The sequence below is a fragment of the Ziziphus jujuba genome, chromosome 2 (assembly GCF_031755915.1).
Source record: "Ziziphus jujuba cultivar Dongzao chromosome 2, ASM3175591v1".
In the NCBI taxonomy this organism is placed as follows: Eukaryota; Viridiplantae; Streptophyta; class Magnoliopsida; order Rosales; family Rhamnaceae; genus Ziziphus; species Ziziphus jujuba.
Genome location: NC_083380.1, coordinates 9,303,800 through 9,446,697, shown reverse-complemented (window position 1 = coordinate 9,446,697; position 142,898 = coordinate 9,303,800). Strand labels below are relative to the sequence as shown.

The 142,898-nt window shown below is 34.6% G+C and overlaps 15 protein-coding genes across 23 annotated transcripts; 9 read left to right on the top strand and 6 right to left on the bottom strand.

Moving 5' to 3' along the window:
* Positions 1-30: 30 nt before the first annotated feature.
* LOC107418121 (retrovirus-related Pol polyprotein from transposon RE1) lies at positions 31-4,228 on the top strand. Its single transcript, XM_060814943.1, is given in 4 exon segments — positions 31-1,483; positions 1,486-2,280; positions 2,344-3,867; positions 3,870-4,228. Coding segments are annotated over 4 exon segments (4,131 nt in total).
* Positions 4,229-5,181: 953 nt separating this feature from the next.
* Positions 5,182-6,626, top strand: LOC132799091 (phosphopantothenoylcysteine decarboxylase-like). Its single transcript, XM_025074327.3, has 2 exons — positions 5,182-5,526; positions 6,344-6,626. Exons 1-2 carry the CDS (start codon positions 5,182-5,184, stop codon positions 6,623-6,625), a joined length of 627 nt encoding a protein of 208 aa, XP_024930095.3. The 3' UTR covers position 6,626.
* Positions 6,627-50,554: 43,928 nt separating this feature from the next.
* LOC107418120 (disease resistance protein RGA2-like) lies at positions 50,555-54,175 on the top strand. Its single transcript, XM_048473161.2, has one exon. The coding sequence runs from the start codon at positions 50,683-50,685 to the stop codon at positions 54,145-54,147; it is 3,465 nt and encodes a 1,154-aa protein (XP_048329118.2). The 5' UTR covers positions 50,555-50,682; the 3' UTR covers positions 54,148-54,175.
* Positions 54,176-58,409: 4,234 nt separating this feature from the next.
* LOC107418169 (GDSL esterase/lipase At3g48460) lies at positions 58,410-60,092 on the top strand. Its single transcript, XM_016026843.4, has 2 exons — positions 58,410-59,144; positions 59,404-60,092. Exons 1-2 carry the CDS (start codon positions 58,494-58,496, stop codon positions 59,905-59,907), a joined length of 1,155 nt encoding a protein of 384 aa, XP_015882329.2. The 5' UTR covers positions 58,410-58,493; the 3' UTR covers positions 59,908-60,092.
* Positions 60,093-60,965: 873 nt separating this feature from the next.
* LOC107418165 (E3 ubiquitin-protein ligase AIRP2) lies at positions 60,966-63,474 on the bottom strand. Of its 4 annotated transcripts, none has more exons than XM_016026836.4 (5): positions 63,022-63,474; positions 62,116-62,278; positions 61,920-61,986; positions 61,450-61,684; positions 60,966-61,342 (listed from the first exon to the last, which is right to left on the bottom strand). In XM_016026836.4, exons 1-5 carry the CDS (start codon positions 63,111-63,113, stop codon positions 61,132-61,134), a joined length of 768 nt encoding a protein of 255 aa, XP_015882322.1. In that variant the 5' UTR covers positions 63,114-63,474; the 3' UTR covers positions 60,966-61,131. The 4 variants fall into 4 exon arrangements, with proteins under 4 accessions (XP_015882322.1, XP_060670665.1, XP_015882324.1 ...); XM_060814682.1 differs by having other exon boundaries at positions 62,116-62,335; positions 63,022-63,471; XM_016026838.4 differs by having other exon boundaries at positions 63,201-63,471.
* A 401-nt stretch (positions 63,475-63,875) lies between these two features.
* Positions 63,876-67,901, top strand: LOC107418173 (B3 domain-containing protein Os02g0598200). 2 transcript variants are annotated; one of them, XM_025073387.3, is made up of 7 exons: positions 63,876-64,062; positions 64,983-65,130; positions 65,517-66,429; positions 66,528-66,668; positions 66,858-66,905; positions 66,992-67,170; positions 67,406-67,901. In XM_025073387.3, the coding sequence occupies exons 2-7, from the start codon at positions 64,996-64,998 to the stop codon at positions 67,655-67,657; spliced, it is 1,668 nt and encodes a 555-aa protein (XP_024929155.1). In that variant the 5' UTR covers positions 63,876-64,062; positions 64,983-64,995; the 3' UTR covers positions 67,658-67,901. The 2 variants fall into 2 exon arrangements, with proteins under 2 accessions (XP_024929155.1, XP_048328934.1); XM_048472977.2 differs by lacking the exon at positions 63,876-64,062 and adding an exon at positions 64,119-64,527.
* A 171-nt stretch (positions 67,902-68,072) lies between these two features.
* Positions 68,073-70,414, bottom strand: LOC107418176 (adenine/guanine permease AZG2). The gene has a single exon (XM_016026850.4). The coding sequence runs from the start codon at positions 70,112-70,114 to the stop codon at positions 68,480-68,482; it is 1,635 nt and encodes a 544-aa protein (XP_015882336.2). The 5' UTR covers positions 70,115-70,414; the 3' UTR covers positions 68,073-68,479.
* Positions 70,415-74,025: 3,611 nt separating this feature from the next.
* On the top strand, positions 74,026-80,198 carry LOC107418163 (uncharacterized). The gene is made up of 20 exons (XM_016026830.4): positions 74,026-74,267; positions 74,667-74,753; positions 74,855-74,923; positions 75,017-75,149; positions 75,251-75,297; positions 75,409-75,495; positions 75,824-75,885; positions 76,112-76,154; positions 76,263-76,343; positions 76,519-76,635; positions 76,788-76,893; positions 77,143-77,206; positions 77,547-77,586; positions 77,762-78,013; positions 78,114-78,275; positions 78,859-78,984; positions 79,130-79,276; positions 79,525-79,611; positions 79,740-79,808; positions 79,952-80,198. Exons 1-20 carry the CDS (start codon positions 74,136-74,138, stop codon positions 80,039-80,041), a joined length of 2,001 nt encoding a protein of 666 aa, XP_015882316.2. The 5' UTR covers positions 74,026-74,135; the 3' UTR covers positions 80,042-80,198.
* A 399-nt stretch (positions 80,199-80,597) lies between these two features.
* On the top strand, positions 80,598-84,633 carry LOC107418119 (uncharacterized). 4 transcript variants are annotated; one of them, XR_007241212.2, is made up of 10 exons: positions 80,598-80,955; positions 81,636-81,661; positions 81,925-82,009; positions 82,097-82,306; positions 82,607-82,729; positions 82,808-82,865; positions 83,088-83,118; positions 83,602-83,690; positions 83,765-83,837; positions 84,172-84,633. XR_007241212.2 is itself a non-coding variant. In XM_048474431.2 (10 exons), the coding sequence occupies exons 1-9, from the start codon at positions 80,848-80,850 to the stop codon at positions 83,832-83,834; spliced, it is 840 nt and encodes a 279-aa protein (XP_048330388.2). In that variant the 5' UTR covers positions 80,598-80,847; the 3' UTR covers positions 83,835-83,837; positions 84,172-84,633. The 4 variants fall into 4 exon arrangements, 3 of the variants coding, with proteins under 3 accessions (XP_048330388.2, XP_048330389.2, XP_048330387.2); XM_048474431.2 differs by having other exon boundaries at positions 81,925-82,006; positions 83,045-83,118; XM_048474430.2 differs by having other exon boundaries at positions 80,600-80,955; positions 83,045-83,118.
* Positions 84,634-84,650: 17 nt separating this feature from the next.
* LOC125422508 (uncharacterized) lies at positions 84,651-86,871 on the bottom strand. Its single transcript, XM_048474429.2, has 2 exons — positions 85,777-86,871; positions 84,651-85,697 (listed from the first exon to the last, which is right to left on the bottom strand). Exons 1-2 carry the CDS (start codon positions 86,730-86,732, stop codon positions 85,070-85,072), a joined length of 1,584 nt encoding a protein of 527 aa, XP_048330386.2. The 5' UTR covers positions 86,733-86,871; the 3' UTR covers positions 84,651-85,069.
* Positions 86,872-87,052: 181 nt separating this feature from the next.
* LOC107418157 (elongator complex protein 3) lies at positions 87,053-91,220 on the bottom strand. Its single transcript, XM_016026823.4, has 9 exons — positions 90,626-91,220; positions 90,038-90,107; positions 89,745-89,917; positions 89,044-89,218; positions 88,595-88,761; positions 88,178-88,397; positions 87,966-88,070; positions 87,553-87,705; positions 87,053-87,378 (listed from the first exon to the last, which is right to left on the bottom strand). Exons 1-9 carry the CDS (start codon positions 91,099-91,101, stop codon positions 87,211-87,213), a joined length of 1,707 nt encoding a protein of 568 aa, XP_015882309.4. The 5' UTR covers positions 91,102-91,220; the 3' UTR covers positions 87,053-87,210.
* Positions 91,221-114,322: 23,102 nt separating this feature from the next.
* On the top strand, positions 114,323-120,332 carry LOC107418195 (uncharacterized). 2 transcript variants are annotated; one of them, XM_016026873.4, is made up of 13 exons: positions 114,323-114,588; positions 114,969-114,997; positions 115,111-115,213; positions 115,298-115,469; positions 115,784-115,969; positions 116,198-116,361; positions 116,671-116,947; positions 117,096-117,310; positions 117,532-117,630; positions 117,714-118,240; positions 118,556-119,325; positions 119,401-119,599; positions 119,908-120,332. In XM_016026873.4, the coding sequence occupies exons 1-13, from the start codon at positions 114,417-114,419 to the stop codon at positions 120,067-120,069; spliced, it is 3,075 nt and encodes a 1,024-aa protein (XP_015882359.3). In that variant the 5' UTR covers positions 114,323-114,416; the 3' UTR covers positions 120,070-120,332. The 2 variants fall into 2 exon arrangements, with proteins under 2 accessions (XP_015882359.3, XP_060670509.1); XM_060814526.1 differs by lacking the exon at positions 115,784-115,969.
* A 2,389-nt stretch (positions 120,333-122,721) lies between these two features.
* Positions 122,722-124,755, bottom strand: LOC107435597 (protein FAR1-RELATED SEQUENCE 9-like). The gene is made up of 4 exons (XM_060814942.1): positions 124,555-124,755; positions 123,314-124,399; positions 123,101-123,175; positions 122,722-122,799 (listed from the first exon to the last, which is right to left on the bottom strand). Exons 1-4 carry the CDS (start codon positions 124,753-124,755, stop codon positions 122,722-122,724), a joined length of 1,440 nt encoding a protein of 479 aa, XP_060670925.1.
* A 192-nt stretch (positions 124,756-124,947) lies between these two features.
* LOC132800706 (protein FAR1-RELATED SEQUENCE 5-like) lies at positions 124,948-125,511 on the bottom strand. The gene has a single exon (XM_060814941.1). It carries the CDS (start codon positions 125,509-125,511, stop codon positions 124,948-124,950), a length of 564 nt encoding a protein of 187 aa, XP_060670924.1.
* A 1,258-nt stretch (positions 125,512-126,769) lies between these two features.
* On the top strand, positions 126,770-128,987 carry LOC125422584 (uncharacterized). Its single transcript, XM_048474648.2, has 7 exons — positions 126,770-126,952; positions 127,116-127,334; positions 127,511-127,575; positions 127,911-128,073; positions 128,196-128,315; positions 128,397-128,505; positions 128,755-128,987. The coding sequence occupies exons 1-7, from the start codon at positions 126,770-126,772 to the stop codon at positions 128,934-128,936; spliced, it is 1,041 nt and encodes a 346-aa protein (XP_048330605.2). The 3' UTR covers positions 128,937-128,987.
* The last annotated feature ends 13,911 nt before the right edge of the window (positions 128,988-142,898 follow it).

The following is a 142,898-nucleotide window of genomic DNA, read 5'->3' as shown; positions in this document are numbered from 1 at the left end:
TTCCCCTAAAAAATTACAATATTTTCCTCAATGGCTTCCACCAATGACTCCATCCTCATACAAAACTCCCCGGATCCTCAACATCCTCTCCTTTCAATCAATCTCTCAAATATCACCAAATTATCCTCCACAAACTATCTCACATGGAGCCTTCAAATCCAATCTCTTCTTGAAGGTTATGATCTTCATCATTTTATTGATGGCACTCAACCTCCACCACCGCCCATTGTCACTATCAATGATATCTCTTCCCCTAATCCAGCCTCCACAACCTGGAAGCATCAGGATCGAATCATATTTAGTGCTCTCCTTGGTGCCATCGCTATTTCTCTACAACCACTTATTGCCCGCACCACCACCTCCCTTGATACTTGGCAAACCTTAGCTACCACTTATGCCAAACCGTCTCATGGTCACATTAAGCAATTGAAGAAACAATTACAACGGTGTCACAAGGGCTCAAAATCAATTTCTGAATATATACAAATGATAAAGATTCATGCCGATAAACTTGCTCTTCTGGGGAAGCCCGTTGATGATGAGGATCTTATTGATCGGGTTCTTGAAGGACTTGGTAATGAATACAAATCCATCATTGATGCAGTCAAAGCCCGAGATACACCAATTTCTTTTACTGAACTCCATGAGAAACTTCTCAACAAAGAAGCTTCTCTTCAAACCACCCAATCCTCTTCTCTATTTCTACCAGTAACAGCAACTCCCACAGCTTTTCGGAATCCAAATGGGCGTTCACCACCCAATCTTCCACTCCATCCATGTCCTAACAATGCACGTTCTCCTTCTGCTCAACACCACCCTAAGCCTTATCTGGGTCGTTGTCAAGCATGTGGTATTCAAGGATATACTGCCAAAGGGTGCCCGATGTTTCGGCTTGTTACTACTCAACAAATTTCCACATCTCGTCCTCAAGGCTCTCTTGGATTTTGCCCCTCCACAACTTGGCAACCACGTGCCAATCATGCTACTCTCAACAACAACACTACTCCTACTTGGCTGCTAGACAATGGAGCATCTCACCATGTTACATCTGACTTAAGCAATCTCTCTCTTCATAGTCCATATCAAGGATCTGATGATGTCATGATTGGTGATGGATCAGCTCTCCACATCATTCATACTGATTCTACCACCATACCCACTTCCTCTTGCTCCTTTACCTTACAAAATGTCCTTTGTGTTCCCTCCATGCAAAAGAACTTAATTTCAATTTATCAATTTTGCACTACTAACAATGTTTCTGTTGAATTTTCACCGTCTTCCTTTCAGGTGAAGGATCTAAACACGGGGGCAATCCTTTTGATGGGTGAACCTAAGGATGGCATATATGAGTGGCCGTCTTCATTCTCTTCCATTTCCTCTCCACCGTTGCTTGCCTTTTCCAGTGTCAAGACCACTTCGTCCGAGTGGCACTCTCCACTTGGTCATCCATCACTTCCTATTATGAAAAATATTCTTTCTAAGTTTTCTTACCATTGTCTAGTCCATTATCCTCCTCCACAAATTGTAATGCCTGTTCATGTAATAAAAGTCACAAAATTCCATTTTCTTCTTCTACTTTAATCTCATCTCATCCTCTTGAACTTCTATTTTCTGATGTATGGACCTCTCCTATTTCTTCTGTTGATGGTTTTAAGTACTATGTTATTTTTGTTGATCATTATACATGGTATATTTGGTATTATCCACTCAAATGAAAGTCCCATGTGTATGATGTCTTTGTGCACTTCAAAGCATTAGTTGAAAACCAATTTAAACATTAGATTGTTAACCTCTATTCGGATAATGGTGGTGAATTTCAAGTCCTTGATAGTTTTCTCTCCACCAATGGAATATCTCATCTTACTACACCACCTCATACACCCGATCACAATGGTCTTTCTGAACGCCGTCATCGCTATATTGTTGAAACTGGTCTCTCTCTTCTCACTCATGCATCTATGCCTATATCTCGTTGGACTTATGCCTTTGCCATTCCGGTATACCTCATCAACCGCATACCCACTCCCACACTACACCTTTCCTCTCCGTTTGAAAAACTCTTTGCGTGCCCACCCAATTACACCAAACTTCGGGTGTTTGGTTGTTTATGTTATCCGTGGCTTTGTCCTTATTCTCAACACAAGCTTGACTCTCGATCCACTCCTTGTGTCTTTCTTGGTTACTTTTCCACCCAAAGTGCCTATATCTGTCTTGATCTGTCCACTTCTAAAACGTATGTTTCTTGTCATGTCAAATTTCTTGAAACAATTTTTCCATTTAGCACACACCAATCTCATTTATCTCGTCCCAACCCAGAAATCATTTCCTAATGGCTTCCTCCAGTCCAAATCCTACCCAGTTCACTTGGCTCACTCCATATGCCTCCACCAAGGGACCCTTTGTGTCAACATCCATCACAGCATGTTCCACCGACCAACCCACCCTCCTTACCCATTGACCATCGACCCTCTTCCCCACATCTAGAACCCAGTTTGATCAATAGCCACGAAACCACAGTTAATCTTTTTCCACCATATCCACATACTTCTGGAACTTCATCTTTTCCTGTTTCAAACACAACTCACCCTACCTCTCAAAATACCCATCCCATGACCACTCGACGGAAAAACAACATTCAAAAACCCTCTACCAAGTTAAATCTCACTACTGTCCTTTCTATACCATCTGATATCGAGCCTCATAATGTTAACCAAGCTCTTAAAAATTCAAAATGGAGACAAGCTATGAATGATGAGTTTGATGCTCTTGTTCAGAATGGAACCTGGGAGCTTGTTCCATCTCATTCTCAACAAAACCTTGTTGGATGTAAGTGGGTTTTTCGTATTAAACAACTTCCTGATGGTTCTGTTGACAGGTACAAAGCCCGATTGGTTGCCAAAGGCTTTCATTAGCGACTTGGAGTGGATTATCATGACACCTTTAGTCTGGTTGTCAAGCCTACCACCATACGTCTTGTCCTAAGCCTTGTAGTCAGTAAAGGGTGGTCGTTGCATCAGTTAGATGTTAATAATGCATTTCTTCATGGCCATTTTTCGAAAGATGTCTACATGATTCAACCTCCAGGATTTGTTGATAGCGATCATCCAACACATGTCTGCAAATTAAAGAAGGCTATATATGGACTTAAGCAAGCCCCACGGGCTTGGTACCTTAAACTTCGTCAGTTCCTCATTGAATTTGGGTTCACAAACTCTCATGCAGACACTTCTCTCTTCATTCTTCACTCAGGTGACATTACTATATATTTTCTTGTGTATGTGGATGACATTATTATCACAGGTACCAACTCCAATGTTATTCAGCACTACATTGACCTTCTGACACATAGATTTTCCATCAAGGATCTTGGTTCCTTGTCTTATTTTCTTGGCATTGAGGATCTCACCACTTCATCTGGTCTGCTGCTCACTCAAAGGCGCTATATCACTGATCTTCTTGCTCGGACAAAAATGTCAGGTGCAAACCCAGTTGCTACACCACTTGTCCCTGATGGCACTCTCACCTTTCACTCTGGAACCGCTCTGACTGACTACAAAGAATATCGAACACTTGTTGGTAGTCTACAATATCTTTGCCTTACTCGTCCAAATATAGCCTACGCTATTAATAAGCTTTCTCAATTCATGCATTGGCCGACATCTGACCATTGGAATGCTGCAAAATGCCTACTTCGATATCTGTGTGGCACATTGACTCATGGCTTATTTCTTCATAAGGACAATCCAATTTCTCTTCATGTCTTCTCTGATGCAGATTGGAATGGAAACAAAGATGACTATACCTCTACAAGTGCCTATATTGTCTCTCGTGGTCGCCATCCTGTTTCGTGGTCATCCAAGAAACAACATACCTCGCTAGATCTTCCACCGAAGCTGAGTATCGATCCGCTGCTGCTACCACTTCAGAGATCAATTGGATTTGTTCCCTTCTTACAGAGCTTAGTGTCACTAATCTTACACCGCCTACCATCTTCTGTGATAATGTTGGTGCCACCTATCTCTGTTCTAATCCAATCTTTCATTCCCGTATGAAACATGTGGCCATTGACTATCACTTTATTCGGGCTCAAGTTCAATCTGGTGCTCTTCGTATTACTCATGTTTCTTGCACAGATCAACTTACAGATGCTCTTACCAAACCGCTTCCACGACATCGCTTCCAAGACTTAAGGATCAAGATTGGCGTCTCCTCTGGAGCTCCATCTTGAGTGGGCATATTAGAGTATCAATTACATAAGATACGATTTTCTTTATATTCTTGTAATTAGTTGTAATATCCTTGTAATTAGCTGTCATTCCTTGATTCTTGTAATTAGCTGTGATTCCCTACTTCTACAGTAGTTTCCTATTTTTATGTTTTGGGCAACCTACTGCAGCACCCAATCTTGGGTATATATTCATTATTAATCAAGTGAAAAGTTAAGCTGTTGTTTTCTCAATATTACTCTGTTTCTCTACATTTACTATGCATATGCTCAACATGATAATGCTAGACATGAACTTCGTGTGTTTATTTGATCCCTTTTTTTTTTTTTGGGATGAAAATCATTCTTGCAATAATATACATTTGCCCATGTGATGTTTCATTTTTGTTTCTATGCCATCTGTTTTTCATGTTTATGTTTGTTCTGTTGTAAGAGTGTTTACTCTCCTTAAGGGAATGAAATTTGGGTCCAATACTAATGTATATGTTTCATTACGTTCTTGCTCTTCTCATGCAAACGCTAGTAATGGTGGGTTTTCATGAATTGATATGTAGCTTTACTTATATTGATATGTTTTTGTAGAATGACTGTCCTTCATGATAGTATGATTTTGGATTCTGGAAATCTCTCTTTTTATAAATAAATTCAAAATTCTTGATAAATTTGTAGTGAGTTTGTCTTTCATTGCTTCCATCCCTTCCTTCCAAATTGTATTTTTGTTGTTATTGCTTTCTTTCTTAAAAAGGATCTTTGCTTTGTGCAAATTTTGAATTATGTTAGTTTTGTTGTTTTCCAAATTTAATTCATATCCTAAAGTGCTTACCAATTACAAGTGTCAGAGATGAATAGATAGCTTTACTGGAGTATTTTAGTATCGCTGCTGTGTCTGAATCTATGTTGGAATTTTTTGAATAGTTATGACTGATTATGTATATGTTCGGATTGTTATTTAGGTTATGGCAAACCCAGAACCCGTAGTGGCAGCAAGGGAGATGATCCAAGTGAACCCTGTCTCAAGAAAGCCTCGTATTCTTCTTGCTGCTAGTGGAAGTGTGGCTGCCATAAAGTTTGGTAACCTCTGCCACTATTTTTCAGATTGGGCAGATGTAAGAGCAGTTGTCATAATGGCATCTTTGCACTTCATTGATAAAGCATCACTGCCCAAGGATGTAATTCTTTTCACTGATGAGGATGAGTGGTCCAGTTGGAACAAGATAGGTGATAGTGTGCTTCACATTGAACTCCGTAGATGGGCTGATATTATGGCTATTGCTCCATTATCAGCAAATACCCTAGGCAAGGTAACATTTTGTTTTTTGGAAAACTTTGTTACTGTTACATTTAAACTTATTTCAAGTTTGATCTTACTTTTGACTTCTTTTGGTTAGCAACATGATGATACAAATTGCACATTTTACCAAAAACTGTATGTGAAATTTTTTTACTTCTTTATAAACCTTTAAAATTACATGATTTTGAGAGTTGCAAACATCAAGTTGCAAACATTTAATGCTTGGTTGGCTGTAAGCCAATAAAATTTAGTAGTGTAATTTTCCTTTTAAATGGTTAATGCATCAACCCATTTGCAATAGAATATTGAGAGAGAAGAGCCATGGCATGCTGACATTTAAGTTATGGATGCCTTAGTTTTGCTTTGTTTCTTTGTTGGGACATTTTTGTTTGCTATACTAGTTTTGTGCCTATGGCAAACTGCAATCCATATGTATTGTATAAGATCACTCCCAGGAGTGAATTTGACAGATCAACTTGACCAAGTTGTTGAGGCCATCTTTTCTAAACTAAATAAATTTGTTGATCAAATCAATGTCTGTATGGGCAAATTGTACTCAAATTCTATAGTTTCTTAGAGATTTGGATACATTATAGGTATGGAGAACTGCATACAAGTCAAGTTGTTGTGCATTGTTTCTTTCAAGCCCACACACCTATAAACATGTATGTTTCCTATGCATGAATGTTAAATCCCTTATGCAATTTCATAATTAAGGACTTTATGGGCTTCTTTGCTTCCTTAGCCTAGCTGTTTCCTTCATTTTCTTTTATATGGTGACGTTTCTCAGTATCCACTTAACAGAATGTCCAATGCCCTTATTGTAGATTGATGGGGGACTTTGTGACAATTTACTGACCTACATTGTCCAAGCATGGGATTTCAGCAAGCCATTCTTTGTTGCACCAGCCATGAATACCTTTATGTGGACCAATCCTTTCACGCAACGACATCTCACAGCAATTGAAGAACTTGGAATTTCGGTCATCCAGCCTATCACAAAGAAGCTATCTTGTGGGGAGTACGGGAACGATGCAATGGCAGAAATTTCTATAATCTGCTCAACTGTAAGACTCTTCTTAGAGTCACAGAATCAACAAAGTAGCTAAAATGTTCAGCAACTAGTATCATAACAGAGTTGTGTAACTTTGTAGACCAATGTCTTAGTTTGACTTTGACTTTGTATCCTTAGCATTCTAGAATTGCTGTTACGCCCCCTTTGACTTTTCTAATCCTATTGTTAGCACATCGGATACTGTAATAGCTTTCTGAGTTTAAATGTAATCTCTGGATGGTTTTCATTGGCAATGTTCCCCTTTTGTAGATTTATGTTTGCCTGTCTAAAACTTTTTTGTATCTTTTAATTTTACTTGGGTTGCTGAATCTGTAAACAAGTTAGCTAATTTTTTGGCTAAATGGGCATGGAATTCCCATTTCGTAAGGAAGATCCCATATTTTTAATTCCTCCTCACTTTTGGAATTTGGTTAGTAAGGAATGTAATCTTGTTTCATTGTATTCGGTTTGTTTTTTTAATGAAGCATGATTGATTCAGAAAAAGAAAAAAAAAAGAAAAAAAAGAAATTGATTTTCTATTTTTTTTTTATTCATTCTTTGAATTAATGAACCGCACCAAGAGAATTAATACTTCAAAAAGTTTATAGATATAGAAAGTAAAATTAAATATAAAAAAATGATTCAGGATCTACAGATGCAATTTGCATTATTTTCACGGTTAACTATGCCACGATTGATTTGGTTCCTTTTTTTAGTTGTTTTGTGGGATGCTTTGCAAACTACGAGCTAAAATGGAATATACAATAGCAGGATGCCATTTTGAATTAATAAATTTACCTTGTAATTAGAATTATATAGACCATGAATTCCAGGGACATTCAATTCCCAGCTTAGGCTTTTGGAATAAAAGAGGACTTAAAATGATAACTCTCAAAGAGAGAGAGAGAGAGCGTGACATTGCATATGCGCTATCAATGTAGTTAATCACTTGACAGAATTACAAGCGTAGAGGGTTTTAAGGATAGTAGAAGAAAAACAAAATTACCGGCATGAAATGTCACAGAAATGTGCAGCCGAAAATTTGTCTTCTTAACAGACAAAAACGAGGAGACCAAAATGAATTAAATCCATTGAGTGAGAACTTTGCAATCAAGCCTAAGAAGGATGATTCTAATACTTCCTATTTTTTACCAGATAGTAGGAGACCGGCGATTAAAACAGCTACACTTGCGGGCACTACAAAAAAAAATGGGAGTTAGCGACTATACTGTCAGTGATGAAAAAGTAATGGTCACTAAATGAATAAAACGACGACCGATATTTAGTCGTAGAAACGATAGTAAGAGAAACATGTAGAATTTTGGTTGACCTGTTATGGTGACCAGAAATTTGGTCACAAATATAAATTTTCACTAACCAAAAACTATTTGGTAGTTAAAAAGGCAGGGTGGGAAGCTTTCCCACCTTTTTTTTTTGCAGGAACATGAAGTTTCAACGACCAACCACTGTTGGTCACTAAAAGTATTTATAAAGGACCAATATATTAATCACTAGTAATATAAGTTAAAATTTTTTTTTAAGGAAAAATAGCAAATAATGTTAGCATAAGGCATTCCACGACCAAATTATTTTGGGTGGTCAAATATTATATTTGTGAAAAAAATATTGGTCACTAAATAGAATTTAAAATAATAAAATATAAAAAAAAAAGTTTATAATAGGTTTAGTTTAATGCCATCAACGACCAACTATGTTTGGTGAGTAAATGCAAGGGCGGGAAACCATCCACATGCTTTTCTATTTTGGCGGGAAGTGAGAACCTTGACTAAATGTAAGAAAAAGAAACATGAAATTCGTAATTTAATGGTTTGAACTACCATGTCAGTGGCTATTAAATAGATACAAACGGTGTTAATAATAATATTAATAAAATAATCCACAATGAAGCTACATTTTGTAAAGAAATATTTACTTAAAAAAAAACAGATTTTATAATTATTTTAGATTTGATTACATATATAGTCCCTAACCTATATGAAGCTGCATTTTGCTCCCTTCTAGTTTGTACTTACTTGACAATTTTTTCAATATTTTTGGAAGAAATTCATTATGCACTAATGATAGTAGGCAATAGAGTTTAGGGTAAAATGATAAGAAAAAAAATTTAAAATCAAAGTGTGAATCATGGTATACTCAACCACCTTGTTTAAATAGATGTTTCTTAATAATTGTATACTTGATTAAATTTGTGTGAAGTAGTTATATTAACCACTGTCCACACATATAATTTTAGTTAACAATTCATACTTTATATATAACTAATAACATTATTATATGAATATTTTATATTGAAGCATTTATCATACAAAATATCAAAATTGACATTTCTAGAAAAAAAAAATTAAATGTTTACAACCAAATTGCAAATATATCCTTTTTAGGTGAAAAGCTAAAACTAGTGGATGGTTTGATAACGCTCCATATAGACCCATAGATCAATTTATTTATTTTTTGTATTTTTGGTTACAATCCCCATAGAACCATTTTTGGATGGATGATCCCCATAAAACCCTTTAGATGATAAAATTGCATCGGTACTATTTCCTTTCTAAAACTCTCTCCAAGAGTTGTGCTGCCCCCTTTGGATTGCCTCACCTCTCTGACCTTTTGTTGCTTCTGACTGCTTGGATTGGCATCTCTCTCAAGCTCCATCTCAGGTGTGTTTCCTCTCCCATTTTCTCTCTGTGCTTTTTCTTTTCTCTGGTTCTTCATTTTTCCCTAAGTTGCTCATTCCATGAAATATAGGTGAAAGATGGGTTAGTTCTTTGTTACGTATGAAAAAGAGTCAACCGAATTTAATGAGCTGATAAAGGAAGGATTGAAGGATTTATTAGGGACGTGAGAGGAAGCAAATCTGCTCTTGGTAAGAGACATCTATAACTTCTTCTTTTTTTCCCTCTATGTTTGTTGTGGTGTTTTGTGAGAGATAGGTATATCGAGTGAGAGGAGTTTCTGGCCCTATATGTTATTGGTTTTTGGCAATGTGGTTGATATTTTCAAACAATAAAGTTCTAGAAATTTTTCCCACATGTTAATACATAATTGCATTTTTATCTTTTTTCCTATGTTCTTAACATAATGTAATGAGTTTTCATGGATTGGAATTTTCTTGAACTACTCTGTTGCTTTTGAAAAAAACACAAGCATCGTAATTTGATTGCTTGAGATTTTTTGTTTTTGAGAGATACTGAATCAAAATGTAAAAAAAGAAAAAGAAAAGAAAAAGAAAGAAAAAAAAAAGGGTAACCGAAAATGGGAAAAAAACTTGAGGTAAAGAAGTAAATATGGTTTTCCAACCTATAAACAAATAAGACAGTTTTTAAATTTTTACTATATTTTGGTTTTTTTGGATTGGGACTTTTAAGAACTTCTAAATTGTTGAATGTTGAATAATGGACTCTGTAACTTGTTTAATAATAAACACCCATAACATAGCAAAATGTAATTGAATATCAATATATAATATTATTGCATATTGGGAATTGAATGGAGAAATCAAATTAGAATAACTCCTGTTGAATATATATAACTAATTGTCTAATTATTATTTATGATCACCTTAAGTAGGCATAGTGCATAATTTGTGGAGATTGGAATACTGATGGCATCCTCCATCTATATAGATGTATATACATATATAAATATGTGGCTTTAAGAAATAGAATAAGAAGGGACTATAACATTTCCACAGGATCAGTGGTGATTACTTCATTTATGCATATATACATGTATGTATATATATATATACACGTATAACAAAAGGATTGAATGATTAAGATTATTGACAATATCAATCCCTTAGATATAGTATTGATATTATTTTTTATGCTTGTAGGATGGTAATATAGGGGAAACAAATATTGCCAAAATATTCCTTTAAATATGCCACCTAAGAGATCAAGATATGTACCAGGAAGAGAGACTTTGGTTCCTAGGAGGTCTCCTAGGACTACCCCAGCACAAAGAGAGACTTTGGTCCCTAGGAGGTCTTCTAGGACAACCCCAGCAAAAAGAGAGACTTTGGTCCCTAGGAGGACACCATCACAAAGAGAGAATTTGGTTCCTAAGAGGTCTCCTAGGATGATAGCATCATTTAGAAGGATTGCATCACCTATGGAGACACCATCCCCTAGAGGTCGACAACCTATACAAACACCAGATCGTTCCACAACACCAACGCCTAATGAGACATCAATACCTAGTGGTCCAGAGTATGTGGAAACACCAATTCCAAACATTACATCGTCTAGAGGTCATTCTCCTATAGATCCTGTAGATGAGAGTACTGAAGATACACCTGTATCCACTGGTATGTTGGTAATCTATCATATATGTTATGTAAATTGAGAATCTATATTACATAGTATTATTAATTAACATTATTTCACTTTGTAGGTTTAATGAAGAAAAATACACGTGGCATTACGTGAGGATTGGAAATTCTTTAAAACAATGGCATCCAATACTAAACTTCGAGTCCAAGTAAGTGATGGGGATATGCATGCATATGGTGACCATTGTTCTCCCTTTGCCAATCAGATTGGCATTGCTGTGCGTAACTTTGTTTCACCAAGATTGAAGGGATGGAAATATGCTTTTGATATTGAAGGGATGGAAAGGAAAATTGTCTACAAACATATTGCTATGAGTAAAACTTAGACTCATATCATTAATATACCATATCAATATTATAATAACTAACAAGGTTTTATTTTCCTTTTGTGTATAAGGATCGGTTTGACATTGATCTGAGTGATCCTCAATGGATAGAGATTGTTAAGAGGCATTGTCATGATATGTACAAAAACAATAGGAGTTATTGCAACAATCATTTCAAGCTGTGTAAGATGCAAGGCAAAGACCCATTGCAATTTAGACCAAAAAGACTACGATGTCAAGAAGATTGGGAGTGGTTGTGTGCTCATTTTGAGAGTCCAGAATTTTTGGTGAGTTAGAACTATTTAAACTGTTTCAAACTTTTTTTAAATTCATGTGTATATCTTATCATATTCTAAACCATTTATTTTATATATACAGAAACGTTCTAAAGCAAGGCAATGTAATAGGGCTAAAAGGCTATATAATCATCATGCTGGATCAAGATCGTTTATTGCAACAAGGGCAGCACTAGTTTGACATTCTTCAACAATTACTTTAGTTATATTTGAGAATGGATTATTTTTTCTTTATTATTTTTCCATATAATGGTAAATAGTCGGTTCATAAAGTGCTTGGTAAGTGAAATTTCCAATTGCATTAATATCTTTGATATCTTAGTGTTTACTTAGCAATTTTAAGGATAAACCTCTTGCTCATGCATCTTATGTCTATTGAAATTTGGTTGTCATTGGATGCTAATGGATTTTTACTAGTTTTGGTCCTTTGACAGCTTATAATATATGTCATGTATCTATAGCAGAATTAGGTTTGAGCTTAGAATTCCATAGCTTTAATGACTATTTAGTTTCATTGCCATGATAAAAAGGCAAAAATGTCAACAGTATCAGCTAAAAAGGACATTTACTATTACTACCTTTGTTGTTCCGACAAACCTTTTATGCTTCAACTTTGTTGATATTGGATTTCTACTGCCTTGTAGCTATAGTTCTATGTGATTCTGTTGATTTGTTGTTACCTTTGTTTGTGAGCTATTTCTAAGCTATGAATCTTGGTGATTCATTGGGATGTTGAATTGAAGTTGGAGATTATGATTATAATGTTATATAAGTGTCTATATATACATATATACATATATATATACATACAGAAGGTTTAGTCCCAAATGTGAAGGTGACTTTCCCTTTGTTTAAGCATGCAAGTAAAATTATCTTTCTTTTTATTTTGTAGTCATCTCCAGATGAACCAATTGGTGAGATTGAGTTTTTCAAGAGAACACACTGGACACAAAAAAAAAGGATGGAATAATGTTATAGCTGAATCAAGATATGTAAGTTTTACTTATCACTCCTTAACTGGTTTAACATACTTGTAATATCTTATAATGACATTTTTATACCTTTCATGTTGTTAGAATGAGATGGTTCGGCTACAAGAAGCACAAACGCAGCAGACACAAGATGATGCTTCTCCTGATGATACTGGTGCACCGATTTTTTTGATAGAAGCTGACATTCGTGCACAAGTCCTAGGTAGAAATGCTGGATTCATTTCTAGTGTTGGACCAACTCCAAGAAAGAGCTATAGCAGGCTGCTTAACCAACCTACCCCTCAATTGGCTACAGAGTTTGAAGATTACAGGGTTAAGGTAAAAAGACTTGCACAAGTTGTGGATCAATAGGCAGAACTCATTGCCAGACTTTCTGCATTCTTGGATGTGAGTCAGCATCCTTCAAGTCCCAGCCAGTCGCTGCCACCACCACCACCTACTGCAACAATGACTTGATGTTATGATTTCTGCTTGTGATATGCATAGCATTAAAATTCACCTATACATAGTTTTTTGATAGTGTACATAGTTAGAATGCAAAATATGTGCATTCACAGGTGAATTTTTGGCACTATGCATGGTTATAGACATTTGCAATCACAAGTTTTTTTGCAAAGCATGTACAGGCACAAGTGCTCAGCTTACAGTCCTTTTGATACACTACTTTATGTTTGTAGTGTAAGTATATAAATGTATACAATGACAATTATGTGTAGGCAAGGACACTACTTTATAATCCTACAATTATGACATGGATTTTGACTGAATTCGATACTATGCCCTTTCCATGGCAGAACAACATTTAACTGCAATGTTTTAAAGGTTTAGGAGGTTAAACAAACTTGAGGACAAAAATGCAAACTTAAATAATTAAATTAAGGATAAAAAATGCAAAATGAAAAATAGTTTGTGGGATTCCATCTCTCCCCTACATGATTTTAATTTTGTTTTTCTGTTATTTTTTTTTTTTTACATTTTATTGTTCTCAATAACAAGAATAAACATAATGAGACAAAAAAAAAAAAGCTTGTTTATATTAATGTTGTTTAAACTCGAGAGGAGGCAAGCTGCATTTTCTTTATTTTGCACTAGTTCGAATTTTTTTTTGTTTTTTTCACTAACTTTAATGTTATACTTATTTTTGAAGTAACTTATTTTTAATTTTTAATGTATTTTTAACTGTTCACAGGCAAACTTATATGTATACACATATATATATATATATGTATATATATTTTGTGCCTCAATGAATGCTTAACTTTTGACTATGAATTTATAATAAACGTGTTGTGAATTAATAATTAGTTATATGCCAGCAAAAACACTTTTAATGTAATTGATTATTATTTGTCAAATCTTTTTGTTTTACTTAATATTCTTATCATTTTTTTGTTTTCGTAAATTAGTGCCACGATTATTACCGACATAACGTAATAATTATTTATGATTATATATTTTTTATTTTAATAATTAATTATAAAATTTACAAATTCTTACTCCCTTAATGATTAATTGTGAAATTTATATTTATAAGTTGTTGGAAGATATTTTGATTGTACAAATAGTTTGATGGAAAACGTCTAACATTCACGGTCTTAGTGTATTTTTCTAACGTCAAATTATAACAAACTTTATTACAAATCTTAAGGGCTTAGATGTATTATAGCATAGTTTTTATAAATAACTATATGTATATAGGGGAATGTACTGTGTACAAATTAGGGGTTTGACACATATTAGCGATCCTTAACTGTTATTAGCTAATGGTAAATAATCGCTTATTTTTATTAAAATAGATAGTAAAAATAATTATTTTTCAAAATTATAATATATTTAAAATATATCAATTTTCAACTATTGAATGATCCTGAAATTGCTAGTGTGATTTGTCAAACATATTTGTCAAATACTTTTGATAGAACACGACCCCATATATATATATAGTCCGCAATTTATTTGAGATACTATATGTCGCCGTATAATTATATATAAAATATGCGCTTAATTATTATGATTTTGATCCTTCTTTGTTTTGTTAAGGAACATTTGTTATGTTATTATAGTTTTTATCATACAAAGAAAGATGTTATTTACATACTAATCTATAAAGATACTTGTACATTTATATATATATATATATATATTTTATCATTAGTGTTTAAATTCAACTCATGATCAGATATAAAATAAGTGCAAATGCACATAAACTTTTCTGATACTTAACCACATTATAAATATGTTTCCTAATAATTTACACTTGATTAATTAAGATGGACAAAATACATTTTTCACTTTCCATACATATAGCTTTCATTGTTATTTAACATATATATATATATGGACATTGTTTTATAGAAAATGTTATATTACAATATTTGTCATATGAATATTAAATTTTTATATGGTTAATTCTTAGGTTCATATGATTTGGACAGAAGAAAAAAAGAGAAAAAGAAAGAAAAGAAAGCAAAATAGAGAAAGTAAACGAAAATTTATATTGGAAAGTGAAACCCAAATATGAATTTCTACTTTGGTGGGAAGTTTTGCCACCTTTTTCCATATTTCCCATTTATTTCATTTTGCTAAAATCCCAATCTCTCCCTTATGTTTACATTTTAGCAAAAGCAAATCCCCATTTGAAACATTTTGTGTGATAGGAGTCCACCCCTCTGTGCGTCCATTTCGACCGGTAACACTCTCAACCTCTCTCTCAGTTTTGTTTTCTTCTTTTCAAAATACAGCTTATTACCTCTGCTACCACCTATCAAATTTCATCCAATTCCAGAATTTTGGCTAAATGAAGAAGTCATTCTTCATATGTATTTTTGCTCAGCTTGTAAGGTATTTCTGTACGTGAATGATTGGGTTTTATACATATCAAACGAAAGCAACTGGATTGAGGAGCTGGTTGGATTTTCAGCTGGATGTGATGAGCCGAGAGGGAAAAGGTTCTTCATGACCTAAAGAAGGCATTCTTGGTAAGAGACATTTTCTTTCTGAGTTTGTGGTGTCTTTATGTAAATGACAGAGTTCTAGTACTGTAAATATTGAAAAATATATCAGATTTTTGTTTTTGGGTGCATACCAAACTACATGATGAGTCAATAGGAAAACAAATATATGTAACCTGCATTCTTTGTTGGAACAACTTACAGCTTATTGCAGCATATATAGGATTAGGTGAATACTTTTAGTTACTATGACTTATACAAATTACATTTCCATATCCTATTTGGTTTTCATAATTTCTAAGCGTAATTATATGTCATTTCCTAGAATTATGGTTTGGTTGTTCATGGATGAGGTGGTTTTTTCCATTTGACTTACCCTCCAATAAGATTGAAAAACTATTTATTATTTTGGCAAAAACAATAAAAGTAGTGCATCTACATGAACTTGAGCCCAAAAATCATGTGGCAGAGCAATTGAAATAACCAAATGTAGGGATACTTGCCAAACTCCAAATCAGCTTGTAAACCAAGTCATCATAGAAACATAATAACATTGTCCACATTCTATTTACAATATTATGTTACAAGATAACTCTATATCACACAGTTTAGCCATAACTTAATGTATAGTAAGCTAGAAATTTCTATTCTTATTTTTTTCAAGAAAGTATATCTACATACATATAATTTTTATGTGATAATATATATTAGCAGCTCCTGACATTGTGCTTCCACTACCTTGTTGTCACCTTTAAAAAGGATCATGCTATAAGAAAACACACTGGACACAAGGTCATTGAAGTTTTATCTTTACTATGATAAAGTGAAGTTGATTATCAATGTTAATTCTAGATGGCTATGAATATACTCCAAAAACAAATATTAGTGGAATGAATAATGCTTAGTATACCTATCATTGTTCTTTTTGTTGTTTTTTTTAAATAGACCATTTCATGTCTTTGAGTATATGAATATTGCAATATCTGTTCTCCTTTTGCTATTTAACTAGCTTATTATTCTTTTAATTTCCTATCCTTTAATGCTATCTTGCTGTGTATTGAGACACTTAAACCCATTTTAGCTTTAATATTGTACAAGTTAAGTTATTTTAAGTGCTTGATATATTATATCCTTATAACTATACTATTGGTTTCTTCTAGGAAGTTATGGAAAAAAAATAGATATGGTGTCATGATAAGCTGTCAGATGAATACACAAATGGTGTTAAATCATTTATTGAATTGGCTAAACATCATTTAGATGAAGATAATAGGACTAGATGTCCTTGTCGATATTGTCAGAATGTGTATTTCCAAGATATAAGTGTAGTTGAATGACATTGATGGGTGAAAGGATTTTTACCAGATTATCACAATTGGATTTATCATGGAGAGGCATTGAATTTTCAAGGTATTGAAATGGGTTTTGAGGAAGATGATAAAGCTGTTGAACATGATAGGGAAGAAGATGATAATGATGATATGATGGTAGCATTGCAAGATGCTGTAGGTGACATGGATATTGATGTAGATGCATATGAAGGTCACATTGGATATCAAGATCATAGAAATAAAGAATTTTCAGGATTATTTGCTGAAGTTGAAAGCGAGTTATATCCAGAGTGTACAAAGTTCTCTGCATTGACTATTTTGGTTAGGTTAATGCATATAAAAGCTTTAAACCATTGGAGTAACAAGTCATTTAGTATGTTGCTTGAACTTCTCAAGGAAGCACTTCCAGAGGGTACTAAATTGCCAAAGTTTTCCTACAAGGCAAAATGTACACTTCATGCACTTGGATTAGGATATGAAATGATTCATGCTTGTAAATGGGATTGTGCATTGTTTTGGAAAGAATCAGCTAAATAGGATAAATGTCCAATATGTGTTGAACCGAGATACAAATTTCAATGTACTGAGGGGAAAAGGATCCCTCAAAAGGTGCTTCGATATTTTCCTATCACTCCAAGATTGCAAAGATTATTCACATCTCGCCATACTGCTATTGCTATGAGATGGCACAAAGAGAAGCGTCTTAACACAAATGGAGTATTGAGGCATCCAACAGATGGAGAAGCATGGAAGCACTTTGATGAACAATATCCGTTATTTGCTATGGATCCTCGTAATGTCCGGCTGGGTGCTGCCATTGATGGATTTAATCCTTTTAGTAACATGAGTACTTCATATAGCATGTGGCCAGTGATGTTAGAGCCTTATAACCTGCCACCTTGGAAGTGCATGAAAGAGACTTTTTCGATGATGTCATTATTAATACCAGGCCCAATGGCACCTGGAAAAGACATTGATGTGTACTTACGGCCTATGATTGATGAATTGAAAGATATATGGACAAATGGTTTCACCACTTATGACATCTCTAAAAAGGAGAGGTTTACAATGCATCCAGCAGTGTTGTGGACAATACATGACTTTCCAGCATATGGAAAACTTTCTGGATGGAGTACCAAAAGATACAAAGCATGTCCGACTTGTAATGAAGATACTTCTTCCCAAGCTTTAAGAAGTAAGATTTGTTACATGGGACATCGTCGATATTTATCCATAAATCATGCATGGAGAAATAATCGACAATATGATGGAAAGCATGAATGAAGGTTAGCTCCAAGGCAGTTTTCAGAAGCTGAAATATTACAACAGTTAGATAGGACAATTGAGAGCAGACCCGAGAAACATCCTAACAATGTGGATAAAAAGAGAAAACATGCTGCCTGTGAATTAAATTGGACAAGGAAAAGCATATTTTTTGAACTAGAATATTGGTCTAAATTAAAATTTCGACACAATTTGAATGTGATGCATATTGAGAAAAACATTTGTGATAATATAGTTGGAACAATGTTGGACATCAAAGGTAAGTCGAAGGATACTGACAAGGCACGTATGGATTTAAAGGATCTGAAAATTCGAAAAGAATTACATTTACAAGAAACTGGCGGTAAAGTTTTGAAACCTTTGGCATGTTTTTCATTAACAAGGGATGAAAAACATGAGTTTTGTAAGTTTTTTAAGTCTGTCAAATTTCCAAATGGCTATGCTGCTAATATTTCAAAGAATGTGAACGTTAAGGATGGTAAGATATCAGGTTTGAAAACTCATGATAGTCATGTTCTTTTGCAACAACTTTTTCCCGTGGGTATAAGACCTTACATTAAGAAAGAGGTTTGTGGAACAATTATTGAAATGTGCATGTTCTTCCAAAAACTTTGTGCACGAACTCTATCTATTTCAGACTTGGATATGTTACAAGAGGGGATAATACTTACATTGTGTAAATTGGAAAGAATATTCCCTCCAGCCTTTTTTGATATCATGGTTCATTTAGCAGTTCACCTACCATATGAGGCAAAAATGGCAGGACCAGTACATACTCGTTGGATGTATCCTTTTGAAAGGTAAAACTTTGGTTATTAAAGTTGATCAATCAATTTACATTCTTTTAATTTTTTTATTTTTTTACTTTTTTTTATTTTTATGATATTTTTCATTCATTATCAGAGCTTTGGGAACATTGAAAAAATATGTGAGAAATAAAGCTCATCTAGAAGGTTCAATAGCAGAGGGTTATGTTGTCAATGAGGCATTAACTTATTGTTTAATGTACCTTCATGGTATTGAAACTCGATTCAATTGGCCAGAACGTAATAAAGATGGTGAGAATCAGATTGCTTCGACTTTGTCAGTATTCACTCAACCTGTGAACTTGTTGGGGAAACCTCAATTTGTTGAACTGAAAGATGATGATTATAAAAAAGCTCATTGGTACATCCTTTACAATTGCTTTGAGTTGCAGCCATATTTTGAGTAAGAACCAAAACTTATATATTATTAGTTGAAGTTCAAAATAAGTAAATTATAAATCCATACTTCTAATTAAATTACATTTTTGCAATGAGCACACCAAACTATTGCAAAACAGGGGTGTCACAAATATTCTACAGGTACAAAAAAAGGAATTTCCACAATGGTTTGAACAACGGGTATGTATTTTTTAGTTATGAAAGGTAAAATTCGAGCTTGATATGTAAGTATTGTTAATTAATTAAAATTACATTTTCACAGATAAAATATTTCAGTAGATGTAAATATCCAATGTTAACTGATGAGTTATACTCACTAGCATGTGGTCCTGATTATGGAATAAGATCATATAGTGGATGTGTAGTAAATGGAGTTCGATATCGCACAAAAGTTCGTGATGATAGGCGTGTCACTCAAAATTGTGGAATATGGGTTGTAGGTGATCATGATGGTGAATCTTGTGACTTTTATGGGGTAATAGAAGACATTCTTGTGTTGGACTATAGGTCCAAACACTCTGTTGTACTTTTTAGATGTGCATGGTTTGACACAAATGTGAAAAAGAAAAAGATGCTCACAGAGTTTCAAATCACAAGCATTAATGTCACTTCATATTGGTATAAGAACGACCCTTTTGTCCTTGCCTCACAAGCTAAACAAGTGTTTTACGTGGATGATTACAAGATAGGTCAACATTGGAAAGTGATTCGAAAGGTGCATCATCGTCATCTGTGGGATTTTCCAGACCGATTAGATGAAGGTGATGATCATGGTGATTCATTTGAAGTTTATGAGTTGGATGCTTATCAAGAAAATGATTCAATGGACATTCAAATTTTATTTGAATCAATTCATATTGAACGTCTTAATCGTGAAGATATTGACCCAATAGAAATTAATTTGAAGAGTGCAACAAACTATGAAGATGCAGATAGTGAGGCAGAGAGTGGAGATTTTGAAGATGCAGATAGTGGTGCAGAGAGTGAAGATTATGAAGATGCAGATAGTGGCATAGAGAATGAAGATAATGGGGAGTACAATGAGGAAACCGACAATGATAGTGAAGATGAGTTGTTAAGTAATGGTGAAACCGGTGAGGATACTGACTCATTTGCATAAATAACTATTTTTTTTTTCTTTTTTCAGTTTCCTATGTAATGATTTCTGTTCATGTTAAAGATGATTATGCTCCATTTCAAACTAATTTAATATAACTATATGTTGCTTTTTTAATATAGCTTACTAGCATATATATATATATATATTAAGTCCAGAATGTTCATATTGTCAGCTAATAATTCGTTTTTGTTTTTATTGTCATCACTTTACATATACTCTTATTTTTTAAAGTTTTATCACAATATGATTATAATGCACCATGTTATCACATTGGACATATTAGAAAGTTCCTTCACTTTGCATATACTAATTACTTGTATTGTTGTATTTATGTAATGATTTCTCTTCATCATACTGTTGTATTTGTGTAATGATTTATATTCATGTTTATGCTGATCATGCTCCATTTTAACTATAGGTTAATATACCCTATGCTATCTTTTGAATGTGGTTTATTTGCGTATATTAATTACTTATATTTATATTCTCACTTAATAATTTCTTTATGTTTATGTCATCATCAATTCCAATATACTTTTATTTTTTAAAACAGGGGTGTTATCATAATAAAATATATTGCACCATCTTACTACCTTGGACAAGCACCTAATGACAAAAAAGAGTACTTTTTTTTTTGTGTTGCTATTGATTACATCTACAGTGCCAAACATGATCCTAATAGGATATTTCTTAAAGTGAATTAGGAGGATTAGATATATAAATATATATATATACACATATGTATATTTGTTTTTATTCCAATTCATGATAGTATTTAGAGTAACAGTGATTCTATTTCCTTCAATGTTTTACCTTGTGCAAGTTATTTTTAGATTGAGAATTACTTGTATATTTGTGTAGAGTTTGTTTTGATTGAAAATTAATTATGTATTTTCATTTGTGAATTTATGCTCAATCATGAATGTTATTGGCTTAATAAAAAATGTTTTATTGGTGAAATTATTATTGCATTTTTTAAAGTTTGTCTTTTTTTTCCTAAATTTTATTATTGCCTCTGTTTGTCAAATATTCACAAATGCATTTAGTGTTCTTGGAGAATTTCAATGGAAGTGAGGGATATTTATTATAGAATACTATTGGAGCTGAATCAGTTATGCACATTTTTTTCCCCAATATATCAATCAATTAGTAATTTGTTTCGTTTGTATTTTGTCTTCACTTTTTTTTTTTATGTTTTTTTATATTTAAGAATAAGATGGTATGATTACAACAAACATGCGTTGATACAGTTTATGGTACGATTACAATAACCATGGATATTGGTGCGTGCTTTTCAACCAAATCACATTGCTGCTAAAACCATATTTTTGCAACCAACTACATGGTCGTTCAAAACCTCTTTTGATGACTGGAACGTTTTGTCATTGAATACGGTTTGTAGTGACCATAATTTTTGGCCATGAATATTTTAATAATTGGTCCCATAACATTTTTTGGTTACAAAGTTATAAGTTTTTATGACTAAAATATATGCTTAAAGTGACCATAAATAGTCACCAACACAGCATTGAGTGACAAAATATTGGTTGCTCATATTTTATAATTGGTCGGTAAAAGCTTAAAATTGGTGTCCTTTTTAATATTCAAGGAGTTTTAAAGACTAATTTATGGTCACAAAATCCTTAAAAACTAGCCACTAAAACCTTAACTGATTTAGCAACCAACATATATTAGTTACTAAATAGAATCTATTGCGACGTTTAAGCGACCACGTGGTGACCACGGTTTTTTGGTCTCTAAAAGCCACTGGCGACCAAAATAGGATGTTTTGCAACCAAATTAATGGTTGTTAAAAGGCATTTTTTTAGTAGTGAGGGATAAAACCACCTGCGAAAAACTCCGTGCTATAAGACTCATTTTTCATTGCTCCAAGTTCTAAAGATCCATTGAGGACCTCTTCTGTGACATATTCTTCGGCATCTACTTCCACAAACCTAATAGCAAAAAAATAAATAAGCACATTAGTCTGTGATCCAGGCCAATACATGCGACGAATTTGTCCTGAATATAAAAAGGAATGTTTGGATTTAAATAAATTTTGTTTATGGTTATATATGTATTTATATTGGTATATATAGGAATATTTTAATACGATAATTATGAGTTTCTTTAAAAATTATATAAATATACTGGTTTGTGAATTATTGTGTATTATACTTTAACATGGATATAGATTTGATGGACTATGATTATGCTTGCTTATTTGACTATCCTTTGTTGATCATGTAATTTTTGAGGTAAGATGAAAAGTCTCAGTCTGTGATGGCGAGGGTCACATTAATAATTTTCCTCTTCCTCGATAATTGATGACACACCGGGTACTAATATGGCTGTACAATAGGTTATGGTAATAACTATGATATATAAAATTATTGCTGTTACACATATAAAAATATATATTTTTTATCTCGATAGTTATAGTTTGTGACTCGTTAAAATATTATTTTATTATAAAGTAGAGGATATTATGTAACACCCCATCACAAAGTACAACGGAAGTTTTCTAACTTTGACCGTTGACCGTTGACTTAGACCGTTGACCGTTGACATAATAGGTTAAAAGTTGACTTTTTGACTCGGATGGAATTCTTAGTTGACTGAGGTACCGTTACAAAGTACACATTGGCACGAATTCGTAGACTAGTAGCACGTCGAAAACGGAGCTACGGTTTGAAAAATATGAGCAAAACAAGTTGAGGTCCAAACTGTCCAAGGGGTGCCAGAGTTGACTTTTTATTCATGCAAAGTTAAGCTTTAACTCATGCATGGTTGTAAAGTGCTCGTCGATATGAGTCCGTAGACTAGCGGCACGTTCGATTTGGACATGTGGTTTGGAAGTTATGGACCTGTAGAGTTTTTCAAATACTGTATTATTTTAATATTATTTTTAAACGTGTAACGATGTGCCACGTGTGACTTAATAAATGTGACCATGTGTCACCATGTTGAGATGCCACATGTCAACCGTGTTTAATAGCATATTATTTTATTATTGTTATTTTATGTAATAATATTATTTTTAATATTATTTAATTATTTTTAATTTATTTCTTTTTATTTCTTTTTCGTTCTTTTTTTCTTTTCTTTTTTCTTTTTTTTTCTTTTCCCCCACATGGGAAAACACCCGAAGCCTTCCCCTTCCTCTTCTTCTTCCTCTTCTTCTTTTTTTCCTTCTTTCTTCCTTCCCACCGGCCGTCTCTCTCTCTCTCCCGTGTTCATCTTTCTCCGGCCACCACAAGCCATATGCGCCAGCCACCGTCTAAGACCACACGACGGCGAGCTCACCAGCCAAATTTGGCGGCCAACCGGCTGGCGACGCGCCCAGATCGGGCCAGTGAAGTCGGCGGCGGCGAGTTTAAATTTTTCGGCGATTCCACCGTATTCCGGCCAACCCAGTCCAAATTAAACCTCTTTTCCCCCTATTTTGGGTCTTCTAATCCCAAATATGGCCTCCAATTTCCAAAATTCGAAACGGTTTGCGAGATACGAGGAATTGAATCGCGACCGAATCTTTCCGGCCACCGCCGGTTAAATTGAACTCAATAGAGGTCGGTAATGTGATCCTCATCTCACAAGCTTTCCATAGACATATAATTTGTCAATTTTGGTTAATGTTTGTGTTAGATCCCCCGGGTACCGGGTATTATTTACCCGAATAAAATATTAATTTATTTGACTGTATGTGAATTGTTGTTCTAGGAGCACAGGTGAGTCGTGGAATTGATCCCATGGAGGATCTTAGGTTAATTGCGTGCTCCAGGTGAGTGACCCACCTTTAAAACTATTTTGAGGTGATTAATTATATTTATTTGGTGTTTAATTGATATCTGCAATTATGCTCATGTGGTGAAATTTAATTATAATTATGGAAAAATATTATTTTATAAGTATGTGTATGTTTGTTGGTGCTAAATGGAAATTTTGGGTTATCCAAAAACCCCGATTTTTATTATTATGATTTAATTTTATTTATTACGCATGAGCAAGGTATTTTCAATAATAAATCGTATGTGGTTTTAATATTATTTTTTGGGCATAATTGGTTTAAATATTTTAAGGAAATTATTTGTTTAAATTGGTGGTTTAAATTTTATAATTATGCATGTGGAATATTATTTGTTGAACCTCGTGTTACGAGAAAATTTGTTTTTATATTGTTATTGATGGTTTCATACCGGGTATGTTAAAGGAAAATATGTGGGATGGTGAAATTGAAATTTGATATATTTTCCAAGGTAATTTTTGAAAAATCGGTACGGTAATAATTAAATTAATAATTATTTTAGACGCACTCATACAGTATTGGTGTTCCGGTGTATATGTGGTTAGCGCGCAAGTATTATGTCTCCCGTGAGTTGCCATTGGACCGAGGGCAGGCAAGTCTTATATATTGCCCATCAGCCGCCCCCCTCCTTGGCCGGGATGACGGTTTCAGCAGCGGTACTGTCGGGACGCCGAAATGCCGTTTGCAAGTTTCTCTCTTTAACCCCCCGCCAGTCGGTGCTCGGGACGCTAGGTATCGGAGGGCATCACTGGTATATGGTGTGGTGCGTCAAGTATAAGTTTTTGGATGGAAATTTCAAACCCCAAAGTGTTCAAAAATTATTTATTATATTTATTTACATTTTAATTACATTTGGGGTATTTATTTATTTATTGTTTATTAAGTTGTTTGATCCCTTGGTTTTCGGGAAGTACGAATATCGAATTTTGTGAAAATGTTTTAAAAAGGGAACATTTCCAACGGAGTGAATAGTGAAAGTTTTGAGAGAAACTATTATTTTCAACTGTTATTATTTATTTACCTATTTAATTGCCGGTATTAATTAAATTCCCTTATTCGTTATAGTATTATTATTAAAAGTATTCAGTAGCTAAGGTCGCTCACTGAGATGATTAGCATCTCACATTTTTAAATTCCGTTCCCCTAGGTCCAGGTTGGAAGACGTTGATCGTCCGGGGCGAGCCCGACGTCTCAGTTCATTGTCGAAAGTCCAAGAAGTATTTCTTCCCTTTTTCATCTCCATCTTGTATTACTTCTTTATCTGTCATTGTATAAATTCCACATTTATTTGTATAATGCTCTGTATACTGTATGGGACATGTAGTTATTATTTATGCACTGAGTTGCTGTTATTCTTTGAAGTGCTGTAAATTTGTAGAAACAAATTGTAGTAACGTGGAAGGAATAAGGGGATGCTTACAGAAGTGTGTTTTCAATGCAGAAAATTTGTGGTAAGTCCTACCCTTAGGGGAGGTGCTGTCAGATTTTCCTTTGGAAGGTTCGGTGGTATTTCCCTGGGATCAGGGCTTGTCTAGGCTTCCGGGAAGGAATTCTGGACGGGTCCTGACATATTATCTGGTTTTACTTTTATTATTTTATAGTTTATGAAATTGTTATGTAAGGGATAATTAAAAATTTTGTAAAAATTGTGTATCAGAATAGAAAAACTTTCAAATAATGAAAGTGAGATATTGTGAGAAATAATTTTTAAAAAATAATATTTATTTTCATGATATCGAACTTATTCACTTATTGAATTTGTCTCATAGTTTTGTATTTTTAAATTATTTTCCTCATATCTCAGCGAACAGTTGGTGCGTCCTACGTCTGGGCACCATTTTATCTTCGTTACCTTCGTATATTTCGTAATTATCATATCTTCACATTTTGACACCTTTCCGCTACTAATTTATTGTTTATTTTCTGCTTTCTTATGAAACTATTATATATATATTTTTTTTTATTTATCTTTGGACTCATTTGTTTTTTTCTAGTATAATCTAATAGATTGACGCAATATGTATGCTATTTCTATTATTCTTTATCATGATTTGGAATCATTGATGGTTATATGATTCTAATTTTTAGAATTCCTCTTAAAAGCATTTATTTTTCTTTTTTATGCTATTGGATTATATCTAATTTATGAAAAGATTATACTAAACTCTCGATATCGGTTCAATAGGATTTCCCTAAGCGGGGCCATCTCGGATGTCCAAAAAAAACCCCCAAAACAATCCTATCAATATATCATTTTTTTTTTCTTTGGCTAGGAAAGTCAAAGTTCTAAATGGAACCAAATACTTAACCAATGAACAAATGAAGAGGTTCTTAAGGCCCAAAAATATAGAAAAATGCTATGTTATCACCATTGATAAATAATCACCAATGAAATAAATATATTAGATGATAATTAAAATAGTTACTATTAAACAATTCACTTCTAGAATTTTAAAATAAAAAATAATAAAATTAAATATCTCAATTAAAGTTCATCATATAAATTGATAATCGTCATCAATAATAAAAAATAACAAGATCCAAAAACATGTTTAAGTCAGAGGAGAAAGCAAGCAATTTATAGTTAAAAAAATCTTTTATTACTTCTTAGTATTGAGTTAACTTCTTTTCCTTCATATTACATTTTGCCATGTGGAATTGTTTTCTATGTCAGGGATAAAAAGGTTAACCTTTTTGAAAATAAATTAAAGAATCTGGATTTTCTACTAGTCTAGCTCTTAGTCATTGCTACAATGACACAAATTTACAAATATTAGCCTCCATTTGGTAGGAAGAATGTAAAAGTGAAGGGATTAAAAATTCGCTTCTATCTAGACACTTGTTCGATTTAACATAGAAGGATGAAAAAAAACTTTCGATCTCTCGGTTGATATGGAAGGGAAAAATGGAAGAAAATAAAACTTTAATTGTTAAACCAAAGAGTCATTATCTTTTTTTCACAGAAGCTTCTTTTTTTAACTATTATATATATTTCTATAGATTGAATATTCTTAATTTTACTCAATTATTTTAATAAATTGGATATTCTTAGTTTCTTATACTTTTTTTTTTTAATTTAAAAACCCCTTCAACTTATATTTTTTTATTAATTAGATATTGTTAATTTTACTTGGTCCCGCTCGAATGGTCACCAGGATATACAACATTTTATGAAGGAAAGGGAAAAAAGAAAAAGACATTCAAAATATAATAAAAAATGAAAAGAAAACGAAAAAGACTTAAGTTTAAAAAAATAAAATAAAAAAATAAAAAAGAAAATACTTGCTAAAAAAATGCATGAGTAAACAAGGGAAAAAAAAAACCTTAAGTTAAAAAATAAGAAAAAAGAATTAAAAAAAAATAGTTAAATGAACATGTATAAAAATAGAAATTGTAAGGAAAATAAAAAGAATAACATATGAAAGATTTATATTAAAAAAAAAAACTTGAGTTTATTTTTAAAGACTTATTAAAAATTGAAAATGAGTGAATAAGGAAATTGAAAAAAAAAATATTATTGATATGAAGAGAAAAATTGGTTTAAAAATATGAAAAATTAAAATAAAAAAATAAAAAATAAAATGAAGATGAAAAAAGACATACCGGTGGCAACCAAAGAAAAAAAAAAAGAAGGGAAATAAAAGGAAAAAAAGAAAGATACAACTAAAGAAAAAAAATTATGAAAAATGAAATTGTAAGAGCATAAGATAGAGGAAAAGAAACTTTCCTTCATCTAATCCTCCCAAGTTAGGAGAGATTGATTTGGATGGAAATGTTTATCCAATTTCCACTATTCCCCTTTTCCGTCCAAACCAAGTAACCTAAACATTTTCTCTTCCTCCACTTTTCCATCTCTTCTACTTTTTAAACCATATGAGGCATAACCTTAATAAAGTAAATAAAATAAAAAAAATAAAAATATACACACACATATAATAACTATGTTTTTATCCAATTTCCATTATTCCCTTTTTCCCTCCAAACCAAGTAACCTAAACACTTTCTGTTCCTCCACTTTTCCATCTCTTCTACTTTTTAAACCATATGAAACATAACCTTAATAAAGTAAATAAAATAAACAAAGTAAAATTGTACATATATATATACACACATATAATAACTATGTTTTTATCCAATTTCCATTATTCCCCTTTTCCCTCCAAACCAAGTAACCTAAACACTTTCCGTTCCTCCACTTTTCCATCTCTTCTACTTTTTAAACCATATGAAACATAACCTTAATAAAGTAAATAAAATAAACAGAGTAAAATTGTACATATATATATATACACACATATAATAACTATGTTTTTATCCAATTTCCATTATTCCCCTTTTCCTTCCAAACCAAGTAACCTAAACACTTTCTGTTCCTCCACTTTTCCATCTCTTCTTCTTTTTAAACCATATGAAACATAAACTTAATAAAGTAAATAAAATAAACAAAGTAAAAGTGTTGGGGTGAGAAGGTTATGACCAAGAGCAAACTAGCTTGAAGTGTTAACAACAAGCAAGCTTGTGGTGATGCTCTTGGGAATGGTTGTGTGTGAGTTGTGTTTTTAGGTTTTGTTTATGATGTTTTCTGGTTTTTAGGGTTCCTAAAGCGTTCTAAGGTGTTGAAGAAGAGATAAGAAGAAGGGGACCACGTTGGCTTTTGAAAATAAGGCTTGGATGTGTAGCCATTTCATTCATTTTACAATATAAGCTTGAAATTACAACTAGTTCACACATGCCAAGCATGTGAGCTTACAAAATGAGTAAAGTATTTGAAATTTAAAAAGTAAATTGGTCAATACCTAACTTTTCATACACAAGAGAGGTCAAAACCAGCTGCAACATGTCTATTTCAAATATAGTAAAAAGTGGCACATGGTTTGAACTAAGTTTCCATTGTTTAACTAGTTTGGGTAAACAACCAAACTAGCTTCACCTACTTAGTTCCCCTTTGTATCTGCTTATGAAACTTGGTTTGAAGCATCCTTGGTCATCAAGAAATATTGTTCCAAGAGCTAGGAAAGTTCTGGAACCGGATCATGAGCCAAACAGCTCTAAAACTGACCCATACTCTGCATACTGGGCCCATCAGATACAGCAATCAAGGTGTGCATGCTAGCCGGTAACATGCACCATCAAGTGGCAAAATTGCCACACTTCAACACTCTTCCTTGGAAATTTTGTATGAGACATTGAGAAGTCCTCTCAATATCTCAAATCTCTTCTTTCCCAATGGCTTGGTGAAGATATCCGCCAAGTTCTCCTCGGAAGTCACATACTCCAACTTCACTTCACCACTTGCTTCAAATTCCCTTAAGGAATGATACTTGACCGGTATGTGCTTGGTCCTCCCATGTTGGACTGGATTTTGTGCAATTGCTATTGCTGAAGTATTGTCACACAATATTACCGTGGCTTCCTCTTGCTTCAAGCTCAAGTCCTCCAATAATTTCCTAAGCCAAACACCTTGATTAGCACAACTTGAGCAAGCAATATACTCGGCTTCCGCGGTGCTTTGTGCAACGGTTTGTTGCTTCTTGGAATTCCATGAGAAAGGACCATTTCCAAGAGTGTAAATGTAGCCCGATGTGCTCTTGCTATCATCCAAAGAGCCAGCCCAATCACTATCACTATAACCAAGCAAAGCTTCATTCATGCCATCCTTGTACCATATACCAAAATCACTAGTACCTTTCAAATACCTTAGGATTCTTTTTGCACAACTAAGATGATTTTGTGATGGATTATGCATAAATCTTGACAAAACAGCCACACTAAACATGATATCCGGTCTACTAGAGCATACATATAAATGGCTACCAATTAAACTTCTATAGATGGAAGGATTTACCTTTGGAGAATCATCATCCTTCACCAACTTGGTGCCTTCATTCATAGGTGTGGCAACGCTATTACAATCCTCCATGTCAAACTTCTTGAGAAACTCCTTCACATAGCTTTCTTGAGATATGAAGATGCCCTTGGATGATTGGACAACTTCAATTCCAATAAAGTATTTCTTCTCTCCAAGGCTACACATCTCAAAGTTCAATTCTAGCTCACTTTTGAAGTTGCTCATTTCTTTCTCATTACCACCGGTCACTAGGAGGTCATCAACATAAAGAGACACCAACACCATGCAACCATGAGTCCTAATATACAATGTAGGCTCATTAGGACTCCTCCTAAATCCATGCTTTGTCAAAAAACCATCTATCTTGGCATACCATGCCCTAGGAGCTTGTTTAAGGCCATACAAGGCCTTGTGTAGCTTGTATACCTTCTCTTCACTTCCTTTCTTCACAAAACCTTCGGGTTGCATAACATAGAACTCTTCCTTCAATATTCCATTCAAGAAGGCTGACTTCACATCAAGGTGATATACTTTCCAAGACTTTTATGCCGAAATTGCAAGAAGAAGTCTTATGGTTTCCATCCTTGCAACCGGTGCAAAAGTCTCTCCATAATCCACATCGACTTATTGTGCATATCCTTTGACAACAAGCCTTGCCTTGTGCTTATTTATGGACCCACCCAGATTGTACTTGGTCCTAAAGATCCACTTCATCCCAATAGCATTCTTTCCCTTCTGTTTTGTTACCAAGCTTCAAGTGTCATTCTTGTTTATCACATCGATTTCATCTTGCATGGCTTGTCTCCACTGTTTTCTTGCCATAGCCTCATGGACATTGATTGGATCACTCAATGCCACATTACACATTTCATAAATCTCATTAAGAGGTTTTGTGCCTTTCACACCATCACCAATCTCCAAATCAGCCCCTATGGGGATTTCTAGCTCATTCTCATCATATTCATCATCATGGGTAGCACCTTCATCATTTCCTTGTTCCTCATCGTTATCATGAGCTTCAAGCCGATTGCCTTCATCCATACTAGCCAACTCCTCCTTACTACAAACCCATTTAGCTTCCTCATCAACTTTCACATCTCTACTTATCACAAGTTTCTTGATTTCCAAGTTATACACTCTATATCCCTTGGTCACATCACTATAGCCAACCAAGACACCAACTTGTGACCTTTCATCAAGCTTTCCTCTATTCTCTTGTGGTACTAGGATGTAACAAATGCTTCCAAATACCCTTAGATGATCAAGAGAAGGCTTATATCCAAACCAAAGCTCAAATGGGGTTTTACTCCTCAAAGACTTGGAGTAAAGCCTATTTTGGATGTAGATGGATGTATTAACTCCTTCGGCCCAAAACTTCTTTGGCAAGCCACTTTCAAACAACAAACATCTAGCCATCTCCATGATGGTACGGTTCTTCCTTTCACACACACCATTTTGTTGTGGTGTGTATGGTGTAGTGAATTGATGAACTATACCATGATCCTTACAAAGTTGTTTGAAAGCCTCACTTGTGTATTCCCCACCATTGTCCGTCCTTAACACCTTTATAGTGCAACCGGATTGATTTTGCACTAACTTCATAAATTTTACAAACTTCTCCAAAGCTTGTGATTTTCTTTCAAGCAAATACACCCAACACATTCTTGAGTAATCATCAATGAAAGTTATGAAATACTTGCTGCCATTTAAGGATGGAACACTCATAGGACCACAAATATCCGAATGTATAAGTCCTAGCTTCTCCTTTGATCTCCAAGAATAAGATTGAAATGCTAGCCTAGTATGCTTTCCTTTTTGACACACTTCACACACATGTTCTTGCTTCTCCACCAATGGCATGTCTCTAACAAGTTCATGTGTGCCTACCAATGACTTAAAGCTAGCATGGCCTAGTCTTTTATGCCAAAGTTGAGAGGTGTTCTCAACTTTGGTGTTCAATGCAACCGATGTAACACCCCGTCCCGAATCATGTCGGATTTTTGCACGTTGATCGAGGTTGACCGTTGACCCAAGGGGTCAAAAGTTGACTTTTTGACCCGATTGGAATTCTAGCTTGGCTGAGGTACCGTTACGAAGTACACGTTGGCACGAGTTCGTAGACTAGTAGCACGTTGAAAACGCAGCTATGGTTTGAAAGTTATGAGCAAAACAAGTTGAGGTCCAAACTGTCCAAGGGGTGCCGGAGTTGACTTTTTATTCATGTAAAGTTGAGCTTTGACTCATGCATGGTTGTAAAGTGCTCGTCGATATGAGACAGTAGACTAGTGGCACGTCCGATTTGGACATGTGGTTTGAAAGTTATGGACCTGTAGAGTTTTTCAAATACTGTATTATTTTAATATTATTTTTTTAAAAGTGTAGCGATGTGCCACATGTGCCTTAATAAAGGTGACCATGTGTCACCATGTTGAGAAGCCATATGTCAACCATGTGTAATATCATATTATGGTATTATTATTTTAAATAATAATATTATTATTAATATTATTTAATTAATTTTAATTTATTTCTTTTTATTTTTATTTTCCTTTTTCTTTTTCCTTTGCTTTTTCTTTTTTTTCTTTTCCCCACGTGGGAAAAAAAGGGCACGGGCCCTTCTCCTTCTTCTTCCTCTTCTTCTTCTTCTTCCTCCTTCTTCTTCCTTTTCCCTTCCTTTCTCCCTCTCGGGTCTTACCATTTTTTTTTAATTCCGGCCACCCATAAGCTACACGCGCCGGCCATAGATGTAGACCACACGCCGGCGAGCTCACCAGTCAAATTTGGCGACCGGCCGGCCTGCGACGCACCCAGATCGGGCTGGCGAAGTCGCGGCGGCGGGTTGAAATTTTTCTGGCGATTCTCGCCGTTTCCGGCCAGCCCAGTCCAAATTGCCACCCCTCTCCCCTTATTTTGGGTCCTTTGAGTCCAAACATGGCCTCCAATCTCCAAAATTCGAAGCGGTTTGCGAGATACGAGGAGATCAAAACCGGCTGAAACTTTCCGGCCAAATTCTGGCCACCTCCGGCGGAATTAGGGTCGATGGAGACGGGTAATGCGATCCTCATTCCACGAGCTTCGATTCGATATATTATTCGACTATTTTGGATAACGTTTGTGTTTGACCCCCCCGGGTACCGGGTATTATTTATCCGATTAAAATATTAATTTATTTGACTGTGTATGAATTGTGTTCTAGGAGCACCGGTGAGTCGTGGAATTGATCCCATGGTAGATCATGGTTTAATTGTGTGCTCCAGGTGAGTGACCCACCTTTAAAAATATTTTGGGCAATTAATTATGTTTAATTGGTGTTTAATTGGTATTTAAATTATGCTCATGGGGTACAATTTAATTATGGTTTTATTGTGATTTAATTCATTTATTATGCATGAGCAAAATATATTTCGGTAATAATCGTACGTGGTTTTAAGTATTATTTTTGGGCATAATTGGTTTAAATATTTTATGAAAATATTTGTTAAATTGGTGGTTTAATTTTATAATTATGCCCACGGTATTTTAGTTGTTAAACATCGTATTACGAGAAAAATTATGGTTTATTTGTTATCGATGTTTTCGTACCGGTTTGTTAAATAAAAATATGTGGGATGGTAAGTGTGAAAATTTAATATATTTCCCACGGTAATTTTGGAAAACGGTACGATTGGTTTAATAATTATTTTAGACGCACTCATACAGTATTGGTGTTCTGGTGTATGTACACGTGGTTTAGCGTGCAAGTATTATGTGGTTTAGCGCGCAAGTATTATGTCTCCCGTGGTTGCCATTGGACCGTGGGCAGGCAAGTTTGATATTGGCCACAGCCGCCTCTCCCTTGGCCAGGATGACGGTTTCAGCAGCGGTACTGTCGGGACGCCGAAGTGCCGTTTGCAAGTTTCTCTATTTCATCTCCCCGCCAGTCGGTGCTCGGGACGCTGGGTATCGGAGGGCATCACTGGTATATGGTGTGGTGCGTCAAGTGTAAATTTTTCAGATAGAAATTTCAAACCCCAAAGAGTACAAAAATTATTTATTATAATTTATCACAGTTTATTTATATTGGGGTATTTATTTATTTTTTGTTTCTCAAGTGGTTTAATCCCTTGGTTTTTGGGAAGTACGAATATCGGGTTTTGTGAAATTGTTTTAAAAAGGGAACATTTCCAACGGAGTGATTAGTGAGAGTTTTGAGGGAAAATTATTATTTCCAACTGTTATTATTTATTTATTAATTGTTGATATTAATTCAATTCCATTATTTGTTATATTATTATTATTATTATCATTAAAAGTGTTCAGTAGTTAGGGTCACTCACTGAGATGATTAGCATCTCACATTTTTAAATTCCGTTCCCCTAGGTCCAGGTTGGGAGACGTTGATTGTCCGGGGCGAGCCCAACGTCTCAGTTCGTTGCCGAAAGTCCAAGAAGTATTTTTTCCCTTTTTCCTCTCCATCCTATATTCCTTCTTATCTGTCATTGTACTAATTCCACATTTATTGTATAATGCTCTGTATACTGTATTGGACGTGTAGTTATTATTTATGCACTGAGTTGCTGTTATTTTTGAAGTACTGAAATTTGTGGAATCAATTTGTAGTATTGTGGGAGGAATAAAGGGATGATTATAGAAGTGTGTTTTCAGTGCAGGTAATTTTTAGTAAGTCCTACCCTTAGGGGAGGTGCTGCCGGATTTTCCGTTGGAAGGTTCGGTGGTATTTCCCTGGGATCAGGGCTTGTCTAGGGTTCCGGGGAGGAATTCTGGACGGGTCCTGACAACCGATGCACCATTTTCATCCATATTCAACCTAAAATTCTTGTTCTTCATTCCAACACACATTAATTCATTTCCATGTTGATCAACTATAGTGCATGTCATGTTTGAGAAGTGTAATGCATATTTGTTCTCAAGCATTTGACCTACACTAAGTAAGTTCTCACATAAAGAAGGTACATAGAGAGCATCATGGATAGTTTTGATACCTTTGGTGGTGTGTATCACCACATCTCCTTTGCCTTTCACTTCCATCAAGGCTCCATTTCCAATTTTAACTTTGTTGTGGCTGCTCCTATCCAAGTTTGTGAACCACTCATGCTTGTGAGACATATGGTGTGTTGCTCCACTATCAATGATCCATCCTTCATCATTCTTGATGCTACTAAACCAAGTAGCAACAAACAACTCTTCGGATTCACTATCACTTGCATTTTCTTTAGCAACATTTGTTTGTTGCTTATCTTTCTTGTTAGCCTTGCATACTCTCTCCACATGACCCTTTTGTTGGCATTTATGGCAAAATGCATCCGGCCTCCACCAACACCTTCTTGGATGATGACCTTTCTTCTTGCAATGGTGACAAGGTTCATAGGACTTCCTCTCGGGTTTGCTAGTTTCACCTTTCTCCTTTATGACTTTAAGCTTGTTCTTCTTTTGATTTTGTGTCTTTTGATGTTGTTTAGACACAAATGCAGCCTCCATTGATTCTTCATGTCTAATCCTCCTCCTTTGCTCCGTAGCTTGCAAGGCATTCACCAACTCGGTCAAGGAAATTTCATTTAGGTTCCTTGACTCCTCCAATGAAGATATCTTAGCCTCAAACCTCTCGGGCAAGGAAACCAACACCTTCTCCACAATCCTTTGGTCACTTAATCTTTCACCTAGCACCCTAATTTGATTCACCACATTAAGAAGCCTTGTGGTGAACTCCTTAACCGTTTCTTTGTCTTTCATCTTGATAGTCTCAAACTCCCTCCTTAGGTTAAGGATTTGCATTTGCCTTGTCCTTGCACTCCCTTGGAACTCATCTTGAAGTTTATCTCAAGCTTCTTTGGCACTCTCACATGCCATTATCCTTGTGAAAATGGTATCACTAATACAAGAATGAATGGCGGTGAGAACCTTGAAACCTTTAGCCAATTCCTCCTCATGGTGCTTGATTTGGTTGACCATTGCCCCTTGTCTCAAAGGCTCGGGTTCTTGGGGATTTATGGTGACCTCCCAAAGACCATAAGCCTTCAAGTAGGCTTGCATCTTGATACTCCAAATGTTGTAGTTCTCCCCATTGAAGATAGGAGGAGAAGGAGTTGAAAAACTTGAAGAAGCCATGTGAATGTTGCTTTCTAGTATGAAGGAATATGAAAATATATTTGTGCTTTCAAGTATCTCTTCACTCTCAAGGAACAAACCAGCCCAAAAACCTCACAAATCTCATAAAAATGTGCCTTGCTCTGATACCACTTTGTTGGGGTGAGAAAGTTATGACCAAGAGCAAGCTAGCTTGAAGTGTTAGCAACAACCAAGCTTTTCGTGATGCACTTGGGAATGGTTGTATGTGAGTTGTGTTTTTAGGTTTTGGTTATGGTGTTTTCTGGTTTTTAGGGTTCCTAAAGTGTTCTAAGGTGTTGAAGAAGAGATAAGAAGAAGGGGACCACGTTGGCTTTTGAAAATAAGGCTTGGATGTGTAGCCATTTCATTCATTTTACAATATAAGCTTGAAATTACAACTAGTTCACACATGCCAAGCATGTGAGCTTACAAAATGAGTAAAGTATTTGAAATTTAAAAAGTAAAATGGTCAACACCTAACTTTTCATACACAAAAGAGGTAAAAATCAGCTGCAACATGTCTATTTCAAATATAGTAAAAAGTGGCACATGGTTTGAACTAAGTTCCTATTGTTTAACTAGTTTGGGTAAACAACCAAGCTAGCTTCACCTACTTAGTTCCCCTTTGTATCTGCTTATGAAACTTGGTTTGAAGCACCCTTGGTCATTAAGAAATATTGTTCCAAGAGCTAGGAAAGTTCTGGAACCGGATCATGGGCAAAACAGCTCCAAAACTGACCCATACTCTGCATACTGGGCCCATCAGATACAGCAATCAAGGTGTGCATGCTAGCCGGTGACATGTGTAACACCCCGTCCCAAATCGCACCGGAATCCGTGCACGTTGACCGAGGTTGACAATTGACCAAGCGGGTCAAAAGTTTACTTTTTTGTCCCAGTGGGAATTTCTAGTTGACCAGGCTACCGTGGCAAAGTGCATGATGCCCCGAGTTCGTAGACTAGTAGCACGTAGAAAACGGAGCTACGGTTTGAAAGTTATGGGCAAAACAAGTTGAGGTGCAAACAGTCCAAAAGGTGTCGGAGTTGACTTTTTCTTGTGGTGTAATTTTTTTTTTACTCTTGTATGGTTGTAAAGTACACATCGATACGAGTTCATAGACTAGCGGCACGCTTAAATCGGACGTTTGGTTAAAAAGTTATGGACGTTTGAAGATTGCCGGATACCGTAATATTTTATTATATCTGGCTTAAGTGCACAGTGACACCACGTGTCATCACCTGATTGATCCATGTGGAATGAGCAGTGTCACCACGGTGGCTTTTATTTGACAAAAATCTCGGGGAAGAGAGAGAGAGAGAAACCGACCGACCGCCGAAATTTTCAAAATTTCCGGCTGATTCACATTACACGCACCGGCCAGACAGACGACTCTCCCCATTTTCGGCAAAACCCCAAAATTTCACGGCCGTTGGTCGCTGGACGCGCTCGGATCGAGGCGGCAAAGATCGGCGGCGATTTTTCCCTCCACCGCATTTTGACCCCTTTCTGGCCATTTTTAGGCCACACGCGCCAGCCACCCCTCACCATCTCCTCAAGTCCAGCCTACCCACCAAATTTCACGGCCACCGGACCTCCGACGTACCGGGATCAGAGCTTTTTCCGGAGAGGGGCCGAAATTCTTCAAACCCCGATTTCTCCGCCGTCCGGCCTCCGTTTGCCTCACCGCAGGCGACGGTTGCCGGTGACCGCTGCGGCTCGCCGGAAGTTACTGTTCCGGTGAGTACCCAGTCGCACCGCCGGTCCTTGTCCACTGTGTTCGACCTCCTGCACCCGAATCCGGCATCCTTTTCCGCCAATTCACGACGGTTTGGGAGAATTGAGGAGTCGAAACTCGAAAGCTTTCCAGCGAGATTCCGGCCACCTCGGGTCCGATCACCGGAAAGTAAGACTGAATCCGTGACCCTCATCACTCAAGCTTCGATTCGGTATATAACTCGTACCTTTTAGTTGTCGTTGTGTTCGCTCCCCGGGTACCCATTTGGGAATTATCCGAATAAAATATTAATATATTTGGTTGGTATACTGTGGATGTTTTAGGTGCGCGTACAAGTAGTGGAGTTGATCCTGTGGAGGATCTTAGCTGATTTACGCGCTTAAGGTGAGTGACCCACCTTCAAAAATATTTTGGGCAATTAATTATGTTTAATTGGTATTTAAATTATGCTCATGTGGTACAATTTAGTTATGGTTTTATTGTGATTTAATTTATTTATTATGCATGAGCAAAGTATATTTCGGTAATAATCGTACGAGGTTTTAAGTATTATTTTCAGGCATAATTGGGTTAAATATTTTATGAAAATATTTGTTTAAATTGTATAAATTATGCCCGCGGTATTTTAATTGTTGAACCTCGTATTATGAGAAAATTATGGTTTACTTGTTATCGATGTTTTCGTACCGATTTGTTAAATAAAAATATGTGGGATGGTAAGTGAGAAATTTTGGTATATTTCCCATGGTAATTTTGGAAAAAAACGGTACAGTTGGTTTTATAATTATTTTAAACGCATTCATACAGTTTGGTGTTCTGGTATATGTATATGTGATTCAGCGCGCAAGTATTATTATTTCACCTGTGAGTTGCCATTGGACTGTGGGCAGGCAAGTTTGTTATTGGCCATAGCCGCCCCCCTCCTTGGCCGGGATGATGGTTTCAGCAGCGGTACTGTCGGGACACCGAAGTGCCGTTTGCAAGTTTCTCTCTTTAATCTTCCCGCCAGTCGGTGCTCAGGACGCTGGGTATCGGAGGGCATCACCGGTATATGGTGTGATGCGTCAAGTGTAATTTTCAAATAAATTTCAAACCCCAAAGGTGTTCAAAAAAAAAATTGTTTGTTATAATTTATTACGTTTTAATTATATATTGGGGTATTTATTTATTTATTTATTGTTTATCAAATGTTTGATCCCTTGGTTTTCGGGAAGTACAAATATCGGATTTTGTGAAATCGTTTTAAAAAGGGAACATTTCCAACGGAGTGATTGGTGAGAGTTTTGAAGGAAAATTTTCATTTCCAACTGTTATTATTTATTTATTAATTGTTGGTATTAATTCAATTCCCTTATTTGTTATCTTATTATTATTATTATCATTAAAAGTGTTCAGTAGTTAGGGTCACTCATTGAGATGATTAGCATCTCACGTTTTTAAATTCCGTTCCCTTAGGTGCAAGGGGTGGTAGACGTTCTTCCAGAGCAAACCAATTTTCCGCTGCTATCGTGTTTCGAGAAGTACCTTTGTACTCATTCATTTCAGTTGTATTATTTCTTTCATCTTTGTTGTATTTCTGTTGATTAGCACTTCATAAAGCTCTGTATACTATTTGGACACTTATGTTTTATTTATGCACTGGGCTGCTGTTATTGTTGTGAAGTGCTGTAAATTGTGGAACAACTTGTAGTTTTGCGGGAGGAATAAGGGGGTGAATATAGAAGTGTGTTTTCAGTGCAGGTAATTTTTGGTAAGTCCTACCCTTAGGGGAGGTGCTTCCGGATTTTTTGTTGGAAGGTTCAGTGGTATTTCCCTGGGATCAGGGCTTGTCTAGGGTTCCGGGGAGGAATTCTGGACGGGTCCTGACAGTTGGTATCAGAGCATAGGTTCTTGTAATCCTAAGGGACTGTGCATTGCTGTACAGCCCATCCGTAAATTCTTCCTTTTGCAATCGTGCTTAAGTGTCCCTGTTCCTAAACTCTTATTTGTTTCCTCAGAATCTGCTACATTGAGTAAGCGGGACACAGTAGGACTCAGGAACGCTCAGCTGAGAGTTCCGGGAGTCGATCGAGCCTTAGAAATCTGGTCTCTCAACTAACTAGAGCCTTAGGAGGTTCAAGCTCTAGTAATCGATCCCTAGATCAGGCTCGACGTTTAGGAGCCGTGGATTTCGATGGAAGCCAAGGCCCAGCTGCAGCCATGAAGTGGCTATCCAACATGAGAAAGTCTTGGAAAAGGGGATGCAGTGCCCCGACGAGGACATGGTGAGGATTTCTGGTTTCATGTTAGAAGGAGACGCCCGAAAATGGTGGCAAATAGAAAAGACTCATAGAAGGCATACGTGGGATCAGTTTAAGGTTGCCTTCTCTACTGAGTACTATCCTCCTGCCTATCGTGAGGCAAGAAGGAGAGAGTTCGAGGAACTGCGACACGGGAACATGACAGTGTCCGAGTACGAGAGAAGATTTCGAGAACTATCAGAATTCTGCATGCACCTGATTCCCGATGATCATGTGAAGAAGGTGAGGTTCATAGACGGCTTGAATGAGAACATCGGCTTCACCCTTTCTGGATCAGTATATCCGACTTATCAGTCCACCAGGGATGCAGCGCTCGAGCTAGAGAGACAGGCGGAGATGCGCAGACCCTCGAGGCGCAGATCATTCGAAGGTTCATATAGTGGGGTACCTCGACAGGGGGCAGCTAAGAAAGCCATAGTTCAGGCTCAGATAGTGATGGGTTAAGCCCACGAGGCAGATTTCAGAGGAGAGGCAGTTATCGTATGCCCCAGCCAGCTCGCCATTCGATCAGTGGGGATACAAGCTCGTATCAGCAGTCGCACTTTGGTTCTCCGCGGATTTGACCAATTTGTAGGAGGAAGCATTCTGGACCGTGTCAGATGGATGGTTTATGCTTTCAGTGTGGGCAGCCAGGCCACATAAGGAGGGATTGCCCTTATGGTAGTGGCAGTGTGCTAGGAGCAGGTCAGCGAGCACAGCATACTGGTGTATTTCCAGGTCAGAGTTCCCAGGGGAGTCAGGCAGTAGGAGCTTCTTCGGGATCAGCTCAACCGTCTGCAGGATCGAGTCGAGGTAGAGGAAGAAAACCCCAGTAGACAGGTCAAGGTCGGGTGTTTGCTATGACGCAGCAGGAGGCCAGGACTACGCCTGACGTTATCACAGGTACCTTGAGTATTTTTGGTAATGATGCACACGTGCTTATAGACCCGGGAGCAACACATTCGTTTATCTCAAGAGAATTTTTCATTCGGGTCGGTATGAGCCCTACTCCTTTAGAATGTCTGCTAGAAATAGCCACTTGTGTAGGAGAATCCTTGTGGCCTAGCCAGTTAATCAAGGAATGTTTCTTCTGCATCGAAGATCAAGTGATGGAAGCGGACTTGATCCTGTTGGATCTATCCGAACTTGATGTAATCTTGGGCATGGATTGGTTGGCAAGGAACCATGCATCTGTAGATTGCTTTAACAAAGAAGTTACATTCAGGAGGCCAGGGTTGCCAGAAGTGGTATTCCATGGGGAAGTTGGAAGGCCTTTGCCGAGGTTGATATCTACTCTTACCGCTAAGAAGCTACTGAATAAAGGGTGCCAAAGGTATTTGGCTCACGTGATAGATACCTGAGTAAGTGGGGTTAGGTTGGAAGACATGCCCGTTGTGCGGGATTTTCCGGATGTGTTTCCTGAGGAGTTACCAGGATTGCCTCCGGAAAGAGAAGTTGACTTTCCCATTGAATTAATTCCGGGTACTGTGCCCATTTCTCTACCGCCATATCGGATGGCTCCAGCGGAGCTAAGGGAGCTAAAGGTCCAATTGCAAGATTTGGTAGATAAGGGGTTTATTAGACCAAGCTTATCACCGTGGGGAGCTCCAGTTTTGTTTGCAAAGAAGAAGGATGATAGTCTAAGACTGTGCATCGACTACCGACAACTTAATAAGCTCACCATCCCTAATCACTATCCGTTGCCAAGGATAGATGATCTCTTTGACCAACTCCAAGGTGCCAAAGTGTTCTCCAAGATCGACTTGAGGTCTGGATACCATCAGTTAAGGATCCGAGAGTCGGACATTCCTAAGACTGCCTTTAGGAATAGGTACGGACATTATGAATTCCTAGTGATGTCGTTCGGACTCACCAATGCCCCAGCAGCTTTTATGGATTTGATGAATAGGGTGTTTTGTCCGTACTTGGATCGTTTTGTCATTGTACTTAGAGATGACATCCTGATCTATTCAAGGAGCCAAGAAGAGCACGTGAGGCATTTGAAGAGAGTGCTCCAATCTCTAAGGCAGCATCAGCTATATGCTAAGTTCGACAAGTGTGAATTCTGGTTAAATCAAGTGGGTTTTCTCGAACATATCGTGTCAGCCAAAGGCATCTATGTGGACCCCGATAAGGTGAAGGCAGTATTGAGTTGGGAGAGCCCTACCACTGTGAGGGAAGTACGAAGTTTTCTTGGATTAGCGGGATACTACCGTCGTTTTATAGAAGGATTTTCGAAGATCGCTGGACCGCTTCATAATTTAACCAGAAAGAATGTTGAATTTAGTTGGATGGACAGGTGTGAACAGAGTTTTCAGGAGTTGAAGCAAAGGTTAACATCTGCGCCTGTCTTAACTTTACCTGATGGGAATGAAGGTTTTGAAGTCTATTGTGATGCATCCCATCAAGGGTTGGGTTGCGTGTTAATGCAGAATCAAAGGGTGGTAGCGTACGCATCACGGCAATTGAAGCAGCACGAACAGAATTACCCTACGCATGACTTAGAATTGGCGGCGGTAGTCTTTGCTTTAAAGAAGTGGAGACATTACTTGTATGGGGCCACATGCCAAATTTATACCGACCACAAAAACCTCAAGTACATTTTCATTCAGAAGGAGTTAAATATGACGCAAAGGAGATGGATGGAGTTGTTGAAGGATTATGACTGTGTGATTGATTATCACCCACGCAAGGCGAATGTAGTGGCAGATGCTTTGAGTAGGAAGGCTATTGGATCTCTTGCTCACATCCAAGTCATCCAACTATCTCTCATGGTGGAGTTGAAGAAGATGGGGGTGTTAATGCATATGCATCCTTCGGGAGTTCTTATGGCTAGTTTTCAGGTGCGACTGGTGTTGGTGGATTGTATATTGGAGACTCAAATGGAAGATCCTAAATTGAGAACGATTAAGGGCAAGGTACAAGAAGGTCTTGATCCGGAGTTTTCCATAAGGAGGGATGGAGCCCTCGTGTATAAAGGACGACTTTGCGTTCCTGATATCCCAGAACTCAAGAAGGAGATTTTAGAAGAGGTGCATAGCTCGATGTATGCGATGCATCCTGGAAGTACCAAAATGTACCGAACACTTGTTAAGTATTATTGGTGGATTGGCATGAAGAGAGAAGTGGCGGATTTTGTATCAAGGTGTTTAATTTGTCAACAAGCAAAGGCAGAAAGACAGAAGCCTTCAGGACTACTCCAATCCTTACCGATTCCCGTGTGGAAGTGGGAAGAACTCAACATGGACTTCGTATTCAAGCTTCCTCCCACACCTAGAAGGTACGACGGCATTTGGGTAATCATCGATCGTCTTACCAAGTCGGCACACTTCCTACCAGTACGAGAATGTTTTTCACCCGAGAAGTTAGCCCAGTTGTTCGTGCAACGCATTGTAAGTCTTCGTGGAGTACCGTTAGCCATCGTCTCCGATCGGGATCCGCGCTTTACTTCACGACTATGGCGGAAGTTGGCTGATGCACTAGGAGCAAGACTTAACTACAGCACCGCTTTTCACCTGCAATCTGATGGACAAGCTGAACGCACAATGCAGACATTAAAAGACATGCTAAGGTCTTGTATTATGCAATTTCGCGGTAGCTGGGATGAACAATTGCCATTGATAGAATTTGTCTACAACAACAGTTATCAAGCGAGCATTGGGATGTCCCCGTATGAAGCTTTATATGGTAGGCAGTGTCGGACACCTTTGTGTTGGAGTGAGGTAGGAGAAGAGCGACTCCTTGCAACGAATAATGCTGTTGGATCTAAATATTTAAGGATGACTTTGGACAAGGTGAAAATCATTAAGGACCGATTGAAGGTTGTCCAAGATCGACAGAAGAGTTACGCCGATGTGCGTAGGAAGGATTTGGAATTCAAAGTAGGAGATTGGGTATTCCTAAAGTTATCTCCATGGAAAGGAGTAGTACGCTTTGGTCGACGAAGTAAGTTGGGTCCTCGTTATATTGGGCCTTACAAGATTACGGAGAGGATTGGCCCTGTGGCTTATAGGTTGGCGTTACCGGAAGAGCTAGCCCGAGTGCACAACGTGTTTCATGTTTCGATGCTACGGAAGTATATTGCAGACCCTTCACACGTACTCGAGAGTCCGGACATAGAATTAAGGGAAGATCTTTCGTATGTGGAGTAGCCAGTACAGATTTTGGATCGCGAGGAGCGGGTGCTACGCAACAAGACTATTCCTCTACTTAATGTTTTATGGCGGAACCATTTAGTCGAGGAAGCAACGTGGGAGCCCGAAGTGCAGATGCGTGATCAGTACCCTTATCAAATTTTTATAAGGGGGGGAGGTTGTAACACCCCGTCCCAAATCGCACCGGAATCCGTGCACGTTGACCGAGGTGAGCGGGTCAAAAGTTGACTTTTTGTCCCAGTGGGAATTTCTAGTTGACCAGGGTACCATGGGGAAGTGCATGATGCCCCGAGTTCGTAGACTAGTAGCACGTCGAAAACGGAGCTACGGTTTGAAAGTTATGGGCAAAACAAGTTGAGGTGCAAACAGTCCAAAAGGTGCCAGGAGTTGACTTTTTCTTATGGTGTAATTTTGTTTTGACTCTTGTATGATTGTAAAGTACTCATCGATACGAGTTCATAGACTAGCGGCACGCTTAAATCGGACGTTTGGTTAAAAAGTTATGGACGTTTAAAGTTCGCCGGATACCATAATATTTTATTATATCTGGCTTAAGTGCACAGTGACGCCATGTGTCATCACCTAATTGGTCCACGTGGAATGAACAGTGTCGCCACGGTGGCTTTTATTTGACAAAGATCTCGGGGAAGAGAGAGAAAGAGAGAGAGAGAGAGAAAAACCGACCGGCCGCCGGAATTTTCAAAATTTCCGGCTGATTCACGTTACACGCGCCGGCCAGACGGACGACTCTCCCCATTTCCGGCAAAACCCCAAAATTTCACGGCCCTTGGTCGCTGGATGCGGCCGGATCGAGGCGGCGAAGATCGGCGGCAATTTTTCCCTCCACCGCCTTTTGACCCCTTTCCGGCCATTTTTAGGCCACACGTGCCAGCCAACCCTCACCACCTCCTCAAGTCCAGCCTACCCACCAAATTTCACGGCCACCGGACCTCTGACGTACCGGGATCGGAGCTTTTTTACGGAGAGGGGCCAAAATTCTTCAAACCCCGATTTCTCTGCCGTCCGGCCTCCGTTTGCCTCACCGTCGGCGACGGTTGTCGATGACCGCTGCGGCTCGCCGGAAGTTACTATTCCGGTGAGTACCCAGTCGCACCGCCGGTCCTTGTCCATTGTGTTCGACCTCCTGCACCCGAATCCGGCATCCTTTTCCGCCAATTCGCGACGGTTTGGGAGAATTGAGTTGTCGTTGTGGTATATAACTCGTACCTTTTAGTTGTCGTTGTGTTCGCTCCCCGGGTACCCATTTGGGAATTATCCGAATAAAATATTAATATATTTGGTTGGTATACTGTGGATGTTTTAGGTGCGCGTACGAGTAGTGGAGTTGATCCTGTGGAGGATCTTAGCTGATTCACGCGCTTAAAGTGAGTGACCCACCTTCAAAAATATTTTGGGCAATTAATTATGTTTAATTGGTATTTAAATTATGCTCATGTGGTACAATTTAGTTATGGTTTTATTGTGATTTAATTTATTTATTATGCATGAGCAAAGTATATTTCGGTAATAATCGTACGAGGTTTTAAGTATTATTTTCGGGCATAATTGGGTTAAATATTTTATGAAAATATTTGTTTAAATTGTATAAATTATGCCCGCGGTATTTTAATTGTTGAACCTCGTATTACGAGAAAATTATGGTTTACTTGTTATCGATGTTTTCGTACCGATTTGTTAAATAAAAATATGTGGGATGGTAAGTGAGAAATTTTGGTATATTTCCCATGGTAATTTTGGAAAAAAACGGTACAGTTGGTTTTATAATTATTTTAAACGCATTCATACAGTATTGGTGTTATATGTATATGTGATTCAGCGCGCAAGTATTATTATTTCACCCGTGAGTTGCCATTGGACCGTGGGCAGGCAAGTTTGTTATTGGCCATAGCCGCCCCCCTCCTTGGCCGGGATAATGGTTTCAGCAGCGGTACTGTCGGGACGCCGAATTGCTGTTTGCAAGTTTCTCTCTTTAATCTTCCCGCCAGTCGGTGCTCAGGACGCTGGGTATCGGAGGGCATCACCGGTATATGGTGTGATGCGTCAAGTGTAATTTTCAAATAAATTTCAAACCCCAAAGGTGTTCAAAAAAAAATTTGTTTGTTATAATTTATTACGTTTTAATTATATATTGGGGTATTTATTTATTTATTTATTGTTTATCAAATGTTTGATCCCTTGGTTTTCGGAAAGTACAAATATCGGATTTTGTGAAATCGTTTTAAAAAGGGAACATTTCCAACGGAGTGATTGGTGAGAGTTTTGAGGGAAAATTTTCATTTCCAACTGTAATTATTTATTTATTAATTGTTGGTATTAATTCAATTCCCTTATTTGTTATATTATTATTATTATTATCATTAAAAATGTTCAGTAGTTAGGGTCACTCATTAAGATGATTAGCATCTCACGTTTTTAAGTTCCGTTCCCTTAGGTGCAAGGGGTGGTAAACGTTCTTCCGGAGCGAACCAATTTTCCGCTGCTATCGTGTTTCGAGAAGTACATTTGTACTCATTAATTTCAGTTGTATTATTTCTTTCATCTTTGTTGTATTTTTGTTGATTAGCACTTCATAAAGCTCTGTATACTATTTGGACACTTATGTTTTATTTATGCACTGGGCTGCTGTTATTGTTGTGAAGTGCTGTAAATTGTGGAACAACTTGTAGTTTTGCGGGAGGAATAAGGGGGTGAATATAGAAGTGTGTTTTCAGTACAGGTAATTTTTGGTAAGTCCTACCCTTAGGAGAGGTGCTGCCGAATTTTCCGTTGGAAGGTTTGGTGGTATTTCCTTGGGATCAGGGCTTGTCTAGGGTTTCGGGGAGGAATTCTGGACGGGTCCTGACAACATGCATCATCAAGTGGGAAAATTACCACACTTCAACAAAAAGTGTACAGATATATATACATATAATGACTATTTCTAAGACAAATGTGAAATTCTGTTATTAATATATAAATGATTGGTGGATAGGAAGCTAGGAAAATGAACATGTATTGTTTTGCTTTGCTTTTTCTTTCTTTCTTTCTTTTTTTTTTTTTTTTTTTTAATATAAGCATCAAATTTTTGAAGCAAAAGCATGAAACAATCCTCACTTCCATAATTTCATTCGTGTTTCTGGCAATCAAACTTTTTCTTTTAGTTATTTTATTTAATTAAGATTTCTACGTTAGACCAATATCGAGAAGGCAAGTATAACTGTATAAGTATCACTTTTGCTTTTAGTAATTTTAAACGATCAATTTACTTTTCCTCGTCGGAACATTAGAGAAAGCAAAGCAACTACTGAGGGAAATCTTCGTTCTCCACACAACACAATGTTCTATGGTCATGGACAAAATATATATATATATATATATATATGTTATACGTCGATTATTTTTTTATTATTATTTTTATGTAGTCCGGGAAAGTCCCAAGTGCAACCAATACTAGATAATGACCAAATGCAGAGGTTCTTTAAGGCCCAGAAACATATTTAGCTGAGAGGCCAGAGGCCAGAGCCCAGAGCAAGCTATTTATGGTTTAACAAAAATCTTTTATTACTTCTGAGCATTGAGCTTACGTATACTCCTGCATATTAAATTTTGCAGAAGGATATAAACGTTAACCTTTTGACAGCAAATCAAAGGATCCAGGCTTTCTATTAGTCCGGTTTTTTATCATTTCTACAATGACACGCATTTAAAAGCCATCAATACAGAAAATAAAATAAACCAAATGAAAAAAAAAAAAAAAAACAAAATTATTGGGGTTTTAATATTTTTAAGATAGATGTCAAATCCTATTATTTAATACATGAATGTTTGGTCGTACAGGAATAAGGCCACGAAAACGAACATGTTCTATGGATGTAAGCATCAAAAGCAAAAGCACCCTACTATATTCACTCTTCCATTATTTCTTGGTGTTTTGGGCAATCAAACTTCTACTTTTTAGTCATTTTATTCAATTCATGTTTCCAAATAGATCAATATAGAGAAGGTAAGTATGATTATCACTTTTGCTTTTTGTAATTCCAATCGGTTAATTCACTTTTCCACGTTATACCATTAGAGAAAGCAAAGCAAAGCAAATACAAATAATTGCCTGAGGGAAAGCTTCGTTCTCTACACAACACAAATCTTCTCTGGTCTGGGCACAAAAAAAAAAAAAAAAAAAAAAAAAAAAAAAAAGGAAAAAAAAGACTCAAATTCTCTGTTTTTTCGTAAAACACCCTTTCAATTTATATATATATATATATATATATATATATATATTATAAATTAGTATTGTTAATTTTACTCGGTCCCGCTCGACTGGTCAGCAGGATAGACAACATTTTATGAAGGACAGAAAAAGAGGAAAAAAAAAAAGAAAAAAAAAAAAAAGCTAAAGACATACAAAGTATAGTAAAAAAATGATAAGAAAACAAAAAAGACTTGAGTTTAAAAAAATATAAGAAAAGAAAATAAAAATGAAAATACTTGCTAAAAAAATGCACGAGTAAACAATAAAAAAAATTAAGTTAAAAAATAAAGAAAATTAATAAAAAAATAGTTAAATGAATATGTATAAAAATAGAAAATGTAAGGGGAAAAAAAAGAATTACATATGAAAGATATTTAAAAAAAAAAAAAAAACTTGAGTTTATTTTTAAAAACTTACTGAAAATTGAAGATGAGTGAATAAGGAAAATTAAAATATATATATATTATTGATATGAAGGGGAAAAAAATGGTTTAAAAATGTGAAAAAGATTTTATGAGTATATATAAAAATATTAAATAAAATGAAGCTAAAAAAGACATAACCCGTGACAACCAAAAAAAAAAAAAAGGAAATAAAGGGGAAAAATAAATAAAAGCTAGAAGTAAAGAAAAAAATTATGAAAAATGAACAATTTAGGAGAGATTGGTTTGGATGTAAAAGAATTTTATCCAATTTTCCACTATTCCCCTTTTTCCTTGCTAACCAAGTAATCTGCACATTTTCTCTTTCTTTTTCCTTGCTAACCAAGTAATCTGCACATTTTCTCTTTCTCCACTTTTCCATCTCTTCTATTTTTCAAACCATATCAAATAGAATCTTAATAAAGTAAATAAAATAAACAACGTAATATATATGTATATACATAATAACTATTTGTAATTGGTGGCTAGGAATAAAGCTAGGAAAATGAACATGTTTTATTTTGTTTTTTTTTTTTTTTTTTTTTTTTTTTGGGATATATAAGCATCAAAATTTTTAAGCAAAAGCATGAAACAATTTTCACTTCTATAATTTCATTGGTGTTTTTGGGTATCAAACTTTTGCTTTTAGTTATTTTATTCAATTAAGATTTCCACGTTAGACCATCACGGAGAAGGCAAGTATCACTTTTTCTTTTAGTTATTCTAATCGATCAATTCATGTTTCCTCGTTAGACCGTTAGAAAAAGCAAAGCACGTACGGAGGGAACGTACGTTCTCTACACAACACAATGTTCTCTGGTCTTAGAAAAAAATAAATAAATAAGAAGAATATTATACAGCGATTATTTTTTTGATTATTATTTTTTATGTTGTCGGGGAAAGTCAAAGTGCAGCCAATACTTAATGCAGAGGTTCTTTAAGACCCAGAAACATATTTAGCTGAGAGGCCGGAGCAAGCTACTTATGGTCTAAAAAAAATCTTTTATTACTTCTGAGTTACGTATACTCCTGCTTATTAAATTTTGCTGAAGGGATAAAAAAAAGTTAATCTTTTGACAGCAAATCAAAGGATCTAGATTTTCTATTTGTCCTGTGTTTTATCATTTCTACAATGACACAGGTTTAAAAACCACTAATAAAGAAAATAAAATAAACCAAATGAAAAAGAAAATGATTGGCCTTTTTATATTTTTAAGATAGATGTGAAATCCTATTATTTAATGCATGAATGTTTCGTCGGACAGGAATAAGGTCACGAAGATGAACATGTTTTATGTGTGTAAGCATCAAAAGCAAAAAGCATCCAACTGTATTCAGTCTTCCATTATTCCTTGGTGTCTGAGGAATCAAACTTTTGCTTTTTAATTATTTTAACCAATTCATGTTTCCAAGTAGATCAACATAGAGAAGGCAAGTAAGAGTATCACTTTTGCTTTTAGTTATTCCAATCGGTTACTTCACGTTTCAAAGTTATACCATTAGAGAAAGCAAAGCAAGAACAAATAATTGCCTAAGGGAAAGCTTCGTTCTCTACACAACACAAATCTTCTCTGGTCTTGGCCAAAAAAAAAAAAAAAGACTCAAATTCTCTGCTTGAAAGCTTTCAACAGTTTGAGCTTTCTTTTCAGGCAAAAATGGAAGAAATTATCTTATCCGCCGTTGCAGAAGGGATTTTTGGGATGTTGGCTTCTCATGGTATCCAAGAGATTGGCTTGCTGTGGGATGTGAATGATGACCTTGAACAACTTAGGAACACTGTTTCAGCAATCAACGCTGTACTTCTCGATGCCGAGAAGAAGCAGAACCATAACCATCAAGTCAAATTTTGGCTTCAGAGGCTTCAAGAAGTTGTTATTGGTGCTGACGACTTGGTGGACGACTTATCCTATGAAGCTCTGCGAAAGAGTCTGATGCCGGGAAGCAACAGCATGGTCAAGCAGCTATGCACTTTCTTTTCCTCCTTCAACCAAATAATTTACAGGCATAAGATGGGTCACAAAATAAAGAATGTGAGGAGGAAACTGGCTGCAATTGGAAATGATGCAAAACTGCTGGATTTGGAGGAGCGTCATGGAGAGACTCATGTTGTGACTAGACTGAGGGACCATACGTACTCTTATGTATATGAGAAAGAAGTGATTGGTAGGGATGATGATAGGATTGCCATCTTACAGCTTCTGTTGGATACCAAAACTAAGGAGAACGTATCTATCATCCCCATTGTTGGTATTGGAGGTATAGGTAAAACCACACTTGCCCAACTTGTTTTTAATGATAAACAAGTTCAAAAGCATTTTGATCTTAGATTATGGGTTTGCGTCTCTGATAATTTTGATGTGAAATTACTTGTTGAAAAGATCATTAAATCTGCAAATGTGGAACTTAATACAAATAAGGAGATAGAACAATTGCAACAAATTCTTCGTGAAAAGATAAATGGAAAACGATATCTTCTTGTACTCGATGATATTTGGAATGAGGAGCAAGAGAAATGGAACTACTTGAAAAGGTTACTATTAAATGGTGGGACAGGAAGTAAAGTAATAGTAACCACACGGAGTAAAGTTGTTGAAAGGATTACAGGCACAATGCCTGCATATGGGTTAAAAGTCATGGATGAAGAGAAATCTTGGGCTCTATTTAAGAAAATAGCTTTGAAGCAAGAACAAGAGTCAAATATCAGTTCCAAAATTTCAGAAATTGGAAGGCATATTGTGGACAAATGTGGTGGAATTCCTCTTGCAATAAGAACAATAGGAGGCATGCTGCGTCTAAAAAATCCAGAGACAGAATGGTCATCATTTATGGAAAAAGAGCTATCAAAAATACCTCAAGGAGAAGATGATATAATCCCAACACTTAAATTGAGTTACTATCATCTTCCATCAAATTTGAAACAGTGTTTTGCATATTATTCTTTATTTCCTAAAGATTATGTAATTGTTGTAGAAAATCTAGTACATCATTGGATGGCGCAAGGTTTTATTAAGATATCAAATCCAACTGATTATTTGGAAGACGTGGGTTACGAGTATTTTAAGGAATTACTTTGGAGATCCTTCTTCGAAGAAGTTGAAACAGATGAGAATGGCAATGTAACAAAATGCAAAATGCATGATTTAATGCATGACCTTGCGGAGTCAATAACACGATCTGAGTTTGATAGGCGGAAAGGAAGTACAGAACCTATTAACGGTAAAACACGTCATGTGTTGTTGTATGAATATGATTCTGATTTAGTAGAAAAAATTCAACCTTCATTGATACAAGCTAAAAAGATGAGGACGATTCTTATGCCTAATGTGGATAGATGGCGGTCGGGGTATACAATTACTGATGGTGAGTCAACATGTGAGGCAATTGCTTTAAATTTGAAGTTGTTACGCACGTTGGATTTGCGTAATTTTGGTATTGGGAAAGTGCCTAAATCTATTGGTAAGCTGAAGCATTTGAGATATCTTGATCTTTCTTTTAATGGTTTTAAGGTACTACCAGATTGTGTCACCAGATTGCATAATTTACAAACACTGAACCTCGTTTGTTGCAGTCGTCTTCAAGTATTGCCTAAAGACATCAATAAACTAATCAAACTCCAGAGTCTTAATATTGAGGAGTGCAGGAATCTGAAATACTTGCCACGTGGAATAGGTGAATTAAGTAGCCTTCGCAAATTATCAAGGTTTACATTGAGTAAGGGCACGAGTTTTTTCTCTAAGCATCAGCGTGGCGGTGGGCTTGATGAATTACGGAGACTGAACAACTTGCGAGGGTCGCTGGTAATTGAAAACTTGAGAATAGATGTCATGGTACAACCAAAGGATGCAAATCTGAAAGAGAAGCAACATCTTCGATCCTTAAGTTTAGGTTGGATTAAAGATGTTAAATTGGAAGAAATAACGGAGGCAGTGGCGGAGGGATACGAAATGCAACTGGAAGTCCTCCAACTGCATCCAAATCTCAAAGACTTGTGTATTCGGAGATATCAGGGTGTCAGGTTTCCAAGTTGGATTGACTCGCATACAAATATGGTAACATTGGCTTTATGGAAGTGTCACAAATGCCAACATCTGCCGTCACTGCATCAACTTCCTTGTCTTAAGGAATTGAGGCTGTATAAATTGGATGCTCTTGAGTATGTTTCAAAGGATGAGTACTTGTCTTGCTCATCATCGTCCTCTTCCACTTTAATATTCTTTCCTTCCCTAGAAAGACTGGAGTTGAAATACTTGCCTAATTTAAAGGGGTGGTGGCGGAGGAGTGATAGTTCCTCTGCCACAGCGAGTAGTAGTCATGATGATCATATGTTGCCCGTATTCCCCAATTGTCTTTCTCATTTAATTATCATGGGTTGCCCAAGCTTGACATGCATGCCACTTTTTCCATATGTAAGCGAAGATGTAATCTGGAGTAATTCTAATTGGATACCATTCCAACAGACAATCCTCAGTGTCAGTGGTGGCGGAGCAAGACCCGTTATTGATCAACCATCATCATCATCATCATCAACATCTTCCTACTACTCTCCACTCTGCAAATTGACGTCTTTGGCTATTCATAGCATTCATGATCTACAATTTCTCCCAGATGAGCTGAAAAGCCTCACTTCCCTCAAGGATCTGCATATCGGGAACTGCCAAGAATTTAAGTCTCTATATCCGGGTATTCAGCATCTCACCTCACTTCAATATTTAACGATTGAAAACTGCAAGAAGCTCGACATGTGTGATGACGAAGCCCATGCAATTACAATGTGGCAGCAACCTCTCAGAAGGCTCCAAACACTGTCGTTGCATAGGCTTCCACAACTAGTGGATCTCCCAGGTGGCCTTCAACAACTTACCAGCCTGCAGAAACTGGAGATTAGTGATTGTCAAAATTTAGTCTCACTTTCGGAGTGGATTAAAAGCCTCACATCTCTTCAATACCTTAAACTTTATGGCTGCCCCAAATTGGCATCATTGCCTGAAGAAATAACAAGTCTCACCTCTTTACGCAGCTTGGAGATTCAGTTTTGTGACGCCTTATTACCAAGATGTGAAAGGGAAAAGGGCGAGGATTGGCCTAAGATTTCTCTTATCCCAGACTTGCGGATCCATTGAAGATAGAATTCAAAAACCTCTGTACAAGTTCAGGTATAGGGTAAATAATAACTCATTCATGATTCAACACAACCAATATTGGTTTTCTCCCTTCCTAATTAATCATCTTCTTCTTTTTAATTTACAATTTTCTGAAGTTTTCTTGTTTTTCTCATTTGCAGGATACTGTGGTCTGCGGATCAAGCTAAATGCAATATTAGTGATTTCTTTAATTGTTTAAACTACTATCATTTGGTCTGTGGAATATTTGTGTAAGAAGTGTTGTTAACTAACTAACTAACTGACTGTATATATATATATATATAGATACACAAATCTCAAACCACGTTTATGAGTTGGAGATTCAATAATTTTTCGTATTGAGAATTTCATAGAAGCATGAAATCGGATATGGATGATGACAGAGTAGAATACATAAATATACATACACACACACATATATATATATATATATATATATATATATATATATATTTATAATGTGTCTATTATAGCCATTATCTTTAGTTCACATGTGCGCTATTAGTTTTCAACGTTCTAGCGAATTCAAAATATTCCAATCTTGAATTTTTGGAAGCTATTGAAGAACAGAGCATATACAGGAGAGCTCAAGCTTTGCGCCTAAAACAGTGGGAAATATGCTGGAAATTTGGATGTCACAGCGACAAGACGAAGTTAGCAAGCTTTGATTGCTTTCATTTCTTCCTCCCGAATTTTATTTCTCTTATTACTATTCTTTTTTCTGAAGAGTGATCTTTGCTTTATGCAAATTTTAAATGACTTTATTTTCATGTGTTTTTCCAAATTTCATAGATATTCTAAAGTGATTACCAATTGTAAGTTTCAGGGATATAGGTAGCTTTGCTCAAATTTAATTATTGCTGTCCTCTGTGAATCTATGACTGATTATATATATGTATACCTGTACGGATTGTTTTGGTTTAGGGCAAGCCCACAACAGGTAATGGCCACAAGGGAGATGATACAAATCAATCCTCTCTCAAGAAAGCGCCATGTTCTTCTTGCTACTAGTGGAACAATTATAGGAGATAGAGTGCTTCACATCGAGCTCTGTCGATAAGCTGATATCATGGTTAGCACGCCGTTATCAGCAAGTACGCTGGGCAAGGTAACATTTTGTATTCTGGAGAACTTTGTTAGTCTTACACTAAAACTTATTTCAAGTTTGAATATACTTTGGTTTGGACATCTTTCGGTTAGCAGCATGATGATACAAGTTGCGCATTTCACCTGAAAATGCATGTCAAATCTTTTTACTTTGTAAACCTTTACTTTACCTTGAAGATTTTGCAAGAACCAAATGAAACAGCAGGAATTTATTCTCTGCTAAGCTAAACCATCAAATCGTGTACGAAAATGCTGGCTATTGAGTCAATAAAATTTAGCTGCGCAATTTTTCTTTTAAATGGTTTTACCACACAAATCCATTGGTAAAAGAATATAGAGAGCGAAGAAAAATGGCATCCTGACATTTAAGTTATAGGTGCCTTAGTTTGCTTCATTTCTTTGTCGGGTCATTTTTGTTTCCTGTATTAGTTTTGTGCGATGGAAAACTGCAAGCCATGTGCATTGTATCAGATCTCTCCTAGAAGTGAATTTGACAGGTCACCTTGACCGAGTTGTTAAGGCCATCTTTCTTGCCTAAGTTAATTTAGCTGACCAAATAAATGTCAAGATTGGCAAATTTTACCCAAACTCTATAGTTTGTCTTAAAGAGTTGGACACATGGTAGATATGGAGAGCTATATGTACAAGTCAAGTCATTGTGTATAGTTCATTTCAACCCCACACTTCAGTAAACATGTTTGTTTCCTGTGCATGGTTATTAAATGCGTTATGCAAGTTCATAAGGACTTCCTGGAGCTGTCATGGGTTTCTCTGATTCCTTCACCGAGCTGTGTGCTTCATTTTCTTATATGCGGTGATGCTTTCCAGTATCTACTTAACAGAATGCCCAGTGATCTTTATTGTAGATTGCTGGCGGACTTTTGTGACAATTTATTGACCTGCATTGCCTGAGCATGGGATTACAGCAAGCCATTCATTGTTGCACCCACAAGTTGGCTAAAATGTTCAGCAAACAGTATCAGAGAGCTCTATAATTTTGTAGACTGATTTCATAGTTTGACTTTGACTTTGTATTCTTTAACATTCTAGAATTGCTGTTGTGGCCCGTTTCTAATCCAATTAGCACTGCTGTAAGAGCATTCTGAGATTAAATGTAACTTGGTTACATGACCTAACATTTGTCTGATGGATCAATAAACAGAGTGTTGAAATTGCATATCCTGGTTATGAATTTCAATTGGTGCAATAATTGCTATGATGGAATTATTATGACAAGTCTCTCTTGGAATGTTTTTTTAGCATTATGTGAATTGTACAAGCATTCAGAAATAGGTAGTCTGTTGCCTTATTTATTTTTCCTCTTCTTCATTATTATTTCTTTTTTCTTTTTTAGGTTTGTGGAGTGGGGGTTGGGATATTAATACCATAAAAACTTCTGGTGTGGTTAGAATAATATTATCAAGAAACCAATCCTCACTCATAGGTACAATCTAATGGCTTACTTTTTGATCCAACATAGAATTTGAAAAAACATAGAATTTGAATCTCCACCTCCAATATATACAAAAATAAAAAAATAAAAAAAATAAAAAAGATAGCGAGATGGTGCATTGAATCAGTAGGTAGATTATTGGTGGTTGACAAGTTTTAAGGATACAGTCGTGGCATCAAATCAGCCTTTCAATATCCACGTGTTTGAATCTTGGCAGCCTACTTGTCTTGGAGGATATGTAAACACCTATCTAAACGGTTGGCATTTATTGATATCAACAAGGACCTTTACACCTAAATAAATAACATAAATATTTACCCACCAATAATTTGGACTCTGATTTTCTTTTTTTTCTGAACTTTTATCAGACTCCTGACTATCAAATCCACTTTCATACAATAAATAATATAGTCACATTACAAAAAATAAAAAAGGTTACAATAGGTGAATATTTTTTCTCATGCAGTGAAATAATATCATAATAATAACAGCAACAACTCTTTGTAAGACCAGTTGCAACCGCAAATTTTAAAAGAATAGGGACTATGAAGGAACTTAGTTCAATATATCATTTCTAAAAGGCAGTGTAAAAATTGGAAGATAGTCCTAAAACATCAAATATATAGGCAATCCCGAACTAGGGATGGGTTTGATAAAAAATTTATAATAATCTTTACACAAGCCCTTGTCTGCAACAAAAAATGGTAACAACCTATTATAATCTAGGTGACCTTGTCTGCTGCAGAAAAATTACCTGTTCTCTTTACCTAGCATTATTAGGTTAGATGTAAGTTCTATGTAAACCTTGTGTTGTATAAAATGGTCATTTTTGGAATGGAAGAAATTTGGCAATCTTTGTGAACAGGAACACCAAATGTTCAGAAGTATCTGATATATGGAAAAAAGAAATAACTTCTTGTCTCTTCCTTTATCGTTGGAATTACTTCTTCTGAGCATGAGCATGGTCTGTACATACACTGGTCTGTTTGCTTTAATTGACGCTGAGCATTTAGCATGGTCATCCATAAAAGTCATGCTGGTAGTTGAAAATATTTAAGGGTCTCAATTAATAACAAATCTTAATCCCCAAAAAGTTACAGAAATCCTCTTACTTCCAAATAGGTGGAGAAAAAAATTGAAAACAGATAGAGAAGAAAAAGCAATTTAAAGGGTAATATTTTTTCTCTCTATTTCTTGTTAAAATCAGAAGAAAAAATCCCAGTGGCTGATATGTCATGCTCATTTAAAGCCCAACTGATCTCTATTCAACTACCTCAAAATCTTTAGCTTCAATTTCATAACTTTCACCGCCATTGTTGACAATAATTAAAGAAAAAAGTAATAATTCTGAAAGCTGTAACCAACTTTTTATCAAATACATTTTACATAACAGTTTAGATTATTATTATATTTTTTCCTACGAAAGCTAAATACATCAAGCAGATAGTAGTCAAAAACTCATATTGTAAGTAGATGCTTTTACTTTTTGAAATGAGTTCAAATATATATATATATAATAAAATAAAATAAAATTTAAAAAATTAATATTGTAAGTAGATGCTTTTACTTTTTTTAATGAGTTTTAACAAGACAGTAAAAAAGGATACTTGAAAATATGCTATCCAATTAAGTAAATTCTTAAAATTTCCTACTGGGAGAGGACAGAGAAACTTTCCATTTGTCAACATCTGCAGAATTATATAACACAGAGAGCAAGCAGCTTAGATTACAGTACAAGAAAATTAAGCTTTGAAGCCCTGATATAATGGCTTCTTCTCTCACATCTTTCTCTTCCCAAATTAGTCTCATCACCACCATCACTGCCTTCTTCATCCTCTCCACCTTGTGTTCTGCATCTCCAACCACTACTAAGTTGCAGCCTCATCCCTTTAAAAGAATTTATGCCTTTGGAGACTCATTCACCGACACTGGCAACACAAAGTCCATAAATGGTCCTAGTGGTTTTGGCCATGTGTCTAACCCTCCATATGGAAGCACCTTCTTTCATCATCCCACCAACAGATATTCCGATGGACGGCTTGTGATTGACTTTGTAGCTCAATCACTGAATTTACCATTCTTGCCACCTTACCTTAAGCAAAAAAATGCATCTCAAGGAGTTAACTTTGCTGTTGCGGGATCCACAGCCATAAACCATCAGTTCTTTGTTAAGCACAACCTTACCCTCGATATCACTCCTCAATCTATTCAAACTCAGCTCCTTTGGTTTAACGAGTTCCTGGAAAGTTTAGGGTGTTCAGCAACAGAAACAGAATGCAAAGCTGCAGATTTTGAAGATTCACTATTCTGGGTCGGTGAGATTGGTGTCAATGATTATGCATACACAGTTGGATCTTCTATACCAGATGACATGATCCGAATGCTTGCAATCAGTAGCTTTACCGGGTTTTTGCAGGTATAAAACGTCTCTCATACTTTCTTGCTCTATCATTTTCATCAATAATTTGCCTAATTGGAAAGAATCCGAACCAGAAATAAGGCCAAAAAAAAAAAAAAAAAAAAAAAAAACAACCATCCAGTTAAAGTAATGAACTTCACAGCCTAGTTAAACATCTCCGTACTGTCTTTTTGACAGTTGGGGGGTATCAACTCTGAAATCACGCCTGGAAATGATCATGAAGTTTTGTTTCTTACGTTTTTCATCGTGTTTGCAGGCATTGCTGGAGAAGGGAGCAAAGTATGTTGTTGTTCAAGGTCTGCCAATGTCAGGGTGCTTGCCATTAGCCATGTCATTAGCTCCTGAAACTGACAGAGATGAAATAGGTTGTGTAAAAAGTGTGAACAATCAAAGTTATAGCCACAATGCAGTTCTTCAATCCAAGTTACAAGATCTCAGGAAGCAGTTTCCTCGTGCTGTCATAACCTATGTCGATTACTGGAACGCTTACCTCACCGTCATGAAGAATCCGGCCAAATATGGTTTCACGGAGAGATTCAGAGCCTGCTGTGGATCAGGAGAGCCTTACAATTTCAATGTGTTCGCTACTTGTGGAACCCCTCTTGCCAGTGCCTGCAAAATCCCTTCTCAGTACATTAATTGGGATGGAGTTCATCTCACTGAAGCTATGTATAAGGTGGTATCTGATATGTTCCTCAAAGGTAGCTTCAGTAATCCTCCCTTCAGTTACTTGCTGGACAAGAAACAGCGTCAACGATGAGCTTTAATTTTCACCATTGATGAACCTGCTTGAGGAGTAGTTCCTGATCTGTGTTTAATAAATTATATTGATGTTTAAAGAAAGAACTTCTGCTGACATCTTATGAACTACTTAGTTTCCCCAAGTACTGTATGTGTTAGAGATTTTGATGGATTTAGAAAATAATATTAAATATTTATATGTAAGGTCATAAAACCAAACTAATTTGACACATATATTATTAAAAATAACCCTCAAAACATGGTCTAAATCTGTCGGAGAGATGCAACTTTTGTTACTTGAATTGTCCGTTACGACTGATTTTGACCACAAAATAAAACTTTTTTTTCTTTTTTGGGCAAAATTTGCAAAATGAAACTTTATTGCTTGGAAGAACGTCAATATCTTCGGCACATAGCTAAATACACACCTAATAAATTAGAAACACTGTTTACGAGCATTATGCTCGAATTAATTTGGAATCAACAACTATCCTATTATTAAGTTCCTTTTGCTGTAAATAATGTAAATTCGTACATATACATAAGTGCGCAGAAACTGGAGAGGTCCAAAACCAATTACACTCAAGTGTGATCAAACGAAGATTCGATTGGAACCTAGAGTCTGTTAACAAGAAGGAAATCAACCAACAACTTGACTACCGTGTCCTTAAATAAATAAACCCTCAAATTAGTGTTTCCTTCATTTCCAGACTCATGCTTGTAAACCATATAGCAAAAAAATAAAAAAACATAAAAAGGAAAAATAAATAAATAAAAAGAAGAAGAAGAAAGAAAAGTACATAAACTACGGTAGAACCAATTTTGTGAACCCTGTAAAAGAAGCTACGGCAATTTCTTGCTTCAGAAATTATTTATGGATGCACTAAAACGAAAAAATACAGAAATAGCCGAAACAACCATTTCAAGTTGCTGGTCATTGTTGCCACGGACATGCTTTTACTATAAAACTTTGCCAATTCAAAATGATTTCTCAAATCTACATAGATCCACAAACCCCTATTTTCTGGATCTGCTAGCCTTTTCTCAAACTGTGTTAATGTGAATGATCAGAAGAAGTTAAACTTATAATATAAATATATTATTTACTCAGATCATGTACATTATTTATCTTATATATTGAATCATAATGAAATTTTCAATCTGAAAACCGCATCAGACTCTATGTACACATGATGGGTGGCATTTTCACAATTCCTGTACACCATTTTTATGGTTTGTTAGATTAGAATAAATATTCATAATACACTATGAAAAGAGCATCTGGAATATCCTTAGGCAGACTGTTTATGAAAAGATACAACCGCAGTATATCCTCCTCCAACACAGTTTCGGTGTCGACCACATCGCGGCCACAGGTTAAGACCCACAAATCTCCTGAATTTACTCTCCTTAAACTTCCCCTGCAAAATGGGCAGGATTCTGACCTTGTGTTCCTGTAATGGCACAAAGAGGGAAAATTGTGCCAGCACCCAGTTCTTTGTTATCAGATACACTAACAAACAACAAATCAAAATGAGAATGCAAAGAAGGTCTTTCATACCAGTCATGGTAGCAATGGATGCACATGGCATGACAGCAATTTGGCAAAACCATTTTGGTACAGGGCTCTAAGCAAATCCCACATTCATCTTCTCTCTCCAAATCCAAATTTGAAAGCTTCTTATCATCCTCGTATCTTTTGCCTACAACCATTTCCAATTCGTGAATTTTCTCTTGAGTGACATCCAGCTCTAATGAATCGCCATGGAGATGCTGAAGTGATGGCAATATAACAGCTGCAATTTTAGGTTACAGTGTTCATAAGCAAAGATGAAATGCAGAAACAAGATGGCATAAAAACAAAATACACAAAAAGCTTTATGGCATTTAAAGCTTCTTAAATCTGAAGCCTGATTTATTCAGATAATAGCTAATTCATTCTTAAATCCTAGAATGAGACAGGTTTATTTTAGATGTTTTGTGAAATATATCTCTATATAGCACCCAAATAATTTTAACGATATTACATACTGTAAAATTGACTGATGGTCGCTTTTCTTCCATATGAAGAGATATTTGGCCTCCCATCTGACCGAACCTGAAGACATAAGAAACCAATAACCAGAACAATAATTATGAAGTCTCATTCATTCTTCAATAAAAATATTAGATTAAAAAAAAAGGGTCAAATTTTGTTTATAAGATCAGCAGGAAAGCAGAAACCTACCTTATATACAACTACATGGAAAAGGTTTAAATAATCTGAAAGTAAACATGAACACGAGCAATCCATCCACTGTAGAAAAAGCAGTAAAATGGGTGCAAGGTCACTGTAAACCAATTTCATTTGAAGAGAGGTACCAGCTTTGCCTATTGGGATAGAGGCTGCCCTGTATAGATAGGTTGTGCAAGAAACACATCACTTCAGCAGACAAACAGCATTAAACCTATCTTGACATAACAATTCCTAACTTAGTAACAAATTCAACAAACAAGATCATAAATATTTAAAAGAACCTCCCCAAAAGATAAAAACAGAAACAAAGGAACAAAGCCGCAAATTTCCTGAAGTGATGGTATCTCTTTTTAGACAGCGCAAGATTGTGAACTGAATCTATAATCTGCTTTTAACGTTGCACATAATCAGCAAAACCAAACATATATTCAGTCTTGACCATCACAATCCAGCAATAAAATAGACATATTGGTTAACATTACAACCAGATCAATTACAATCTTTTCTTAAGCATGCAAAGTGTCCTGTAAATCCTAAAGCTCTGATTTTGTTGAACCTAGTATAGTTCATAGCTCAAAATAAAACAGCAACATCAGGCATTGGAAACACATTTGATAAAAACCCAAGTGGCTATTTGTTTGTTGTTCTAAAATTCCGGCTATTGGTTTTGTTTTTCGTGAAACACACTTAAAATAACCATCAATCAAAACCAGAACATAAAAAGTTCCATAATCACCTGATAACAAAAACCCATCACAAAAGACTACAAATTTAGAAACCTCCTACTAAAAATTGACATAATCCTACTCAAACTTGCACAAATCCATTCACAGTTGAAATAGAACAAAGAGGGGGGAGAGAGAGAGAGAGAGAGAGAGAGAGAGGGAAAAGCCTCACAGCATATTGGCATGCTGAATATCAGCCTCAAGAATCTTTAGGGAGTCTCGGTAAGACGGTCTAGCAGGGAGTTGCTGATAATAACCCAACATTTTTTTTTTTTTTCTTTCACTATTTTCTTGACAAAAAAGCGGTATTTAAATGGAAACTTTAAAACAAAAAAAGAGAGAAATCGATACCCTGAAAACTGAGTTTGATTCTTTTATACAAAGGGACTGAGAAGAAAATTCTTTGCTTTCTTTTAAGTCTTGGAAAAAGGTTCAAAAAAGTCAAAGTCTCTGAAACCCTTTTAAGAAGTTGCAGGGCTGGTTGGGATTTTGCAGATGACCCAACTTGCAGATTACCAAAACCAAAACCAAAACCTACTCTTCATCAAACACCAATTATGTTAGGAGGAAAAGAGAGTCACTTTTTTTATGTTTAAGGGTATACATTCTCTGTAACGTTTTATAGTATTTGATAAATTCTCAGTTGATATTGCTTTGATTTCTTTTTTGTTTTCAATATATTTTTTATTATCCCCATTAAAAAAAAAAAAAAGTTATGATTTTTCCTTTTTTGACTTTCTTATCTTTATGCTAAATTGGTTCTTTGACTGCTTTTATTGCTTTTGAATTTGAGTGGTCATAAGTATTGTATTTTACTCGGTCGGATAGAGAATGATTTCCAAAACAAAATGGGACCCACTTGCTAGCTTAAAATTCACTCTTTTTCGGTTGGGCTTTAGAAAGTTCCTTCCTTTAGTCTCCACACTACTTAAGCCCATCAACCACTTATCCATTCAATACGACGTCGTGAACATTTAACAAGCAGTTCAGTACCAACGGGGCTCTGTTAACTACGTAAAGCTGTGATGTGTTGTGTGTGTCATATGGGAGTCTCTGTCTTTTCACAGTTTCCAAAGTGACAATTGACAAACCGTGCCGCTACCCCGCAGTGTCCGAAGAGTCACAGCATTTTTCTGGGACAAACGTGAACCAAAAAAATCCAACATCGATCTCCTTCGCTGTGAATAAGCTTCTCTCTCATCCTCGGAGCTTGGTGTGATTACGCTTCTTTTCTTCTTCTTTTCTTCTTCTTTTTTCTTGTTTTTTATTTTTTTCCCGGAAAATTTTTTTTTTCTAGATAATTTTACTTCTTGATCATGCAAACATCGAATCTTACAAAATTTACCCACTTGGGTTTTTTCAGTCTGGTTTTTGTAACCTGAATGTGGTTGTTTTGTTTGGTTAATTGAGGATAAACAACATCATTGAATATAGTAGAACAGAGCCGTTAAAGGCTTTTCTGTTTGATTCTCCCGAAAAAATAGTTAGCTTCCCCGGAAAAAAAAAAAAAAAAAAAAAAAGTTTTCTAATTTTTTTTGTACCCTTAAATCTTAATCCTTTGTCTATTTTGTTGATGAGGCTGTAATGGCTTCGCATTGTGTGCTTTTTAAGTTTTTCTTTGTTTGCATGAGTTATTTGGACTGGACATATAGCCATTACTCTTAAAACAAGCTTGTAGGTAAATATTCAAGTGAAAGCCTTAGAATTTTAATTATTATTATTATGATTATTATTATTATTATTATTGTTTCGGGAAATTTTTGAAGGCTAGCTTTAATATTTGTTCTTTGTTGCCTTTGTGATTGTTGAAGCATAAACTGTCATGGAAAACTTTTGGTACACATTCAGAAAAATCATCAAGTCCATTAATATAAGTGATTGAGACTTGGTGTTATGTTTAATGATCTTTACACTTGATGCTTTTGCTTTGAGAGAGAGAGAGTGTGTGTCATGATTGTGATTCTTTTGTTTACATCTTTCCTGCTAGTTGTTCTTTGAGATCATACTCCTTTTGGGTTTTTGTCTATTTCCCTTTAGTCTATTTTAGCATTTATATGTTTCTTGAAATAATGTAATTCAGTGAAGTAATTGATCTATTAGTTATTTTGCTGATTGGTGTTAAATATTGAACAGAGAAGGAGAAGAGATGTGTAGCAAGGAAGAAGCTTGTGTACAATGCATACAAAATTGCTTGAAGTTTCATGGGAAGAAGGAAGAATCATCACCGGCTGTTACCTCTTTTTTCAAAATCCTGATCGGTCCGAAGTTTTCTGAAGTTTTGGTATGATAAAAAGACTTGGGTTCTTATTTCTCTATGTGGCTGCTACTATTGTTAACTTGTTTCAACTGTTTTTGTTTGCCATATATATGTGAAGAAATTCAATATTTTTTATCTTAAATGAAAACTTGTTTATGTTATATGACATGGTCAATTTTTGTACTCATATTTACCCTGTATATATCTAAGTTGATGTTTAATGTCGAAGCATGAAAGTGATCCGTTTAAGTTGAACCGGAATTTAGATTTTAAATATTAATTTTATCTTCTGTTACAAGTTGACTGAATTATATGGTGTTAAGGAATTTTGTGTTTTGCAACTCCTTTCTTGTTGTGCTTTGTTGAATGCATGTTTACAGCTATTTTCTAACCATGGCATTTCATTGCAGTTCTTGCCTCCTAAGTTTGCACGGTCTATGCCAGAATTGATTAATCAAAATGCTATTCTTGAGGATTCAAGTGGGAGTCAATGGGAAGTAACAATATCCAATGTTGATGGCTTCTTGGCTTTTCAACAGGGATGGAATGATTTCTCACTAGCCCATAATCTTGAAGTTGGATATTTTCTTGTATTTCAGTACCTAATGAAATCACATCTTTTTGTTAAGATCTTCGATACATCTGGGTGTGAAAAACTAGATTTTTCTGAGAGAAGCAATCAAAGGAAGAGGAAGAGGGATGATGGAGATACTGTCAAAGAAAATCCACGCCACACAAATGATAGAAGTAAAATGAACAAACAGGATTCAAGCTCCTCACCCAAGTCTGGTTCAAATGCTAAAATAAGTGAAGGCCTGAACGAGGTGAATAATGCAGAAGAAGCACCAAGTGTCTCACCAAATCTTTCTAATGGTAGCAATATGAGTGGAAGGCGCAAAGTTGAGTCGGAACCTGAAAACATTGACGATACCTTCCAAATGGTCTATCGAGATTTGGGAACCCAACAAGGAGAGGACAGATGCCCTGTCATTGATTTGTCTGATTTTGAAATGTGGAACGATAAATCTGGTGGAGTTGCTCCTCAGCATGTTGATCAATCAATGAGATCTCAAAATGAGGTATCAATGACTGATAATAATCCTGCAGCTAAAGATGCAGCATGTTTGTCTGTGCCTTTAGATGCATCAAACTCTGAAAAGGTAGAGAACTGTTCTAATGACATGGACAGAAAGGTTATTTCTGATAATGATACTTGCATTGATGAGGCCTCCGGGCATTGCTCACCAGTATCTTCTGTAAAGCCCCAAGAAAACGTCAAGAGCCTTAGAAAATTTACCAAATGCCAGCTTGCTGAGGGATCAGGTTTGTGGAGCTTCTTCAGTTTTGCATTGTTTTAATATACTTTTTTCTTTATGAAAATTATATTAATCTTGCTTTCATTTTAATGTTTGTATCTGAAGATTCGGAACCACTATCCGGTAAGAATCGGGGTTCATTATCCCAAAAGGTAGAGAGTTCGATCAATGACAGTTGTCAGAGTGCCAAGTCGAAGTTTACTAAGACTCCTTCCTCTTCTGTTGGAACCCAAAATTATCTATCTGGTTTGTGTTTGTTCCGGTTGCTATTTTTCCCTCCATTCTTAATGGAGTAACTTTCTGCTTTTAGCAAAACCATAATTACATCTTGATTATAGTTTTTTTTTTTTTTTTTTTTTTTTTAAAAAATAAATTTGGAAGCTTTCAAACATATCTTATTGGATATCTGAATGAGACTAATAATTTATTGCACAGTTAAGAAAGAGCTGATAGAGAATACATCAGATGCATGTGAAACACACGGTATGATTATATCGTTGCATCACTTCGTTTAATGCTCATTTCAATTGTGCATGAGATGTGTCAAAGTAACTTGATGTAATGTACAGGTGAATCGTCAAAGGTCAAAGATGAGCATCAAGCGAGTTCTGATAAGATTGTAGAAGAGAATAATGATGTGGACTCTGACTTGGAGATAAAAACTGAAACTGATGATTCAGTTGGAATTCCTCCAGATTCATCTGATGTCCCCTCTGTGGTGGCCACAGCAGGCAGTGAACCTTTCTTGGTATGTTAATTGTTGATTGACTGAATGTTATATGTTGCTGCCTTTCTTTGAGCATCTAACAAATACATGGTTCCATATCACTTTCTTTTTTTGGGCCATATTTTTTGCATGTTCTACTAAATCATGTATATATATATACATATATATATATATATATATATATATATATCTTTTCCTGTACTTTGTATGAAACATTCTTTCTTAAACTAGTTTGACCTCTTTGCTACTCATGCAGGAGTTGCCAGCATGCTTGCCCTATACCTCTATCATGGGGAGGTCGAAAATGGATAGAACGGTGGTGGTCCTTAGAGATCCAGAGAGGAGATTGTGGTCAGTCATGTACCATGAGACTTCTAGCTACTGTGTATTAACGTCTGGTTGGGAAGCATTCACCAAGGCAAATAGCGTTCAACCCAAAGATGAGTGTGTTTTTGTCGTTGAAAATGACTCCAAGGGCATATATAAGGTCCGCATAGTTCGAAAGTAAGAGAGAAGATCTGTTATGGCATTTTCATATTCCATTTGTACACGAAATGGTTCAAACCTGCACTTGTCTGAGGCATAAACTGTGTCACAGGGATTTAGAAAGTTTTGTAGCTGCTCAGGTTTTTGTATAAATGTCCTTTGTGTTGTTAAAGGAGCATTTTTTTGGACATATCTTGATGTAATTATAATGTTCTAGTCGTACAGAAGAAGTAAAAACATTGGTAAAGTTTTTGGTGTTTTGGTTTTCTGGTTTCTTTTTAATCAAGAGAACTATATATAGTATTACCCCCAAAAAAAAAAAAGAACAAAAAAAAAAAAGGAAACTAAATGTACATGAATTGGCAATTTGTAGTAGTAAAAAATGAACATTTATAAAAATTTCAGTAACAGTCAAATAGATTTCAATTTTTTTTTTTTCTTTCATATAAAACAAAAAACGTAGACATTACCAAGCAGCTAGTAGTCATTGGATGAGTACCATGTGGCTGGTCTTGGATCTCTCTTGCCTCAATGTTTCATAAAACAGTATCATTTTTCTCATTCATTTTTTTGTTCTTTCCATAAATAAAACAGATTTGAATAAGAAAATCTATAGGATACCAATTGCCAAATGAAAATTGATAAACTACAAATGCCTGCACAAGTTGCAGTCAGAGGCTTCCAAGGTTACCCCAAGCTCAAGACCTCTCATTGCACCTTGTGCACCCATTGCTACTATGTTCTAATATTCAGATGCTATATATAACCAATACAAAAAAGGTTCACGAACTATATAAGCCCATTAAGATTCCTATACCTTATATAATAACCCCCTGCAAAAACTTCAAACAGTTTCAATTGCTTGGTCTGCACCAGCTGTAGCAGACACTTGGTTATGCTCCTTGACCACCATTTTTCTCATCTTGATCAACCACTGAATATACCCAGCAACAAAATCATAGAGGCTAAGAGCAATATAAAGTCCAATCCCACCAATGATTCCATTTGCTATAGAATATGTCAATGGCATAAGAATTATGGTGATGAAAGCAGGCACTGCCTCTTTAATATCTGACCAGTTTATGTTTTTCACAACCTTCATCATCATCACTCCTACCATGATCAATGAAGGTCCTATAGCCCATGAAGGTACACTAGACAACAAGGGAGTAAAAAACAGAGAAGTGAAGAAACATAACCCGATGATCACCGCTGTTAATCCTGTTCGTCCACCTTCTCTGATCCCTGCCGAAGATTCCACGTAGGTTGCAATAGGTGAAACTCCAAGTGCTGATCCGACAATTGTTGAGCCTGCATCAGCAATGTACGCTAAGTATTCACCCTCAAAACTTCCTTTTTCATTGACAAAGCCTCCGATTTCAGCCATAGTATACAATGTGCCTGTTGTGGCTAGCACATCAACATAGAATAAGGTTGCCAAAGCCACCCAAACCTCACTCCTATTGAACTCACTAAAGCTGTACACCCCTGCTGTGGATTGAATCAAGTGAAAATCCACGACTTTCTTGAAGTACTTAAAGTTTGTGTCACCCTCTGGTGTGCTAGGGAAATATGTCACGGATGTGCCTCTAAACCATGAAATTAATGTCACAAAAAGTATACCATACAGCATACTACCTTTAATCCCCTTCATCAGCCCAAAACTTGTGATTAGGAACCCAACTGAGCCCAACCAGAATTTTGGGCTCCCCATTTTCCCACCAAGGCACTCACCAGTTTCTGGGTTTGTATTGGTACAAGCTGTTATTGTTACCAAAGTTGATGGGTCTGGACCAACAAGTCCTACCCCTTCATGGACTTGTAAACCAACAAATGCAATGAAAAGCCCAATACCGGCAGCACAAGCGAGCCTAACTGGGTGAGGTATAAGCTTGGCTAGCTTTGCTCTGAGCCCAAATGCAGAAATTGCAAGGAAAGCACAACCTTCCAGTAAAACCACAGTGACAGCAGTTTGGTAAGAGATAGACCCAGTTCCATGAAAACCCACCAAGTTATACGCCAGATAAGCATTAGGACCCATCCCTGGGGCCAAGCCTAAGGGCAAGTTGGCTAAAATTCCCATAGCCAGAGATCCAACCATAGCTGATAAAACAGTAGCAACAATAAGGTCACTCTTGGTTTTAGCTAGACAATTTTGGTACCCTGCATTTGGCTTGATCATGCAATCTGGACTGGCTGTTTGGTTAGCCGGAGCCGAGCAATCGGCGATGGAGCAAGTCCCACCGGAGTCGGCGATGATGGTGGCGTTGACGGTGATGATATAGGCCATGGTTAGAAAAGTTGCGAGTCCAGCTCTCAATTCCTTTGTGAAGCAGGTCTTTCTTGCGTCTAACTTGAAGTACCTCCCAATAAAGCTCTTTGACACCGCACCATTTAAGCCTGTCTCCATTTTGTTCCATGACTCTCCAAACTTTCTGCATAACCCAGTTCCCATTTTCGCACAGAGCTCTCCACCCATTTTTTTTTTTTTTTTTATTTTTTTTTTTTAGGACAAGAAGTGGTATATAGGAGTTGTATGTGCGTTTTTGTGGGGGTTGGTGATAAAACTTTATATGCTTTGAATGGGTGGGAATCTTATTAGATTATGGAGAAATGTGATTCTAATAAACATAGAGTACAGCAACTTGGATTACAACCAAGAAGCTCCAAAGTAGTGAATTAATGGGTTGAGTAAAAGGAAATTATGGGGTTGGTTTTGAAGGTGGGAATATATGATTATGGCACTTCTGGTCTTTCGGATTAAAATAGAATCTAACTACCTGGCTTACCATATATTTTATTGAGAATACTACTAATACATATTTAATTCCCTGACAAAATTTTTTTTAAAAAAAAAAAAAAAAAGAATTATGATAAGTAACCAAAAAATGCTAAGTTGTTCTTTTGAATTGACAGTTTTGACTCGTCTTCTAAATTGATTGTCCATTATGGTGTTGTCACTTATAACATCTTTTTGGTGTCAGCACCAATCAATATCACATTTGCAATGACAGGAACACACTCTCATAAAAACATATTAGATACCCATTTTGATTTTTAAACCAATATTGTGTAGTCTCTAATGTAGAAACTTGAATAAATAATTTCATTTTTAGAGTAGGTACTATTCTTGTAATTAAAACATAACTCATTCTCAATCTATCTTTTGTATCTGACAATAAAAATCCACTCTTTAAATGATCTTTTGCTGTTGTTGCTCATAATCCTTATACTGAATTTGGGAGCTTTTGTGACACTTTTTCTCTTGGTATCTTATTTATTTATTTTGATAGATGGTACGAAATCTATTTGAATATAATTAGGCGCTAAAATATACTCATGTTTCTATAATCTTTGGTCCTAACCACTTATACCTAAAAAATTGCTCTAATTTATTAGAAATAATTGAAATTATTAGGCATTCTTTTGTCAAGTTGACTGTGTTGGACCATCTTTTTTGCATTACTTTTAATTGAATAGAAGCAAACATTATCATCAACAAAGAAACAGACAAACATTGGAGTCCAAATGTTGGAGAAGAAGAGCTTATTTATTTTTGGAACTTTATTGAATCATAATTTAACTAATGGTTTTTGTTGGTATTCCATCACCATCCAAATTATAGTTTTTGGAAACTTTGACCCTTTTGGAAGACAAAAACCATGAGAGTAGCATGGATCTTGATCATCCAGACGAAGACTAAGTTTTCATTCTCAAAACAACTATATCTACCAAAAAATAAATAAATAAAAAGAAAATGAAAAACTATTATTCTGACCTGAAATTTCACATCAATACAAAGTTTTGGCGAAAAATGAAAACTGAGTTTGATTCTACTTCTGCTTTCTTCTTACAAGTAGCTTGAAAATTCCAAAATCAAGATCTTTGAATGATCTAATTAAAAGTGTTTTTATTTTTCTTATAAATTAAAATATAAAAGTTTGGACGAATCTTATGAGGGACCCTTTATGTTTGGTCCTAAAACCACCATTTTAAAAGATAAGGATTGGTTTGGTTTTCCCTTTTCTTTTCTTTCTTTTTTTTTTTGGGTGTAAATTGGTTTTGTAAATAAACAGAAAAAACCAAAATCTATTACGCGGAAAGCATAGCTGAGTTGTCAACAAAATTAATAAAGAAAGCTAATACTGAGCAAAGTCCCCAACAAAAAAAAAAAAGAAAGGATGTACTTAAACATAAAGAATACGTGAAAAGTGTGCCTTGGAACTATAATAGGTGTGCAATAAAGCAAAATGTACAATAAAATTTGTGAAAAAAGCAGAATACATTAAAAGTTGTGTTATAAAAACGCATGCAATTAAACAACATTTTTTGTTTTATGCATAGCAATTAAACAAGTCTTTGTACTTAAACAAGAAGGAAAACTAACTCACATTGTCACTTTACCTGTTCATTAGTTAAATGAATCTGCAGTTTTTATGTGCTCCAGAAGCAGAGAATGTTGGTCCTTGTCAAGTCTGAGACCACACGAAAACAAAAACAAAAAAGTAGTGCAGTATAAAGTTTTTTTTTTTTTTGGGGGTGGTGGGGGGTGTTGTTAGTGGTTTAGATATAAAGAAGAAATTATCACAAACACTTTTTTGGTCGCATAAACAAAATGTTGTATTTGTGAGTAAAGTGTGTTATTGTGTAAATTTGCAGTTAAGACGGCTTATTGTATCTAAAAATTCAATGTACTTGAGTTATAACTACTACTTTTAGCGACAACATTGTTACAACTTTCATTCGTAAGTCTAGTCACAAATTAAGTTAACTGAATCTGCCTATACAAGAGACAAGTTAATCAGTCTCTGCAGCAAGAAAACCATAGAGGAAAAGAAGACCTAATGAATTTGTTTGAAAATTTTCCTTATTAATCTGTACCAAGAAAAACTTTGGTTGGTGGTTAATGTATACTAAGAATATCAGCTAGTTATGGAGGTTGCAGAAATTATGGTGGTTTGTAATATGGGAGAGAATGAATACATTATACAATTTATACATGTACCTTATTTTCTTAGTTGAATAATTGTCAGTGGAAAAATGTCTTTAAGAAAGGAATAATTTAAGCTTTGTAAAATGTTAAAAAAAAGAAAAGAAAATGATATACAATTTTGCATGCGCAAAGTGGAAATGGGAGTTTTTATAATTGGGGATTTGAAGCTTTGAAACTGTGGTGGCCAGTGGGTTCTCCTTTTTAGAGACAAGAGAAAGGGCAAAAAAAAAAAAGTGAGGGTATTGAATACAAGTTAAAAAGGAGTGGGAAAGAAAAAGGCGTTTAGTAGTGGTCGAGTTTGGCTTTTTGTCGAGAAAGGTTAAGAACTCCAAGCAAAGGTGGGAACAAATGGCAAAAAGATCAAGCTACATGACGTTTTATAGATATGGAAGGGAGGCTCTCCTTTTAATGGTCCTTTTTAATTTTTGGACCATCATCATATCACACCATGGGTTGAGAGAATATATACGGTACATATTTTCTTTTTTGGTGAGAAGAATATATACCGTATATATACGGATATAAGTATATATACATCTGAATACAACATTATCTCTCTCTAATTCACCAAAAACATTATCTCAGCATTATCTCTCTCTAATTCACCAAAAACATTCTCTCTCTCTAACCAGTAATGCCGAGTCAATGTTTTTTGGGATGTATTAGTTCATAGATATGCGACATTGTCCAAATTATGATGACCACCATCCATCAAATTACATATAATTTTGATAATTTGTTGTCTAATTAATGGGTGAATTATTAGGGGGAAAAAAAAGGATGAATTATCGGAATTATATATAATTTAATGGGCAATAAATCCCATAATATGAGCAATATATCGTCAATTGCAGCAAAATTTACTAAATGCATGTCTTTATTTATTCTCCTATGTAAATGCTAGATATACCAATTACACGATCAAAATATCTACCAATATATTTTTATTTTATTAGTTAAAAATTTTAATATATATGTGAATTTTTTAAAAGATAAACATAATTAAATATAAATCAATTATATAATAACATTATCACTTGATAAACATTTTGACATATTATTATGTAGTATATGGACCAAATTCATTTATGTATTTCGCAAGCAATATTCTTTATTTGGGCTTAATATTAGTATGTGGTCCAAAGCCCAAAGTTTTTAGACATGGGCCTTTCTGTTGACGTTTGGAGGTGGACCCTTTCGGAGGGTCAATACAGTGGATAGTGGGCTAAAATGGGCTTTTGACTAGGCATATTATGCCTGCCGTCAAATAGGGCTCACCCTAGGCCCAAGAACAATGGGCCATGGTTCACGAAAGATAGTAGGGAAAGCTTCTTCTTCTTTGGCATGCCAACAAACGACGATGTAAAACAACGTCGTAAATTCGTTGCTTTGTGCGTAGTGGTGCATTTCATACGGGGTCTTTTTCTTTCTTCCTAGTTCCTCCTCTGTCCCCAGTCTGTTCAGAAAAAAGGCTTCAAGCTTTGGCTGCTTTTGTTTTTCCTGAACGATGGGAAAGAAAACGAAGAAACCCGGAAAAGGCAAAGAGAAAACGGTGAGGAAAACTGCGAAAGCAGAGGAAAAGAGAGCTCGTAGAGACACCAAGAAGCTCTCTCCCGAGGATGATATCGATGCCATTTTGGTACACATTCATTCTCTATTATACAGCTTCTTCCCATATATATGTATATGTATATGTATATGTATATGTATGTGTCCTTTAGATTAATAAAAGACTAAACTTTTTTGCTTACTTTGAGCTGAAAATTTGAGTATTTTGATGGGTATGCGTTTGTTTGGTGGCATTGAAAATTTGAACTTTGGCTGCTAGATTTTTAAACTCTTGGAACAGAATGTGCCGTTTGGGAAGTTGTGTCTTTGTGTAGAAACAGAGGATTTCAAATTGGTGGTTCTTTTTTAAGTTTTTTGAATAAGAGTATGAGGCATCTTTCAATTGGTGACGAGGGCAATATACATTGGGAGGTTTTTGTTGGAAATTTGAAAATTTTCTTTATGTATGTATTTGGGTTTTGATTGACAGTTGAGTATTCAAAAAGAGGAAGCTAAGAAGAAAGAAGTGCATGTTGAGGAAAATGTCCCAGCTCCATCACCACGATCGAACTGTACAGTAATACCCCTTACCTATTTTTCATTAGTTACTCGACATATTTACTTACCATTAACCTTCCCTCATGCAAAAACTGAAAATTTACATTGATGTTTGTGTAGCTGAACATTAATCCCTTGAAAGATACTGAATTGATTCTCTATGGAGGCGAATTTTATAATGGTAACAAGGTTAGTTCTTGATAATTCTTTTACATGTTCCATTCGAGGTAAATTTTTATATGTTACTCGCCTTTATTTACATTCTCGTTTGTATTGTTGCAGACATTTGTTTATGGTGATCTTTATCGGTATGACAGTGAAAAGCAGGAATGGAAGTTAATTTCAAGTCCCAATAGTCCACCTCCTCGTAGTGCTCACCAGGCAGTTGCTTGGAAGAATTATCTCTATATCTTTGGTAGATTGACAGTACTTTGGCATGCTAAACAGTAAAAACATCTGCTGAAATGCACATAATTCTTCCGTGTCACAAATATGATTTCTTTTGTTTGTTATTAGGTGGTGAGTTTACGTCTCCAAATCAAGAGAGGTTCCATCATTACAAGGTAAGACCTATTAAGCACGTAGTTTCTGGCCGATTGATTTGTAGACCATTACATGTAGATATCAGCCAAGTTTATAAGGTTGTAAATTCTCCTTGTATTTTTCATTTGTAGGACTTTTGGATGTTGGACCTTAAAACAAATCAATGGGAACAACTCAATTTAAAAGGGTGTCCAAGTCCACGCTCAGGTCATCGAATGGTAAGTACAGGTTGCTTTAGGAGTTTTATGTTATATAAATATCGATGCCACTTGCACATGGCACACTTACATATGTATAATAGAAGGTTATATTATTATTTACACTTTTAATGACCATGACATGACCATTTTAATCATAATGCTTGACTGAGTGCTCAAGTTATTGTATCCATTTCTTTGAACCATATTATCTTTGTGGTTCCTGTAGCCCAGGAATACGTTTTATTTTTCTGGTATTATATTATAGAATATACTGGTGCACTCTTCATCTCATTTGTACCTTTTTCTTAATTTTTAGTTATATACATTTTTTCTGTTCTTTTTCCAGGTACTATACAAGCACAAGATTGTAGTTTTTGGTGGCTTCTATGACACACTTAGAGAAGTGAGGTTGTTAATTTTTTATTTTTTATTTTTTACATTTTTGAAGATTTCATAGTTATTTGATTGGTTGTTTTTAATTAATGGATTTTTCAAAAAAAAATTAACCTTTTAATGAAGCTGACTATATTCAGAGGACTTATAATACTAAAATGTATATTTTTTATAGTAATTTAGCATGTTAACATCTCTATCCGTATAAAGTTTGATCATATATGTTACTTTATCTTTGCAGGTATTACAATGATTTGTATGTATTTGACCTGGATCAATTCAAAGTAAACATGTCGTCACCCTCTTGCATTATGCTAGTATCATGCTTTTGTTATCTGTTGTCTTTTTATACATTGTTTAACTAATTTTTTTCTTCTGCATTGGCATTTTAGTGGCAAGAGATAAAGCCTAGCCCTGGAGCCATGTGGCCAAGTGCACGGAGTGGTTTTCAGTTTTTCGTTTACCAAGATGAGGTGAGTGAAACAAAGACACTCTTAATGAGAGGAGTTGTGGAAATGCTCTCTGGTTTTAAGCTGCTTGTTGCAGGAGGAGATATGTCATGGTTGTTTTTTGTTAATTATAAAATTTTCCTGATGAAATTATCAACCAGGGAATATGGTTACTCATTTTTTACTTTTGACATTGCAGATTTTCTTATATGGTGGTTATTCCAAAGAAATGTCATCTGATAATAATAGCTCTGAGAAAGGAAATGTTCATTCTGACATGTGGTCCCTTGATCCTAGGACTTGGGAGTGGAACAAGGTTCTTACTTTATATACCATTATTTATTTGACATTGCTGTTACCTATCTTGTTTTGCTTTGAAAGATAATTTTTGCAACATATCTAAGCCTTATTTTCCTAATAAATTTGCTATATCGGTAGTTATTCTTATTAGTAGTTACTTTATAATAGGTGAAGAAGAGTGGGATGCCTCCTGGACCTCGTGCTGGGTTTTCCATGTGTGTTCATAAAAGGCGAGCAGTGCTATTTGGTGGTGTGGTGGATATGGAAGTTAAAGGTTAGTTTATTCTGGTTTGTGTGCCTTGTTATATATATATATATATATATATATGAAAGCCATCATGTTCCATTTAAACATAGATTGCTGATATAGGATATTATCTACTGAATATTTTGCGGGTTCTCTTTTTTGTTTGATGAGCTTGGTTTCGTAAGTAAGCCTACATCTGATGTCAAAATCTTTTCTGCAATTTTTTTTTTTTTTTTTTTTTTTTTTTGGTCCTGTGCCTTTCCCTTGTGCATACAGGTGATGTAATAATGAGCTTGTTCTTGAATGAACTTTACGGATTCCAATTAGACAACAATCGCTGGTAAGATTAGTGCTTTCAATTGCCAATAAGTTCAAGTTATCAGTACAATCTTAAGGCTCCTTAAGCATTTTGTATTTATGCATATCATATCAATGTCTTCCAGTTGTATTGTCCCCCACTCCAAATTAAATGTTTGCTTTTTCTTCTTATTATTTGCAAATGTAATGAGTGAAATATGATTTTCCATGAGAAATGAACATTATAATGTTCAACTGTGTACATACAGCTGTTAAGTTGCTGTCGTTCCCAAATGCTTAAAGCTGTTAGGATGTAGGTCCAAATCAAAATATTAGTTCTATGAAAAGCCGATACAACACATAACAATTATCTTTTGCTTCAGGTACCCATTAGAACTACGGAAGGAGAAGTCAACGAATAAGGTTTGGGCATATACAAATTTATAACATGGATATCCACTTTATGTGGATTTGTACTGACTTAAAAGTTTTTTTAGTTTTTTTTACCATTGGCTTTAAATTTTTTTCTTACTTAATTTGGAAGTAATTCATTTATGCTGTTAATATTCTATGGACTAATTTTACTTTCATTTTACAGTTAAAAAAGAGTTCTGAACCAAAATCTATCGATGATGATAAGAAAATTTCTACTGAACCAGAGCAACAGTTTGGAAAAGATGAGAAATCTGAAAATGCAGAAGCTGGTCTAGAGGAAAGCAACATTGATGAAATGTCACAAAACATGGCAGCGATGGTGACAGTTGATGACAGTGGGTTAGCTGTCAAACCCAATGGGTTGAACCATGAATCTAGTGTGAAAATGGACCTACCAAATTCTGACTTACCAGAGGTTCATCATGCTGTTTTAATATTTTTTAATATTTGTTTTTTATGTTGCATCTATTTAGATTCATTCTTGTATTGATTATGAATTGGGTGCAACCTATTAGATAGTGAAGCCCTGTGGACGGATCAATTCCTGCATGGTTGTTGGAAAAGATACATTATATGTATATGGAGGCATGATGGAGATCAAAGATCGAGAAATTACCCTTGATGATTTGTATTGTCTGAATCTCAGCAAACTTGACGAGTGGAAGTGCATCATACCGGTTTGTGATGGCTCATTTTTACGTATAAATGCTTATAAAATATTGTTACCCATGCTTTTCAAGATGGCAAAGTAGTAATATTTAATGGGATGCATCATAAAATGTTGACCACTTATGCCGTTGCTTGGAAGATTAATTTTTTATACTGTTCAATGGCATTCTCACTTTCTCACAAAACAAATACACCTACACACACAGAAAGATGTTCCATAGTGCATTTTATAGAGGCATAAGAAAAGCTTTCAGTTCTCATTCCATTTTAATTCTTTTGAGCTTCATGGTTCCGTGCCACCTTAGTATGATTGTGAGGACTTGTGCAGAATTCCATGTTTGTATTAAAGTTGCTCAAAGAAAAATTTGCTTGACAGATTTATATTAAATAAGTTTTATTGGCAATTTATATGCTAGGAATGTGACTTTCAATATTTAAAATCATTTCATCTGGTTTCTTTGAGGGCATCGTCTTACAAAAAGATAAAAGGAGAAAAATATTAACTTTAATAATGCCTCACTTTATGGGGAAACAGAGTATCATTTATTGAATCTTGTCTGACCTTGCTCTGCTTTTCTGTTTTTAATGTAGGCATCCAAGTCTGAGTGGGTGGAGGCGTCAGAGGATGAGGATGACGATGAAGATGAAGATGATAGTGGAGATGAAGACAATAGTGATAGTAACAGTGACGAGAGTGAGGATGATGATGATGAGGAGGTGCTTTCATTTAACCTTACTGATTTTGCAAAAACTTGTGTTTTCTATTTTGAATTCCATACCTTTACTATGAAACAATTTTTGCTTACTATGAGAATGTGAAATAAAATTAAGCCATCTCTTAATTATTTTGTCATTTTCATAGAATGCCAAAGATGGATCAGTTCAAATGGGAGATGCCGTTGCTTTAATCAAAGGCGAGGGAAAGAGTCTTCGAAGGAAGGAGAAACGGGCTAGAATAGAGCAGATCAGAGCCAACCTGGGTCTTTCAGATTCTCAAAGAACACCAATGGTGATCTTTATATTTATTTATTTATTTATGAAAGCTGCAAAAGAGACGGCAACAATCTTACTGATTTTCAACTTTTTCATTGGCCCCTGAACCATGGTTCTAGACTCGAAATAAAATTTTGACTTTTGTGTATATTGTTGATTATAAATTCATAACCAGTCCTTAAGAAGGCTCAAGCTTTAATCTCTCCTTGCTTTCTTCACTCCATCACTTCCTCTACTGATGCTTGCTGCTCGTTTTATGTGAAGCCTGGAGAGACCCTTAAAGATTTCTATAAACGTACGAACATGTACTGGCAAATGGCAGCCCATGAACATACTCAACACACTGGAAAGGTATGCTTTCAACCAACCTTAATTTGTTCAATTTGAAAACTAGTTTTTTAGATTTATATGTTAAGATGCAAACATGTTATAACTTATACATTTATTTCCACTTTTAATGAAGTCGTGTTGCCATGCAGGAGCTTCGTAAGGATGGCTTTGATCTTGCTGAAGGGAGGTATAGGGAGCTTAAACCTATACTTGATGAGGTAAAACTTTTATTCCGGTTTTGTTTTTATTTAATTTTTTCTTTTTTTTTTTCCCTACTCTTGCCTTAAGAGTTATAAACTTTCTGGAAAACTGAACAAATCATTGTTTTAATGGCTTGTAATATTGTAATTGTACACTGCAGCTGGCCATATTAGAGGCAGAGCAGAAGGCTGAGGAGCAAGAACCTGAAACAAGTTCAAGAAAGAGGGGCAAGAAGAAAATTAAGCATTAAGCCTCCTCCCCATTAGTTTGTTATTCAGTGTTGAAACCATGGACTGTAAATTAATTTTGTCTCTTAAACACACTTTTAAGTATGAGTAAGTTTTGAGTAAAATCTGCGGATTATATAATTAAAAAAAAAAAAAAGAAGAAGAAGACCAATTTGGTAATTTTTGTTTTGTTTGATCTGCGGATTAAGTTTTTTTTTTTTTTTAATTACGAATTCGGATTAAGTTTCATAATGCTGTGTTTTGGTTCAAAAATTATTCTTTAGTAAGTCATCGGTTGGGTTAAGGTCCTTATGATTTTTTTTATTTTTTTATTTTTTGGGACAAATTTGAATCAATGGTATGAGATTAAAGAAAAGCTTAGTTCGAGAAATCTTTTACCTCAAGAAAAAAATTAAAGAAGAGGGAGAGAAAAAAAGAAAAAGTCTTTTTTTTTTTTTTTCTTTTGGGTTATATTTTCTGTAAATTTTTAAAAATGAGAAAAAAAAAAAATTCAACAACGACAACTACCACCTCTAATAATGAGAAAACAAGAACCTACCAATTTATAAAAATAATAATAATATAATTAAAAAAAAAAAATGGGAGAAAAGGTAGTGGGGTTAACAAAAGCGGGAGACAAGAAGTTCATTCGGGTATAAAAGATATATTATTAAACCTTTCCGAATGGAAGTGGAATTTTCCGAGCTTCCAAACAGAGCCATAAGAAATTACAAGAAACCGGAAGTTTATCGAAGCTTTATCATAGGGGAAGAAGGATTTTGCAGAAAAGTTTTTATATTTTGATAGGGAGAGATAGAGAGAATTAAAGATGAGGAAAACCACAGCAGCAATCTCTTCAATTTTGTTGTTGGTATCGCTTTTTCTTCAACAAATAGTCCATGTTTCCTCATCTTCTCCTCTTACACAGAAAAACCAGGTACATACATGCTCATTTCTTTGTCGTAGAGATTTCTCTATGCTTTTCTGCTGGTTGTGTTAGGTAGCTCCAATTCAACCTTTCAATTGGATAATTTATTTTAGATATTAATAAATTTTATGTAAAATTATTGGTTCGACAGAAAAATGATTGATGCATAAGCTCATGGTTCACTACTAACGAATATGGATAATTTTCTTCCGCTTTCAATTTTTGGAAGCTGAAAAGTTTGTATTTTTCACGCAAGTTTTCTGAATTTGGACACAATAAACTGCCCAATAACTTTTTATTTTTTTATTTATTTTTTATTTTTTAGAGCAATTTGTGAATCGCATACCTTTAAAAATAATAATTAGTACCGGGCAGAAGTTCTGATTTTGATGGGAAAGGAGAAATTTTGGACTTGTTAGCAAATTCCTCAATGGTTGAAAATTATATTGTATTCAGTTTTGCTAGTGGATTCAGTAGTTTATTACGCTTTGTACCAAAATATTGTCTAGTTTGTCTATTTATAGCATAATGTGTAGTAGGATTTTCTTTTTGAAGTTTTAGGGCTTTTCTCCGGATTCTTGGTGTGCTGGATTGTTGTTCATCATTTGCTAATATTATGAATTTGTTTATCCGTTTTGCCTTGTTAAAGCTTTGGTCACCAACAGTGTTTGTTAATCTTTTTGATCCAGGATTATGAAGGTTCTGCTGCTTCAAGGTAGTGTAGCTTTCTTGCCCGGATTAATAATCACGAGTCCAAGCCTTAAATGATTGAATTTTGTTGTACATGTGGAATTCCAAGATGAAGTTGAGAGATAAAGAATTTTTTTTTTTTTTTTTTTTTTTTTTTTTTTGGCCTTCTTTCATATGAGAAAATAGTATGGTGTGAGAAGCAGAAGTCATCGATTACATTAACAGTAATAAAGTGGTATTGTAATGTTGTTTTATCTGTATAATATTCTTGTTATATTTTTGTGTTAGAACTCTTAAGCAAGAACAGGAACATGCTCATCAAGTACATTGCTCCAGAGAAAGAAGCAGGGCAGCATGGAAAATCATTGAGGAGGTATGCATCAGATGTAGGGTGAAATTACAATGTTCTACCATGCAAAATTGTTTATTTGAGTAACAACTGTAGCTGTATATCATGTAGTATTTGATGCCCTTTGTGGAACGAGAACACTATTCGATTTCAAGTAAGTGCCGACTTCATCCAGACAATGACCTATTTAGAGATCAGGAGGAGCATAAAATTCATTTCGATATAAATGAATGGCAGTGTGGCTACTGTAAGAAAAGTTTCCGTGCTGAAAAGTTTCTTGATCAGCATATGGACAACAGGCATCACAATCTTCTGAATGTTGTACGTGGATTCTTTTTCCTTTCCTTATATGTGGTAGCACTTGTGCACCAAGGTGCAATGTGAAATTCTTATATTTCATGCCATCTTATTTCAAATTCTGTAAAACTCAAATTGCCCATCTTTCATGCCATCAAAGCCATGTGGAAGGTGTCAAATTTTGTATCAGAAAGCTGCAGATTTTTAGATATGATTATGTATTCTTTGGAACTCAGTCTATTATGTGTTATTTTCATTTTGAACATATGGTTTTTGTTATCATCATATGGGTCGGTATATATTACAATCTCTCAATGGATGCAGAACGGCAGCAAGTGCTTAGCTGATTTGTGTGGGGCATTGCACTGTGACCATGTGATGAAAACCAAGTCAACAAAAGCCAAATGCAATCCTGCTGCTGTTGCAAGGAATCACCACCTATGCGAGGTTGCTTTTAAATACTAGGATTGCTATTTTTTTGGACCCCTATATTGTGCTTGTTTATATATAGAATATTCTTTGCAGAGTCTTGCTGATAGTTGTTTTCCCATTCATCAAGGACCCTCAGCCAGTCGACTTCATGGTATTTGTCTATATTTTGAAGAGAGAAACTCTATTCTTTATTTATACTCATGTTTTTATGAACATTGGGTTTTTTTTTTTTTTTTTTTTTTTTTTTTTAAATTAATGGTAGTGTACGAATTAAAACCACTTCATTTAGTTCCCTTTTCTACTTATGTTAACATTCTGATGTAACTGTAGAGTTGTTTTTGCGCCAATTTTGTGATGCTCATTCTTGCTCCAGGAAACAGAAACCTTTCTCAAGAGGAGGCAAGGTAAGGCTTCACTCAGGTCGTCCTGTGGTGTAATAGATTTTAGGTTAAACTTGCACTTAAGGGGTCTCATTGGTAAACTTTATAATAAAATATTTAAATTACCTTTTCCATGCTTTGCATGTATAGTATGCCCATGTCAGTTTGTACTACTTATAAAAATTGTAAAGAAAAAATCGGTTTCATGACGTGCTTTCCTCAATCCTCAAAGGGGAATTGACATGTTTAAATTCAAATTGCATTGCTTGCTGGTGCGTTCTTGTTTGAAATGTTCATAGCATTCTGTCAAGGTCAAACATAGGCAGTTACAATGAAAGGTAATTTTCTAAAGGTTCAATTAGGCTTTTCTTCCCTATTTTTGACTTAGTTTTTTGTAAAGGTTATCTAGGACTTTTGCTGGCTATGAGAAGTTGCTCTGTTTTTCTCTCTAATCATATATATGTTTTAACAGTTTAACTGAATGGTTTTGCTGTTTCGTCTGTGCAGAAGCAAACAAGTGTTCTCTACCTGGCTGTTTCAATACTGACTATGATGCTGCTTCCACTGTTTTATCTTCTTGTTTATTTGCACCAAAGGTATCACTTTTAGTCATTAGAAGCCCTTGGAGAGAGTTGTTTCAAGTATTAGTAAGTAATTTTGTATCTTGCAGGGATATGAGAATGAGAACCCAAGAGCTTAGACGCATCCCACAAAGTGGGCGGAAAGCTAAAGGCTCATAGTTGGTAATCCATCCTAGTTCTCTTTTCTAAACTCTGTTTATATACCTTCTTGTGTTAACTGACATGTATAGAATAATTCTTTTGTCAAATTATGGTATAAGAATGTTTTTTGGGGTAATAACAGGCGGTTCCGTAACAAAGTGTAATGTGGTTTAAATTATCTTGGAAATATCATCAGAGGTGAATAATCATTGGTGGCCAACCAAAATGTAAATTCTGTTATTAACTTGAAAATAAAAATATTGGCTTGATTATTGTATAGGATGCATTAATGAAGAATTGCAAGTCATCACAAAATAAAAATTCCATAACTCTATTTACTCGTGTTGAATTCTAGGCTCTTGGAATCATCAATATTGATGAGACAACGAAAGATGGAAATATTCTTCCTATGCCAATTGGACTTGCCCTCCAACAGCTTCTCTTGGTAATGTTTACGACTCATAAGGTTGTGAGACAATGGAGTACAAAGTGAACTAGAGTTCATGGAAGAAGACTATGGAGCACAAAGTGAACTAGAATTCATGGAAGAAGCCAAACTTGCTGGATTACCAATTATAAGCTCCAGGGATGACATGTTCTACACCTAGGGTAGGATTTCTTTGTTGTTGAAAATAGCAGTGACATCTATACACAATTTATGAAGTTGTATCTTATCCTCAAAAACCTGGTTGTCCTCGTGAGTTCTGCCTAAATGTTCCTTCAGATGAATCTCTGTCCTAGAGCAATCTTATTCCTAACAGATGAATCTCTTTCTAAATATTCTATTCATTGAAAGATTTGATTTTGTTTGATATAATTTTTCAATGTAAAGACTAGCTGTGAAAGGAGTCAGATTATAAAAATATTTGTATTAATCAAAACATGCTTCTTAACCTTATTACAACAAAGTATAATTCCACAGTTAATTGTAATTCATAATTAAACAAAACATATGACAGGAGTTTGAGGTTATCCTAAATACACTCTAAAAAACTTGTCCCTAGTAGAAAATCTGTATTAACTTTCGGATAACATGGAAACAGTGGTCCCTTTTTTCTCATTGGTTTCTTTCTCATTTGCTTTGCTTCATAGTGCGTCGGATGCAGAAAAATCTTTCTTTATCAAAAATTTTTTGTTGCATTACCACTTCAACAGGCCATCCTTGAATAATGTAATGGAATGGTTGGTCAAATTTCGAGCATCCATAAAATGTATTTGTAAAAACAGCTCCAAGCTTCAAGCTGGATCAGGGGCTACGGTGATATCACCCTAAATGCAAGTGATATCATTTCATTTGATAGAAGGAAACCGTCCGGATCACTAAGCCAAATATATGCCATTTTCGCTTGATCTTTGTCCTCTTTAAAAAGTACTGAATTGAATTCATCTGCAGCAAGTGCCCGTCTCTGTTCGTTCAAGCAAACTACATGACCACTTTCCACATAGGGTCTATAGGACTCGCAAAGAGAATGAACAAGAGAATCACCATATGCTTCTGCAAAGCTTCTCAAATCTAGACCTCTTGCTGTCCTAAGAGAGAGCATGACAACATCCATGGCCATGTCCTTGCCATCAATATGAATGTTCTCATTACAACCCACAGAACCATTCTCCAAATTCTCTACATAACCCATGTACTCTCTCATCTTTTTTGGCCTTGTAAATCTCAACCCACCAACATAGCTAGCAGAACCAAGGCCAAAAGCATAGAATGGTTCGTTCTTCCAATAAGTGAAGTTGTGTTTGCATTCGAACCCGCTCTTGCAGTAGCTACTGATTTCATAGTGGTTGTAACCCGCATCAGAAAGTGTTCTTGAAGCCATTTTATAGAAATCAGCTGATTGTGTTTCAGAGGGCAATGGAAACTCCCCTGGTGTATACCTGAAAATTTTAATTTTCAGAATCAAATCAATTTACAAAGCTAAACATACTATTTTTGTTGGTAATTTTTATTACTTACAACACTCCAAATTTCGTGCCTTGCTCCACTTGCAAATCGTATACTGACACATGCTGGGGTTGTTGCTCAATGGTGAGCCTCAAACTCTCTTCCCACATTTCTGGAGTTTGATGAGGTAGAGAAGAGATAAGATCCATACTCCAATTCTCAACTCCACAAGACTTAACAGTCTCAATAGCCTCATAAACCTCCTTGAGACCATGTGCTCTCCCACAAGCTTTCAGTAACTCTTCTTGAAATGCCTGAACTCCCAAGGAGACCCTGTTGACACCCAAGTCCATTAGCTCTTTCATTTTCTTAGCATCAAAAGTCCCAGGGTCCATTTCCATTGATATCTCAGCATCCAAACACAGCCCAAATTTCAATCTCAACGTCTCCAAAATCGACGAAACAAGACTCGGCGGCACAAGAGAAGGCGTACCACCCCCAAAAAACACCGTTTCCAGAGGTGGGTTTGTCGTAGTTCCTGGTCTCGTAGCATTGATTTCCCGAGAAAGCAACTGCATATAGTTGACGATTCGTGGGTCGTCGTCGATTTGGGTCGAAGAAGAGCCAAGAGCGACGATTGGGAAGTCACAGTAATGGCATCTTTTTCGACAGAAAGGGAGGTGGACGTAAGCTGAAGTAGGATGGAACAGGTATGGTGGAAGAATGCTAGTGTGGGAGTTGGCTGAGGCATTTTGTTGAACACTTTCTGGGGTATGTGCGAAAACTCTAAAAACGGCGGTGGAAGAAGGTTGTCGGGTTCTGTGTTTGGCGGGAAAGGCCGAGAAAATAGGAGCAAAGGTTGATTTCAGCATTTTATTAATGCTCTGATAATGGAGGATATAATTAGGTGAACGAATGAAAGGCCTTATATTGTCTGAGCGACTGGTAGGACGGGGATAGAGCAATACGTCGTCGTGGCAGCCATTCAATTTGGCCCAGGGTAAAATATTCAGTTTGGCCACCCGCATAGGTATTCCATTTACGTAAAATTAAAGTCGGATTGAACATATTTTCTGAAATGTGGGTATATTTCGTCTTCTTCGTTTCTTTTTTTTTTTTCTTTTTCTTTTTCTTTTTCTTTTTCGGTCATAGGTATATCTATTTTATATTTAAAAATAAAACAACAAAGAAAGAAAGAAGAGAAAAAGAAATAGCCCAACAGATTACCCATTTATAAACGAAAAATAAAATACATTCATTTCTCTGATATATACTCTTTTTTGGGGCCAAAAAAAGGGGGGGAAAGAAAAAAGAATAATGTATTCCAGAAAATTATTGAAAAGGGGGGGAAAAAAAAAGAATAATGTATTCCAGAAAATTATTGACCTAAAACAAACTCCAAAAATATGAATGCACAACTCAATAAGACATAATTTACCATAAAAGACAATAAGACATTTATACCAACTACAAAACATGTTACCACATCGTGTTCTATTTATTTATTTAGTCTTGTCCCACAAGATGTTTAACCATGTAAGGCCCTTCAAGCTCATAGCCTAATTTCCTATAATAGTGCCTTGTTCCAACTCCTGAAATAACAGCTGTTTTTGTTGATCTATGCTCCCTTCTAGCAATACGCTCAGCCTCCTCCATCAGAAGTGTACCATAACCCTATCATATTCATTTTCTCAAAATGAGTAAGTTGTTCTATTAATAAAGAATATACAATGATTATCAACTGCTAAGCAGAAATCAAACAATTATGATGGCATACTTCCAATCCCAAGTAACTTCATCCGAACACTTATTATTGCGTAATTCATATAGAGACATTAGTTTATTTACCTGATGTTGCAGCTTGTCAGCATCCCTCCCGTGAACTGGAACAGCAGTTCCATAAACATGAAGTTCACGGACTATAGAACACCTTCCCATGAGTTCAGGACATGTAGTGTTCCGACCACATTTTCGCAACCTCAGCAACCCAACGAGAATATCCTACATAACACCAGAAGGAAAATGAGGACATGTCAGTTTCAGCAATACAAAGGCATGGATTTATCTACAAGATACTAAGAGTTTATTAAATCTTTTGATTTAAAACGAATACGATATTTGATTGTCTACAACTGCTAAAGCAAAAGCCAAATAAGACAGTAATGAATAACATGAAGTTGGAAACCAATCAGTGGTAGAAAAAAATTCACAATCTGGAGAAAAGGGTAAGAGGTAGGTGAAAAAGAGAGGTCTAAAAGTACCTGGCGTGTATCTTCGTATGAGAGAAATGTTTCCCAACCTTCATTTGCCATGTAATCGCGACGAACCAACTCCACTTCTTCAGGCTTAATTTTGTGGTGAATGTCCTAAAATCATAGGCATTTTTAGTGAAGTCTTTATTACGGGAAGAGGTTAAACGTTTCCAATTTATAGAGAGTGACATTCCCATAGAAAAATGGTTGTGCCCACTTACTTGGATTCCAGCCTCTCGTGTCCGAACATCACGGCATTTTAAGCCCAAGTCATCCATCCGAGCTAGGGCTAGCTCCCTAAGGTTTCCTTTCTCAACCCCAGAAGTAACTAGCGGCATAGGAATATCACGCTGAACTCTATAAACACGTGTCCACGGAGGCACCATGGCCAGGATCCTTGCTATAATGTCCACAAGTTGCTCAGGTGGATAGTTTCTATACCTGCAAATGAAGAAACTGTTAATATTACATGAAAATAATATTAATCCTAATTTTGAATATGTATTGTTGGGTTGGAAAAACAAATTTGGATCTGATAATAAGTCATATGACACATAAACAAACACATATCTGGAGAACAGGGAGAAAGAATAATTTATGCAGTAAACTAATAAATAGAATAAATAATGATGTAATACCTTCCAGTTTTCCAGAGCTCATAAAGCCCAGTTCCACGAATTACAAGGGTTGGATAAATTTTAAGCCCATCAGCTCTAAATGAGGGACTCTCAAAGAATTCCCTAAAACTTTCCATGTCTCTCTCAACCCCCACATTTGGAAGATCAGGCATCATGTGTGCAACAACCTACAGCAAAAGCATAAACATTGTTGGTAAGAAAAGAATTAAAACCAGACAAGAAGAAAATTAACCTAGCAAATAAGCATAACTAGCTCATATATTATCTGCTCGTTCAGCAAGTCTCCAATTATTGCAATTCAAGAATTCTTTTCCACCAGAAAAGAAACTAATAAAAATATATTCATATAATAATTACAATGAACAGTCGTAGACGAAGATAAATACTAACCAAGGACCATTTGTTATTTAATATTCTTTCCCATGAGATACAAAGGGGAATTAACACACCTTAAAGCCAGCATCCTTTGCTAAGCAAAAACAATCAGCCACAGCAGCAACTGTATGGCCTCTATTAGTGTCATGAGCCACATCCTCATATGTGCTTTGAACTCCAATCTCCAAACGTGTGCAACCATAAGAAAGCATTTGTCGCAAGTGAGGTCCAAGGCAATAATCAGGCCTTCTGATGGATTTAGCAGAAGAAGAAGATAATAAGAATTTCAGCAACAAAGTGAAACACCGTAATTGACAACAAAAACAAGCTCACCAATATTGCAATGACATGAAAAATGAAAGTCGAAAGTTCAGAATCAGTTTCCACCAAGCAGCAGGTTTTCTCATACAACAAAATTTACATGCTCCTCAACCATCAAATGCCAATGATCAAATGTTACCACTGACTTTCTGCTGGTTGCTCTATGCAACAGTGCATAAGAGTGACCAGTCCATAGTTACAACTTACAGTTAGATAAAACCAAAGCCCTCCCACATCAACAGTAATGAAAAAGGAGTATTCCTTTACCAATGCAAATTTCAAACAGTGATTTGACAACATAGACCTATAATATAGAAGGGGAGAAGGGAAGGGGTTGCTGAGAGTTCCATTTTAGTCCGATGACACAAATCACAAGGGAATCAATTGAAAGTGGAGAACTTCCTTAAAACCATGTTAAATATAGGATGAGAAAGTTGTTTAATGAAAGGCTTACGTTTCAATTGTCATGCCAATACATTTGACAGCACTATGCTCAGAGTAGGCAACTGCCTCTTCAACATTTGCAGAGGTGTGTCCTGATAAGGCATCGTGAAGATTCCTTATGAAGTAATCTCGGTAATCCGCAGGCAGTGACATGAAGGTACCACCCATCAAGATGAACTCAACCTGCAAACATATGGCCATGCCAGTAAGAGTCTGATGACAATTCTTGCTAAAACACATTATTGAAATTTTCAAACACCAAAGAACAAATACTCAAGTTTCCAATAGAGAAGCAAACCACACCTTATCAACACTGTGACCCAAACGTTTCAACTGATCTATCCTGCTTCTAGCCTGGACATAAGGGTTGTATCTAGAACCACATAAACAGCATGTTAATGAAAATTAATACAATATATATATATATATATATAATTACAAGATATAACATTCACCAGAAACAAATGCATCAGCTCTGCATATATTAGACCTTTCTGATAATCAAAAAATGTTTCTAAGAAAATCAACAATACCATGTGTCGCTGTCTCTTATACAAATTATTACATGTTAACACCCCAACCAAATTACCAGTTGATTATTACTGCTGATTACTTTTTGACAGCCAAGCTGAAAATTTGATCTTTCTACCTTCTAGAATGATGGAAATTTTCAACTTTAAACATTAGTAAAACTAAAAAATAAAATAAAAAAATTAGTTTAACCCAAAATTCAGTCTTAAATCTTTCATAAATCTTACCGCTAGTCTAATATTTCACTCAAAAGCCACTTACTAAAACCAAACATGATCCACAAAAGCAAACTCAATAAAGCCATGTTTATAAGGAAAGGAAATGAAAATTTTCAAAGTGAGAGCTTTAAGAAAACCGTACCTAGCTCGAATTGCGCGCATACTAGTAGGCTCGTACCCAGTATAAGACTGAGTGCTATACTCAAAGTCCGAGTCAGGCCCTCCAGGGCAATAGACGCATATATTCCCCGTGGTTGCGATGTGAGGGCACCGGTGCGGCTTCGACATCACGGCCACTACGGCGATTCCCGAGGCGGTTCGGACCGGTTTCGCCCGGAGCTTCGGGAGCAGCGATTCCCGGTCCGACTCCGGCAGCGCTGCGATCATCTCGACTAGCTTCGGAGCACGTGCGAGGCCGTATTTCCGGCAAGCGGCGGACTTGAGGGCGTTGAGGTCGACGTTTTGGCCTTTCCGGGAAAGGTCGACCATAGAGCCGACGATCTCGGCGATGGCCCGGACTCGGGCTTCTTCTTCGGAGAGTCCATGGGCTTGGAACCCGCCCCGACCCGGTCGGGGATGCTTTGTGGCGGACTCTGCGGCTACCACTGCAGTCGCCATGGAAGGTTGTGCTGTGCTAGAGAACACCAAGCAGAGGCTTTGGCAAAATAAAAAACAAAGAGAACACAAGCAGAGGAAAACGGAACGCTACGCCAACAAAGTTGCGACGTCGTTTAATTGTGGATCATGAAAGTAGTCTCAATCTTATGATTTTGATTCTTTTTACACAAAATTCTTCAAAATATACATATATATATATATAGACACACACTCATATTTAGCTTTCTTTTTTTTTTTTTTTTTTTTTGCCCTCTTAAACTAAGACACTACATAAACTGTATCCAAATTTCATTTTCAAATTTGTGGTCTAATTTTCATTTTGGTTTTTTTTTTTTTTTTTTTTTGGTTCTAGTTTGGATGTAAAAATTATTTTTAATTTTTGATCTAATAAAATTATTTGACCAAAAATTTCAATTTTATTATAATTTTATTTTTCATTTAATTTTAAGTCCATAAACATTTAGTTATGATTGTTAAATAAAAAAGGTATGAATTTAATTTTTTGAATAAAAAATTATAAATATAAAATAAAAAAAATAACAAATTTACTTTTCTTCAATTTTTTAAAAATATATATTTTTTATTTTTGAAAAATAATTATGATAGCAATATGACTTTATACTACTATAGCAATGTTAATTTTGATGGTATTATTATTCAGGATATTGGTTTTGAAACTTTAAAATCTAATTCACCCTAAATTGAAAATTTTAAACCAAAATCATATTGAATTACAAAATATCAAAATACAATTTATCCATTAATAAATAATCTAAAACAAAACCATCATCATAGAGAAGGGCAGAGCCACATCGTAGTATGAGGGAGAGGGACCATGGACCACTGCCCTTGGAAAAAATTATTTGTTATGTATTTTTTTTCCATTTATTTACTTTATATAACCTTATATGGCCATCTAAAATAACTCATTCCTAATTTTATGCTAATTTGAATTAATTTGTTATCTTTCCTTATAGATATTTCAATTAATTTTTTTTTATTTTGAAATATTATTATAAATAATTTGTAACTTTATAATCTTTTATTCTAATATATATATATATATATATTTATACATGTATATAGAGTCCGTTTATGATGTAGATGGTCTATATGCGAACCTTTAGACAATTTTTGAAAAAATCGTTATCAATACTATCACACAAAAATGAATATTGATGATAGTTTCTTAAAAAATTGCATGCGGATCATCTGCATTGTAGAATTTCCATATTTCTATATATATGTATGTATTTTACCATTGACACCCTCCAGCATTATTATCCTAGCTCTGGCTAAGCCTGAACATCTTTGACAAGTGTTGTATGCCCTTATCAAAACAGCTTAAAAAATTCCTTTAGCAAATATATAGATATAATATAAATATACATTTCAACTATCACCACGGAAAATCTCCTAGTTAAAAAGTATAATGAAAGATGATTAATTTCAAAATTGATGCATGCATATATTAATTAATTATAATCATCCATTAGATTGGATAATGATAATTTTTGACGTCATGATCATGATGTAAGAAACTAGTACAACTAGCTTAGCGAACAAAAAGGAAAATTTCAAAGAACAGAAAGAATTGCTCAAAACTGAAGTTTTGCCTAACATCGAGGCTATCGAAGCCCAGCACCAACCGCTCGAGTCCATGGACACAAGCATCAAACCACTCTCTCTTTAGTGTCAATGCAAAGCCCTGAAGAAAACCCAATTATCGGACAGCCACCATTGGAGATCATTAGAGCAACCTGAGGCCATGGCTGTTGGTTGGAAATCAGCTCTAAAGGTGATTGTTGGAGACGTCAATTGAAATCTTCATCATTGGATATTTCAAGCTGTTCAGAGCGATTAGGGTTGGGGTTTTTAGAAAGGAATAAGAGACGGTAGGTGGTTGTTAATCTTGTCAGGTAGATGATTCTGTGTTTCTACATCATTATTTTCTTAAGAGGTGCTCTCAGCCTGATACATCTAGGTCTTGGTAGCATTTTGGGGTGAGGGAAAATTAGGGAAAGAAAAGAGACATTGACCCAAAAAAAGGATGACCTATCAAAAACAGTTCGTTGTTCATTGTTTGAGCATTTAAAATAATGACACATCGTTTGTAATGAAACTGTTTTATTCTTTTATTAATTATGAATTATCCTTCATTCCACAAGTGTAATCCTTTCTTCTAAGCTTATTTAAGGTTCAAAGTATATTTTTCTCAAAAAAATAAAAGGTACAAATTACATTATTCTACTAAGAAACTTGCATCGAGAAAATAGGCTTAGTACCAACTTGGGAATGATCCTATGGAGTCCTCTTTCACTTCTACAATCTCATTTTTTCAAAAGAAAATTAACCCTAAACTTTTTTTCTTTTTTTATTAATCTCTCTTTCTGTTTTTGTTTCTATGTGCTAATGGAAGGTTGTACTAAGAAATAATAAGTATTTGTTGATGGAATTGGCAAAGAACATCTCTATAAACATATCTTTGAAATTTGATTGGAAACAAAATATAAGTTTGATACAAACACCTTATGTATATCTTTGTACTACTTTGAAATATGACATTTTGCATCATTACAATTATTATTTTTATTTTTGTGACATTTTTTGGGTCATTGTTTTGTTTTTCTAATAATTTTCAATGTTTTTGGTATCAAGGTTGTAGAAATTTTATAGTACAGCCGTCCACATTCTTTTATCGTGTAAATGTTCTCAAAGACAACAATTTCTAAGAAAATCATCATCTTTCTGTATAGTATTGATGACTATTTTTTTAAAAACCATCGTTTTTTAGAATATCTGTATGATAAAAAAAAATACAGATGTCTACGCTATGAAAGGCACCATTAAGCTTTTATTAGACACCTATTTAGTGCGTGCCTCTAGATTCATCTTCTTAAAGAAGTTCTAACAGATTTGATCTGTTTCCTCTGTCCTAGAAAACACCGAGGGAAAAAAGCCAAAAAAAAAAAAATGCTTTTTTAATTCAACAAAATAACCAAAAAAAAGTTACAAGAAAAAGAAGACAAAATAAGTATATACGAGTGAAGGTTTACTGTTCAATGGAAGTATAGATATGTACAATTATGAACCAAGTTTTCATATATATCTTCACAAATTTAGAAATTATGAAGCATACACCATTCCAGAGAAGTTTTGGTATATAAAGCACATATATTAATCCAAAATTAGAAACAAACAAAGCGAGAACATTATCAATCCAAAAGTTTGAACAAATAACACTAGAACCTCAATCAATCCAGAATTTGAAACAAACAAAGCCAAACCTCAATCAATTATGAATTTGAAACAAATAACGCCAAACCTAAAACAAGTAAGGTAGAACAAATATCAATCTAGAACTTAATAATGCCTATGTTCAAAATTTCTTAAAAGCCTTTATTTGTAAGTCATATACTATGTAAAGACCATTCTAGTAGCAGCCTCGGTTTGTCATAAAAAACTATGTGAAGTCTGGATTTCGGTGGCCCTATTTTAAAACCTTTATCAACCAACAATGGCAACCCTGAATCAACATCTGTATCAATAAAATTCTTAACCCAAGTACCTCTAAAGCTCAATTCTGAAACAATAAACCACCTCCTTTTTAGGGTCACAACTTTTTCCTCGCCTTTTCTTTGCCATATAACATGAGATGTGATGAAAACTAAGAATCTCACGGTCATATAACAATATTTTTGAATATCCGATAAGCCTTGAGCAATTGCAAGACAAGTTTTGGTATATAAAGCACCTATATTAATCCAAAATTAGAAACAAACAAAGCTAGAACATTATCAATCCAAAATTTGGAACAAATAACACTAGAACTTCAGTCAATCCAGAATTTGGAACAAACAAAGCCAAAACTCTATCATTTCTGAATTTGAAACAAATAACACCAAACCTTAATTAATCCAGAATTTGAAACAAGTAAAGCCAGAACCAATATCAATCTAGAACTTAAAAATGCCTATGTTCAAAACTCCTTAAAAGCCTTTATTTGTAAATCATATACTACGTAAAGACCATTCTGGTAATAGCCTCGGTTTGTCATCAAAAACTATGCAAAGTTTGGATTTCGGCGGCCCTATTTTAGAACCTTCATCAACCAACAATGGCAACCCTGAATCAACATCTGTATCAATAAAAGTCTTAACCCAAGTACCTCTAAAGCTCAATTCTGAAACAATCATCCACCTCCTTTTTAACGTCACAACATCTTCCTCACCTTTTATTTGCCATATCACATGCGATGTGATGAAAAATAAGAATCTCACGTTCAGATAACAATATTTTTGAATATCCGATAAACCTTGAGCAATTGCAAGACAAGTTTTGGTATATAAAGAACCTATATTAATCCAAAATTAGAAACAAACAAAGCTAGAACATTATCAATCCAAAATTTGGAACAAATAACACTAGAACTTCAGTCAATACAGAATTTGGAACAAACAAAGCCAAAACTCTTATCATTTCTGAATTTGAAACAAATAACACCAAACCTCGATCAATACAAAATTTGACACGACTAAAGCCAGAACCAATAGCAATCTAGAACTTAATAATACCTATATTCAAAACTTCTTAAAATCCTTTATTTATAAATCATATACTATGTAAAGACCATTCCGGTAGTAGCATCGGTTTGTCATAAACAATTATGCAAAGTCTGGTTTTCGGCGGCCCTATTTTAGAACCTTCATCAACCAACAATGGCAACCCTGAATCAACATCTGTATCAATAAAAGTCTTAACCCAAGTACCTCTGAAGCTCAATTCTGAAACAATCAACCACCTCCTTTTTAACGTCACAACATCTTCCTCACCTTTTCTTTGCCATATGACATGCGATGTGATGAAAAATAAGAATCTCACGGTCAGATAACAATATTTTTGAATATCCGATAAGCCTTAAGCAATTGCAGGACAAGTTTTGGTATATAAAACACCTATATTAATCCAAAATTAGAAACAAACAAAGCTACAACATTATCAATCCAAAATTTGGAACAAATAACACTAGAACCTCAATCAATCCAGAATTTGGAACAAATAAAGCCAAAACTCTTATCATTTCTGAATTTGAAACAAATAACACCAAACCTTAATCAATCCAGAATTTGAAACAAGTAAAGCCAGAACCACTATCAATCTAGAACTTAATAATACCTATATTCAAAACTTCTTAAAATCCTTTATTTATAAATCATATACTATGTAAAGACCATTCCGGTAGTAGCATCGGTTTGTCATAAAAAACTATGCAAAGTCTGGATTTCAGCGGCCCTATTTTAGAACATTCATCAACCAACAATGGCAACCCTGAATCAACATCTATATCAATAAAAGTCCTAACCCAAGTACCTCTGAAGCTCAATTCTGAAACAATCAACCACCTCCTTTTTAACGTCACAACATCTTCCTCACCTTTTCTTTGCCATATGACATGCGATGTGATGAAAAATAAAAATCTTACGGTCAGATAACAATATTTTTGAATATCCGATAAACCTTGAGCAATTGCAGGACAAGTTTTGGTATATAAAACACATATATTAATCCAAAATTAGAAACAAACAAAGCTAGAGCATTATCAATCCAAAATTTGGAACAAATAACACTAGTATATAAATCATATACTATGTAAAGACCATTCCGGTAGTAGCATCGGTTTGTCATAAAAAACTATGCAAAGTCTGGATTTTAGCGGCCCTATTTTAGAACCTTCATCAACCAACAATGGCAACCCTGAATCAACATCTGTATCAATAAAAGTCTTAACCCAAGTACCTCTGAAGCTCAATTCTGAAACAATCATCCACCTCCTTTTTAACGTCACAACATCTTCCTCACCTTTTCTTTGCCATATGACATGCGATGTGATGAAAAATAAGAATCTTACGGTCAGATAACAATATTTTTGAATATCCGATAAACCTTGAGCAATTGCAGGACAAGTTTTGGTATATAAAACACATATATTAATCCAAAATTAGAAACAAACAAAGCTAGAACATTATCAATCCAAAATTTGGAACAAATAACACTAGAACTTCAGTCAATATAGAATTTGGAACAAACAAAGCCAAAACTCTATCATTTCTGAATTTGAAACAAATAACACCAAACCTCGATGAATCCATAATTTGACACGACTAAAGCTAGAACCAATAGCAATCTAGAACTTAATAATACCTATATTCAAAACTTCTTACAATCCTTTATTTATAAATCATATACTATGTAAAGACCATTACGGTAGTAGCATCGGTTTGTCATAAAAAACTATGCAAAGTCTGGATTTCGGCGGCCCTATTTTAGAACCTTCATCAACCAACAATGGCAACCCTGAATCAACATCTGCATCAATAAAAGTCTTAACCCAAGTACCTCTGAAGCTCAATTCTGAAACAATCAACCACCTCCTTTTTAGCGTCACAACATCTTCCTCACCTTTTCTTTGCCATATGACATGCGATGTGATGAAAAATAAGAATCTCACGGTCAGATAACAATATTTTTGAATATCCGATAAACTTTATTGCAAGACAAGTTTTGGTATATAAAGAACCTATATTAATCCAAAATTAGAAACAAACAAAGCTAGAACATTATCAATCCAAAATTTGGAACAAATAACACTAGAACTTCAGTCAATCCAGAATTTGGAACAAACAAAGCCAAAACTCTATCATTTCTGAATTTGAAACAAATAACACCAAACCTCGATCAATCCATAATTTGACACGACTAAAGCTAGAACCAATAGCAATCTAGAACTTAATAATACCTATATTCAAAACTTCTTAAAATCCTTTATTTATAAATCATATACTATGTAAAGACCATTACGGTAGTAGCATCGGTTTGTCATAAAAAACTATGCAAAGTCTGGATTTCGGCGGCCCTATTTTAGAACCTTCATCAACCAACAATGGCAACCCTGAATCAACATCTGTATCAATAAAATTCTTAACCCAAGTACCTCTGAAGCTCAATTCTGAAACAATCAACCACCTCCTTTTTAGCGTCACAACATCTTCCTCACCTTTTCTTTGCCATATGACATGCGATGTGATGAAAAATAAGAATCTCACGGTCAGATAACAATATTTTTGAATATCCGATAATCCTTGAGCAATTGCAGGACAAGTTTTGGTATATAAAACACCTATATTAATCCAAAATTAGAAACTAGCAAAGCTAGAACCTCAATTAATCCAGAATTTGGAACAAATAAAGCCAGAACCAATATCAATCTAGAACTTAATAATGCCTATGTTCAAAACTCCTTAAAAGCCTTTATTTGTAAATCATATACTACGTAAAGACCATTCTGGTAGTAGCCTCGGTTTTGTCATCAAAAACTATGCAAAGTCTGGATTTCGGCAGTCCTATTTTAGAACCTTCATCAACCAACAATGGCAACTCTGAATCAACATCTATATCAATAAAAGTCTTAACCCAAGTACCTCTAAAGCTCAATTCTGAAACAATAAACCACCTCCTTTTTAGGGTCACAACTTTTTCCTCGCCTTTTCTTTGCCATATAACATGAGATGTGATGAAAAGTAAGAATCTCACTGTCAGATAACAATATTTTTGAATATCCGATAAGCCTTGAGCAATTGCAAGACAAGTTTTGGTATATAAAGCACCTATATTAATCCAAAATTAGAAACAAACAAAGTTAGAACATTATCAATCCAAAATTTGGAACAAATAACACTAGAACTTCAGTCAATCCAGAATTTGGAACAAACAACGCCAAAACTCTATCATTTCTGAATTTGAAACAATTAACACCAAACCTTAATTAATCCAGAATTTGAAACAAGTAAAGCCAGAACCAATATCAATCTACAACTTAAAAATGCCTATGTTCAAAACTCTTTAAAAGCCTTTATTTGTAAATCATATACTACGTAAAGACCATTCTGGTAGTAGCCTCGGTTTGTCATCAAAAACTATGCAAAGTTTGGATTTCGGCGGCCCTATTTTAGAACCTTCATAAACAAACAATGGCAACCCTGAATCAACATCTGTATCAATAAAAGTCTTAACCCAAGTACCTCTAAAGCTCAATTCTGAAACAATCAACCACCTCCTTTTTAACGTCACAACATCTTCCTCACCTTTTATTTGCCATATGACATGCAATGTGATGAGAAATAAGAATCTCACGTTCAGATAACAATATTTTTGAATATCCGATAAACCTTGAGCAATTGCAGGACAAGTTTTGGTATATAAAACACCTATATTAATCCAAAATTAGAAACAAACAAAGCTAGAACATTATCAATCCAAAATTTGGAACAAATAACACTAGAACCTCAATCAATCCAGAATTTGGAACAAATAAATCCAAAACTCTTATCATTTCTGAATTTGAAACAAATAACACCAAACCTTAATCAATCCAGAATTTGAAACAAGTAAAGCCAGAACCAATATCAATCTAGAACTTAATAATACCTATATTCAAAACTTCTTAAAATCCTTTATTTATAAATCATATACTATGTAAAGACCATTCCGGTAGTAGCATCGGTTTGTCATAAAAAACTATGCAAAGTCTGGATTTTAGCGGCCCTATTTTAGAACCTTCATCAACCAACAATGGCAACCCTGAATCAACATCTGTATCAATAAAAGTCTTAACCCAAGTACCTCTGAAGCTCAATTCTGAAACAATCATCCACCTCCTTTTTAACGTCACAACATCTTCCTCACCTTTTCTTTGCCATATGACATGCGATGTGATGAAAAATAAGAATCTTACGGTCAGATAACAATATTTTTGAATATCCGATAAACCTTGAGCAATTGCAGGACAAGTTTTGGTATATAAAACACATATATTAATCCAAATTTAGAAACAAACAAAGCTAGAACATTATCAATCCAAAATTTGGAACAAATAACACTAGAACTTCAGTCAATCCAGAATTTGGAACAAACAAAGCCAAAACTCTATCATTTCTGAATTTGAAACAAATAACACCAAACCTCGATCAATCCATAATTTGACACGACTAAAGCTAGAACCAATAGCAATCAAGAACTTAATAATACCTATATTCAAAACTTCTTAAAATCCTTTATTTATAAATCATATACTATGTAAAGACCATTACGGTAGTAGCATCGGTTTGTCATAAAAAACTATGCAAAGTCTGGATTTCGGCGGCCCTATTTTAGAACCTTCATCAACCAACAATGGCAACCCTGAATCAACATCTGTATCAATAAAATTCTTAACCCAAGTACCTCTGAAGCTCAATTCTGAAACAATCAACCACCTCCTTTTTAGCGTCACAACATCTTCCTCACCTTTTCTTTGCCATATGACATGCGATGTGATGAAAAATAAGAATCTCACGGTCAGATAACAATATTTTTGAATATCCGATAATCCTTGAGCAATTGCAGGACAAGTTTTGGTATATAAAACACCTATATTAATCCAAAATTAGAAACAAGCAAAGCTAGAACCTCAATTAATCCAGAATTTGGAACAAATAAAGCCAGAACCAATATCAATCTAGAACTTAATAATGCCTATGTTCAAAACTCCTTAAAAGCCTTTATTTGTAAATCATATACTACGTAAAGACCATTCTGGTAGTAGCCTCGGTTTTGTCATCAAAAACTATGCAAAGTCTGGATTTCGGCAGTCCTATTTTAGAACCTTCATCAACCAACAATGGCAACTCTGAATCAACATCTATATCAATAAAAGTCTTAACCCAAGTACCTCTAAAGCTCAATTCTGAAACAATAAACCACCTCCTTTTTAGGGTCACAACTTTTTCCTCGCCTTTTCTTTGCCATATAACATGAGATGTGATGAAAAGTAAGAATCTCACTGTCAGATAACAATATTTTTGAATATCCGATAAGCCTTGAGCAATTGCAAGACAAGTTTTGGTATATAAAGCACCTATATTAATCCAAAATTAGAAACAAACAAAGTTAGAACATTATCAATCCAAAATTTGGAACAAATAACACTAGAACTTCAGTCAATCCAGAATTTGGAACAAACAACGCCAAAACTCTATCATTTCTGAATTTGAAACAATTAACACCAAACCTTAATTAATCCAGAATTTGAAACAAGTAAAGCCAGAACCAATATCAATCTACAACTTAAAAATGCCTATGTTCAAAACTCTTTAAAAGCCTTTATTTGTAAATCATATACTACGTAAAGACCATTCTGGTAGTAGCCTCGGTTTGTCATCAAAAACTATGCAAAGTTTGGATTTCGGCGGCCCTATTTTAGAACCTTCATAAACAAACAATGGCAACCCTGAATCAACATCTGTATCAATAAAAGTCTTAACCCAAGTACCTCTAAAGCTCAATTCTGAAACAATCAACCACCTCCTTTTTAACGTCACAACATCTTCCTCACCTTTTATTTGCCATATGACATGCAATGTGATGAGAAATAAGAATCTCACGTTCAGATAACAATATTTTTGAATATCCGATAAACCTTGAGCAATTGCAGGACAAGTTTTGGTATATAAAACACCTATATTAATCCAAATTTAGAAACAAACAAAGCTAGAACATTATCAATCCAAAATTTGGAACAAATAACACTAGAACCTCAATCAATCCAGAATTTGGAACAAATAAATCCAAAACTCTTATCATTTCTGAATTTGAAACAAATAACACCAAACCTTAATCAATCCAGAATTTGAAACAAGTAAAGCCAGAACCAATATCAATCTAGAACTTAATAATACCTATATTCAAAACTTCTTAAAATCCTTTATTTATAAATCATATACTATGTAAAGACCATTCCGGTAGTAGCATCGGTTTGTCATAAAAAACTATGCAAAGTCTGGATTTTAGCGGCCCTATTTTAGAACCTTCATCAACCAACAATGGCAACCCTGAATCAACATCTGTATCAATAAAAGTCTTAACCCAAGTACCTCTGAAGCTCAATTCTGAAACAATCATCCACCTCCTTTTTAACGTCACAACATCTTCCTCACCTTTTCTTTGCCATATGACATGCGATGTGATGAAAAATAAGAATCTTACGGTCAGATAACAATATTTTTGAATATCCGATAAACCTTGAGCAATTGCAGGACAAGTTTTGGTATATAAAACACATATATTAATCCAAATTTAGAAACAAACAAAGCTAGAACATTATCAATCCAAAATTTGGAACAAATAACACTAGAACTTCAGTCAATCCAGAATTTGGAACAAACAAAGCCAAAACTCTATCATTTCTGAATTTGAAACAAATAACACCAAACCTCGATCAATCCATAATTTGACACGACTAAAGCTAGAACCAATAGCAATCAAGAACTTAATAATACCTATATTCAAAACTTCTTAAAATCCTTTATTTATAAATCATATACTATGTAAAGACCATTACGGTAGTAGCATCGGTTTGTCATAAAAAACTATGCAAAGTCTGGATTTCGGCGGCCCTATTTTAGAACCTTCATCAACCAACAATGGCAACCCTGAATCAACATCTGTATCAATAAAATTCTTAACCCAAGTACCTCTGAAGCTCAATTCTGAAACAATCAACCACCTCCTTTTTAGCGTCACAACATCTTCCTCACCTTTTCTTTGCCATATGACATGCGATGTGATGAAAAATAAGAATCTCACGGTCAGATAACAATATTTTTGAATATCCGATAATCCTTGAGCAATTGCAGGACAAGTTTTGGTATATAAAACACCTATATTAATCCAAAATTAGAAACAAGCAAAGCTAGAACCTCAATTAATCCAGAATTTGGAACAAATAAAGCCAGAACCAATATCAATCTAGAACTTAATAATGCCTATGTTCAAAACTCCTTAAAAGCCTTTATTTGTAAATCATATACTACGTAAAGACCATTCTGGTAGTAGCCTCGGTTTTGTCATCAAAAACTATGCAAAGTCTGGATTTCGGCAGTCCTATTTTAGAACCTTCATCAACCAACAATGGCAACTCTGAATCAACATCTATATCAATAAAAGTCTTAACCCAAGTACCTCTAAAGCTCAATTCTGAAACAATAAACCACCTCCTTTTTAGGGTCACAACTTTTTCCTCGCCTTTTCTTTGCCATATAACATGAGATGTGATGAAAAGTAAGAATCTCACTGTCAGATAACAATATTTTTGAATATCCGATAAGCCTTGAGCAATTGCAAGACAAGTTTTGGTATATAAAGCACCTATATTAATCCAAAATTAGAAACAAACAAAGTTAGAACATTATCAATCCAAAATTTGGAACAAATAACACTAGAACTTCAGTCAATCCAGAATTTGGAACAAACAACGCCAAAACTCTATCATTTCTGAATTTGAAACAATTAACACCAAACCTTAATTAATCCAGAATTTGAAACAAGTAAAGCCAGAACCAATATCAATCTACAACTTAAAAATGCCTATGTTCAAAACTCTTTAAAAGCCTTTATTTGTAAATCATATACTACGTAAAGACCATTCTGGTAGTAGCCTCGGTTTGTCATCAAAAACTATGCAAAGTTTGGATTTCGGCGGCCCTATTTTAGAACCTTCATAAACAAACAATGGCAACCCTGAATCAACATCTGTATCAATAAAAGTCTTAACCCAAGTACCTCTAAAGCTCAATTCTGAAACAATCAACCACCTCCTTTTTAACGTCACAACATCTTCCTCACCTTTTATTTGCCATATGACATGCAATGTGATGAGAAATAAGAATCTCACGTTCAGATAACAATATTTTTGAATATCCGATAAACCTTGAGCAATTGCAGGACAAGTTTTGGTATATAAAACACCTATATTAATCCAAAATTAGAAACAAACAAAGCTAGAACATTATCAATCCAAAATTTGGAACAAATAACACTAGAACCTCAATCAATCCAGAATTTGGAACAAATAAATCCAAAACTCTTATCATTTCTGAATTTGAAACAAATAACACCAAACCTTAATCAATCCAGAATTTGAAACAAGTAAAGCCAGAACCAATATCAATCTAGAACTTAATAATACCTATATTCAAAACTTCTTAAAATCCTTTATTTATAAATCATATACTATGTAAAGACCATTCCGGTAGTAGCATCGGTTTGTCATAAAAAACTATGCAAAGTCTGGATTTTAGCGGCCCTATTTTAGAACCTTCATCAACCAACAATGGCAACCCTGAATCAACATCTGTATCAATAAAAGTCTTAACCCAAGTACCTCTGAAGCTCAATTCTGAAACAATCATCCACCTCCTTTTTAACGTCACAACATCTTCCTCACCTTTTCTTTGCCATATGACATGCGATGTGATGAAAAATAAGAATCTTACGGTCAGATAACAATATTTTTGAATATCCGATAAACCTTGAGCAATTGCAGGACAAGTTTTGGTATATAAAACACATATATTAATCCAAATTTAGAAACAAACAAAGCTAGAACATTATCAATCCAAAATTTGGAACAAATAACACTAGAACTTCAGTCAATCCAGAATTTGGAACAAACAAAGCCAAAACTCTATCATTTCTGAATTTGAAACAAATAACACCAAACCTCGATCAATCCATAATTTGACACGACTAAAGCTAGAACCAATAGCAATCAAGAACTTAATAATACCTATATTCAAAACTTCTTAAAATCCTTTATTTATAAATCATATACTATGTAAAGACCATTACGGTAGTAGCATCGGTTTGTCATAAAAAACTATGCAAAGTCTGGATTTCGGCGGCCCTATTTTAGAACCTTCATCAACCAACAATGGCAACCCTGAATCAACATTTGTATCAATAAAATTCTTAACCCAAGTACCTCTGAAGCTCAATTCTGAAACAATCAACCACCTCCTTTTTAGCGTCACAACATCTTCCTCACCTTTTCTTTGCCATATGACATGCGATGTGATGAAAAATAAGAATCTCACGGTCAGATAACAATATTTTTGAATATCCGATAATCCTTGAGCAATTGCAGGACAAGTTTTGGTATATAAAACACCTATATTAATCCAAAATTAGAAACAAGCAAAGCTAGAACCTCAATTAATCCAGAATTTGGAACAAATAAAGCCAGAACCAATATCAATCTAGAACTTAATAATGCCTATGTTCAAAACTCCTTAAAAGCCTTTATTTGTAAATCATATACTACGTAAAGACCATTCTGGTAGTAGCCTCGGTTTTGTCATCAAAAACTATGCAAAGTCTGGATTTCGGCAGTGCTATTTTAGAACCTTCATCAACCAACAATGGCAACTCTGAATCAACATCTATATCAATAAAAGTCTTAACCCAAGTACCTCTAAAGCTCAATTCTGAAACAATAAACCACCTCCTTTTTAGGGTCACAACTTTTTCCTCGCCTTTTCTTTGCCATATAACATGAGATGTGATGAAAAGTAAGAATCTCACTGTCAGATAACAATATTTTTGAATATCCGATAAGCCTTGAGCAATTGCAAGACAAGTTTTGGTATATAAAGCACCTATATTAATCCAAAATTAGAAACAAACAAAGTTAGAACATTATCAATCCAAAATTTGGAACAAATAACACTAGAACTTCAGTCAATCCATAATTTGGAACAAACAACGCCAAAACTCTATCATTTCTGAATTTGAAACAATTAACACCAAACCTTAATTAATCCAGAATTTGAAACAAGTAAAGCCAGAACCAATATCAATCTACAACTTAAAAATGCCTATGTTCAAAACTCTTTAAAAGCCTTTATTTGTAAATCATATACTACGTAAAGACCATTCTGGTAGTAGCCTCGGTTTGTCATCAAAAACTATGCAAAGTTTGGATTTCGGCGGCCCTATTTTAGAACCTTCATAAACAAACAATGGCAACCCTGAATCAACATCTGTACCAATAAAAGTCTTAACCCAAGTACCTCTAAAGCTCAATTCTGAAACAATCAACCACCTCCTTTTTAACGTCACAACATCTTCCTCACCTTTTATTTGCCATATGACATGCGATGTGATGAAAAATAAGAATCTCACGTTCAGATAACAATATTTTTGAATATCCGATAAACCTTGAGCAATTGCAGGACAAGTTTTGGTATATAAAACACCTATATTAATCCAAAATTAGAAACAAACAAAGCTAGAACATTATCAATCCAAAATTTGGAACAAATAACACTAGAACCTCAATCAATCCACAATTTGGAACAAATAAATCCAAAACTCTTATCATTTCTGAATTTGAAACAAATAACACCAAACCTTAATCAATCCAGAATTTGAAACAAGTAAAGCCAGAACCAATATCAATCTAGAACTTAATAATACCTATATTCAAAACTTCTTAAAATCCTTTATTTATAAATCATATACTATGTAAAGACCATTCCGGTAGTAGCATCGGTTTGTCATAAAAAACTATGCATACTCTGGATTTCAGCGGCCCTATTTTAGAACCTCCATCAACCAACAATGGCAACCCTGAATCAACATCTGTATCAATAAAAGTCTTAACCCAAGTACCTCTGAAGCTCAATTCTGAAACAATCATCCACCTCCTTTTTAACGTCACAACATCTTCCTCACCTTTTCTTTGCCATATGACATGCGATGTGATGAAAAATAAGAATCTTACGGTCAGATAACAATATTTTTGAATATCCGAAAAACCTTGAGCAATTGTAGGACAAGTTTTGGTATATAAAACACATATATTAATCCAAATTTAGAAACAAACAAAGCTAGAACATTATCAATCCAAAATTTGGAACAAATAACACTAGAACTTCAGTCAATCCAGAATTTGGAACAAACAAAGCCAAAACTCTATCATTTCTGAATTTGAAACAAATAACACCAAACCTCGATCAATCCATAATTTGACACGACTAAAGCTAGAACCAATAGCAATCTAGAACTTAATAATACCTATATTCAAAACTTCTTAAAATCCTTTATTTATAAATCATATACTATGTAAAGACCATTACGGTAGTAGCATCGGTTTGTCATAAAAAACTATGCAAAGTCTGGATTTCGGCGGCCCTATTTTAGAACCTTCATCAACCAACAATGGCAACCCTAAATCAACATCTGTATCAATAAAATTCTTAACCCAAGTACCTCTGAATCCCAATTCTGAAACAATCAACCACCTCCTTTTTAGCATCACAACATCTTCCTCACCTTTTCTTTGCCATATGACATGCGATGTGATGAAAAATAAGAATCTCACGGTCAGATAACAATATTTTTGAATATCCGATAAGCCTTAAGCAATTGCAGGACAAGTTTTGGTATATAAAACACCTATATTAATCCAAAATTAGAAACAAAAAAAGCTAAAACATTATCAATCCAAAATTTGGAACAAATAACACTAGAACCTCAATCAATCCAGAATTTGGAACAAATAAAGCCAGAACTCTTATCATTTCTGAATTTGAAACAAATAACACCAAACCTTAATCAATCCAGAATTTGAAACAAGTAAAGCCAGAACCAATATCAATCTAGAACTTAATAATACCTATATTCAAAACTTCTTAAAATCCTTTATTTATAAATCATATACTATGTAAAGACCATTCCGGTAGTAGCATCGGTTTGTCATAAAAAACTATGCAATGTCTGGATTTCGGCAGCCCTATTTTAGAACCTTCATCAACCAACAATGGCAACCCTGAATCAACATCTGTATCAATAAAAGTCTTAACCCAAGTACCTCTGAAGCTCAATTCTGAAACAATCAACCACCTCCTTTTTAACGTCACAACATCTTCCTCACCTTTTCTTTGCCATATGACATGCGATGTGATGAAAAATAAGAATCTCACGTTCAGATAACAATATTTTTGAATATCCGATAAACCTTGAGCAATTGTAGGACAAGTTTTGGTATATAAAACACCTATATTAATCCAAAATTAGAAACAAACAAAGCTAGAACATTATCAATCCAAAATTTGGAACAAATAACACTAGAACCTCAATCAATCCAAAATTTGGAACAAATAAAGCCAAAACTCTTATCATTTCTGAATTTGAAACAAATAACACCAAACCTTAATCAATCCAGAATTTGAAACAAGTAAAGCCAAAACCAATATCAATCTAGAACTTAATAATACCTATATTCAAAACTTCTTAAAATCCTTTATTTATAAATCATATACTATGTAAAAACCATTCTGGTAGTAGCTTCAGTTTGTCATCAAAAACTATGCAAAGTCTGGATTTCGGCAGTCCTATTTTAGAACCTTCATCAACCAACAATGGCAACTCTGAATCAACATCTATATCAATAAAAGTCTTAACCCAAATACCTCTAAAGCTCAATTCTGAAACAATAAACCACCTCCTTTTTAGGGTCACAACTTTTTCCTTGCGTTTTCTTTGCCATATAACATGAGATGTGATGAAAAGTAAGAATCTCACGGTCAGATAACAATATTTTTAAATATTCGATAAGCCTTGAGCAATTGCAAGACAAGTTTTGGTATATAAAACACCTATATTAATCCAAAATTAGAATCAAACAAAGCTAGAACATTATCAATCCAAAATTTGGAACAAATAACACTAGAACCTCAATCATCCAGAATTTGGAACAAATAAAGCCAAAACTCTTATCATTTCTGAATTTGAAACAAATAACACCAAACCTTAATCAATCCAGAATTTGAAACAAGTAAAGCCAGAACCAATATCAATGTAGAACTTAATACCTATATTCAAAACTTCTTAAAATCCTTTATTTATAAATCATATACTATGTAAAAACCATTCTGGTAGTAGCATCGGTTTGTCATTAAAAACTATGCAAAGTCTGGATTTCGGCGGCCCTATTTTAGAACCTTCATCAACCAACAATGGCAACCCTAAATCAACATCTGTATCAATAAAAGTATTCACCCAAGTACCTCTGAAGCTCAATTCTGAAACAATAAACCACTTCCTTTTTAAGGTCACAACATCTTACTCGCCTTTCCTTTGCCATGTAACATGAGATGTGATGAAAAGTAAGAATCTCACAGTCAGATAACAATATTAAGAATCTCACGGTCAGATAACAATATTTTTGAATATCCGATAAGTCTTGAGCAATTGCAAGACAAGTTTTGGTATGTAAAACACCTCTATTAATCCAAAATTAGAAACAAACAAAGCTAGAACTTTGTCAATCCAAAATTTCGAACAAATAACACTAGAACCTCAATCAATCCAGAATTTGGAACAAACAAAGCCAAAACCCTATCATTTCTGAATTTGAAACAAATAACACCAAACCTCAATCAATCCATAATTTGACACGACTAAAGCTAGAACCAATACCAATCTAGAACTTAATAATGCCTATGTTCAAAACTCCTTAAAAGCCTTTATTTGTAAATCATATACAATGTAAAGACGATTCTGGTAGTAGAACCTTCATCAACCAACAATGGCAACCCTTAATTAACATCTGTATCAATAAAAGTCTTAACCCAAGTACCTCTGAAGCTCAATTCTGAAACAATAAACCATCTCCTTTTCAAGGTCACAACATCTTCCTCGCCTTTTCTTTGCCATATGACATGCGATGTGATGAAAAATAAAAATCTCACGATCAAACAACAATATTTTTTAATATTCGATAAGCCTTGAGCAATTGCAAGAGAAGCAAGATTTGGAACCACTTAAACAAATAACATTTAGAATTTAACAAACCAAAAAAAAAAAAAAGGAAAAAAAAAAAAGAAGACAAACTAACATACTAGACCAAAGCTTCTTAGGACAATGGCGTTTCTGGGGATAATGACCTTTCTGCTAGATCGATAGACTCTGCTGATCCATATTGATGGATCCCAAGCCCCCAACCCTGAAATCATGTTCTTTTCCTATTTTTTCTCTTTTTCAGATTTATTTCTAGTTAATATAGGGTTCCAGAGAACAATATATTGTTTTACTGGTGATTCTTCCTCAAAGTCATATCAATATTTTCTTTACTAAAATCAATTGAGATTCTAATAAACCAGATTTTTCAGTAAACCAAATTTCTTACTTCTATTTTTCGTGGAAGTATAACAAAGAATTTCCTCCTCACATGTTCAAAGGTGAGAAGAAAGAAAGAAATTGAAAATGGGCTTTTAACTTCAAAAAGTTCATTTTAAGAACGCACACTCAAAAACAATGAATCTGTGACCAACCACATGAAATTCTTAAGCTATTTTGTGTCTCAATCATATGATATATGGAATTACAGTTGGAGTTTTAGACACTGCGGAAAAAAGTGGAATCCTTGAGGCTAAACTAAAAGGTTCTATACTTTTCTTGAGAAATTAAGATAAATCTGGAACGTTCTACAGAACTTGTATTACTAGAATACTTGATTTTTTGGATGTGTTATAAATGAAAGACCAATCCCTTTATATAGAGAGTTTTGCACATAATACAAAGGTTTACAACTTTTTAGATATATACACATGTCATTCACCTAACCTAGGATCTAGATACTTCTAGATTTATCATGGAGTATTCTAGAGATATTTTATTTTACAAGACTAGGATTAGTACAATTTTGTGTTTAGTTTTGACCAATATTTTTCTTTGTTGAAGTTGTTATATTGCAGTATCAACTTGCTGAAATTGATAGTGTATAATAGCTATTATATCTGGTAAAGGTCTCATGGTGGTTGCACATTGCCCCTTATTATTGAAATTTTATCTTCTTTTCTTTATTTATTTAATTTTTTTTTTATAGAAAACTACAAGAAAGTTGTGAATCCATTATCTATCCCTGACATAAATTTCTTTCCCTTAGGTTTCACGGTTGAAAATATATGAATTTATTTAAAGAATTTCCCTTTCACTAATCTTGAGCCATTCTCATAATATTTTCCCCTTTCATATCTGGTGAGAAATTTGGTCATCCACACTCACACACACAATAACGGTCAACTCACTAATGGCTCTTATTTATCTTAATAAAGGTATATTCAATCTAGAGTTTAAAGGATTTTAAAAGTTTTTAAAAATTTAAAGGTATTCGATTTAGATTTTAAAAAAGTTTATACAAATCCAATGATATTCAATTCAAATTTTAATAGATTTTATAAAAGTTTATTAAAATCTAGATATATTCAATTAGAACTTTGTAAAATTCTTTTGAAATCTAATGGTATTCAAAAAATTATTGATTTTAAAAGATTTTAAAAAATAATGGATTTTAAATGATTTTAACAGTGAAACTGTAAAGAAAATTGTCAATACAAAATCCAACTTTAATCCTAAAGATTTTGTTAGATTTTTATAAATTGTTTATGAAATCTATGGAATTCCATTACAATACATTAAATCCTTTAAAATCTGTAATTCATTTTAAATCCTTTAAAATCTATAATTCATTTTAAATCCATTAAATTCTAAATTGAATATACTCATTCTACAACATAGTTTTTTTTTTATTTTTTTTTTGGGAGGGGGTGAAATTATTATGCAATATAGTTGGATCCACAAGTAAGGATCAATTTCTCCATTAAACATTATATATAGTTAATCAATTGCATAATTTAGATTGCGGGATGAGTGGTTGGTTCACAACCATCACGCATACAATCTAAGATATCTTTGTAGTCCTTTGTAATGGTGAAAAAGCATCTCTCCATAACTGCTCTCCTTGTATTCCAACAGCACAGATATGTGATCGGAGGATGTCATTTTGATATATGGGTGTCATAGTTATGTGTATGGCCAAAAAATGCAATAAAATGCGATATCAACCTTGCATTTTTTTCCAAAGCTTCTCCAAGCGTTCCCTTCCCAGTGGCTGTTCTAAGTCTTACTGGGCATAACAGTAATCAGATGAATACCAAAGGACACGGTGAGCTGCAAAAATCAACCATGGTTGTTTTTGTCTATCTGCCGATGCAGTGCATTTCTCATTCCACTTGTACTGTTCTACTCCCGCCCTAAAGTCATTTTCACGGTCTGTTATACAGAAATGGAACATACTATAATCAGTAGAGTGCCTACGTAGTCAAAGAAATACATCTTATTTGTGTTCTTAGATTGATCTGGCTCAGTAGGCATGTGCTTGATTTCAAAGAAAATGTGGGAAATCAACAGCTTCATTCCAAGGAAAAAACTATGGCCTATTAGGTGCCATGGTCGTTCAACATGTTATTATATATATGACCAAGAAAGCTTTTAGTAGTGATATAATTAATGCTTGAAATTATTGAAACAGTAGTGAAATTTACGAAAACTTAGCTCGGCTCTCAGCTGGAACATAGTACATAGTCTGAGCCAGCAAACCACATTCCCCACCTGAACCCACACCGTCATAGTAGGAATCCTGATTTTGGCCACTCACTTCCTGGTTACCTTGTCAAGAACCAAATCTAGATTCGCCAACCAGTATCATCAAAAAGTAACACCTCAACCTAGCAGGGCGAAACATGCATTAATATTGACCAATATTTTTCACACAAATTTAACGTTGCAATTATATAAGGCTTGGTTGATGAAATTGCCTCCACTTGTGATGGAAATTGGTCCCACTGAGATAAACCGATTTGCATATGGTAAATCTCCAATGTGGAAAATTGTCATAGTTTATGAAGTCTTTGATGAGTTGGTCTCTAGTGCAAAGTGAACTTGGCTAATATTCACCATACTCATTTGAACCGTCTTGCTTTGCCTGAAAGACATAAACAGGAAATGTTTAATCTTATATCTGCAAATCAAGCACAGCAACTCTAGCAACTATTGCCAAGCACCTGAACTTTATGCCAGTATCCATAAACTTGAGCATTAGTGTAAGTCAATCTAAGTACACATTCCATAACGTATATGTACAATATAAAATCTATGAGCGATGTCAGGCTCAGTAATAATAGGTTATCACCGTAATTACAGCAAAATTGCATTTTATGCCATAGTATAAGGTGAGTAGCAAACTACTAACTAATACTAATAGAAAATGAATAAATTTGACTTTTGTCAATAATACCTTCCCATGTCACCCAAATACTATAACAAGCTATAGCGATTTCTGTCCAGGATATGGGGATGATTTGGATGAATAAAGTCTGCTCCAGACCACTGAAGTACCCAACCACCTGGTAAACGATGTCCCAACCAATAACCTTTCTGAAAAACCATGATATGCCACATATCATACAACTTATAGTGTATGCACCGAAATGATAGAATCTCCAAATGCATACACGGTGTTTGGCCACAAATCACTCAGGAAACTAGTGCGTATGAAACCAGGATCGTGATAGCAACTGTCCTTGCAGGTCCACGTAGACTCAGATCAAAACATTCAGAAGTTGGTCATATTCCTTTGCACCAATAAACTATATGTTAATCTGGGGGTCTAATTACGATTATCATAGTGGTTTTTCTTTCGGGGGTCCTAATTAGGATTATTACAGTGGTTGTGGACAAGTATTTTGGAAAAATTTTATATATAATATTGAGATCAAAGTTTTTTATACAAATATTGTCCACAACCACTATAATAATTCTGATTTTACCAACCAATAATTAAGATTATCATTGATTTAGTATCTGATTCAGTTATTATATATCAAAATTTCACTATTTATTGTCTTTAACAATGAGCAAAGAAAATCATATTAAGAATTATAACGAAAGTACATAGAAAAATGTCTATTAGCATAAACAGTTTGCTAAGATATCAATGTGAGAATTTACGGGACTTCTAACGATCTCTTCGATTTTGTTATTTGATGAGAAATAAAATTTGCAAATGTAGAATTTTTTCTTCTTCTTTTTTCCCCTTTTATTTTAGTATGGTACAATTTAAATCTTAACTTTTTAAATTCATCCTATTGAACCCTTTATTTTTTATTGGAGCAAATTGAACATTTTATAAACTTTTAATAATCATAATTCTTAACTACTAATGCACTTATGAAGTATGAATTGGGACCTTTTTTTTAGTTTTTTTTTTTTAAAAAAAAAAAAAACCTTTTTTTTTTAGTTTTTACACAACATAAATTAACTGTAAGATTTTAAACATAATTTTTTGTAGACTGATATTAAGAAATTTTTTTTTTTTTAAATAGAGAGTTTTTTCTTTTTTCTTTTTCTTTTTTTTTTTTTTTTTTTTTGGTGGTAAAATAGAGGGTTAATCTGGTGGGTTTTTAAATCGAGGATCTAATGATATTAGAAGTATCAAGTGTAATTAATCAAAATAAATAAATAAATAAAACGAACAAAAAAATTGCTTGCTTTTGGAAACAGAAATTTTGCTGCCAGAGAACAAGTTTCTGAGACCGAGCATGGAGGAGGAAGACGGAGCAAAGAGAAAGAGAGAAGTAGAAGCACAAGTCCTTGAGAAGGTCGGAGAAGTAATCTCCGGCATAAACAAGGCCAAACACGTCGACCAAGTCATTTGCGCGCTTCACTCCATCGCTAACCTCCTTTTTCCTCTCGATACCTCTCTTCTCTCAGGTCTCATTCTCAATCTCCCGCTTCTCACTTCTTCGCTTTACTATCTTTTTAATGGTTTTAACCGTAGCTTTTTGTGAACAAAAATTTCAAGATTTCTGAGTTTGTGATACCGGTTGTTTGGTTGCTGAGAAATCGTATAATAATAGTTTTTTCTTTTTTTTTTTTTTGCTTTGTTTACTAAATAACCGACAAAACTGGTAAAATTTTTCTTTCTTTAATTAAATTTTTGGGAACAAAATCAGCGGGAAAATGTTCTGTGTAGTTTCTTTTAATATATAGAGTTTGGAAAGATCATATATTTCAATTCTAATTCGAACATGTATAGTTTTTGCTGTGTAGATTTTGATGGAAAAACTGAAAAACGAATTGTGAAATTTCAGGTAGTATTGATAAGCGGTACAGAGAGCAGGTGTGCTTTCAGATTGATTCATGGACATTCGAAATCTCGCAAGCAATTCTGTTTGTAGTTTTATGTTCATTTTCGATTCCATGTCTTTTATACTTGTGTTTGTGCTTTTACAGGTACTTAGTGCCAAGGTTCCCACAGCAGATGAGAGAACAGAGTGGTGGCAGGCATTCTACAGAGGAGCTGCATTTCCTTCAATTGCTCGCGTCCTTTTGCGTGGTAAATTTCTTTGATGATATTCTTGTTTCATGAATTCTGACTTTAAGGCTTCTTATGTCCTGTATAAATTTCTGTAATATGCAGATGTTGCTTCCAATTGGCTTGCTTGTTTCCCCTTTTCGGCTCGTAAACATGTCTATGATGTGTTTTTCGTCAATGGGCTTGCATCCGAGGTTGTTCAGACCTTAGTTCCTTGTCTACAGCAGAGTGGAAGTGATGATGTTGATGTTAATGCTATCAACTCCAATGCTGAAAGGTATGCATGAGATATTGATTTAATGCTGCTCCTTGAATTCACAATTGTATTTGGTAAACATACTTTGAGTAGCCGAAGTTATCTGGTGCAAATACCTTTCTTTTTTTTATGCTGATGCAGTCCTATGTTTTGAACGTGCTTCTATTCTTATTGTGGCAAATGTGTGAGAGAGTCATGCTATAGGCATTGCATTGTATGAATGGAACAGAAATGTTCAATAATTTCACTATTTTAGTATATGCTTTTGTGATATATAATTTGAAGCATAATAAATATCTAACTTTCAGTCTCATTTTTATTTTATCACTACCAAGGTTACTCGTACTCTGCTTGCTTGAAAATGATGGGGTGCTGCAGATGGCAAAGGAATTTGGTGGTTCTGGCCATTCTCAAAATTCTTCCCGTGATTATTTCAAGCCAGCTTTATCTAGGGTAGCACAGATTGTCACATCTGTACCTGACAAAGCACGATTAAGAGCCCCAGCCTCACTTTCATCACAGTATCCTTTTTATCTTAAGTGCTTAACTGTGTGGGTTCGTGTATTTTGGTGCTTGAGATTTTGCTTTCACATGTTTTGGCTAAGATGATAAACAGAGTTGTGTTCTGTTATAAACTTTCTGGCTTTCTGTTAACTGTCATTGAGATGGAGTTAGTGATATGATATTTATCATGTCAAACTTTTATTATTGCTTCCTTTATTTGTTTATTCCTCACCAGATTACCATAGTTTGTTCTTCAAACAGATTACCATACAGCTTCTTTCTCTAGCAGAAGAACGCAATATGAATCTATTGAATAAAGGAGCCATTTCAGATAAAAATGACATGGATGGTACCTTGTTGTTATTTGTTGGTGAAATATTTGCACGTATCTGTCGACGTGGATCTGTAGGTAACTATTATAACCTAACATAATGGAAAATCCTTACATTTAATCTATGCATTTACACAAAAAATATATATATTTATATATATATATATACACTTTTGCTAGAAAGAAATGAATTCTAGTTCTGCTACTTCTTTTCTGAAAAAGTCACTCTTCCATACAAGTTACTCATATCCATCAAATGGAGGAGCCACTCATGTTTTCTCAATTAATATTGTACTGAGATTAATATTGGTTGGGAATTTTCTTGCTTTGTCCTGTCAAGAAGGATGCCTGGAAATTTCAACCAAAGTGTTTTTCTTTTTTCTGCAGATGTGCTTTTAAGCGAAATAACCCCAAGGATCATTACACAAGTCCGGAGCTTATTATCATCAACTGTTAATCTACTTCTCTCTGATGATTTTGAGTCGAACCCTAGTTCCCAATTTTGGTTGAATTTAATGCAAGCAATCAAAGATTCATATGCTGTAGAAAGAATGTCTGAGCAGCTTTTGCAGAACCTTGCAACTGGATCTGCAAGTGATGTTGAAGCTTACTGGATTCTTTGGTTACTTTTTCATCGAATTTTTGAACATCAGCCTTCAATAAGGTCAGTGAGCGTAGTTATCTTTTTTTTTTTTCCCCCCTTTTTTTTCCACCACTCTTATGATCAAGTGGACAGTTGTCACCCCTTAGTGTTATGACCAAGTGCTACTAATAACTTCTTTTGGTAGTTTTGACGTTTCCTTTCCTGTCAGGTCCATGTTTGTTGACAAATTTTTACTTTGGAAAGTATTTCCTGTTCGTAGCCTGCGATGGATCCTTCAATTTTCTGTGCTTGAATGCCCACCTGTTGCAAATTCACTTTCAAAAGGTCATAAGACCCGCAATTTCTTGGAGACCTTGCAGCGTCTGGTAGCTGTCTGGTCTAAAAGGGAATTTGTGCAAACAGCCACCATGGAGCAGCAAACTTGTATCCTTTCTCATTCCTTTATTCTGAAGCTACTAGTAGTGTTTACAGGATTATTGCTAGTTTTTGGTAATTCTATAATGGGGTAAGTTGTAGGAGCTTCAATAGTAGTTATAACAAACATATTCCAGCCTATTCTGCAAGACTTTCTGTTGCTTTAAAAAGGCTTTAATCCTCTTTGCACTTCTTTTTGGATTCTGTTGCCCCTTAATCTTGTAATTTAGATGTATCTGCAGCTGTTGGCCTCTCCCTGGAGATGACGTCTAAAGAGGAACTAGATGAGGCTAAGGATGTGATGCACTCGATTCTTCAAGGAGTCGGCTGTAATTTTCTTCTTCCTTACTCTTAATAAGTATCTTGCAATGTGACTGGTTTGTATTTTATAACTTCGTCTTTCTGCTGGCAGGTAGGTTGGAGAGCCCTAATCATTTAGTTCGAAAAACGGCCAGCAATGTTGCTTTAATGTTCTCTAGAGTTATTGATCCAAATAATCCTCTATACCTTGATGACAGCTGCATTGGGGAGACTATTGACTGGGAGTTGGGGTTGATTAACTCTAAGGAAAGGACTCTGGGAACCACTGATTCTTCCAAGAAAGCTATTGATGTTAAAACATCTGCTACCATAATGCTGGAAAAGGACTTGAACTACACAGCAGATGATGGGAGAGGCACTAAATTTAAGAGTAAAACTAAGAAAGTATCTGAATATAAGTTTGTTGATCCAGATGAGATTATTGATCCAGTTACTCTAAACTATGAATCAATCTCTGACAAAGATGACAATGATAATGATAGTGAGAATTCAGATACCTCGAGTGACTCCTCTTTACAACCATATGACTTGTCTGATGATGACACAGATTTAAAAAGAAACTTTTCACATTTAGTTGATGTGGTTGGGGCATTACGGAAACCTGATGATGCTGAAGGGGTAAGTCATCTTTATTTATTTATCATTTTTGTTTCCAAATTTTCTTCCATGAATATACTTTTTATCTTCATTTTTTGGTATTCTGAGCTATTTGAGGCAACTTGTCCGATCCCTTTTGGTAAGCATTTTGTACAAGCTGGGATAATAGCATTCCTTTTTGTAAGCCAATAAAACATTTGGGAAGAAATAGCTAAGACATAAATTGTTGGATTACCCAGTTTAATTGGATATGATGCAACTCCATGCAGTTCATCCAGTTATTTGTGCCGAAAAAAGTTATGTTTTTTAGATAGTTACACTTGCATTATATTGCAGGTGGAGAAGGCTCTAGATGTTGCTGAAAAACTTGTGCGAGCATCACCTGATGAACTGAGGCATGTAGCAAGTGATCTTGTCCGTACTCTTGTACAGGTTCGTTGCTCTGACTTGGCTGTAGAAGGTGAGGAAGAATCAGCCGAAGACAAGAGGCAAAAAACATTGGTTGCTTTGCTTGCCACATGTCCTTTTGAATCCCTTGAAACTTTAAATAAACTACTATATTCACCTAATGTTGATATCAGTCAACGGATAATGATACTCGATGTCATGACCAATGCTGCTCAGGAGCTTGCTTATGCTAAAACTCTGAAATCAAAACATCAGACCAGGGCCCTCATATCAACCTTATCAGAGACACAAGCCTGGTTTTTGCCTAGTGACATAGGGCCTCCAGGAGCTGGTTCCTGGAAAGAGATTTCAGAAACAGGAACGTTACTAAACTGGTCAAATCGTTACGAGAGGGAACTTCCTTCAAAACCTGGTCAGATCAAAAAAGGAAAAACACGCAAATGGAACCTACGAACATCAAATATGCAAAACAATCAAATAGAATGGTCTCAAAATAAGTTTCCAATGTATGCAGCAGCATTTATGCTGCCTGCCATGCAGGGCTTTGATAAGAAAAGGCATGGTGTTGACTTGCTTGATAGAGATTTTATTGTCTTAGGGAAACTCATCTACATGCTTGGTGTTTGTATCAAATGCGTGGCCATGCATCCAGAAGCATCTTCACTGGCCCCTTCTCTTCTAGATATGCTTAGCTCAAGGTAATAAACTGAAAAACAGCATAATCTGTGCCCAAAAAACTCTGTACTGATTGCCTTGGTTTTAACATTATGTAGGGCCATATGCCATCACAAAGAAGCCTATGTTAGAAGAGCAGTCCTTTTCGCAGCTTCATGCATATTGGTGTCTCTACATCCCTCTTCTGTAGCATCTTCCTTAGTTGAAGGAAATCTTGAAATTTCGAAAGGGCTTGAATGGATTCGCAGTTGGGCTCTTCATGTGGCTGAATCAGACACAGATAGAGAATGCTATACGGTAAGCAAGTAATTCTATCCATAAAGGTCCAGAATTTAAAATTTATGCATGTTTTTCATTTTTACTTAGCTTTCTAATTATACTACTGCTTATTTTATTAGTTATAAGAACAGCTTTACAGGAAACCATTTCTTGACCATTATCAGAGCTTACATTTATTTTCATATCACCTTGTTTTCTTTTATTGCCTTCTATTGCCTGATACAGACTCAAAATTATGCTGATATACTTATATTTTTTTGAAAAATCTATATTTGATTCATTTGCTTTACTATTATAAGGTCCTAATATACATATTAAAATTTCAGATGGCTATGACATGTCTCCAACTTCATGCCGAGATGGCCCTCCAAGCTTCAAGATCGCTAGAGTCATTAGAAAGTACATCCAAGGTAGAAAATATTGGTCTTCCTTCCCATCTATCCAAGGGAACCATTAAAATCCCCTTCTCTAGTGGAACAATTTTATAAATTGAATATTTACCCCAAAAAAAAAAAAAAAATTTTGACAAATTGATCGTGGTCTTAAAAAGGAAATCCATTACTTGTGAGCTCTTTTGTACAGACCATAGCCTCGTTGTCTAGGTTTTGTGTTTTCCTTTCCATTTTCTTTTTTCCATGTTCAGTTTTTTGGGCACATTGGAAGCTGGCCCTCTTTCATGTCCATGTATATTTATTGTTGTGTTGTATCCGATAGCAAGTGGGACATAGCCCAAAAATGGTATCTTCTTATCCTTTTTCCTTTACAAGCTGAATTGCTAATTGGCCAACTCAGCGTTAGAATACTGCCACGTGGATTTGAATTGTTCCACCTAGGTTTAATATAACTTGTAAATCAACTTAAATTGGATAAATCATTTCTTCACAATCTTAACTTACCAGCAAATTATTTTCTTGTCGATCATAAATTAGTTTATACGTTATGATCAAATTAACTGACCAAGAGCATAAAATTAAAAGATTTTTCAACCTAATTCAATATGGCAATCCTGGAAGTTTCCAATCTGACAAGAGATTTGTAAAGAGAGAGCAGGTAAGTTGAATATTCCAATTATTAAAAAAAAAAAAAAAAAAAAAAACCTTGATCATGAAACAATCTATCCACTTCCCTTTCTATACCAAATTCCTTTCCCTTTCTATACCAAATTCCTCTTTTTTCCAGATTCAATTAGTTTTCTATGTCGCTACATATATATAGCTACTCTTGCAGTCATACAATATGCTTTTATACATAATATATATTTTCATATGATCAGATACGTGCTTATTAAGATTGCATGGAATGGTACAATTTCAATGTACATATTTGATCCAATGTATATATATGTGTAGCAAAAACCCAAAAAAAAAAAAAACAATTTTAAGTCAATCTAGCTACCCAAAGTCAATATTCAAGAACATGATTTAAAAACATATTCATAATTATAAGAAAAGAAAAAGAAAAGAAAGAAAAAATAAAAGTCTATCATACATAAATTAAAAAATAAAACAAGAAAAACATATTTGTTAAAAATCATATATAACTGTTATAAAGGGGGGAAAAAAAAAACAATATAATGAATATATAGAAAAATAGAGATAGAGAGACAATAGAGAAGAAACAAAGTTTTTATTAATTTGTGTGACGTACCTTAAGATCCTCTTGTATAGAAAAAGATAAATGTTAGAGTTTACTAATACAAGCAATGGGCCAAATTTCTAATGATCGAGAGAACACAATAGATCTCTTTTCCAAAGTAATGGTTAGAGATCCAATAGTATAAACATTTTAGTAATAGGATTGAGTAATATCTCTATATATAATAATTAATAAAAGAAGGTATAGCAAAAAAATAATTTTTTTCATCCATAATATATTCATCAAAATATTAAATAAATTTATTTATCAAAATAATACATATTAAAATATTATTGATTTAAATATGGATAAATTAATAAATTAAAGAAATAAATAAAATTATTTATTTATTCAATATTTTAGTAACATTAATATTATTATTTTTTCACTCCAAAACTGACCTAAATCTCATAGCTTTGTAATATGCTTCCTTTTTAACACATATTGAAATATATTTGAACATATGTTTAAATTGAATTTATTTATCTATCAAATTTATTTTTTATTGATAAAATAATTTGTTTTTATCCATTGAATTGACAATTAGATTCAAAATCAAAGCATAGACAAGCTTAACTCAACAGGTATAATTATTGTTCTTAATAATTAATAAAAATAAAAATAAAATTATTATTATTTAAAAAAAAAATCCAAACGGGTGAAGGAGATTTTGTCAACATAAGGAGTCTTAACAGGCGGATACAGATCTTTTGTCTCCAAAACTCTGTCCCCAATTCTATCTCACTAATAAAAAATTGACATCTCATTTAAAATACTATCATATATTTTTTTCTATTTTCACGTCTTTCACCGTTAAGTTATACTAACGGAAGCTTTCTTGCGGCTGCAAAACTCCAATTGGACCCACTTTATTAAAATTTAAAAATAAAGTCCTCTACCATTCTTTTTCTTTTCCTTTCTGTTCTTTTTTTTTATAATTATTGTGCCATTCTTGCCGTTCTTCTCCCCTTCAACTATAACTTGTATATTTTTTAATTATTATTATATCAATCGAATCCCACTCATTAAAGTTTCAAAAAAACCCTAAATCATTCTTCTTTTTTTCTGATTTTTTATTTTTTATTTATTTTTTGTGCAATCCCCTGCCAGTCTTCACTCTAACTATTATACCTTTTTTAATTATTATTTTTTTTCCCTACCGTGCAGCAGCAGCAGCCATTAAGGCTTCTTTCTCTATTTTTCTTTCTACCAGGCACTGCAGCAATTTCTTTCTGTTATGTTATATATAAAAAAACATCAATTTACAATTTTAACAAAACACATCTACCATCGAATATAAAAGAATACTTTATTCATCAAAAAAATATATATATATATATATATATATATATAAAAGAATATTATTTTTAACTCTAAAAAAATGTAATAAATGTTTCTAAAGTGCTTTAAATAGTAAAAACAAATGATATAAAATTTATTCTCAATAGTAAAAACAAATAATATAAAACTTATTTTCAATGTTTCTATATCCCTGTGTCAAACTTCTATATATTCTTATTATTATCAATGATATAATTGTCATTGAATCCGAAACATTGGTGTTCTTGGAGGATTGCATGCACCTACAAAAAGACACACAAATACATGTCATTTCCTATAAAAATAATGCAAACTTTAAAATAAAAAAAAAATTTATATATATATATATATATTTGATAATCTTTTGAAATACCTGTTCTAATAGATTCAACATACTTGTATTCTGAATCAAATTTGTTGAAGCAATATGACTACGAACCTAGTATATATAATATTTTAATATATATAAAAAACAAGAAAATAAAATAATATTAATAATTTTTACCATAAAAAAAATAAAGCATGAACCACAAAGATGAAATGTAATTAAAAATATAGTATTACTTGATCACCATGGTATCCAGGCACAATGTTGAATGGCAAGTTTAATAGATCTTGACTATTAAAATTAGAAGAAACCTGCAAGTGAAAATATATGCAAATATATTAAATATTAATATAAATAATGCAGACAAAATTTTGGTTAATAATAATTATAACCGCATTGAATGGAATATTGAAATAACTAAGTTTGTTGAATTGAACATGAATTCTTACATTATTATCTGCTATTTCACTAGCATGTGACTGTTGCTGAGATGGTTCTCCAAGTGCAACATTTTTCTTCTTTCGCACCCTTTCAAGAGCATTTCTTGGCCTTGTAGATTTTCCACGTACTCTTTTCTTATTTTTAATTCCTTTAATCTTCTCACTAGCACTTGGTACGGTTGTAGTCTCTATGATTTTAGAAATGGATTTTCCAATATTATTGTCTTTTAAATATGCATCCACATCTTCTAAAATCTTAGCAAGAGCGGTTCTTGCAATTTTATATGTTTCTTCTGTTTCTGCTGCCTTCGTTGCCACTTGAGTTTGCAATCTCCACAGATCCTTATAACGTCTTGCCAAACTTACTTTAGGGTCTTCATTTATTGTATTTGCAAATACAAATTCAGAATTTCCTAACTTTGCAGATTTTGTCCATCGTTTCAATATATATTGTATAGGAATTTTCTTTATATCCTTTGAAGAAATAACTTTAAGAGCATGGGAGCACAAAATTCCTGTAAACTCAAACTTTCTACAACTGCAAATCACTGTGTTATCAGAAAAATCGTATCTAACAGTATGCTGAAATTGTTTTTTATGATTGGTAAGTTTGTACTCCGTCACTGTCCCAATATGATCAAATATTTGCATAGCACAATCATAAGCCTTACATAACTCATCTTGGAACACCTTGAATACTGTTGGGGTGTAAATACTTGCTGCATCTTTTAGAATTTCAACTGGAAACAATAACGATGGAGTACTTTGAGTCTCTTTGAAATCAGCCTTTAGTTCTTCATAACGACGATCTTCAATTAACCTTTGAAAATGCTCAAAGAACCTCAATAAATTATGTTGATAGCTGACATAATTTTTAATCACATTATTCATACTCTCACTCCGTTGAGTAGTAGTCATATCTGCACAAAAAGTCTCTCTGCCATAAACCAATACCCATTTCTTTCTCAAATCAAACATTCGTATAAGCCAATCATTATCTTTAAGATCATATTTCTCAAGCATTGCATTCCAAGCTAGAAAAAATTCTTGTTCTTCTTCATAATCATATATGCAGCTACTAAAATCTTTGGCAAACTCTCAAAATTTGGCAAAAACTCCACTAAGATGTTTTGCTGCATTTTGATACAAGTGCCATATACACAACCGATGACATGTTTGCGGCCATTGAGAAGTTAATGCTTTTGCCATTGCTGGATCTTGGTTAGTAAGAATAGTTTTTGGCTTTTTACCTGACATTGCTTTACAAAAGTATCAAACAACCAGATAAATGTTTCAGCACTTTCATCGTATAATAATGCAGCTCCAAATATAGTAGTTTGCTTATGGTGATTCACCCCTAGAAACATAGCAAAAGGTCGACCACTTTGATTTTTCCTATAAGTTGTATCAAAGCTAACTACATCACCAAAATGAGAGTACGCAATCATCATTTTTGCATCTGCCCAAAAAATATTACTTATCAAATCATCCTGATCCACTTGTATTGCATAAAAAAAGTAAGGATCTTCCAATTGCATAGATTGTAAGTATTCCAAAACACCACCTGTCTCTCCTACTTTCATTTGAATTGTTCTTTTCGTTTTCAAGTAATTATTGTAATCATCACGAATAAATCCAAGATTTTAATATCCTCCTACTCGCTTAGCCATTAACGCCAAACTTGCTTTAGGAGCAATTCCTGAACTATCAGCTATATCTATTTCAGCTGCTTGGACAAAAGTTAACTTCCTCTGAGACCTATGCAAATGACTTTTACTAGGAGTTGATGTCACATGTGTATGTTGGGCAATGAAATCGGTAATACGATATTTACCAGTCTGATCCAAATTTATTTTCATTCTAGCTAAACAACCAAATCTTGTTTCAGCACGATGAGATTTATCATTAATATTTCGTTTATCCTTTTCCCGAAAGCCTTCACAACAACAACAAAAAGTTCTATTTTTCATCTTTCCACTTTGATCGTTATGTCCCTTACTCCTTCGAATGCCAAAACCAACCTTGTAAGCATAAGCATTATAAAAGTTATAAGCTTCATCTTCACTTTTAAATTCCATTCCAACTTTTGGTATCATTTCATCCAAAATTTTAGAATGAATCACTTCTATTTTTTCTTGACCAGTTATGTTTCCTTCATCTTCCAATGACATATTAATATCTTTACTCACATAACTATCATTATCCATGATCTTCAGCACTATAATTAAATATCATAAAGAAAAAAATTAGAATCATAAAAATTAAAAATAACGGTATAAATAGATATATATATATATATATATATATATATATATATATGACAAGCTTAATTATATTAAAAGAAAATATAATATCAAAGCAAAATAAAAAAAGAATAATATTTTAAAGCCTAGAATTTTTTAATTTATTATAAAATATTAGAATATAGCAAGAATGCAATATCATATTTTAAACCCTCTTATGGATGCATTACCATACGAAACACATAAATGAAAAAGATATATGATTAAATTTTATATGTTTTTTCTATTGTTTAGATTAAATATTATATAAATAAAATTGAAATCAATATTGAATATAATAATTACATAAATTTACTCAAGCAAATAATCAAGAATGTTGATATAGAAAGTAATAATCACTTATCGAAAACTACTGATGAAGTTTCTAATTTATAATAAAGAAGGTACCTGTTTTTTTTTTTTCGAGAATGATAGGTACGATTTGATGGTTGCTGCAGTGCCTCACGACAGAAAAAACTAGAGAAAGAAATTGCTGCAGTGCCTGGTAGAAAGAAAAATAGAGAACGAAGCCTCAATGGCTGTTGCTGCCGCACGGTAGAAAAAAATAATAGTAATTAAAAAAAGTATAACAGTTACGGGATCAAAGAGTGAAGACTGGCAGGGGATTGCACAAGAAATAAAAAAATAATAATAAGAAAAAAAGAAGAATGATTTAGGGCTTTTTTGAAACTTTAATGAGTGGGATTCGATTAGTATAATAATAATTAAAAAAATATACAAATTACAGTTGAAGGGGAGAAAAACGACGAGAATGGCACGAGAAACCAAAAAAAAAAAAAAGAACAGAAAGGAAAAGAAAAGAAAAAGAATCATAAATGACTTTATTTTTAAATTTCAATAAAGTGGATCCAGTTAGAGTTTTGCAGCTACAAAAAAACTTCCGTTAGTATAACTTAACGGTGAAAACAGAAAAAAATATATAATGGTATTTTGGATGAGGTGTCAATTTTTTATTAATTGGACAGGATTGGGGACAAAGTTTTGGAAACAGAAGATCTGTATCCTTAACAGGCTGACCCATGTATATATATATATATATATATATATATATATGTATGTATGTATATAATTTAAATACGGTAAATAAAAGATCCTAGCCGTCGTCATCATACATTATCTCTCTCTTCTGTCTGTGCCTTCCGTCACTAACAGCAAGATGATGATGCGGTTTCTTAGATATCCTCCTCCTCGAAAGTCCGACGTGGTGACCAGAGCCGTGGTTTTGTCATATTTTGGGGGGCCAGAGGTGCTGGAGCTCCAGCATAATAAGCGTCTTCGTGTTCTCGAGCCCAATGAAGTACTCGTTCGTACTCATGCTGCCTCCATTAATTCCCTAGACATAAGAGTAAGTTGTACAATTTTTATTTTTATTTTTTTTAATTTTTTTTTTGGTGTTTGGATTAGTTTTTTAAAGATTTAGCTAGATTTTAAACTTTCGTAATGAGAGTTTTATTTATTTGTTTAAATACGTATTTTCCAGCACATAATTTTATAGTTGTTGATTACAGCTGCGATCAGGCTATGGTGGTAGTATATTAAAACATATTCTACCTTTTACCATGGGGAGCGATGTTAGCGGTGAAGTTGCAAAAGTAGGATCTTCAGTCCGCAAACTGAAAGTTGGACAACAAGTTTTTGGTGCATCTTATTCAGGGGGTACATGGGCTGATTATTGCATTCTAAGTGAAGATGAGCTTGCTACAAAACCACCATCAATTACACACGTGGTAAGTGTAATTAATTTGCTTTTGTATATGTCTAATATTTTATATTTCTATTTCATATATATATATATATATATATATATTTATACTATAGTAAACTTGGTTTACTTTCTTAATCGTTATTATTATTATTCTTTTTTTTTTTCTAATCTTTTTTTTTTTTGTGTGTGGTCTCATAGGAAGCATGTGCCATTCCGTTTGCTGCAGCGACTGCACGGAATGCTTTAGAAAGTGTTGGCAAGGGGTATGCTTATATCAATTAGATATTTCTGCTAGTAGTTTTTATTATGTATTCTCTTTTTTCCAAGTTTTAATTATCATATCTATTATGTGCTGAACCTTTCTTAGAAAATAAAAATAAATAAATAAATAAAAAATAAAAATATATATATATATATATATATATATATATATATATGTAGCCTCTTTTGTAATCTCTTCAAAACAGTCATAGTCATACCTATTATAGTTTGTTCAATGATGAAAATTGTGACATTACAAGGAGAAAGTCATATTTTCCATGTAAAAGTAATGATGTACTCACTCATAATTATTTCATTCATAATCTCAATTTCACAGAGACCGGGTATTAGTATTGGGTGGTGGAGGATCAGTAGGTTTGGCTGCAATTCAGCTTGCAGTAGCTTCAGGCTGTCATGTTACAGCTACCAGTGGAAGTCATGGTATAGATAGAATATTGGCAGCTGGTGCTGAACAGGCTGTTGACCATACTGTTCTTGAGGTGATAATGTTTTTAGTTTACTGCACACTATGTGATTATTTTTATCATCAACTTGATTGAAATTGATTAATTAATTTCAAGAAAAGAGCTCTTTCTATGAAATATCAAATTTTAATTTACAGGACATTAAACTGGCTATAAAGGGGAGGTTTGATGTTGTCATAGATACCATTGGAGCACCAAAGACAGAAAAAATAGGTATCAATGTTTTGGACAAAGGTGGACGCTACACGAAACTTGAGGTACAATATGGAAGCTTGAAATTAGTGCAAAAGGATTCTAGAGGCTTTATTCGTAACCATTTTTTTCTTCTCATGTTGTAGAATGGGGTGATTACCTCTTCAGATAGATATGGAATGTGGTTAGGGATTCCAATGGCTGCACCTCTTCTATTGAAGAAGAAGATCGATTACCTAATTTCCCATAGAATAGGTAAAAAAGTAAAATGATAAATGCATAATTGCTTGATTCTACATTTCAGTTGTGGTTGGACATGAACTGTAAGTGCAATCGTTTTTAACTCACAGTGGAGTAATTTAGTACTCCCTACCACAACTTAAATTATGTGTCCCTATTGGCACTCACCAGAGGTTTCTATTTACACTTATGTTCTTGTACACATGCCTATCAGTAGTATTAAGCAATCTCTAACACTGATCTTTTTTTCTTTTGATGGTATAGAATACTCGCACTTTTCCGTGGGGGTTGATGCACTAGGGTTAGAAGAGGTTCGAAGGCTTACCGAAGCAGGAAAGCTAAAAATACCTGTGGAGAAGACATTTCCCATCACTCAAGTGAGAGAAGCTCATGAGGCAAAAGATAAAATGGATATTCCAGGGAAAGTTGTGCTGGAATTTGACTGAATCAGGTTCATGAGGTTCATAAATTGTGTGAAACCTATTCTACGGTGTTGAGTTTTGGACATATTTTGCATGCATGCATGCTTTTCTTGTTTTTATTATTATTATTATTATTATTATTATTATTATTGAAAAAAAAAATAGTAATGCTTGGTATTCTCCTTTTTTATATGGCTCCCTCCTTATCACACACGTATTGTGTTATACTCGGTTAGAAAACAAACACAAAATAACACCCGTAATGAAGTTTCTGCATGAGGGCCATTTATTAATACCCCTACCAAAGGGGTCTAAAAGAATTTAGACAATGAAAACATCAACGAAACAATGCAATGGTAAAGGTCGAAACCAACATTTGCTCTTAGTTTTGGGCACTCCTTAGTTGAATTAGCCTTTCCTCTTCTTTCGCCACCCTACCAAACGATAGAAGTTACTATTAAATAGCTCGCGTACGGAATGTTTATTTATTTATATTTAATTTTTAATGATATTGAAATAGAAAAAATTGAATTCAAAATCATTGTTTGGTATGGATGTATTATATATAATCAAATTAACATTTTATATTAAACGAGATCTAACTATACATATACAATACGAAAAAGTCAATTTCAAAGACCCAATAAAACTTCTCTCAATTTGTCTCTTTCTTCTTATGACCTGAAATAAAACTATCTATATCAACAAGGTAGACTTTATGTAGCCAAAAGTTGGGTTTGAGTTAGAGCTGGAGTAGCTTTTATTAGAAGAGAAAATGCCTGTTACTTTAATTACCAAACAAGACACCCAGGTGGAAGACCAAAAAAGATAAAAAATAAAACTACCCATAAAAAAAGTCTAAACCTATTCTTATTTTAACGTAATTAATTAAATCAATTTTTCTTTATAGTAAATTAAGTTGGGTCTACATCTTGACAAGTCGTGTCATTTGTATATACATCTTTGTTTTGTTGATAGTATATTACTGTATATATGTAGATAATCCTTCGTAAACTTATACAAAAGTTTAAATATAAGACAGTGGTAAATACTATTGTATGGTCGATATTACAAATTTACAATAAACTATTTATCATCATCTTCTGCTTTTTTATTTTTTTATTTTTTTATTTTTTTTGGGTTGAGAACCAATAGTTAAAAAGCAATAAATTGTTTCTGACTCAAATATACCTTCTACCTTTCCACTCCTTCAGTTACAAAAAATAAATTAATTAAATGAAATGACAAAAAGGAAGCAAACAATTAATTCAAATTTTTTTTTTTAAAAAAAAAGGAACTAGATCATCAATGAGTTAATAAAAACAGAAACGAAAACAATATTTGACATAAAGATAAACAGAAATAAAGTCAAAGAGACATAAAACTTGAATAATAAATATTTATAATGTCAATGTTGGGGATCGCATTGAATTTCTCCCTTCAGACCCTACTTAAGAAATGGAACAGCCTCATCTATATTGTAGCTACTTGTCCAGGCAATTGTCGTCAGTATGGCCTCAAAAGACTTCATAAACAATACGGATGGAAACTTGCTTCATGAACAACAAAAGGCATTGTATCCATCTCAAAAATAGAAGTCAACTATCTTGCTAATTATTATGATTGTTGTTATTGTTAACTTTTCAAATGCTAATGAGAGCACTAATATAACACTTAAAAGAACTAAGGAAAGTATGCTCCTATTTATAAAAATAGTTTTCTTGACAAACTTAGAACCCAAGAAAACTTGAAATCTTACTTCATTCCAAGACTTCCCTTGTGCAAGGCGTGAAAAGACAGGCGCTTCAGGATTTGCAAATGATACATGAAGCATGAAGCTGCTACCAGTTTTGGCTGCATTATTCACATACTAAATCAGTCAAAGGATAGAAACATCGATATTACAATTAAAAAAAAAAAAATTGATTAAATTGGTTTGGAAATAGAGTGACAATGTATGGAGAAGCAATAGAAGAGATTGACATTTGATCGAGCATAATACATCAGAAAGGGTTACAAACACACATTTGACAACCCGCCTGAAAATAATGCAAATGAAAAGTTTGGACGCTGATTTATCAGTTGAAACTTCAGAGAGGCTTTTTCTGTCTTTGTATAGCCGAGTTGGAATGATTCGCATACTTGAACTGAAATAAAGGTATAAGATATCAGATGGGTAAAGAAGTTTAAAAAAAAATTAGTTCTGTATAACTTATATTTAGGTATACAGACCTTGATTGGGGCAGAGCATACTGCATATATAAAAATTAGAAATTAATAGTTTAAAATTACTTTTTTACGTGCAACACATTTACATGAGAAATTATTGATTGAATTTGTTTTAAAATTTAATTAATATTACAGAATTAAAGAAAATTTTTAGGGGAAAGACAATCATTTAAATTATTTATACCTCTTACTATATTTCTAAAACCCTTTTTTGTTCTTTTTCCTGCTAATAATTACAAAAACTTTTATATTATAAACGATTTAATATTTTATTTTTACAGCATCAAATTCCTTTTTTCAATAATTACTTCTATAAATTTGTTATGAATAACCATTAAGAAAACAAAAAAATCTACATTTTATTTGCAAATGTTCTTTTCAATCTGTCATGCCTAAAGCTTAAGGATTTTTATCAACAACAACAATAATAATAATAATAAGGATTTTTCGAATATAATTATACTTCATACATTCTCAATAGTATAAATTATCACATTCCCATATTCGGATTTCGTTGAAATCCAGAAGCATTGTATTTGCGACTATTCACATTGATATCAACCTCAAATTAATTATATTCAAAAGATCCAAAATGAATAAAATAAAATAGCCATAATATTTGCTTCAGTAATAGAAGTACATTTTCTTCTCAGCATACACTAAATTTTTTTATTTTTTTTGGGGGGGGAGGAGGAGGGCCGCGGCGAGGCGGTTGGGTGGGTGGTTGAGGGAATGTAAAATCATAAGCTTTCAAGTGGCTAAAGTGGTTGGTTCCCAGCAATCATGGACACAAGCCAAGACATCCTTGTAGTCCCTTTAGATGTTGAATGAATCAGACATTTCTATCGCTGCTCCTCTTGTATTCAAATAGAAGAAATGACTTTTTGAATGTTATTGGTTTCACAAAATCATAATCAGAATCTCTATAAATACTACAAGTTGTCTGAAGTAGACCAAAATGTGATATATGGCTTCCTCCACCTCGAACAACAACATGGATTATTCCATATTCACTCTGCCTGAATAGTGAGCTTTCTCTGTGTTTACTCACTGATTCTGCACCTCATCCATGAAAAAGTTTAACACGATGAAAGCAAATAACTAAAACGTATGTCTCGTTGTCCCATTTCAAAAACAACTAAGATGACAATGTCGTCTTAGTGTCTTAAATACACAATGCTGAATTCACGTTCTCACCAGTTATATCCTGATATTGAACTAAATATTTGTACACCGTAAATAGGAAGAAATCTTTTTTTCCTTTTTTGAGAAATAGGTGATTCGGGAAGGGCTATTATTTGTGAAAAGAACTAAAATCTCATGTTTAGGCAATCTTTTATTTCACCCATCAGCGTAAATCCCATTAAGCAAAACATTAGAATTAGAATTGTAGTCATAATTCTAAAAGCAAGCAAGTATAATTAATTTGATGTATTCTAGTCAGCCATTCCGCAACAACCCATTAAGCAGTAACATTGGAATTTGTACACCATAATGGATTGAGTCTAAGCTCTTCCATATTGATTAAGATAACATAAAAAGCAAATGATAATAAAATTGAAACCCACCTTCCATTTCACTTTTACAAACGGTAAGCCAATTTTGTTTGTAGAGACCCATTTGAACGAAAAGATTATATTAAAAGAGCAAATTCTGTTATCTTTAAGCCAAGTATGGTAAAGTTTTAGTAGAGGCAGAGTCATGGAGGGCAAGCAAGAGTTGCTCTGTTGATGGTACTCTGGGAAAGAGGGTGGTCTCCAAATCCATTGATGTGAGCCAAGCTAATCCAAGGTCCAGCCGCCACTAATACAGCCAAGCTCCAGCGATTATCTTCATGAACGGAAAGCTAAGTTCCAGTTTCTCTTAATTATATCTCTTTTGCAAATTATGTAAAAGAAATGGACCAGCAAAAAGACATTAGTAAGGGTTTTTCCCATGAATAACTACCTTACAACTCCATTTTAGAAAAATAGCAAAATTTTTTTTTTTAAAAAAAATTAGCCACCTTGGGACAAAAATACCCTTGATAAAATTGAAAATTACACAAAAGCTTTCCTTTCTTCTACACAGCCGTTCGTTCGTGGGGGTGGGGTTTATACAAAACTGTTCGTGGGGTTTCTCTAAACTCTTTGCATCTCATCGCCTCTCACTCTCATTTTTTTGTATTTTCTCATATCTCAAACTAAAATCAGGTCAAAATTTTATCTTTTTTCTTATTAGATGAAAGTAACGAAATATGTGTTTTTTTTGTTTTTTCTCTTTCTATTTTTTCTTGTAAGTTTTATTACACTACGCGAAAATTGATATCTAGCGACACTTATTTAGCGACGCTACGAAACAAACACGTCTGAAAAAACAAAACCGCGACTCTGAGGTTAATGCGTCAGTAAAAATTCAATAAATATACGACGTACTATATAGATTGTGCGTCGCCTGTTCTCTCCTCCACTTTTTTTTTTTTTTAGTTCTTTTAATTAATCTTAATTTAACAACAAATAACCCATAAAGATATTAGAGCAACATAACTGAGGTTGATTTTTTTTTCTTTTTTGTTATACGTTTAACAGGCGACCCACAGGCGACCGTGCGTCGCCTGTTCTTTTTTTTTTTCAATTTTTTTGTTTAAACATTTAAAAAAAAAATCAAAATAGGACCATAACAAGAATTGAACCCAGAACCTCTTACACTCTCAAGAAACCACCACACCACTAAGCCAAATCACTTATATGTATTAATACAGCAAAAATTTGCTAATATAGTGTTAGGCGACGCATTATTGAATCAATGCGTCGCCAAATACAAGAAGAGGCGACGCACGCATTCCTCAACAAATGCGTCGCCTGTTCTTTTTTTTTTTTTCAATTTTTTTTTAAACATTTAAAAAAAAATCAAAATAAAACCATAACAAGAATTGAACCCAGGACCTCTTATACTCTCAAGAAATCACCACACCACTAGGCCAAATCACTTTTATGTATTAATACAGCAAAAATTGGCTAATATAGTGTTAGGCAACGCATTATTCAAACAATGCGTCGCCAAATACAAGAACAGGCGACGCATTAATGCGTCGCCTGTTCTTTTTTTTTTCAATTTTTTTGTTTAAACATTTTTAAAAAAAAATCAAAATAAGACCATAACAAGAATTGAACCCAGGACCTCTTATACTCTCAAGAAATCACCACACCACTACGCCAAATCACTTTTATGTACTAATACAGCAACAATTGGCTAATATAGTGTTAGGCGACGCATTATTCAAACAATACGTCGCCAAATACAAGAACAGGCGACGCATTCCTCAACAAATGCGTCGCCTGTTCCTTTTTTTTTTTTCAATTTTTTTGTTTAAACATTTAAAAAAAATAAAATCAAAATTGGACCATTACAAGAATTGAACCCAAGACCTCATACACTCTCAGAAAATAACCACACCACTAGGCCAAATCACTTATATGTACTAATACAGCAAAAATTTGCTAATATAGTGTTAGGCGACGCATTATTGAATCAATGCGTCGCCAAATACAAGCACAGACAAATGCGTCGCCTGTTCTTTTTTTTTTTCAATTTTTTTGTTTAAACATTTTTAAAAAAAATCAAAATAAGACCATAACAAGAATTGAACCCAGGACCTCTTATACTCTCAAGAAATCACCACACCACTAGGCCAAATCACTTTTATGTACTAATACAGCAAAAATTGGCTAATATAGTGTTAGGCGACGCATTATTCAAACAATGCGTCGCCAAATACAAGAACAGGCGACGCATTCCTCAACAAATGCGTCGCCTGTTCCTTTTTTTTTTTTCAATTTTTTTGTTTAAACATTTAAAAAAAATAAAATCAAAATTGGACCATTACAAGAATTGAACCCAGGACCTCATACACTCTCAGGAAATCACCACACCACTAGGCCAAATCACTTATATGTACTAATATAGCAAATATTGGCTAATATAGTGTTAGGCGACGCATTATTGAATCAATGCGTCGCCAAATACATTTAAAAAAAATTGAAAAAAAAAACCATAACAAGAATTGAACCCAGGACCTCTTACACTCTCAAGAAATCACCACACCACTAGGCCAAATCACTTTTATGTATTAATACAGCAAAAATTGGCTAATATAGTGTTAGGCGACGCATTATTCAAACAATGCGTCAGGCGACGCATTCCTCAACAAATGCGTCGCCTGTTCTTTTTTTTTTTCAATTTTTTTGTTTAAACATTTTAAAAAAAATCAAAATAAGACCATAACAAGAATTGAACCCAGGACCTCTTATACTCTCAAGAAATCACCACACCACTAGGCCAAATCACTTTTATGTACTAATACAGCAACAATTGGCTAATATAGTGTTAGGCGACGCATTATTCAAACAATGCGTCGCCAAATACAAGAACAGGCGACGCATTCCTCAACAAATGCGTCGCCTGTTCCTTTTTTTTTTTTCAATTTTTTTGTTTAAACATTTAAAAAAAATAAAATCAAAATTGGACCATTACAAGAATTGAACCCAAGACCTCATACACTCTCAGAAAATAACCACACCACTAGGCCAAATCACTTATATGTACTAATACAGCAAAAATTTGCTAATATAGTGTTAGGCGACGCATTATTGAATCAATGCGTCGCCAAATACAAGAACAGGCGACGCATTCCTCAACAAATGCGTCGCCTGTTCTTTTTTTTTTTCAATTTTTTTGTTTAAACATTTTAAAAAAAAAATCAAAATAAGACCATAACAAGAATTGAACCCAGGACCTCTTATACTCTCAAGAAATCACCACACCACTAGGCCAAATCACTTTTATGTACTAATACAGCAAAAATTGGCTAATATAGTGTTAGGCGACGCATTATTCAAACAATGCGTCGCCAAATACAAGAACAGGCGATGCATTCCTCAACAAATGCGTCGCCTGTTCCTTTTTTTTTTTTCAATTTTTTTGTTTAAACATTTAAAAAAAAAAATTGGACCATTATAAGAATTGAACCCAGGACCTCATACACTATCAGGAAATCACCACACCACTAGGCCAAATCACTTATATGTACTAATATAGCAAATATTGGCTAATATAGTGTTAGGCGACGCATTATTGAATCAATGCGTCGCCAAATACAAGAACAGGCGACGCATTCCTCAACAAATGCGTCGCCTGTTCTTTTTTTTTTTCAATTTTTTTGTTTAAACATTTAAAAAAAAAATTAAAATAAGACCATAACAAGAATTGAACCCAGGACCTCTTACACTCTCAAGAAATCACCATACCACTAGGCCAAATCACTTATATGTACTAATACAGCAAAAATTGGCTAATATAGTGTTAGGCGACGCATTATTCAAACAATGCGTCGCCAAATACAAGAACAGGCGACGCATTCCTCAACAAATGCGTCGCCTGTTCTTTTTTTTTTTTTCAATTTTTTTGTTTAAACATTTTAAAAAAATAAAATCAAAATAAGACCATAACAAGAATTGAACCAGAACCTCATTCACTCTCAGGAAATCACCACACCACTAGGCCAAATCACTTATATGTACTAATACAACAAAAATTGGCTAATAGAGTGTTAGGCGACGCATTATTCAAACAATGCGTCACCAATTCCTCAACAAATGCGTCGCCTGTTCTTTTTTTTTTTTCAATTTTTTTGTTTAAACATTTAAAAAAAATAAAATCAAAATAGGACCATAACAAGAATTGAACCCAGGACCTCATACACTCTCAGGAAATCACCACACCACTAGGCCAAATCACTTATATGTACTAATACAACAAAAATTGGCTAATAGAGTGTTAGGCGACGCATTATTGAAACAATACGTCGCCAAATACAAGAACAGGCGACGTATTCCTCAACAAATGCATCGCCTGTTCTTTTTTTTTTTTCAATTTTTTTGTTTAAACATTTAAAAAAAAATAAAATCAAAATAGGACCATAACAAGAATTGAACCAAGGACCTCATACACTCTCAGGAAATCACCACACCACTAGGCCAAATCACTTATATGTACTAATATAGCAAATATTGGCTAATATAGTGTTAGGCGACGCATTATTGAATCAATGCGTCGCCAAATACAAGAACAGGCGACGCATTCCTCAACAAATGCGTCGTGTTCTTTTTTGTTTTCAATTTTTTTGTTTAAACATTTAAAAAAAAAATCAAAATAAGACCATAACAAGAATTGAACCCAGGACCTCTTACACTCTCAAGAAATCACCACACCACTAGGCCAAATCACTTTTATGTACTAATACAGCAAAAATTGGCTAATATAGTGTTAGGCGACGCATTATTCAAACAATGCGTCGCCAAATACAAGAACGCATTCCTCAACAAATGCGTCGCCTGTTCTTTTTTTTTTTTCAATTTTTTTGTTTAAACATTTAAAAAAAATAAAATCAAAATAAGACCATAACAAGAATTGAACCCTGAACCTCATTCACTCTCACAAAATCACCACACCACTAGGCCAAATCACTTATATGTACTAATACAACAAAAATTGGCTAATAGAGTGTTAGGCGACGCATTATTGAAACAATGCGTCGCCAAATACAAGAAGGCGACGCATTCCTCAACAAATGCGTCGCCTGTTCCTTTTTTTTTTTTCAATTTTTTTGTTTAAACATTTAAAAAAAATAAAATCAAAATAGGACCATAACAAGAATTGAACCCAAGACCTCATACACTCTCAAGAAATAATCACACCACTAGGCCAAATCACTTATATGTACTAATACAGCAAAAATTGGCTAATATAGTGTTAGGCGACGCATTATTCAAACAATGCGTTGCCAAATACAAGAACAGGCGACGCATTCCTCAACAAATGCGTCGCCTGTTCCTTTTTTTTTTTTTCAATTTTTTTGTTTAAACATTTAAAAAAAATAAAATCAAAATTGGACCATTGCAAGAATTGAACCCAGGACCTCATACACTCTCAGGAAATCACCACACCACTAGGCCAAATCACTTATATGTACTAATATAGCAAATATTGGCTAATATAGTGTTAGGCGACGCATTATTGAATCAATGCGTCGCCAAATACAAGAACAGGCGACGCATTCCTCAACAAATGCGTCGCCTGTTCCTTTTTTTAAAAAAAATTTTTTTTTAAACATTTAAAAAAAATAAAATCAAAATAGGACCATAACAAGAATTGAACCCAAGACCTCCTACACTCTCAAGAAATCACCACACCACAGGCAATCCTTCTTGAAGAGAATACGTTGCCTATTCTCTCAATTAACAAAAACAAAAATTTTGAAAGACATGCAAATTTTATAATGAGTAAAGGTGTACTTGAAAAACATAAAAATAAACAGCAATCTTCGATATTTTGCTTCGCATTTTTAAGAAATATTTTCGGTTTTTATTTGTAGTTGAAAAATAAAAATATTAATCAAAGAAAAAAAATGCAATTGGGAGAAAAGGCGCGTTCTTGCCATTTTTTGAAAATTTTTGGCGCGTTTTTAAATTTTTACGCGCTCCTTTAAATCCATTTTTTCTTTTTTAAAACTACATCAAGTACACCACCTAATCGATATTAGATTTGGAAGCAATCTAAGAGAGACTTGAAGAGTGAGATATTCCAGGTTTCATTTTTCATTTGCCTACGTTGTCGTCGGCCCAGAAGCTAGATTTCTCTTTGTCGCCCTCGTGATTTTTTGGTTTTCTTCTTTCTTTATCTCCATCGTTTAGGTGAGTTTCTTTTTTCTTAACATGAGGTGGGTTGTTTTTTTTTTTTTTTTTTTCATTTTAACTGCAGCTTAGGTTCATTGGGTTTTATTAATCTTGCTTTTTTAGAAATTATGTTTGTGATATTGCTTGACATTATTTTGCTAAGTTCAACAAGTATTTTGTGTTGAAGATTAACTTGAATCAAGATGGTCTATTGTTTTAACTTCACCACAACATCGTACGGTTGTTGAAGAAGATGTTCTTGGAGATACAAAGATGGCTCACAATCCATTTGTCATATAGTTGCCAAGTGTCGATGAAAATGATAATGAGGATGAATGTGAGAGTGACTATGTTTGTAATGACTATGAGGGGAGAAATGTGATTCGTCAAATCTTAAGAACAATGGTAATATTTTTTAAATTTTCATTTATACTAAATTACAAATTTAATAATGATTAATATTTTATTTATTTTGCATAAGTGCATGCTAATAACTTTTTTAATGTTTCCATATGCAGTATGAGGATGTAATATCGTCAACAAGAGGTCAACTTCCATCTCAATGAATATGCATTCATGGAAGTTTAATTAATATTAAATTTGTTATGAAATATACAATAGCTTACAAATTATGTAAAAATATATCAATGAGATGATATTTAATTTATTTGATAATTAATTTGTTATGACAAAATATTTATTTAAAATTTTTGTATTCTATTCATTTTGGATGAAGCTAGTTTTCATTTTTTTGTATTTTAATTATTTTTATATTTTTACTATTTTAATCACTTTTCACAAAATTTAAAAAAATTAAAAAAAAAAAGAAGGGGCGACGCATTAAGAAATAATGCGTCGCTAAAAGTGTCGATCCGTCGTTAAATAGGCGACTCTATTAATGCGTCTCTAAATAGGCAATTCTACTAATGCGTCGCTAAATAGTCAACTCTATTAATGCGTCACTAAATAGGCGACTCTATTAATGCGTCGCTAAATAGTCACTTTATTAATGCGTCGCTAAATAGACGACTCTACTAATGCGTCGCTAAATAGTAAAATGCGTCGCTAAATAGGCGACACTAATAATGCGTCTCTAAATAGTCAATGCGTCGCTAAATAGGCGATTCTATTAATGCGTCGCTAAAAGTAAATATGAGTCGCTAAAAAGTCAAAGATAGGCGACTCTTATAATGCGTCTCTAAATAGGCAATTCTACTAATGCGTCGCTAAATAGTCAACTCTATTAATGCGTCACTAAATAGGCGACTCTATTAATGCGTCGCTAAATAGTCACTTTATTAATGCGTCGCTAAATAGACGACTCTACTAATGCGTCGCTAAATAGTAAAATGCGTCGCTAAATAGGCGACACTAATAATGCGTCTCTAAATAGTCAATGCGTCGCTAAATAGGCGATTCTATTAATGCGTCGCTAAAAGTAAATATGAGTCGCTAAAAAGTCAAAGATAGGCGACTCTTATAATGCGTCGCTTGTTGTCTTATAGATTTAGCGACAAGACATTAGGCGACACCGTGCGATACGTCGTTATTTATTTTGTGCGACGCATTTATTGCGTCAGTTATCAACGCGATTCTAGTAGTGTTAGTTTAGGGTTTTTTAAGCTTTTTATTTGATATGGGTATGCAAGAAATTGATTTATGAGATGTTCTATGTGATTTTAAAGATACTTTAGGTGGCATATGGTTTGAAAATGGGAGAAATTTTGTGTAAAACTGAAAAATCGTGAAAAACAGTAAAAACGGAGGAAATTTAGCGAAAAAGATGAATTTCCGCCAATTTCCTCCAGTTTGTCAGTTTTCGCAAATTTTCGCCAATTTTCCGCCAATTTTCCGCCATTTTTCCGCCAGTTTTCCGCCAGTTTTCCGCCAATTTTCCGCCAGTTTTCCGCCAGTAGGAAAAAGCTATATTTGGCCCAAAAAAAAAAACAGAATCAACTTTTTTAATACAGTTAATATGTTTGTTTAATATTATTCAAAATTTTATATATTTATTGATTTAGTTTAACGTTATTCATTTAATTTTGTAGTCAAATGGAAGATGATGACATTGTAATTGCGGTTTTATACAATAAAACATTGGTACAAAATGATAGTGGTGATTGGGAATATCGAAATGGTAAAAATGTAATGGTTTCCGTCGGCAAGAGATGCACAAAATCAGAGTTAGAGGATGAGATTTTCAATTCTATTGAGATAGATCGAAATGAATATTTGCTAAAGCTAAAATGGATATATGGACGATGTGCAGAAAAGTTGGATCCTACAGAAATACGATGTGATAGGGATGTGAAATGCTTTCTTCAAGAAGTGAGGAATGGAGGGATGACAATGATGCGGCCTCCATTGTATGTTGAGGTGATTTCAAAAGTTGAACATGTATGTAGAAATGTTCATCAAACAGCATTGGCGGTCGTCTACCACAAGCTTCCGGTACTGAACCAATTCAGGCTACATCTCAGGAAATTATGGTTCAAGAAACTCAGTTTAGAGATCAAGTTGATGTTCGTGGGGGGGCCTGGACATCATTTAACATTCACGAAGGAGTTGATGTTGGAGGTGACTATGCTGAACGGTTTCCTAACGACGAGGAGTATGAGCAGTTGCATCATATTGATCATGATGAGAATTACAATGCAGCAGGGGATGATGTTGGTCATAATGATGTAGATTTTGATCATGAGTTACCGGATAATGATAATGATATGCATCCTGAAATGAACAATGAAGGAGTTGATGATGTTAAGGTTCATCGTGCTACAAGTGACCACATATCATCGAGCAACAGAAGTGGTTCTATGGCCATATTTTCGTCAAAGTTCACTGGCTGTGAGAGCATAGTAGTTGGACAATTATTTCGCAACAAACGTGACCTACAGAATAAACTGAGTATCTATTGCATGCGAGAAAATAAGGAGTTCAAGGTGACACGATCAACTACACAACGGTATGAGGTTGTATGCTTGGAAAATACTTGTAAATGGCGACTACGTGCAACCACATTTAAAAATGGAGAAATATTTGTTGTGAGAATTTTTGATAATGTACACAGTTGCTCGTTAGATATCGTGCATCGAGAACACAAGCAAGCCAGTAGCCGGGTTATCGGGCAATGTATCAAATCTAAATATGAAGGTATTGCACGTGTTTACAAACCCAAAGAAATTCAACATGATTTTTTGCAGAAATATGGGGTGAATATAAGCTACAACAAAGCATGGAGAGGTAAAGAGTATGCACTTAACAGTGTTAGGGGATCTCCAGAGGAGAATTTTGCTAAGTTACCTGCCTACTGTTTTGAGTTAGTGTCGAAGAACCCTGGAACTGTTACACGTATCAAAACAGACGATAATAACAATTTTGTATATTTCTTTATGGCGATTGGAGCAAGCATTAGGGGATTTAAATCCCACATAAGACCCGTATTGGCTGTTGATGCAACTACATTGAAAGGGAAATACAAAGGGTACATGTATATTGCATCGGGCATGGATGGCAATAAGCAAATATATCCTTTGGCTTTCGGCAGTGGAGATGGAGAGAACGAGCAAGCATATACATGGTTTTTCCAAAACCTGAAGGATGCCATCGGAGATTTTCCAGATTTGGTGTTTGTGAGTGATAGACACCCCGCTATTGAAAGGGCATTACGCAAAGTTTTTCCCAATGCATACCATGCGTTGTGCACGTACCATATAAGCAGAAATATTAAAGCAAATGGACATGCGAAAGATGAATCAATAATACAATGTTTCATGCTCGCAGCTAGTGCATATTTGGTTGAAGATTTTGAGTTTTATATGGGGCAAATTGAGGCAAAAAACAGTAGAGCTGCCCAGTACATTCGATCATGTGACCCTACAAGGTGGGCACGTTCTCTTTGTCCATGTAGAAGGTACACTATCATGACCACCAATATTGCAGAAAGCTTGAATGGCATTCTGCTAGATGCTAGAGAGATGCCAATAGTAGCATTAATAGAGCACATACGGGATTTACTGCAAAGGTGGTTTTATGAGCGACGTAC

Excerpts from the sequence above, each read along its gene's own strand:
- LOC107418157 (XM_016026823.4), bottom strand. The coding sequence starts at position 91,101 with ATGGCGACTGCAGTGGTAGCCGCAGAGTCCGCCACAAAGCATCCCCGA. Across the intron at positions 89,219-89,744 it reads ATTGGCATGACAATTGAAAC|AAGGCCTGATTATTGCCTTG; the intron begins GTAAGCCTTTCA and ends TAAATCCATCAG. Across the intron at positions 88,398-88,594 it reads GAGCTCTGGAAAACTGGAAG|GTATAGAAACTATCCACCTG; the intron begins GTATTACATCAT and ends CTTCATTTGCAG.
- LOC107435597 (XM_060814942.1), bottom strand. The coding sequence starts at position 124,755 with ATGATGATTGCGTACTCTCATTTTGGTGATGTAGTTAGCTTTGATACA. Across the intron at positions 124,400-124,554 it reads CTTTTGTAAAGCAATGTCAG|TTTGCCAAAGATTTTAGTAG; the intron begins GTAAAAAGCCAA and ends AAATTTTGAGAG. Across the intron at positions 122,800-123,100 it reads CTGGATACCATGGTGATCAA|GTGCATGCAATCCTCCAAGA; the intron begins GTAATACTATAT and ends GTCTTTTTGTAG.
- LOC132800706 (XM_060814941.1), bottom strand. The coding sequence starts at position 125,511 with ATGGATAATGATAGTTATGTGAGTAAAGATATTAATATGTCATTGGAA.
- LOC107418119 (XM_048474430.2), top strand. The coding sequence starts at position 80,848 with ATGAGGAAAACCACAGCAGCAATCTCTTCAATTTTGTTGTTGGTATCG. Across the intron at positions 82,307-82,606 it reads ATCACAATCTTCTGAATGTT|AACGGCAGCAAGTGCTTAGC; the intron begins GTACGTGGATTC and ends CAATGGATGCAG. Across the intron at positions 83,691-83,764 it reads CTTGTTTATTTGCACCAAAG|GGATATGAGAATGAGAACCC; the intron begins GTATCACTTTTA and ends TGTATCTTGCAG.
- LOC132799091 (XM_025074327.3), top strand. The coding sequence starts at position 5,182 with ATGGCAAACCCAGAACCCGTAGTGGCAGCAAGGGAGATGATCCAAGTG. Across the intron at positions 5,527-6,343 it reads CAGCAAATACCCTAGGCAAG|ATTGATGGGGGACTTTGTGA; the intron begins GTAACATTTTGT and ends CCCTTATTGTAG.
- LOC107418176 (XM_016026850.4), bottom strand. The coding sequence starts at position 70,114 with ATGGGTGGAGAGCTCTGTGCGAAAATGGGAACTGGGTTATGCAGAAAG.
- LOC107418169 (XM_016026843.4), top strand. The coding sequence starts at position 58,494 with ATGGCTTCTTCTCTCACATCTTTCTCTTCCCAAATTAGTCTCATCACC. Across the intron at positions 59,145-59,403 it reads GCTTTACCGGGTTTTTGCAG|GCATTGCTGGAGAAGGGAGC; the intron begins GTATAAAACGTC and ends TCGTGTTTGCAG.
- LOC125422508 (XM_048474429.2), bottom strand. The coding sequence starts at position 86,732 with ATGCGGGTGGCCAAACTGAATATTTTACCCTGGGCCAAATTGAATGGC. Across the intron at positions 85,698-85,776 it reads GGCACGAAATTTGGAGTGTT|GTATACACCAGGGGAGTTTC; the intron begins GTAAGTAATAAA and ends TAAAATTTTCAG.
- LOC107418195 (XM_016026873.4), top strand. The coding sequence starts at position 114,417 with ATGGAGGAGGAAGACGGAGCAAAGAGAAAGAGAGAAGTAGAAGCACAA. Across the intron at positions 114,589-114,968 it reads CGATACCTCTCTTCTCTCAG|GTAGTATTGATAAGCGGTAC; the intron begins GTCTCATTCTCA and ends GTGAAATTTCAG. Across the intron at positions 118,241-118,555 it reads AACCTGATGATGCTGAAGGG|GTGGAGAAGGCTCTAGATGT; the intron begins GTAAGTCATCTT and ends ATTATATTGCAG.
- LOC125422584 (XM_048474648.2), top strand. The coding sequence starts at position 126,770 with ATGCGGTTTCTTAGATATCCTCCTCCTCGAAAGTCCGACGTGGTGACC. Across the intron at positions 126,953-127,115 it reads TTAATTCCCTAGACATAAGA|CTGCGATCAGGCTATGGTGG; the intron begins GTAAGTTGTACA and ends TGTTGATTACAG. Across the intron at positions 128,074-128,195 it reads TTGACCATACTGTTCTTGAG|GACATTAAACTGGCTATAAA; the intron begins GTGATAATGTTT and ends TTTAATTTACAG.
- LOC107418165 (XM_016026836.4), bottom strand. The coding sequence starts at position 63,113 with ATGTTGGGTTATTATCAGCAACTCCCTGCTAGACCGTCTTACCGAGAC. Across the intron at positions 61,987-62,115 it reads TCCATGTAGTTGTATATAAG|GTTCGGTCAGATGGGAGGCC; the intron begins GTAGGTTTCTGC and ends TTATGTCTTCAG. Across the intron at positions 61,343-61,449 it reads ATCCATTGCTACCATGACTG|GAACACAAGGTCAGAATCCT; the intron begins GTATGAAAGACC and ends GTGCCATTACAG.
- LOC107418173 (XM_025073387.3), top strand. The coding sequence starts at position 64,996 with ATGTGTAGCAAGGAAGAAGCTTGTGTACAATGCATACAAAATTGCTTG. Across the intron at positions 66,669-66,857 it reads AACCCAAAATTATCTATCTG|TTAAGAAAGAGCTGATAGAG; the intron begins GTTTGTGTTTGT and ends TTTATTGCACAG. Across the intron at positions 67,171-67,405 it reads CAGGCAGTGAACCTTTCTTG|GAGTTGCCAGCATGCTTGCC; the intron begins GTATGTTAATTG and ends CTACTCATGCAG.
- LOC107418163 (XM_016026830.4), top strand. The coding sequence starts at position 74,136 with ATGGGAAAGAAAACGAAGAAACCCGGAAAAGGCAAAGAGAAAACGGTG. Across the intron at positions 77,207-77,546 it reads CAATTAGACAACAATCGCTG|GTACCCATTAGAACTACGGA; the intron begins GTAAGATTAGTG and ends CTTTTGCTTCAG. Across the intron at positions 79,809-79,951 it reads TTAAACCTATACTTGATGAG|CTGGCCATATTAGAGGCAGA; the intron begins GTAAAACTTTTA and ends TGTACACTGCAG.
- LOC107418120 (XM_048473161.2), top strand. The coding sequence starts at position 50,683 with ATGGAAGAAATTATCTTATCCGCCGTTGCAGAAGGGATTTTTGGGATG.